The 112,743-nt window shown below is 35.6% G+C and overlaps 2 protein-coding genes and 1 long non-coding RNA gene across 5 annotated transcripts; 2 read left to right on the top strand and 1 right to left on the bottom strand.

The window, feature by feature from the left end:
* Nucleotides 1-1,037: 1,037 nt before the first annotated feature.
* Nucleotides 1,038-20,541, bottom strand: LOC123565630 (lysM and putative peptidoglycan-binding domain-containing protein 3-like). Its single transcript, XM_045359484.2, has 2 exons — nucleotides 20,121-20,541; nucleotides 1,038-9,833 (listed from the first exon to the last, which is right to left on the bottom strand). The coding sequence occupies exons 1-2, from the start codon at nucleotides 20,394-20,396 to the stop codon at nucleotides 9,252-9,254; spliced, it is 858 nt and encodes a 285-aa protein (XP_045215419.2). The 5' UTR covers nucleotides 20,397-20,541; the 3' UTR covers nucleotides 1,038-9,251.
* A 1,992-nt stretch (nucleotides 20,542-22,533) lies between these two features.
* LOC123547658 (uncharacterized) lies at nucleotides 22,534-28,003 on the top strand. The gene is made up of 3 exons (XR_008372158.1): nucleotides 22,534-22,613; nucleotides 22,901-23,178; nucleotides 25,301-28,003. It is a non-coding gene; the product is annotated as an uncharacterized LOC123547658 (long non-coding RNA).
* Nucleotides 28,004-33,480: 5,477 nt separating this feature from the next.
* LOC123566143 (SHC-transforming protein 1-like) lies at nucleotides 33,481-94,093 on the top strand. 3 transcript variants are annotated; one of them, XM_045360021.2, is made up of 13 exons: nucleotides 33,481-33,642; nucleotides 52,763-52,925; nucleotides 53,635-53,705; nucleotides 54,021-54,081; nucleotides 55,315-55,434; nucleotides 59,580-59,633; nucleotides 73,355-73,533; nucleotides 73,741-73,882; nucleotides 77,504-77,630; nucleotides 78,141-78,254; nucleotides 78,915-79,057; nucleotides 83,300-83,431; nucleotides 84,040-94,093. In XM_045360021.2, the coding sequence occupies exons 2-13, from the start codon at nucleotides 52,764-52,766 to the stop codon at nucleotides 84,175-84,177; spliced, it is 1,443 nt and encodes a 480-aa protein (XP_045215956.1). In that variant the 5' UTR covers nucleotides 33,481-33,642; nucleotide 52,763; the 3' UTR covers nucleotides 84,178-94,093. The 3 variants fall into 3 exon arrangements, with proteins under 3 accessions (XP_045215956.1, XP_053406115.1, XP_045215957.1); XM_053550140.1 differs by lacking the exon at nucleotides 33,481-33,642 and adding an exon at nucleotides 45,292-45,392; XM_045360022.2 differs by lacking the exon at nucleotides 33,481-33,642 and adding an exon at nucleotides 49,573-49,595.
* Nucleotides 94,094-112,743: the final 18,650 nt, after the last annotated feature.

Below are 112,743 nucleotides of genomic sequence, written 5' to 3'. Positions count from 1 at the left end.
CCAGTGTACATGCTTTCCAGGTTACTTCACAGTTCTGTGTTTAGAACAGTTCTCAAACATGTTCTTAAAATTCCAGAACACTGTTCTTTTTCATTCCATGTGCAGAACTTCTGAGTAGTGAAAGGAATATGACCTAGATATCAAGTTGAATATTGGCATATCATGTTATCATTACATTCCCAATTTAAAAGTTAAATTAGAATGTTCTGTAAGGGCCATTTATGTTTTGTCCATTTGACCTGTGAACTAGCTGGTGATTGGTTATAATTTACCATATATGTCGATGGTTGATTTTTTATGATTTTAACTCAATTTGGCTATTCTTAAAGTTCCTCAAAGTAATGATGCAAGAAAAATGTAACCAATCTGAACCTAGGCTAAACTTCATTAATGTTTGGTCAGTCCTTGTATCTTCGATTGATAAATGTATAAACCAGTCAGTCATGTAAATGGCAGGCATTATGATAAATCAATGTACTCTCAATATGTACCATACAGTAAAATATTGTTTACCAGTTTGTAAACAGTGCATATGACGGATGATCATTTGCTGTTTTATTAAAGTAACAGCTGGTCAAATAATGTAATGACGGATGAGGAAGTATGCTGAAAGACTTCTTTCTAAATATGATGAATAGAACTTAACATTCTTATTGAAACTCTCCATTTTGCATGCAAGATCTAAAAGTACTCAGAAAATATGCATATTAAAGCGGCATGCCTGGAGATAAACATTAATGTTAATAGCGATGTTTATAAACTTAATAAATATAAACCTGAGAGCCATGTTAAGGCAAATGTAGTTCCTTCTGATGTCATTTACAGAAGGGAAGTCATCTTAAGCATGTAGGTACAAGTTTTCCTGTGCCGGTAAAAACACTGGAAACTTCTGTCCCATACACTATCCAAATATCAGTGTTCTATAAATAAATGCTGCCTAAAACTCACTTGAGCATTTACTTTGACCTTTTATGCGCAAATAATAACTAATGAAAGCACCTTCTCAATTCTAGAAGATAGAAAAAAGGAACAACTGGTGGCAATATAGACTTTATTTAAGAATGTCACATGACATTATGCACTGATATAGCACACTTTAACATCTCAACAATTCTCATGTGTATCATTCATTGAGAATAAATTCATGTTTTAATCCCACAGTTTACAGATGAAATACAGACTTTCAGACGATACATACACTACTAAATGAACAGTTTGGCTTTTTTTTCATTTTTCAATAAACCTAAGAAAAGAAATGATTTCACATGTAAGTTGACATTATACTAAAACTGCTGATACGAGCCGACAAAAGTGCATCTTTGAATCTTTGAAAACATATCCAATGTAAAAATGCAACATTTACCAGTATTTCCTGTTACAATATAATTTTGCTGGGTTAAAATTTTGTGGTTTCAGTTACAAGACTGTGTACAAAATTCTATGTATTTCGATAACATAGATAGGAATTTAAACAATTCCTTTGGATTACATTTTGAAAGTAGATAGACCCCTTGAACTCAAATAAAGTTAGTCCCATACCTCAACAAGAGATCACAGAGTGATCTTGGCGCCCACCAATGTGCCATTTTTGAGTGTTCCAAATTTCAAGACTTACTGACTAGCTCAAGGTCAAATTTCATTTCCGTACACAACACTTTGCATGTGGTCCAAATTCGAAAGCTGTAGCTTGAGAAATGTGAAAGTAGGTCACTAGATCAATTTCAAAGAATGTGAAAGTAGGTCACTAGGTCAAAATCAAGGTCAAATTACACTTCAGAACACAAATTTATGCATGTGGTCCAAATTTAAAGCCTGTACCTTCAAAAATGTGAAAGTAGGTCACTAGGTCAATGTCAAGGTCAAAGTTTGTTTCGGTACACAATCCTATGCATGTGGTCTAAATTTGAAGCCTGTAGCTACAGAAATGTGAAAGTAGGTCACTAGGTCAATCTTAAGGTCAAAGTTCATTTCGGTACACAAAACTATGCATGTGGTCCAAATTTGAAGGCTGTAGCTCGAGAAATGTGAAAGTAGGTCACTAGGTCAAAATCAAGGTCAAATTTTATTTCGGAACACAGAACTATGCATGTGTTCCAAATTTGAAGCCTGTACCTTCAAAAATGTGAAAGTAGGTCACTAGGTCAATGTAAAGGTCAACGTTTGTTTCGGTACACAAAACTATGCATGTGGTCCAAATTTGAAGGCTGTAGCTTGAGAAATGTGAAAGTAGGTCACTAGGTCAAAATCAAGGTCAAATTCCAATTCCGAACACAAAACTATGCATGTGGTCCAAATTTGAAGCCTGTACCTTCAAAAATGTGAAAGTAGGTCACTAGGTCAAAGTCAAGGTCAAAGTTTTTTTCAGTGCACAAAACTATGCAAGTGGTCCAAATTTGAAGGCTGTAGCTACAGAAATGTGAAAGTAGGTCACTAGGTCAAAATCAAGGTCAACTCATGTCAAGGTTCATCTTGCCACTCACAACCATACATGTGGTCCAAATTTGAATCTTGTAGGTTATTGACAAGAAGATTTTAAAATCTTTTCCCTATATAAGTCTATATGAACCATGTGACCCCCCAGGGCGGGGCCATATTTGACTCTAGGGGGATAATTTGAACAAACTTGGTAGAGAACCACTAGATGATGCTACATTACAAATGCCAAAGCCCTAGGCTTTGTGGTTTGGACAAGAAAATTTTCAACGTTTTTTCCTATGTAAGTCTATGTCAACCATGTGACCCCCAGGGCGGAGCCATATTTGACCCTAGGGGGATAATTTGAACAATCTTAGTAGAAGACCACTAGATGATGTCATATACAAAATATCAAAGCCCTAGGCCCTGTGGTTTTGAACAAGAGGTTTTTCAAAGTTTATCCCTATATAAGTCTGTATAAACCATGTGACCCCCGGGGCGGGGCCATATTAGACCCCAAGGAAATATTTTGAATCATCTTGGTAGAGGACCACTAGATGATGCTTCATACCAAATATCAAAGCCCTAGGCCCTGTGGTTTTGGACAAGATGATTTTCAAAGTTTTTCCCTATATAAATCTATGTAAATTATAGAAATAAACAAAGGGCCATAACTTACTAAAAAATTGTTGAACCAGTCTGATTTTCAGGGGGACACAACTAGGGTACCAATACATCATTCTGACAAAGTTTGGTCAAAATCCCCCAGGTAGTTTCTGAGGAGATGCGATAACGAGAAATTGTTAACGGACGGAAGGACGGACGGACTGACGGACGGCCGGAAGGACGACGGACCACGGACGCAGAGTGATTTGAATAGCCCACCATCTGATGATGGTGGGCTAAAAATGAATAATTTCATCCAATATAAATCCTGACTTAAACCCTGATGTATGAAGTAAAGTGGTTCTTAATGACTGTCAGACCAGACTAGTTAGATGAAATTAATGCTACTGGACAACCACAACCAATCGATCCTACTAAAATATTCTAATTTCATAAACACAAAGGTGTTTGTAAAACACAGTATGCTCCCTCCCCTTCATGGCCTTTTGGAGGTAATTAAGTGTCAGAGGTGTCATTTTCAATGTAAAATGGAATTTGACCTTAGACCTAATGACACCAATAACAATAAGGGACATCTACTGACCATAACAAATAATGCATGCTATGAAAGTTTTAATGGTGTAGGCTCAAGCATTTTCCATTTATTAATAAGAAAACAATTTTAATCTCAAGGTCACTGTCACCTTGTCCTTTAAAGCCCAAACAAGAGGGATCATCTGCTGACAATGAGCAATCATCCTATGAAGTTTGACCGTTGAAGGGTCAAAGAATTCTCCAGTTATCGATCGAAAATCAAATAATCTACTGATTGATTGACAGTTAGACCGGCAGATGTAAGCAAATTTTAGTGAGACAATGACATACCCCTTCTTCTTGAAAAAGGGGCATAATGATGAACCCCTGCAGTATAATTATATACTCTTCATTCTTATTTATTTCACTAAGATCTTGTCTTAATTGAATTAGGCTTCCCCTACGGAGACACACAAATAACTCTAATCACAATATGTGTCAGTATTCCACAATGAATATTTACAAAATAAGTGAAAACAGCATCAACTGAAAGCTAACTGTCAAGCATTATGAGCTAAAAATTTCTAAATCTGTCAAGCTACCTTTGAACCAATAAATATAGTTACATAAATAAGAACATTTCAAAAACAAGAGATCACAGAGTGATCTTGGCGCCCACCATTGAGCCATTTTTGATTGTTCCAAATTTCCAGACTAGCTCAAGGTCAAAATCAAGGTCAAATTTCATTTGAGTACACATCACTGTGCATGTGGTCCATGCATGTGGTCCAAATTTGAAAGCTGTAGCTTGAGAAATGTGAAAGTAGGTCACAAGATCAATTTCAAGGTCAAAGTTCATTTCGGTATACAACACTATGCATGTGCTTCAAATTTGGGGGCTGTAGCTTGAGAAATGTGAAAGTAGGTACTAGATAAAAATCAATGTCAAAGTTCAATTCAGAACACAAAACTATGCATGAAGTCCAAATTTGAAGGCTGTAGCTTGAGAAATGTGAAAGTAGGTCACCAGGTTAAGGTCAAATATCATTTCGGAACACAAAACTATGCACGTGGTCCAAACTTGAAGGCTGTAGCTTGAGAAATGTGAAAGTAGGTCACTAGGTCAATGTCAAAGTCAAAGTTTTTTTGGTACACAAAACTATGCATGTGGTCCAAATTTGAAGGCTGTAGCTTGAGAAATGTGAAAGTAGGTCACTAGGTCAAAATCAAGGTCAAATTTCATTTCGGAACACAAAACTATGCATGTGGTCCAAATTTGAAGCCTGTACCCTAAAAAATGTGAAAGTAGGTCACTAGGTCAATGTCAAGGTCAAAGTTTTTTCCGGTGCACAATACTATGCATGTGGCCAAAATTTGAAGGCTGTAGCTACCGAAATGTGAAAGAAGGTCACTAGGTCAAAATCAAGGTCAACTCATGTCAATGTTCATCTTGCCACTCAAAACTATACATGTGGTCCAAATTTGAATGTTGTAGGTTATTAACAAGAAGATTTTAAAAGCTTTTCCCTATATAAGTCTATATGAACCATGTGACCCCCGGGGCGGGGCCATATTTGACCCTAGGGGGATAATTTGAACAAACTAGGTAGAGAACCACGAGATGATGCTACATAACAAATATCAAAGCCCTATGCTTTGTGGTTTGGACAAGAAGATTTTCAAAGTTTTCCCTATTTAAGTCTATGTAAACCATGTGACCCCCAGGGTGGGGCCATATTTAACCCTAGGGGGATAATTTGAACAACCTTAGTAGAAGACTACCAGATGAAGTAACATACAAAATATCAAAGCCCTAGGTCCTGTGGTTTTTGACAAGAGGTTTTTCAAAGTTTTTCCCTATATAAGTCTATATAAACCATGTGACCCCAAGGGCGGGGCCATATTTGACCCTAGGGGAATAATTTGAACAATCTTAGTAGAAGACCACTAGATGATGTCACATTCAAAATATCAAAGCCCTAGGCCCTGTGGTTTTGGACAAGAGGTTTTTCAAAGTTTTTCCCTATATAAGTCTATATAAACCATGTGACCCCGGCGCGGGGCCATATTTGACCCCAGGGATATAATTTGAATCATCTTGATAGAGGACCACTAGATGATGCTTCATACCAAATATCAAAGCCCAAGGCCCTGTGGTTTTGGACAAGAAGATTTTCAAAATTTTTCCCTATATAAATCTATGTAAATTATAAAAATAAACAAAGGGCCATAACTCACTCAAAAATTGTTGAAGCAGTCTGATTTTCAGGGGGACACAACTAGGGTACCAATACATCATTCTGACTAAGTTTGGTCAAAATCCCCCCAGTAGTTTCTGAGAAGATGCGATAACGAGAAATTGTTAACGGACGGACGGACGGATGGAATGACGGACCACGGACGCAGAGTGATTTGAATAGCCCACCATCTGATGATGGGGGGCTAACAATGATAAAGGGCATGTACTGTCTCACATATTTTTAAATCTTAAGGTACACTTTTATAAACTGGCGTGTTTCTAGCAATTACAAAATGTGTGTTTCCGTAAAGCCCATAAAAATGTAAGTCTGCTGTACTGGTCTGCAATCCAGGGACCAATATGACTGACTGGTGACCTATTATTGGGCTATAGCTAGAATCTACTGTGAAATGAAACTTTTGTTGACAATTTTTATCACAGGCTGGCTTAAAAATCTACATACCAGTAAAATAATGTGTAGGTAGGAAAAGCAATGAGAGTCATACAAGAACTATTTTATGAAATTATCCTAAAATCAGACAAAAAGTTTATATAAACATAAATGAAAAATTGACACATCTTCTGATGGACATGTTTCCTGATTATCTAGAATAATTTCATCGTTCTTGGTGGAGTGTCACAGAAGGAATATTCATGTGAAATAATTCAAAGTTTATCCAATGGTTTACAAGAATGTTCTTTGCAATTTTTTCTATTTTCATCTCTTGCAGCCATCTATTTACATAAATAGAAAGAATTCAATTAATCATTTTAATGGGGCACTAAAGAAATCTTTGTGTGAAACTATTTCAAAATCGGGTAGGCAGTTTCTGTAAAGAAGATTCTTAATGGTCCCGTTATGTACTTTAACTATCGTTTTAGAGTCCATGTCCTTGACAAATCGGAATTACTTTGGTAGAGTGTCACTCATGGGACATTTGTGTAAAATCATTTGAAAAACTGGGCTAGCACTTTTTGATAAGAAGATTTTAACAGACTAGAGCTATCCATGGAATGAATTTCTTTGCATTATTTTGAAGAGTACAGCCAATAATGTCCATGTCATGTTTCATCAACTTCCATCAAATGGTTTCAGAGGAGATATTGTTTGAAGAAAATGCTGACACAGACTGGCAAACAACAAATGATGAGTGAGCACAATAGCTCACCTTGTGCACACTGTGCTCTGCTGAGCTAAAGTGCAAACTTTGCTTTCTCTCTAAAATGACTTAAGTCCATTGGAACTTAATTAGCTGCTAATACTCTAATATAAATATTACAAGCTGTACACCTAAAAGAAAAGTCGGTTTAGTAAATTTATGTTAGCAAATCTAGAAAGTTATTTTGTTAGTACTGATCACTTCATAATGTGTTCATTATAATTTATCTCTGATAATAGCATCACAGATCATTTCACAATCAACAGAATGAAATAAACATGTATTATACATGTACATAAAATAACATTTGCATGCCTATTGCCTGATTCCATTGTAAATATAACACATTAACAGTTGCATCAATGTAATTTTGCAAAAAAATATCTTGTTATCACTTCAAAAATACAAAATCAACCTCCAATGTAGTATATTCAAGACAACTCAACAATGTGCAACTGAAATTATCACAGACTTACAACATTCAGATCAACAAAATAAACCTGTTTAAAAATAAACTTTATGATATTCATGATATTCCTGGACCAATTCACTTGCCAGGTAATTCCAAGTCTCTTTCTATCTTACAAATGTTATACAGTGTAACTTCCGAAAACCGAACGACCTCCGGACCAGCCTAAAAGTTTGGTTTTTGGAAGTTTCCGGAATTCAGAAGTTTGAAAGTTTGTAGGCAAAGTGGACGTGGTGCACAAGAGTTATGTTTTCTTACACATAGGATGAAGGAAATTTTTATCCTTATTAATTTTACAATTTCATAAAAATTAATTAATTAATTAGATAATTAATTAATTATTTACAAACATTAAGGATAATATATACATAAATAACAAATATGAAAAGAAACAACAAACTTTAATAATAGCATTTAAGCAAACATTTTCCACTTACATTTTACCATCTTTGGAGTCCCGAGTTCGTCAACATTAAATTTTAATTAATGTTGATAATGCTAGTTTAATCGATGTAACTAATCATTTAAAACATCAGATTAATTCTTTCGTTCAAACATTAAGAAAGTTTTTAACACATAAGATATTTAATTCATCAGGTTTTCATAAATTGAATACAAATGAAAATAATCGCTAATTACTTCCAAACTTTTGCATCAAATGATCATTGTGATTATACAGCGTGTCAAAATAAACGCGCACCGCTAATAAATAAACAAAAGGACATGTTGACATCGTTTCTGGATTATCAGGTGACACTTTTAATCCAGCAAATATTTTGCTGTTCGGTTTTCAGAAGTCAATTTTAGTGTTTAAATATAAACGGTGCTTCAAAAATCGTCCGGTTTTCAGAATTCGGAAGTTCCGGTTTTCAGTGGTTAAAAATATATAGAAATAAGAACAGAAAAATTTGGACCTTGCGTTTCGTGCGGTTTTCCAAGGTTTCCGGTTTTCAGAAGGCTGGTTTTCGGAAGTTACACTGTACTATGAAATTATTAAATTTTGTGGAGATGAAATTTCATGGTTTTGGTCAAAACAGCTATTCTGTGGTCTGTGGGATATGATTTCAAATTTGAATATCAAAATAATATTCATTGTTCATTAGGATTTAATGTACCGGTTTTGCTCAACCATAAATCCAGGACTTCACAGATTACAACTTTGAACATTTTAGGCTTTCTTTTTAGGTACTGCCCTGTCATGGTAAATTAAGCGAAGCCACTGGTCAGTCCTTCATACAGGATTGGAAAAAGAATGAGAACTGATTTTTTCACCGTGTCTTATTAACAAAAGCTGTCGGAAGACAGAAATGCTTGACTATTTAAAAGTCTTGTCTATGGAAACAAAGTTATGAACAAGTACTAAAGGGGCAAAAACATTGAGTCATAGAACTTTCTCCACTCAGGATGCTTAATGAGATAACAGATTACACCAAAAGTATTGCTAAGTTAAAAAGGGGGAATAATTTTGTGAAAATGCAAAGTAGAGTTATTGAACCTGCACACTGCATGTCAAATCATCACAGCGAAAAAGGTGTGAAATTTCAATCTATTCCAATTTACCAGCTTACATACAAAACTTAACCAAATCTGGATGCAGACGCTAATGAATGAATGAGTGCAACAGCTCTGTATATTCTTCGAATAGTCAAGCTAAAAAAAGCTGTGATTTAAACTTATATTAAAATATTTACACATATTTCTTATTGCTATTGTACAGAGTTTTCAAAATAACCTAGGGAGAAAATCTTGATTTATTCTATTAATTAAACAGCCTGCTGTTAATGAGAACCTAATGTGTTAATGTATTCTAAATAACAACTACCACATGTCATTTTCTTGTATACAGCACATATATACCAACAGCCAAGGGAGCTATAATAGCCACCAAGACCAATATTGTCACTGTTGTTCTCCATTCAATTACACACTCTAAATACTTGGACTTCTTTCGTTGAGGCATCATTAAAGGAGTCACAGACTTGTGAGTCAATACTGAGATCACTTCATCTAAAGAATTCCTGTCTGTCCGTGTAGTTTTCAGTATGTGGGACAAATCTTTATCCATGTCTTTTAAAAACTTAACAGCTTCTTTACTCTGACTTCGCGTTGCTTTATTTATGCTTATTTCACGTATAACTTGTTTCTGAGTATCTGGATCACTAAGGTCTGTCGTTGTATGATCAGTTTCTGAATCATAATGGAGACTTTGTTCATCTCCACTGTCAATACAGGCAGCACCATTTGAAAGACTTCTCTCTAGTGTTTTTAGCACTTTTTCACCAACTTTTTTGTCATCTTCTTGTATTTGGTCTACAAGAAAGGAATGTTGCTTCACAGGAATTTTTACAGATGTCAAAGCGTAGAAATCTTGGTCCCTGATTAAATTATTAAGTCTTTTGATTTCTGCAATCTGAAAAAGTAAGGAATCAATGTAAATGAAAGTATAAAATAAGCTAAAGCCATATTCTAAAAATCATTTTCTTCAAAACCACTGGGCAGATTTACAGTAAACACTTTTAGATAGAGGCAATTACTGGATGATGATTGGCACAGAATATGGCTTTTATACTTTATTCACCTTCTACTCTAGGTCTAGAGGTCCAGTGACTGGACCCCTAGCCCCTTCCTTTATGTAAAGCACTGATTCTGCCACTCTCAAATATTACTTGTTTACGTAACACCATCGACTGTAAATATCACATAATGTATCAATACATGTATTATGAATTGTCATTGACATTACAAAGGCTTGTCTGTCTGAATTTAAGAAAATCATATGTGGAGGTTTTCATTCTAATGTACAGGGTTTCCACTGGCCCTCATTTTTTTTTCCGCCACAAAATATCGAAGTCAGTGACCCCTTTGGAGCGGGGACGTCCAGGGGGTGTATTCTCCAACACAATGTGCATGTTGCAACAATTTGTCATTTTTATAGTTTATTTCATTATGTAATTGCTAAAACTCTTATTGTGGGGTCAGGGTGCCCTCCCCCTGGAAATTTTTGAAAAACAGGCATGAAATGGTGGCCTTTGGTGCATTTTTAGGTCCAAAATTTTGAGGTAATGGATGGGTTAGTACCCTCTTGATGAGTGGGTGGGGTCAGGTGGCTTTCCTTCTGGATTTTTTTTAAATACAGGTATGGAATGGTGGCCTCTGGTGTGTTTCTTGGTTTAAATTTTGAAAAAAATATCATTATTATTCCTTTGCCAAAATAGAAGGTACTTCTCAGCAAACTTCGGGGGGAGTGGGGTTTGGGAGGGGGGTTGTTCGAGCCCCTGAAGCCGGGCCTGGAAATATGTTTCAAATCAAAGGGCTTAGAGTCTAACAGAGATAAACATGTTGTTGTATTTTGCATCTGACAATTTTATTTTAAATTAAAAAATACATTTGCATAGTTAGGTCTTCCCTGACAGACCAAAATTAATCGGAAATTGGGTTCGCGAAAATGTGTGACAAACGAAACAAGAGGGCCAAGATGGCCCTAGGTCGCTCACCTGAGAAACACACTACAACAGTGTAAACACGTTTAACCAAGTGATTTTTTGGAAACAAATATTTTGGCAAATTTTCATTAAGACTGGACTAAAAATGTGGTCTCTTGAGTTTGAACAAGTATTTTCTTAGATATGACCTAGCGACCTAGTTTTTGACCCCATATGACCCATATTCGAACTTGACCTAGATTTTATCAAGGCAATCATTCTGACAAAATTTCATGAAGATCAATTGAAAAATACAGCTTCTATCGCATACACAAAGTTTTTCTTTGATTTGACCTAGTGACCTAGTTTTTGACCCCAGATGATCCATATTCAAACTCGACCTAGATTTCATCAAGGAAATCATTCTGACCAAATTTCATGAAGATCTATTGAAAAATGCAGCCGCTATCGCATACACAAGGTTTTTCTTTGATTTGACCTAGTGACCTAGTTTTTGACCCCAGATGACCCATATTCAAACTCGACCTAGATTTGATGAAGGCAATCATTCTGACCAAATTTCATGGAGATCAATTGAAAAATACAGCCTCTATCGCATACACAAGGTTTTTCTTTGATTTTATCTAGTGACCTAGTTTTGACCTCAGATGAACCATTTTCGAATTCGGCCTAGATTTCACCAAGGTTATCATTCTGACCAAATTTCATGAAGATCAGTTGAAAAATACAGCCTCTATCACATACACAAGCTAAATGTTGACAGACGACAAACATATGCGAGATGCCGGACATTGAGCGATCACAAAAACTCACCTGAGCATTGCTCAGGTGAGCTAAAAAGACAATCAAGACTAGCACTATTTACAAAATGAAAATTTATAACTTATTTTCTATGACCAGAGTTAATTTTTACCATTGATTTCTGCTGTTTATCGCAGTTTTTCATTGGAATTTGCCAAAATCCATCTACGATCAAGATTTAAAAATCATTTAAAACTAGAGTTGCTTTTGAGAAAAGTGCATGTCTCCCACAACTGCCCCTATGAAAAATGTCTAGTTTCTCTAGATGGTTTAGACGAGTGGATCCAATTAGATGATCTGAACGAGTGGATCCAATCAGTAATTCAAGGGCCTTAAATCAAAAGTACCTGAGCGGATTCGGCTAGTTATCGAACCTGGTTAAGGTCTTATGGCCAAACACATTTTGTTCAAGTTTGGTGAAGATCGGATGAGAAATGTTCGTCTTAGAGAGCGGACAAGAGTAAAAAGGCCGATTTTTGGTAATTCAAGGGCCGTAACTCAAAAATGCCTGGACTGATTTGGCTAGTTATCAAACTTAGCCGAGGTTTCATGGTCAAACACATTTTGTTAAAGTTTGGTGAAGATCGGATGAGAAATGTTCGATTTAGAGTGCGGACAAGAGTAACAAGAGGGCCATGATGGCCCTATATCCCTCACCTGTTATCATTGCACTTGAGGACAAGAAGGTCCTCAGAAAAAATATCTAAGTCCAAAGGACAGGAACAACAAAGGGATAAAATTTAACCAAAAAGAAAAAACAATTCTTACAAGATATAGATATATCAAAATACACCAAACAATTGGAGGTACCATCCATGTTGTACCACAGAAAAGTGGTCTCAGTTTTTCCCTACGGCCAATAATAAAAAAGTTACTAAAAATAAGCTATTTATAGTAACGTAAAAGGGAAGTAATTAAAAAAAAAATATTATAAGAGAACAAAAGAAGGATCTGCCAAATAAATCTGTTGGCATAAATGAAATTTCAGATCAGTATCTTCATTAGTTATGGAGATATACCCATTTTAATTTGAAATAAAGGTAAATTGACATAAAATCAGTCCATAGTTATCTACCCTGATTGTCTCAGTCCAACTAATAACAATAATGAAATTTCAAATAAGTCCTATAAGTACTTACTGATACAAATCCATTTTGATTACAATCAGGGTAGGTAATCAGATATAAAATAACTCTGGAACATATGATTGGATCTGATTTGTCATGGAATCCAAGATTTCTTGTTGTTGAAGATATTTTGGAAGTTTGTATCAAATAAAACCATAAATGAAGTCTCTATATGGCTGCAAAAGCCAAAATAGCCAATTTTGGACCTTTAAGGGGCCATAACTCTAGAACCCATGGTGGAATCTGGCAAGTTCAAGAAAGGAACCAAGATCTTGTGGTGATACAAGTTGTGTGCAAGTTTGGTTAATATCAAATCATAAATGAAGCTGCTATTGTGCAGACAAGGTCAAAACAGCAAATTCTGGCCCTTTCAGGGGCCATCACTCTGGAACCCATGATAGAATCTGGCCAGTTGAAGAAAGGAAGCAAGATCTTGTGGTGATACAAATTGTGTGCAAGTTTGGTTAAAATCAAATCATAAATGAAGCTGCTATTGTGCAGACAAGGTCAAAATAGCTAATTCTGGCCCTTTCAGGGGCCATCACTCTGGAACCAATAAAGGAATCTCGCCAGTTCAAGAAAGGAACAAAGATCTTATGGTGATACAAGTTGTGTGCCAGTTTGGTAAAAATCAAATCATAAATAAAACTGCTATTGTGCAGACAAGATCAAAATAGCTCATTTTGGCTCTTCAGGGGCCATAACTCTGGAACCCATAATGGGATCTGGCCAGTTCAAGAAAGGAACCAAGATCTTATGGTGATACAAGTTGTGTGCAAGTTTGGTTAAATTCAAATCATAAATGAAGCTGCTATCGTGCAGACAAGAAATTGTTGACGCACAAAAATAGCAAATTCTGGCCCTTTAAGGGGCAATAACTCTAGAACCCATAATGGGATCTGGCCAGTTTTCGAAAGGAATTGAGATATCATGCCAATAAAAGTTTTGTACAAGTTTGATCAAAATTGCTTGCAAAATGTGGTCTCTATCTTGTTCACAAGAAATTGTGGACGGATGACGGACGGACGACGGACGATCACAAAAGCTCACCCTGTCACTATGTGACAGGTGAGCTAAAAAGGCCGATTTTTAGTAATTCAAGGGCCGTAACTCCAATACGCCTGGACTGATTTGGCTAGTTATCGAACCTGGCCGAGGCCTTATGGTCAAACACATTTTGTTAAAGTTTGGTGAAAATCGGATGAGAAATGTTCGACTTAAAGAGTGCAGACAAGCTTTGTGACAGACAGACAGACACCAGATACACACACACACAGACTGGAGTAAATCAATATGTCTCCCACACCACTGTGTGGTGGGAGACATAATTATCGCGGATGTCCCGTCAGTCGTTCATTCCGAAGTTTTGCTACAAAATATAACTTTGAAATGGCTACTTTGATACTACCGTATTTTCCTTAAGTCTTGGGACAGCATAAAATAATTATTTTTTTCACTGTCCCAAGACTTATTTCCCGAAAAATAATTATTTTGAAAAGTGTCCCAAACAAATGGACACAATAATCGTCATCGGGTAACATCACCCACCTACCCGTGTTGAAAGGGGAAAAAAAAATCGTTAACGATTATCGGTAATTATTCTGTTGATAAACAAGAGATCACAGAGTGATCTTGGCGCCCACCAATGTGCCATCTTTGAGTGTTCCAAATTTCTGGACTTATTGACTAGCTCAAGGTCAAATTTCATTTCCGTACACAACACTGTGCATGTGGTCAAAATTCGAAAGCTGTAGCTTGAGAAATGTGAGTAGGTCACTAGGTCAATGTCAAGGTCAAAGTTTGTTTCGGTACACTATTCTATGCATGTGGTCTAAATTTGAAGCCTGTAGCTACAGAAATGTGAAAGTAGGTCACTAGGTCAATCTTAAGGTCAAAGTTCATTTCGGTACACAAAACTATGCAAGTGGTCTAAATTTGAAGGCTGTAACTTCAGAAATGTAAAAGTAGGTCACTAGGTCAAAATCAAGGTCAAATTTTATTTTGGAATACAAAACTATGCATGTGGTCCAAATTTGAAGCCTGTACCTTCAAAAATGTGAAAGTAGGTCACTAGGTCAATGTCAAGGTCAAAGTTTGTTTCGGTACACAAAACTATGCATGTGGTCCAAATTTGAAGGTTGTAGCTTGAAAAATGTAAAAGTAGGTCACTAGGTCAAAATCAAGGTCAAATTTTATTTCGGAATACAAAACTATGCATATGGTCCAAATTTGAAGCCTGTACCTTCAAAAATGTGAAAGTAGGTCACTAGGTCAATGTGAAGGTCAAAGTTTTTTTCAGTAAACAAAACTATGCATGTGGTCCAAATTTGAAGGCTGTAGCTTGAGAAATGTGAAAGTAGGTCACTAGGTCAAAATCAATGTCAAATTTAATTTTGAAACACGGAACTATGCATATGGTCCAAATTTGACGCCTGTACCTTCAAAAATATGAAAGTAGGTCACTAGGTCAAAATCAAGGTCAAAGTTTTTTCCAGTGCACAAAACTATGCATGTGGTCCAAATTTGAAGGTTGTAGCTACAGAAATGTGAAAGTAGGTCACTAGATCAAAATCAAGGTCAACTCATGTCAAGGTTCATCTTGCCACTCAAAAATATACATGTGGTCCAAATTTGAAGGCTGTAGCTACAGAAATGTGAAAGTAGGTCACTAGGTCAAAATCAAGGTCAACTCATGTCAAGGTTCATCTTGCCACTTAAAAATATACATGTGGTCCAAATTTGAATGTTGTAGTTATTGACAAGAACATTTTAAAAGCTTTTCCCTATATGAGTCTATATGAACCATGTGATCCCCGAGGCGGGGCCATTTTTGACCCTAGGGGCATAATTTGAACAAACTTGGTAGAGAACCACTGGATGATGCTACAATACAAGTATCAAAGCCCTAGGCTTTGTGGTTTGGACAAGAAGATTTTCAAAGTTTTTCCCTATGTAAGTCTATGTAAACCATATGACCCCCAGGGCGGGGCCATATTTGACCCTAGGGGTATAATTTGAACAATCTTAGTTGAAGACCACTAGATGATGTCACATACAAAATATCAAAGCCCAAGACCCTGTGGTTTTGGACAAGAGGTTTTTCAAAGTTTTTCCTTATATAAGTCTATATAAACCATGTGACCCCCAGGGCGGGGCCATATTTGACCCCAGAGAAATAATTTGAATAATCTTGGTAGAGGACCACTAGATAATGCTTCAAACCAAATATCAAAGCCCTAAGCTCTGTGGTTTTGGACAAGAAGGTTTTCAAAGTTTTTCCCTATATAAATCTATGTAAAATATAGAAATAAACAAAGGGCCATAACTCACTCATAAATTGTTGAACCAGTCTGATTTTCAGGGGGACACAACTAGGGTACCAATACATCATTCTGACAAAGTTTGGTCAAAATCCCCCCAGTAGTTTCTGAAAGGATGCGATAACGAGAAATTGTTAACGGACGGACGGACGGAATGACGGACGGAAGGACCACGGACGCAGAGTGATTTTAATAGCCCACCATCTGATGATGGTGGGCTAAAAATGTAATTGGCCTTGTTTTCATCATCAATTAACACCCCTCAAAGAGCTAAAAGAAGTGTGTCGGTATCATGACATTAGAAGTGGAGATCAAAGTGGTATAGTTTCCCCGAGATTTTCAAGGCATTACGTCATGTTTTCGCGCCATGTTGCACATCACTGTTTGATCGTACCGCCTCGGTTCTTTAAAGTGCTGAGAAGTTGATCTAGTGTTGTAAAAATTAATAAAAAAAAAGCTTCTTTTTAATTTGTTGAAGCGAATGTGCAATATACGTAAACGTGTCAAACTATAATAGCGGATATCTTACCTCTGTGACCTATTTGCCCTCAAGGAAATTACAAAATGGTTTGAGAAGAATATCTTATTATAAAGTGCCATGTCAAAAAATACATGTACATGTACAAAGATTCATTCAAAACTTATTAAAAAACCGCAACAACATCATTATTGTTTTTTAACTGCGTTTTCTATTTACGTTCACGTGGTCACATAACAGAAATCTGTTTGCCAAAAATCATTTTACTTCATATTTTTAAATTGCTGCCGCTTTTTCATTATTTAAGATTTTTCTATTCTGTTTTTTGTACTTTCTGGTCAAAAGTCTGAATTTTATTCCCATAGTTTGTATCATTTATTTACTTTTAGAAAGAAATAAGTATTTAGGATCGCGCTGTTTGAAATTTTGCAAGTAATTTTATGAAAATTCGACCGTTTTTATAGAATTTTGCCTACATTTCTGTCGACACCTTTTTAAAATCATTATAGAATTCAAACAATATAACTTCTCAATCGGTGTTGAAAATCTGAAGCGATAAAATAAAAAAATGAATGCACAACACGCGTTTTTTGTATACGTGTTGATAAACAAAAGTAATGGCGTTGTAAGTTGAATGGAAAATTACCGGCATGGCATTTTGATATCTGTATGATTCGCTGGTAAATTCCAGTCAGTGGTAAATACAAATAAATAACTAATGGAACTTGCAGCAAGAAAAAAAATAAAAAAACATATATGACACTTAACTGGTATGGTAAAAAAAACACTTTACTGTCAAGGAATCAAGGAATATGAAGAGGGTCATGATGACCCTGGATCGCTCACCTGAGTAATATGACTATGAGCTACATGTTTCAAATGTCCAACTGATGAATTTTAGAAATTTTTTGGAAGGTTTTCTGATGTACAATCAAGTAACCCCTGGGGCCGGGCCAATTTTACCCCGGGGGTAATGATTTGAAATTTTAACAAAGTTTGTAGTAGTCTACTAAGCAATGTTACATATCAAATATGATCTAGGCCTTCTGGTTTATTTTTAGCAAATTTATGAAGATTTCACTATGTACAATCAAGTAACCCCTGGGGCTGGGTCAATTTGACCCTTGGGGGGGTCAAGATTTGAACAGATTTTGTAGAGGTTCACTAGGCAATGCTACACGTCAAATATCTAAGCTCTAGGCCTTCCGGCTTATTTTTAGAAAATTTTGGAGATTTTTCTATGTACAATCAAGTAACCCCATGGGGCGGGGTCAATTTGACCCCAGGGGGTCATGATTTGAACAAATTTTGTAGAAGTCTAATAGGCAATGCTACATGTCAAATATCTAAGATCTAGGTCTTCTGGTTTATTTTTAGAAAACTTTTGAAGATTTTCCTACGTAAAATCAAGTGACCCCTGGGGCGGGGTCAATTTTGACCCCGGGGGTCAAGATTTGAATAAATTTTGTAGAGGTCCATTAGGCAATGCTACATGTGAAATATCTAAGCTCTAGGCCTTCTGGTTTATTTTCAGAAATTTTTTGAAGATTTTCCTATGTAAAATCAAGTGACCCCTAGGGCAGTGTCAATTTTTACCCCGGGGGTCACAATTTGAACAAATTTTTTAGAGGTCCACTAGGCAATGCTACATGTCAAATATCTAAGCTCTAGGCCTTCTGCTTTAGTTTAGAAAATTTTGAAGATTTTCCTACAGAAATCTATGTAAAATCAAGTGACCCCTGGGGCGGGGTCAATTTTGACCCCGGGGTCATGATTTGAACAACTTTAGTAGAGGTCCACTAGGCAATGCTACATGTCAAATATCTAAGCTCTAGGGCTTCTGGTCATCGGCGTCCCTGTATGCATAATTGGTCCCGGAATATGCGTGTTTATTGCAGCTTGGGAGTCCCCGGACGCACGTTTCTGCAGTGGGACGCAAGCATTAAAACCTTGAAAATTAATGATTACATAAACCTACGAATACACAAGGTTTGACTCGAGAGCAAAATATGTGGGCGGAGTTACTCGCTTGTCACCGATAGCCGCGTATATCCAATCAGCGTTGCCTGTTTCCACTACACTGCATGACAGGCTACATAATTATGTATGATGAACTCAATTACATGTGATTGTCAGCATGATTGCATATGCATAGGTGACAACCTTTGATTGTAAACAACGGATTACGAAGCGTTTGAAGTAACTCCCGATTGTTTTCTCATGTTATAATTACCAGGCAGAATTAAAGAAATATTTAGAAAAAGTGATAATAAGGCTTAATTATAAATGTCCGAGTAATTTTAAGATGCTGTCGATGTGGTCTTAACGTGATTATTTTTTCTGCAAAATTGCTGATGTTACTGAAGAAGCATTATGTTGATCATAGACATACTGTATATTCTTGTTGTATTTTAGACCAAATGTTTTAATGCTTTGCTCTTAATAAGTATTAAAATAAAAGTAGGGGGATTATGTCCAGGTAGATCAGAAACAGCATGTTGAGTGGGGAGTGGAGGGGGTGGGGGGGAGTTTGTCCAGGGGCGATTTTGTCTTACATTCATTTTTGATTGCATTTATCACCTATTTAGTCTCACCTTAACAATATCTGGGTGAAGAATTGTGATAACAAAATGTCTGTTGGTCTACACTTAATTTGACAGTACAATAGAGGCCTGTGTTTTGGCGAAACATTAAAGTCTGTCCGTCAGTCTAGTTGGGACTGCAACTTTTTCAGCTTTGAGAGTCCCAGGACTGCAACTTGAAATTGCTAGTGAGAACCCTGAAAGATAGTCTTTGGTTCTTATAATTATTTGATATTTTGATCGATACAACACCATACAATGTATAATAACGGTATCTGAGTTACATCTTGAATCAGTACACAACCATAGTCCCAACACTTAGGGACGAAAAATTTGCTGAGAAAATACATGTCCAAAAAATTAGGGACAAGAAAAATAATTATTTTTCCAGATTTTCGGGGTGTCCCAAGATTTAGGGTGTCCCAAGACTTAGGGAAAATACGGTACTTTTGTAATTTATCTGATGTGTGTTTTTCATTTAACACCTGTCATTGCCTTTTACGTCAGTATGTGAAACAAGATTTTCATTTCTTTGAAGACATCAGTAATTACTTCAATAAACGATGACATGTAAAGGTGGAGCTAAATAATTTTGCCGATAAAATACGTCGCGGGTTCTACATCCGAAGCTGTCATTAGTTTATCGCATGTTTCAATTAAAGTCAAAGATCGGGAGACACGTGTCAGCGTTGCGAATGGATGTAAGATCGCTAATCCCTCAGTTGGAGACACACTGTGTATTGCGTATTATGAAAAGAAACAGCCGCGATTTGATTTTGATTTTTAGGCTAGATAGAGATTACATTAGACAAAGAAATACACATTAAAAAAAAATACATTTACAGCAAAAAAATTTCCGCCACTTTTTTTATTTTTTTCGCTATTGGCGTATTTGGCGAATTGCAGTGGAAACCCTGAAGGTAGGCACATTAAACAAAGATCTTACAGGGCATCCATATTGCAAAGATACAGACTGCAATGTGTCATCATCCGTCAGTCTCCTCTCAACAAAGGAAGGTGTGTCTTCTTTCTGAACAGGGTGGGAACCTTTTCCTTTTCTTGTACGAACACTGTTCATCTCAAATTCAACAACATCATCTTCAGCGACATCATCATCACCGAAAACATAAACTTTCGACTTTTTCACATTTTGGACTTCACCCAATCTTGTGTATTCGTACTTTTGTCCCCCAAATATACTTCTGACAACTTTCCCACTCATAGTTTATTAAAATCTATACAAGCGCATTGTTCATAAAATCATTAACGTCCAAAATGTAGATTGTAGTTGGGGTTTTAATTGAAATTAAACCGGATTATCGCTTTGACAGGTTACCGGAAGTAAGTGGCATTTGATCTGCATTACAAAACGCTTTTATGGGTAGGAGGCCACTAAATAAAAATTTGGCATCTTGTCATCGATTCTGGAACTATTTGATATACCTCCTTTTCCAAAGAAAGGTCTTTTAATGATTTCTGTTTAAATATAACACATATTTAAAGCCATTGATTTAATATATCATTCTAACGAACTTCAAAGGTGGTAATAAGATCTTTTAAATTTTTCAAAATATGTTTTAATTGTCAAAAACGATTTGGTTGGGGTATTTTATGTTTTAAAATTTAGCCATATATAGCACAATTTATTTAGACTTCCATTACTTTTTTGTGAATGGATTGTTATAAAACTGGACAAAATTAAAATGGCAATATTTTTCGAAATTACGAATTTGCCCGATATATTTTTAAAATGCGAAATACTATATTGGCCATAAAAGTGGCATTGTTGAGGAGAAAATCCATCTACCCCTCTCAGATACTTTCAAAAGGATGTATGTAATTATTATCGCTTCGAAATTAACTATCCTTCATTAGTTTTATACTTCATTGGTTTCTATTGTATATGTTTTGGCAGGTTTTTGCACGAACATTTCGTGCAATTCTGCCAGTATATATAGGTTTTTTCGCGCTTTATCTCCACTCGAGGTTAAAATTTGGCAGCAAACATACGTTTATGAAGATATAATGTCCGACCAAGAAAATGGCGACGAAAGATCTTCTGATTTGAGGAAACAAGTTGTGCAGGAATTGAAAGGATTTTTTGACGAGTAATTCGCTGATCTCAAACGTGATCTGAAGGAGGATTCTGAGTGGACAGCTGAAAACGTCAGGAAGAAGGTACGAAGTGATAATTACATTTCATTCAAGAGCATTTCTAATAAGAAACAGTTTCAATTTAATTCTGAAATTTCGGATTTGATTGACACTACTAAGAAAGCCATAAGTGTCAGAAACGCCTCTAAAGCTCAAGAGTATTTGAATGAAGCTCAGCAAAAATTACATCATAGAAATAAGTTGATTAGAATCGCAGATTCCTCACCGTCTGGATGGTCCACGATAGCAGAGTATGAGCAATTAGATGTTGCCAGTGACTCCGACGATGATAAAAAGATACGTAGGGCTGAGGAGAGGGCCAAGGCAAAATTTGAAAAATCCAAGAAGTTTGACACAACCCCCGACATTAACAGTCGTAATTCATCTGACAATAATGTAAGTTAATTGTAAGGTAAAATAACTTATTCATTGCTTTAACACATCATGTTCAGTAGAGTCAGTGGTATAGAGGTAACGCGCCCGACTCGCAACGTAGAGGTCTTAAGATCGAGTCTACGTCTGTCCGTATAATTTGTTTATTTATTTATTTTTTTGTTGTTTACTTATACATTTTTAGGCTAAAGTTATTTTTAAGAACTATAGATTTTAGATTTATATAAAACTACTAATTCTAATTTTATTTTATCTATTTGTTCAAAGTCATGTTATTATGATGTTATAGGAGAGATCGCCGTGACGTCACGCGTTAACATCTGTTTATCTGGTGGTTGGCAAAACAAATGATTTTAACACCGTTTGCGTTTTGAATCAGAATTTTAATTTTTAATAACTTTTTGCTCATTTAGGATTTCAAATTCAAAAAGATTTGAAATACTACATCTTCATATTTTTGTATCCAAATATCTTTTTCATCAATAACCGTTTTAAATGACATATAATTTTAAAGCGGCGTAGTGATTTTCACAACCTTTAGAAAAACAGTGTAAGTTAAGCGTTTATAATTAATCCATTTTATTTCGAAATAACAATTAAAAGTAATCAATAAATTGCTTGTTTTATAACCTTTCCATTGATCAAAAAATTATTTATGTAATTTGTGTTTTCATAAAGTTTAGACCGTTAGAAAAACATCACTGTTTACCAAAAACATGGACGGTCGGCTTCTGCCCACCCGATCACTGTCTTATCAGTTCTAAAAATAGAATTTGTATACAAACACGATCTCTCCTATAACAACCTTTTATATTTGAAAAAAGCCCATTTGTGTAGTTGTATACTGTACGTGAGCTGTTTATAGGAAATAATATGAAATACGAGAATCAAGGTAATTTGCATATGGTAATATTGCATTTTCACAAATATTACATACTTATAAAATGATTACGATAAATTATCTTTTTACAAAGTAAAAAAACAATCTAAATGTAAATTAAGATATTTTGTCATCGTTTTATACATTTTGATGAATTTTATGATATTTGTTTTTAAGCTTTATTAATTCTCGTTAATTAAACAAAAACAAACTTATTAAGTTTGAACTTTTAAATGTGTTTCTAATTTTACTTATTTTAGTAATGTTCATTAATATTCATATCAAAATATTTCTATTAGTCTTTTCGAAGTTTTCGGAAGACTACAGGAAGACCTACCATGGCGGGACAACAAGGAAGGTTCATCCAAAGAGAAGTTGTCTGCTTCTTATGTGGGAACTCCGGTCATTTCGCTTCCGGTTGCGCAGCAAGGTTACAGCCATCACTTGCGCAGAACGCAACCTTTACAGGACCCATGGGAAGTAACTTCTCGCGACTGCCGTCAGGTCCAGTCACCTCATCAGAGACCACAACGAACAAGCCCCAATCAGCAGATAAGCAATGCCAGTGATTTTCAATGTGAGGACGATAAGTACTTGCTTTTGTCAGATAATTTACCAGATGATAATATAGATTTTCACACACTCTTCTGTAAATCAATTGAAAGTTCGCTTACCGTATCAGACGCCTCGTTAAAGGGCCGATTTAAAGACTGTTTTTCATTTTGGAAAGATACTATTAAGGCGGATACTGACATTTTATCTGTTATACAAGACGGCTATGTTATAACTTTTACTACTAAACCTGCTCCTTTCGTTATGAAAAATAACGTTTCTGCTTTAAAAAATCAAGACTTTGTAGTGAATACAATTGATCAACTAATAAAAAAGAAATGTGTGTACGAAGTTCTGTTTGTGTCGCAAAATGTAAATCCTCTTTCAGTAGCTTCAAATAATACTTCGGGAAAAAGCGCTTGATTTTAGACCTAAGTGTTTTGAATTCGTATATTAAAAAGCAAAAGGTTAAATTTGAAGATTTTAAGGTTGCAAAAGAATATTTGATGCCTGGTGGCTTTATGTATAAATTTGACTTGACTTCTGGTTACCATCATTTCTCTGTTAAGCCCATACACCATACACACATGGGGTTTTCTTGACCTTTCAACGGAAAAAACAAATATTTTGTCTTTTCTGTACTCCCATTTGGATTATCGTCAGCGCCTTATATCTTTACTAAAGGTCTACGCCCTCTTGTAAAATGTTGGCGGTCGAGTGGTCTAAGAATTGTTATTTTCTTAAATGATGGTTGGGGAATAAATGCAACTTTTGATTTAGCGCAGGCTGATGCGAATTTCGTATTTAGCACTTTAAAGCAAGCGGGGTTTTTAGTTAATCTGGAGAAGTCCATCTTTCTTCCAGTTGAGTGCTTAGAATGGCTTGGCTTAGTCTTAGATCTTAAGTCAGCACGTTTACGTATTCCTCTCAGGCGGATTGAAAATACTGTAGACTGTCTCACTAAACTATTACAAGCTTTTCCGTATTCGTCCGCAAGAAAGTTGGCGCAGCTGTCCGGAAAAATCATCTCTATGGCACCAGTCCTTGGTAATGTGTGCTTGTTACAAACTAAAATTCTTTTTAGTAAAATTGAATCAAGGGTCACGTGGGATCGAACCTTAGATATATCAGATTGTTTTACTTGCCTAAAATTTTGGGAAAATGTTTTTTCCTCCAGTTTTAGTAAAAAGCTTTTCCAAGAATATTTACCATCTCGCATTGTGTATTCAGATGCCTCAGCAACTGGCGGTGCGGCTTACATAGAATGCGATAATGCCATAGCTCATAAAGTTTGGTCTGAATCTGAGAAATCTCGCGGTTCTACATTCAGAGAATTGTTAGCTATTAACTTCTCACTATGTTCATTCAAAGATCAGCTGACAGGCAAGCATGTCATATGAAATACAGGTAGTAAATACTGTGTGCAAATTATTCAGAAAGGTAGTATGAATGTTGAATTACAAACTTTGGCGTTGGAGATTTTTACAGTGTGTGCTATTAATGGTATTTCCATCGAACCAAAATGGATCAGTAGGTCTAGTAATACGCGTGCAGATGAATTAAGTAGATTCATAGATTATGATGACTATGGAGTGACTCCTGAATTTTTTGAATTCATTGATAGTATATTCGGTCCGCATGATGTTGATCGTTTTGCTAATGATTATAATTTCAAGTTACCCCGCTACAATTCTTTGTTTTGGTCCCCAAGTACAGAGGCCGTAGATGTATTTTCAGTATCATGGAAAGAGGATAATAACTGGTTGGTTCCACCAGTTTATTTGATTCCAAAAACCCTGAATTTTTTGTTACACTGTAAGGCAAAAGGAACTATAGTAGCTCCTTACTGGCCTTCAAGTCCATTTTTTCCACTTGTATTTTCAGAGAGAAGTTTATTCAAGGACTACATTTCTGATATTCTCTTATTTGATAATCCAGAGGGTATTTATATGCAAGGTCGTAACAAAGAATCGATTTTTGGTTCACCTAACACAACGATTGATTTAGAATATTTCACGAGACATTTGTGCCAGTATATTTATACTTATTTATGTAATTAGTCATGTTTTTCAAAATCTTCAATGATTGAATATGTCCTTTCGTGTAATTGTTTCATATATCACAAAACATTTAATGCAATATTACAGGTTTGTTTAATACTGAGAGGTGGAATGATGTTAGAAGACATTCGAAATTCGTTCAACCAGACCTGTTCTCAGCAGTTAAAGAAGCATGTATACGTGGGAAGGAACCATCCACAAAACGGAATTATTCTCTCGCCTTCAAGAATTTTAGTAAGTGGTGCGAAAAAATGAAACTTTCAAATTTACCTCTTCTCCTACAACCGTAGCGCTTTATTTAGTGTCTACTATTCAAGGCGAACATTTGTGTAGTAAATCTAAACTAAATTCTATTTTTTATGCTATTAATTGGGCGCATAATTTGTCGTTTTCATTAAATCCTTGTACCGATGAGTGGCTAAAATTATGTTTAAACGGTTGCATAAGAATTGCTTTAAAGCCTATTAGCAAGAAGGAGCCTATTACCACAGATATTTTAAAACAGTTTATCACGCACTTTGCTGCTGAGAACAGTTCCTTGTTAGACTTGAGATTAACGTGTTTATTTGTTTTGACATTCGCAGGATTTTTTCGTATTAGTGAATCTTTGAATATCAAAAGATCAGACATTCAATTCTTTGACACGCATTGTGAAATCTTCGTAGAAAAATCAAAGACTGATGTTTTAAGGGACGGAAACACTGTTGTTATTGCTTGTACGGGACATTTCTCCAGTCCCGTTTTAATTCTTGAGAGGTACTTGTTGGAAGCTGAAATAAAACCAGAATCAAAATAATTCATATTTAGACAAGTGCACTTTTGTAAAACTAAACATAAATACATTTTGCGTAAAAAATCTACCAATCCACTTTCTTACTCCTCTGTACGTGACTTGTTTAAAGACAGAATTGCAAAGTTAGGTCTTGATCCTTCTAGGTATAGTTTACATAGCTTTCGTTCTGGTGTTGCTAGTGTTACAGCTAACAACAATACCTCAGAGAGATTGTGGCAGAGACATGGGAGATGGAAATCTGTTTCAGCTAGGGATGGATATGTAAAAGACACTCTTAAAGACCGTCTCTCAGTCTCTTTGAATTTAGACTTATAAACATGTACTTATCTTGTGTGTGATAAGTGATTGCTATGTAGAATTAACATTGTATTTGTATTAGAGAGAATGTGTTTTGAAAATAGATCAATGATATTTTCAAATAATTAATATTTCCATTATTTCTATTAGAATATAATGAACTAAAAGCTATTTCTTGTTTCATGATTCATTTGATTCGACGTAATAGATTCAGTTTCATAGCTTTTTGTGCGTGTTCGCAAGAGGCAGTTGTTACATGACGACTAAATGTTGTCATTACTTATGCTCTGCAAGTAACGGAATAACACTTTGTATGTGCTCTGGCGGAATGTCACCTATTTATTTTTCTTTTTTTTGCTGTGCTAGTGGCGGAATGCCACATGGCGGCGGAATGTTACCACTTTGTGTTCTGCATGTGTCTGAATGCTACCTTTAATTTATGTGCTCTGCGAGTGGCGGAATGCCACGTGGTGATGGAATGTCACCGTTGTTTTGTGCTCTGCAATTGGCGGAATGCTACCCATTTTTTATGTGCTCTGCAGTGGCGGAATGCCACGTGGTAATGGAATGTCACCATTTTTTGTGCTCTGCAAGTGGCGGAATGCTATTCATTTTGCATGTGCTCTGCAAGTGGCGGAATGCCACGTGGTGATGGAATGTCACCAATTTGTGCTCTGCAAGTGGCGGAATGCTACTTATTTTTTATGTGCTCTGCAAGTGGCTGAATGCCACGTGGTGACGGAATGTCACCAAATGGTGCTCTGCAAGTGGCGGAATGCCACGTGGTGACGGAATGTCATCACTTCTTGTGTGCTCTGCAAGTGGTGGATGGTCACAGCTGCTTTGTGCCCAGCAATTAGTGGTACGTTTTTCAGTATACATAACAATTTTCATCATATGCATTGAAAAATATTTAACCAACAGTACAATTTAGTGTACAATATTAAAGAGGTGCCTTTTTTAAATCATGTAATTATTCATATTCTGCAAATAGAATGATTCTTTATTTGTTATAGATAAAATTAAAAGCATTTAAGATGATTCTTTGATCTAATATCTCGAGTTTTTAATAGTTTCTGATTCAACCGTTTTTTTATTTGTAATTTTTGACAATTGATTTTTTGAACTTGTATACGGCATCATTTCATTGTCAATATATTAAAATGCTTAGTCGATCATTTTGTTTCAATGGTGTTTCACAGTCTATTTCAGACGAAACTAATTTCATAAACAGTAAAGATACAGCGTTTGTGCTGGAAGTCTTCATTTTCTGTCGATTGAAGTCTATATGGGAACAAAATTATCATCTAGACGAGGTTGATACTTAAAGGAGACAACATGGAATGGTTATGATAATTGTATCCGTATAAGTATATTTTAAATATAAATTTTATTACTGTCTTTGTTTGCTCGATATTTGCTGCCAAATATATACCTTAAACCTATTCATGTTTTGGTTTTATGTTATTAGTTAATTGAGATAAGAGAATAATTAATTTACTCACAGCTTTAGCGTGAGTAAATGTAATTATTATCGCTTCGAAATTAACTATCCTTCATTAGTTTTATACTTCATTGGTTTCTATTGTATATGTTTTGGCGGGTTTTTGCACGAACATTTCGTGCAATTCTGCCAGTATATATAGGTTTTTTTCGCGCTTTATCTCCACTCGAGGTTAAAATTTGGCAGCAAACATACGTTTATGCCCCCCCCCCCCCCCCCCCCCCCCCAGTTAAATTTGATAATTTGGTAAATTTGTTCGCGGCTTTCAACTCTTTAAGAGGGAACCGCTTTAACGTTCATTTAGTTGTCATTATCATTTCAATATTTTAAAGTGAAATGTTTAATTTTAAATATATTGCTTTGTAGCACAATAGATGTAAAATAGGTATTTCATTTTATAGCATCTATATGTTAACATGATTTTCACATTTATATTAGTGTCGTTTCAGATTTTTACAATCACACAAAGTCATGCCAAGAGACGAGGGCACTGTCGAGGACAACATAAATTTGACATCTTGTATTGTTGAATATTTACTCCGCGATACATTGTTCGCGATATTTGCGGCCAAATATATACCTTAAACCTATTCATGTTTTGGTTTTATGTTATTAGTTAATTGAGATAAGAGAATAATTAATTTACTCACAGCTTTAGCGTGAGTAAATAGTTTATATCAGGATCTTGCAAAATGCGACAGCAAATTATAAAAAAGCCGATTACAGTTTAGTTTCATCAACTAATATGAAGAAAGACAGCCCGTGTGTCTTGTTTGAAGAAAGATAACCACCCTATAGCACAGTCAAGACGATACCAGTTATATGAATCCAGCAGTTATAATCTATATTCTCCAAGGGAGATGATACTTGTAAAATCCTCTCAGCTAACCCAATTATTGTCACAGAGAAATCCTATATAGGCTAACACCACACGAAGCCGCTGGACCTGACAAGATCTCCTCAGACGTTTTGAAGCTGCATTGATAAGCTAAGCTGACTAAATTCCTCAAAATGTGTTGAAAATCGGATTCTCATCACATATAATAATTCAAAATTAAAAGAAATGTTCAAAGTACCTATAAAATCTAACTAAAAGTATTTTGACGCACAGTGTACAAAATCATTGTCAAAGTTTAAAAGTAAAAATTGGAGGCTTAATTTGACAACATAGAGTAAATAAATACAGCCTACATACTTTTCTCTTTTTGTGCTTCTCTTTATTGTTCCTTGTAATGCCTCCTTTTTATTCATCATGATGCTTCTGTTGTTTGAATCTTGCACCCGTTATATTTTTTTCTCAGTGTTAGCAATTTTAATGGTCTTTTAGATAGTTTTCAATGTGATTCTTGTTCACTGGTATAAAAATAATATATTTTACAATACTAACACTGGTCTATGGGAAAGTTTATATTATTTAATACACTCATTGACACGACAATGCTTTAAATTCTTGACATTGGAAACATGGAGAGGGGTTAAGAGTAAGGTTAGGCGCGCAGAATAAACCGATTAAAATGCGGTGGTGTTTGGTTGCGGTACCTGGTTGTGTTCTTTTTTCATTTGATTCGTCTTCCTTGTCTATACGTTTTACTTTGTCTATGTTTTCCCGGGTAACTGTTTATCGCGTACACATCCGTATATACGCTATTATGAGACTGCAGCCTAATTAAATGTTGCTGTCTAGTTGGAACGAGACTTTTCCTGCTGGCGAGAGAGGGTGGTAAAACAAACGGACAACAGGGTAAAATAACACATTATGGGACACAGTAGTGCACAACCTTGGAACGGACAGTGGCAAAAACACCACATTAGATGCGCAAAAACCATAGTACTTTATCACAGACGTTTTTCAAAGTAAGAGAACAGTGTAAATAAAAGTTATCAAATATCCCTGCCAGGCGGATCCCTTTAAATTGGTAATAAAAGGCACAATATATAATAAAATTTACAAAAAGATCTCTTGGAGGCACAAAATGCAACAACAACAAAGCAATAGCAGGCTCGGTTTGACTGAGTCTGTAGGACAAGAAAATATCATAACACTTGCAGTAGGCTGTTCAGAAAAATACATAAATCTATATAAAGATCACATGGAAGATAGAAAGCACTCAAGCTAAATAATAGAAGACTCGTTTGATTTAGCCTCGCATTGTGTCTTGAGAGGTAAAATACACGAACAAAAATCTTGCAAAATATCTTAAAGAAAAACAGAAGAGCAATACCATACTCAAATCATGTGAAAAAAAGGAGCAACAAGAGAAACAACAGACTAGAAAACATATATCAAAGCAGCTCAGTAGCAGGAGGCTAGAGAAGTCTGCCACCTGTTTCGTCAGACACAATGAAATAGGAAAGCGTATCATCGGACTGTATAATAGTTGAATACAAAACATGCGACGTGTCTCAAAATAGTTGGGATATAACCCATTTTGACAAAACTTTTAATTATCATTCCAAGTACGTCTGAAAATGTCCACGCCCAAGAAAATTACGAACTTTGTAAATAACATCTCCGTAAAGGTCAGATTCTGATAAACAGAAGTGTCTTCAGGTTACTATGAAATAAAAAAAAATCTGAGTTATATATAACAAAACATCTTATTTTTCCGTATTATATGTTGTAAATATTGCATTTGAACTATATTAATGTGTTCAATAATTTAAATGTTAGCTAGAAAATTTCCTTCCGAATAATTGGTCAAAAATGTTGTTGTTTTATAAAAAATGTAAATTCTAATGCACTAATTTCAAAATTTTCTGTTTCTAAAATGTGTTATAATTGTATGTATCATTAATTCGTATGTTTTGGCCATAATCGTAGAAAATATTCTAAGCGACAAATGACATTTATAATGCTGGTACTTTCTGATAAACAATTAAGAGAATCCTGGGATTAGTTATTGCAATCATATATTTTCATTTAATGTTCTCTCCAGTTATCAGAAGCCTAAATATTACCGTTCTCGCATACCAGAGGTCTACCGTGGTCCCTGGTCTCGGGATCTTGACGAACCTCTGATGGATGAGAATGAAATATTACAAACCTACGCTAGACCTAGTTTTAAAAATAATTTCTAGTTCTATTAAATTAGCGAATATGATTGAGTTTATTTATTCCTGGTCAGATGGTTTTTTTTGTCGAAAGGCGACTGGCATTCCTTGTTTGATATTTGTCCTTGTTTTTTTTTCTTTTTCTTTTTTATTAATTGTAAAAGTATAAGAAGACCCATAAGAGTCTATGAGGCATAAGCTGATTGAATAAAAGGTAATGTTTGCTATCATAAAATTTGTGTCAAAATCAAGCAATATAATGCTTTCTAATCGTCACTTTCGAAAAGTAGTTGTCAATGGACATTTGGTCTGTATACAGGGTGTCAGCTCTTTCCCTTTTCATTCCTTTTCACATCCAAATCGTTTCCTCCTACTTTCTTTAAAGTGGTGACTTTTCACTCCCAATTTTATTTTGGTCTCTAGAAATTATAATTTAATTAATGGAAGGTCAATAAATGCTTTTGAAGTGGTTTTTATGTATTTTTTATTACGCATATTGATTTAAATTATATATCAATATAAATATTTACCTTTTTACAATACACATATGCTTTATGACATCAACAAACACATATTTAAGTAAAAAACAAATAATAGATTCCATCAGAATAATGTATCTTATTTTGTTTCAATTTATGGCATATATTCATGAACACAGTGATTGTCCAGTGTACATTTTCAACAGTTTTCTTTATTCAACAGTCATGCCCTGACTTACACTGTGGTCCATAAATGTGTCCACACTGCCTCAAGAGATCCCAAGTTTCATTTTTTTTGTCACTGTACTCTTAACACACTTTGCGTATTTGGTTCTCAATAACCTTTGAGGCTGGCCTTATCCTTCTTGCCGTTGTACCTTGGCGGATTTGTGCAACCTCATACTTGACACACTCTGCTTCACTCCTGAGGGCTGGCACCAAACGATAGAAGCTCAGCGTATGCTGTGCTGTGGCGTTGTTGAGTCAATTGTGTCAGCCCTCGACATTATTGTTGGTTCTAACAGTTCAACAAAACACTAACCACAATGGAAAGGCGCTCAGCATTAAGAGGATAGTGCTAGGACTGGTCAGCCCGGTGTCAGAATAATCTGAATTGGTGGGGTATCATGCCACGTGTCTACGGCGTGATATTCCAGTGAGGCAGCACTATAAAGTTAGGCATTGTGCTCACTGCTACAAGTAGACACCGTCGTTTATATGACTGAAAAATTGTTGAAAAGACGTTAAACCCGAACACACACACACACACACACACACACACACACACACACACGCGCGCGATTGAATGTCGAATATTGGATGGTTCATTAATTTCATGTGGAGAAGTTGGCAGTTACTTGCGGAGAACAGGTTTGTACTGGTACAGAACCCAGGAACACTGGTTAGATTGACTGCCCGCCGTTACATGACTGAAATACTGTTGAAAAACGGCGATAAACCCAAAACAAACAAACAAACATGCGTGATCACGACGGACTTTAGTGCATCTAGTTGGGATGTGGGTAGAGCTAAGACGGTTTAACTCATCCTTACATGATGGCCAGGCAGTATTGGGATCTGTATAATTTGCTGCAAGAAAGTGCTTTGAAAACGTTTCAAAGTCTTTTTTGAGGCCATTCCAGTTTGCTTTCTTATAGCATTTCATTTCTCTGACCTGTTGTATGGGGCGGCCTCTGTTAACCTTTATCTCATGAAAGACAACGTCGTGATCTGAAGAACCTCATGGGGTAGAGTTGTGGTGGTATGAACTTCAGATGGCATGTTTGTGAGAAAGAGGTCCAAGATGTTATTTCCTCTGGTGGGGATGGTGACCATTTGCTGAAGATTGATGTTACACCACACGCCTCATTGTAGGTTGCATAGCTTAAGAAAGTCAGCAGTTTATTATTATACACGGGTTTATTTACAAAATGAACTATGCTAAGAATCGATCCAGGTATAAATACATCAGCTTTTTAAACTGTGTTTGTTCTTTTAAATAATTTTTACTTCTGAGCCGAAAAGTTCCATGTTACAATAACCTTACAACCATTTCTAAATTTTCAATATTCCTCAACCCTCTGTCTACCCCGATCTCGCATTGTTCAATTGTCCGATTTCATTTTTGTACAACATTTCCTTTCCTCTAACTCTATCCTCCTGATTTCCGATTCTCTTCTTAACTTCTTAATTCCGTCTTTTTCTAAGCAGTTTTCCTGCGTATTTATACCTTTTTAAAAAACATTTTTACAAGTATTTTAAAATATTCATAGCAATTTCAAAAACATGTCAGTCAAAACGTCGATGTTCTCATATAACTGTAAACAATAAATGGTGAATCGGTCACCTATTTTCGTACATAAATGACTAGCATTGAAACAAACAAAGTAATTGAGGTAAAATCTATTAGACAAACCATTCGACTGTGATTCACTTTGATAAAGTTGTAAACAACAACAATATGCTGACCAGATAAACAAAGTAATTAACATTTTTGACCACTTAATAAAAATTCCGTCGAAACAATAACAAAATAAAATTAGGTCAACCAAATCCATTTCTGTTGAGAACTTCGCAATATCTTACCGGTTACAGTAGTAAACAAAGAAATTTATGCCAAAACTTAATGGATAAAACATTCCGACGTTATGCAATTAGCCAGAGTAGTAAATACCAACAATGATCTAAACAGCGGGGAGGACGTATGATGGTATGCTTTGAGGATTAAGTGATCGAAATGTATCGCTGTAACAAAAATGTCGGAAATTTAAACAGAAAGTAAACTTCGCAGACATGTTTTTGGCCGGTAAGTGGGTTTTCGCGTTATATTTCACGAAATAAATATGCCAGTGCTGTGGCGCAAAGCCTATTCTTTAGCTATATAGTCTTTACAGTCGGATAAGTATAAAGACAAAAAAGTTTTATGCAAGGTTTTGCGCTCGGGTGCAATGTTTACAAATAAATGTCTTGATTTTTGACGTAATTTTGCCCTTTTCCCCTGTAAATATGACACTTTTCTGCACGTTATACACCTGCGACCTATCATTGTGTTACATCGATGTTTACTATATTTTCAAGGAAGGAAGTGTACAAGTTACGAGGGGCGTTCAATAAATACCCGGAAAAGTGCTCTCAATTCTTCATGTATCATCAAAAATAAAATGAAAATGCTACAAAATGTAGACTAGGGAATACTGAGTTGATATGTCAAAATTAGATTGTCTTTGGATAAATAATAAGTAAATGCGAGTTCCCATGGCAACGTCATGTGACGTCATCCGGCCCAATTTTGTCTCTTTTTCTATTTTTACATGCACTAAAACATTACTTGCCACTTACCTATTTTTCAAACTACCTTTTCTTAAATTGGGTGAATATTAGTATGGAAAGTAAGCGTTACGTCAATAACGTCAAAAAAAAATGTGACATCATTAAAATATTTGGCAGGCATATTGAGTTGGTCGTCGCTTGAAAATCAGTGTTGAACGGAGATGTGAGGTAACATTTGTGTTCTGACAAAGACAAATGCTATGCTGAAAAAGGTTTAAGGGACAATGCCCTGAAGAAAACAAAATTTTATTAGTGGGACGTGACGTTTAAAAGTGGTCAGGAGAATATTGCTGACGACTTGTGTTACAGACATGAAAAATAACGCTCAGTCACATTTAATAAATTAAAGAGCTCTTTGATAGGGTATAAGTTCAGTGTCCAGTTTCTTCAATACGTCAGGAACATCATATGAACAGTATTTATTTATTCTTAGGAAGGTGTAAAAATGCATTTAATGGTGATAAACATTGAATCAATGGTAATCACGAGTTGTATTGATTAATCGAGTGTGATATGACAGCATTATAATGACTTTGGGCCGCTTTTGAGGTGATGGCGTTGCCTAGGAGACGACAAATAAATATTGTGCATGTTCTGAAACCTGTAATTTAGGTATTTGCATTCAGTATGTTCATATCCTTCATATTTTCAAATTTTACCAAAATGAGACCAGAAATAAAGAAATGAGAGCACTTTTCCGGGTATTTATTGAACACCCCTCGTACCTGCAGTTTTCAATGATGGATTCTGATGTCCAGTCAACACCAGGCACATTAAAACCACCAAGGACCCATATGAAGCTGTTTTGTTCTGGGGATTTTCTGGATGGTTGAGAAAAGTTCACTTAATTATGTTTCATCATCTTCCTTAGGTTTGTAATAGGAAGAGATGTATATAACTCCAATACCTTCGAGGGACAGTTTGGCTCAGACAGAATTGCGGTTTGACCTGAGCTGAAGCTGTTCTGAGCTAACAAGGGAACGCGGGATGTCTAGAACTGATGCATGCACTTATCCGTAGAGTTCAAAATACAAGAAACCCACTTACCTGATAAAAAAAGACTGTGACTCAATGCAGACTTGGAACGCCGGTATAAATTACAGACTCCGGTACATACCGGATTAACTAAATTTGAACGAAAATATCTTAAATGTATATATTTTGTAACCATGGTGATACAAACCCTAAGCCGCCTCGGTAGCCTAGTGGTAGAGCGTCCGCTTCGAGTGCGGGAGGTCGTGGGTTCGATCCCCGGCCGCGTCATACCAAAGACGTAAAAAAATGGTACTAACAGCTTCCTCGCTTGGCGCTCAGGATTAAGGGGATAGTGCTAGGACTGGTCAGTCCGGTGTCAGTATAATGTGACTGGGTGGGGTATCATGCCACGTGTCTACGACGTGATATTCCAGTGAGGCAGCACTATAAAGTTGGGCATTGTGCTCACTGCTACAAGTAGACACCGTCGTTTATATGACTGAAAAATTGTTGAAAAAGACGTTAAACCCGAACACACACACACACACACACACACACACACACACACACACACACAACCCTAACCTTTAGTCAATATTTTATGCATATTGTACACTAAATGCATGTGGACATGCAAAAATATTTTTGCCGTGCGCTACAATTGATAATCACTTTCGGGCATGCGCAGAAGACTGCTCCAAGTCTGCAATGAGTTACATCGATAAAGAAACCAAAAACAAGCGAACATGCAATGATTTTAGCAAACATCCGCCATTTTGTAAGTTTGCAACCATTTCCCCCACTTGAAGTAAGTGTGCAAGCACTTCACGTCAACCAACTGTAGTTTTCTTATATAAAAGTCAAAACCCCTTTTTCTTTTTCTATAGTAGTAATATAGTTCTGTGGATTGGAACCATCTGTCAAGTGAGATAGTCGGCGCACAGACAGTTGAGGGCTTTAAGTCTGCCCTCCCTCAATACTACTTACCTTAGTCTCAAACATCAATGTAGGAAAGAAACCAAATTAGCATATGAAGAGTACCTTGAAGATATCCTTAATGTGAACGTCGAAACTGATCAAATGCAAGCACAACATAACAGACCAAACACCAAGAAATTATACAGCCTTCTCAAGCACTCAAAACAAGTTTCCACTGGCATTGACACACTCAGACATGACAACAAACTTCACACACAGGACCCTGACAAAGCCACAGTACTCAATAAGCAATTTCAGTCAGTTTTTACTTCAAAATCTCCCCTCTCTCTGAAATCTTTGGCTGATATGAAGGTCCAGGATATCGCAGATACAGGTAAAGAGATCCCAGGAAAAGAAACGTACAGCCCACACAAACCTATGCCTGATAGTGAAATTTCAACACAAGGTATCGAAAAACTTCTTAGCAACCTTAATCCCCATAAAGCTGCAGGGCCCGACCAAATAAGACCGGTCATACTTAAGAATGTAATGTAATTTCAAAAAAGGGTGCTAGGCTATTGTTTTAAAAGACTAAATTATCCAATGTCTTGGATAATATATATTCATTCAAAATTAGTTAAAGGCTTTCACCGGAAACTCTTTACCTTTTAAAAATGTTGAAATATAAAACTGACAAGTTATCGTAGCTCTAGGCAGATTAAGACATAACACCAGGAAAACTACATCTTAATTTGGTAATCAACAGTCTGACCGGTGCATATAAAAGATCTATGTACAAGACATTCAGGGAGGCGAGGCGGCAGAGCCACCAACCGTGGTTCTGCCAACGTAAGTCAAAAATACTATAATGCCTCGTTAGGTTACCTTCCAACTATGTAGATTTCATGAAAGACAACTCAAACATAATTAGTTCTTAACATTTTACAGTAGCTAAATATTATTTCAAAGATGGACACTGAGACAATAAAACTACTTGTATTAAAAGACTTTCTTTAACTACCTGAAATTAAATAAACATCAGAAACGAACTATTGTGTCTTCGATCTTATATATGTGTGTGAAAGTTCTACCACAGGTTTTACAAGACTGGTATCACTGGTGCCATATGGCTTTTAGAGGCCATTACGCTACAATACATTTTTGGTGCCGTGACCAGGATTCGAACCTGGGTTGTCGCGGCCACGTATTACACGAAGTACTCTGCCACTATACATCACGCCGAACTGAGAAGACGACACGAGCCACTAGTTCTTCAAAAACGCAAGTAGAAATGTCTATTTTTCCTTTCAAAAGTTTTGGGCATATTTTGGGAGAAAAATAGTTGAATTCAATCTAGCACGAAATGCAGTTTAAAATTAAAACTGTTACTGAAAGGTTTGCCTTAATAAAAATTATGTATCAAATCAGAGTTATGTATAAAAATATTTACAAATCTTGTAGGGTAGGCGAAAATTAAATAAAGCAAAATAAAGCAAAACACTGAAATATATAAAATTTGAAAACTCTGTAAACTAGCTAAATCGGGCAGACAAAAGTTGTCAGTATATCATGGTGATAGACCAATTGAAATATTACTTCATAATTATATCGCCATAGGGTTTTTAAGTTGTTTGATTTTTGACAAACCTAATATATGATTTTTTCAAAAGGTATGCATTAACAAGCGATGCCTATCAAGAAAGATATAAGATGAACAGTAGAGTAAACTAAACTGTTTACAAATAAAGTAGAAAAATACAAAAAAAGAGAATAAAATGAAATTACAAATGTAAAGTACATGAAAAAAAAATTGCTGCTGGCAGTTTATCTGTTTGAGAATTTTATTAAAATTACAAATTGCACTAGGTTGTGGTAAAATTAAAAGCAAGTTCGGTTGTCAAAGTAACGTGTGAGTAATGTCATTTATGGTATAAAATCTAGATTACGCCTGTCAAATATTAGTTAATATGTAGGTAACTGGTCAAATTTGCTTCTGGCAGTTCACATGTCAAACTATATTTTAACATACCTGTATTCAATTTGAAATTCACAATTTAGACTATACTTGTTTTAAAAGTATTTTGTCATCATATTTTTTGGAGCATTATTTAGATAAAATGTTTGTATGGGGTTTAATGTTTCAAAAGAATGACGGTTCGGATTTTGTGATTATTTTAAATGTAATGTGGCAGAAACTAAGACCACGGTAGACACAAGAAATGTGTTTGATGATGACCTGTGAGCAGTGACTCACAAAGAACACTAGATTAGTGTTATTTTAGGTATAAAGGCCATGCTAACAGAAGCATAGGAAACTTATAGAATATACCTACGGAATAGTAGATAAGTATGTCTACGTGACGAACATATATTTTTTATGAGCAGTGAACAATATACGTGCATTTTGTCAACGTTTTGTTTTGAATTAATATGTTGATATATTTATCAAATTGACACAATTGATAAGTTTTCATGTTAACCAAGCTTGTTGCACGTATGCAAGTTAACGAGTAGTGTGGAACATTACTAAAACTTAATAGATATGTAGAGAATATATCTTTTATGTGCATAAGTTATTCATATGAAAAGTTAAAAAAAAATTCGAAAAAAGATATGACCAAAATTTGCTTAAATGATACAGTTCATCAAAATAGAATTTAAAACGCATGGTAAAATAAATGTTAATGAAAATAGAAGATGATTAATATCAATATTTTTCTTAAGGGTAAATTTTTCTTATTAAGGCCTTTCTCCAGCTGTCAGAAGGTTGGTATGTCATGTCCTCTTGTATTGAAACCGTATAGATCTAAATATAAATTACACAATATTAATATTAAGGAAGTAATAAATTGGGTGCAACTATTTTGTTCAAAATTTCAAAAACACGTAAGTGGAAAGGAAAATGGGCGAAGACACTTGCTATGTGTGCATAAAAATGCTGTGCAAATTTGTGAAAAATCAGAAGACATCATGGAAATAATAATGCAAAGTCATACTGGAAATTCTGTGAAAAAAGAAAATAATTCATATTTAGATTTGGGATTTCTTCGAGCTCATGACACGGATAATTCAAATAGTCGTTTTCACATGGACTAACCTTCGAATTAAAAACTCCACGGAAAATATATCCATGGAAACAATGAATGTTTTACAACAGTCATGGTGATAAGATAATAGAATCTTTATAAATTTATAACATGCGTCTTGATGGACATTTCAGCATGACCTATCAATTTTAATTTTTGACGGAGAAACTCTTTCAAGATCACAGCCGAACATATAAATGCCATTGGAAGTGAACTGTCGAAATTCAATAACAACATGAAATTTGCTGATCATACTTTTAGTCAATTTCAGTATATAATAATTCACCGATGAGGTTACACAGTACATGCCGCTTGATGACACAGCCTACAACATGACGATGTCTGCACGTAATACCACTGGGCAACGACGAAACACAGAATAAATAGTCGCGTGGAATTTTATGTGCATGTATTACCATTTCAAATATTTACCCATCGCGTTTTGAAATTTTTGTTGTTGTTAGCTCTATGTCCATCAATTTTTGTTTAAATCTGTATATTTGTCAGCAAAAACATCTGATATTACCAATAAGAAACAAGCATATGTGTTCAAACACCTATTTTTGCATTACAATTCATAACATTCAAAAGTTTCCGAGGATAGTAAAATACCTTATTTTTTTCATTGTTTTTTTTTTCGTGAAGAAATGAAGGAATTTGTAATGTAATTTCAAAAAAGGGTGCTAGGCTATTGTTTTAAAAGACTAAATTATCCAATGTCTTGGATAATATATATTCATTCAAAATTAGTTAAAGGCTTTCACCGGAAACTCTTTACCTTTTAAAAATGTTGAAATATAAAACTGACAAGTTATCGTAGCTCTAGGCAGGTTAAGACATAACACCAGGAAAACTACATCTTAATTTGGTAATCAACAGTCTGACCGGTGCATATAAAAGATCTATGTACTAGACATTCAGGGAGGCGAGGCGGCAGAGCCACCAACCGTGGTTCTGCCAACGTAAGTCAAAAATACTATAATGCCTCGTTAGGTTACCTTCCAACTATGTAGATTTCATGAAAGACAACTCAAACATAATTAGTTCTTAACATTTTACAGTAGCTAAATATTATTTCAAAGATGGACACTGAGACAATAGAACTACTTGTATTAAAAGACTTTCTTTAACTACCTGAAATTAAATAAACATCAGAAACGAACTATTGTGTCTTCGATCCTATATATGTGTGTGAAAGTTCTACCACAGGTTTTACAAGTCTGGTAACACTGGTGCCATGTGGTTTTTAGAGGCCATTACGCTACAAGAATATTAGCCAAGTGATCTCCCCTATCCTTACAAAACTCTTCCAAAAATCCCTGCAGTCCAGTTCTCTGCTAGATATATGGAAAATGGCGAATGTCGCTCCCATCTTTAAGAAAGGCTCTAGGTCAGACCCAGCCAACTATCGCCCAATATCTCTTACCTGTATCTTGTGTAAAACCCTGGAACACATTGTATCCTCTAGCATAACAAAACACTTCACAAAGAACAATAATATTATGTTCTATGAATAGGAGAGATCGTGTTTGTACATAAATCCGTTGCATATTCTATTTTTAGAACTGATAAGACCAAGATCGGGTGGGCAGGCGCCGAGCGACCATGTTTTTTGTTAACAGTGATGTTTTTCTAACTGCTTAAATTTTCTTAAAACATAAATAATATCAATAATTTTTTTATCAATCGAAAGGATATAAAACAAGCAATTTATTGATAACTTTTAATTATTATTTCGAAATAAAATGGATTAATTATGAACGCTTAACTTACAGTGTTTTTTAGCTCACCTGAGCACAAAGTGCTCAGGGTGAGGTATTGTGATCGCTCACCGTCCGGCTTCCGTACGTCCGTTGTACGTCCGTCCACACTTTCCTTTAAACAACATCTCCTCCTAAACAAACAGGCCAATTTTGATGAAACTTCACAGGGATGTTCCTTGGATGGTCTTCTTTAAAAATTGTTCAAAGAATTGAATTCCATGCAGAACTCTGGTTGCCATGGCAACCGAAAGGAAAAACTTTAAAAATCTTCTTCTCAAAAACCAGGAGCCCTAGAGCTTAGATATTTGGTGTGAAGCATTGCCTAGTGGACCTCTACCAAGTTTGTTCAAATTATGACCCCGGGATCAAAATTGACCCCGCCCCAGGGGTCACTTGATTTTACATAGAAAAATCTTAAAAAATCTTCTCGAAAACCAGATACCCTAGACCTTAGATATTTGACATGTAGCATTGCCTAGTGGACCTCTACTAAAGTTGTTCAAATCATGACCCCGGGGTCAAAATTGACCCCGCCCCAGGGGTCACTTGATTTTACATATGAAAATCTTCAAAAAATTTCTAAAAATAAACCAGAAGGCCTAGAGCTTAGGTGTTTGACATGTAGCATTGCCTAGTGGATTTCTACTAAAGTTGTTCAAATCATGACCCCGGAGTCAAAATTGACCCCGCCCTGGGGGTCACTTGATTTTACATATGAAAATCTTCAAAAATTTTCTTAAAATAAACCAGAAGGCCTAGAGCTTAGATATTTCGCATGTAGCATTGCCTAGTAGACCTCTACAACATTTGTTCAAATCATGATCCTCAGGGTCAAAATTGACCCCGCCCCAGGGGTCACTTGATTTTACATAGGAAAATCTTCAAAAATTTTCTAAAAATAAACCAAAAGGCCTAGATCTTAGATATTTGACATGTAGCATTGCCTAGTAGACTTCTACAAAATTTCTTCAAATCATGACCCCCGGGGTCAAATTGACCCAGTCCCATGTGGTTACTTGATTGTACATAGAAAAATTTTCAAAATTTTCTAAAAATAAACCAGAAGGCCTAGTGCTTAGATATTTGACATGTAGCATTGCCTAGTGGACCTCTACAAAATTTGTTCAAATCTTGACCCCCCCCCAGCCCACCCAGTGTCAAATTGACCCAGCCCCAGGGGTTACTCGATTGTACATAGGGAAATATTCATAAATTTGCTTAAAATAAACCAGAAGGCCTAGATCTTAGATATTCGGTATGTAACATTGTCTATTAGACTTCTACAAACTTTATTCAAAGCATGACACCTGGGGTAAAATTGGCCCCGCCCCAGGGGTTACTTGATTGTACATCGGAAAATTTTCCAAAAAAATTCTGAAAATCATCAGTTTGACATTTGAAACATGTAGCTCATATTGCTCTGGTGAGCGATCCAGGGTCATCATGACCCTCTTGTTCTAAAAGTTTGGAGCATCGCTACGCCGCTATTAAAATCACATGTCATTTAAAACGGTAATTCATTTTCAAAAGATATTTGAATAAGAAAATATGAAAATCGTAAGCATTTCAAAACTTTTTGAATTTTTAAAATCCGTAAATGAATTAAAAAGTTATTAAAAATTAAAAATTCCGATCCCATACACAAACGATGTAAAAATATTTTGTTTTGCCCACCGCGAGATAAACAGGTGTTGATGCGTGACGTCAGGGCGATCTCTCCTATTGCAGCATGGTTTCCGAGAAAAGAGGTCTTGTCAAACACAGTTACTAATGTTAGTAGAAGATATCCTTGAATTCTTGAACCTGAAAAGTCAAGTTGACCTCATACTCCTTGACTTTTCAAAGGCGTTCGATATGGTCAACCATGAAAAACTTCTCTACAAGCTGCATTTCTATGGTGTAAGGGGTCATACTCTTAAATGGATTAAAGCTTTCCTTGATAACAGGTCACAGTCAGTGGTAGTTAACGGGTCCACATCAGGCACCATACCAGTCTCCTCAGGTGTTCCCCAGGGTTCGGTCCTCGGGCCTCTCTTATTTCTTATCTATATCAACGATCTACCTGACTTTGTTAAACACTCTAAAGTTCGACTCTTTGCCGATGACACAGCCAACTACCTTTCTCTGACTGTCTCTTCCCATTCAAGCCTACTACAACAAGACTTACAGCAAATGGAATTCTGGGAAACAAAATGGGACATGAAATTCAATCCGTCTAAATGCCAAGTATTACAGATCACTAAGCGTAAAACACCTATACCAACACAGTACTTTTTACACAAAACCATCTTACAAACAGTACCATCTGCAAAATACCTTGGCATAACTATATCACACAACCTTACATGGAATGACCATATTGACAACATCACCAAAAAAAGCAAATCAAACATTGGGTTTCCTAAGACGTAACATCAAAGTGCACTCAGAAGGGTTAAAATCACAAGCACACAAAACACTTGTACGGCCCCAGCTGGAGTACAGTTCCACTGTGTGGTCCCCCCACTCTGAAACTCTTATTGATCAGCTTGAGTCTGTGCAGCGCAGGGCTGCACGCTGGTCCAAGCGTGATTACGGCCGTACATCCAGTGTAGACAACATGCTGACTTCCCTAAATTGGCGACGCCTTGCACTCCGTCGCATTGAACAGCGCCTGGTTATGTTTTATAACATCTTGCATAACCAGGTCGCCATCCCACTATAACCGGACTACCTAACACCCAACACTAGATCTTCCAGAACCAGAACCACTCATTCCCAGGCATTCGTTCAAGTTTCACCCTCATCCAACTATCATAAATTTTCATTCTTCCCTAGAACAGTATATCATTGGAATGCCTTGCCCTCAGATGTTGTCAACTCGTCTGGGCCAGTGTTCAGTCAGGCTGTAAGCCAGATTGAGCACATCTCACCTTAAATACACCTGCCCTGTTTTTAACCATTCTCCTTCTTTCTTTTTACTACTACTTTTTTACTCGTTTTAAGATTCTTGCTAGTTGACGCGCAAAGTCTACGTCCCCAGCAGGGTTGACTATTGGAAGGATAGATAGACTAGATAGTGGAAGATAGATAAAAGTAAGATAGATAATAGATAGATAGATAGATAGATAGATAGATAGATAGATAGATAGATAGATAGATAGATAGATAGATAGATAGATAGATAGATAGATAGATAGATAGATAGATAGATAGATAGATAATAGATAGATAGATAGATAGATAGATAGATAGATAGATAGATAGATAGATAGATAGATAGATAGATAGATAGATAGATAGATAGATAGATAGATAGATAGATAGATAGATAGATAGATAGATAGATAGATAGATAGATAGATAGATAGATAGATAGATAGATAGATAGATAGATAGATAGATAGATAGATAGATAGATAGATAGATAGATAGATAGATAGATAGATAGATAGATAGATAGATAGATAGATAGATAGATAGATAGATAATAGATAGATAGATAGATAGATAGATAGATAGATAGATAGATAGATAGTAGATAGATAGATAGATAGATAGATAGATAGATAGATAGATAGATAGATAGATAGATAGATAGATAGATAGATAGATAGATAGATAGATAGATAGATAGATAGATAGATAGATAGATAGATAGATAGATAGATAGATAGATAGATAGATAGATAGATAGATAGATAGATAGATAGATAGATAGATAGATAGATAGATAGATAGATAGATAGATAGATAGATAGATAGATAGATAGATAGATAGATAGATAGATAGATAGATAGATAGATAGATAGATAGATAGATAGATAGATAGATAGATAGATAGATAGATAGATAGATATAGATAGATAGATAGATAGATAGATAGATAGATAGATAGATAGATAGATAGATAGATAGATATAGATAGATAGATAGATAGATAGATAGATAGATAGATAGATAGATAGATAGATAGATAGATAGATAGATAGATAGATAGATAGATAGATAGATAGATAGATAGATAGATAGATAGATAGATAGATAGATAGATAGATAGATAGATAGATAGATAGATAGATAGATAGATAGATAGATAGATAGATAGATAGATAGATAGATAGATAGATAGATAGATAGATAGATAGATAGATAGATAGATAGATAGATACTAGCGCACTCCCCCCGGTGTCCTACGCTGTAAAAGGCCCTACATCGTATCGAAGCAGAAGCAGAAGTTCTTTATGGGAATATAAGTCTCTAAAAATCTGATATGCTAGAAAATGCCGAAAAACCGTTAAAAAACTAAGTTTGGTATTTGTCCTTGTTTTTTTTTATATGAAATAAAGAACAGGCGGATTTAGTGGTGTTCAGCCTAATAATGTAATGTCATTTTCACAACGTAAATTTTCATCGACACCGTTTCTGAGTAATATTTACTTCCTGATAAAAATGTCACGATTTGTTTTGTTCTTTTTGTCATGAAATCTTGAGAAATTTTCAGGTAAACACACATTTGAATTTATTCCTGAACGCCTCTTTCATGTTTCTACTGCTTTAAATTTTTGTATAGTTGTCAAGTTGTAGATAAAACGGTCGGACAGTAAAATAAATTTGCTACTCTTTAAAATTTCTTTTGAGAGTTGTCACACATAAAATTTGAAGTGACTCTTTACACGGCAGCCGTGCGAGTAATTTCTTAGGGACACAGCAATCTTAGTTGGTTGTTCCTTAACACCGTACTGTATTCGAGAATCATCGGTTGCATATGGAGAATGGAGGAAAATTACAGATTCCGCAATTTTTAGATGAATACAGGCTGATTCGGACCATGGCTGATTCGGACCAAATTTACTTGGCTTATTCGGCCCAAATTGTTTAAGTTTTCCTGACACTTATGTCATGAGTAAAAGTAATACTTATGAGTATTAAGTTTAATGTCTGATGCAAAGAACAATTAAAGTCCTTATCAGAATGCATAAATGATGCATTTTAGTTTGTCAAAACTTCTTACCTGTTTGTATGGTGTATATTTTATGTCCTTACTTCAAGTTAAACATCTGTATAATCTAATCAACATTATTTTCTGAAAATTGCTGAACCATCCAAAATTTATGGTCATTATTGACTGTTAAATAAAAGTTTGTGGTCTGAATCAGCCAAAATATATGGTCATTATCTACTTTTATTCAAAGTATGTGGTCCGAATCAGCCAAAATATTTGGTCCGAATCAGCCATGGTCCGAATCAGCCTGTTTCCTTTTTAGATCCATATATAAATAGGAATTGTCTAGGGGTACGGATCTGAACTTTTAGAATTCTCTGTAACAACATGATGACAACAACATGATCATCTCCTTCTATTCGTTCTGCCATTATTGATTTCGACAAACTTTTGTTTTATCGGCTGAAAATGCAGTAATATATTCGAGACGATTAAAAATACACTTTTGTATGTATTCACACAAAATATTGTTTGCAGATCATAAGTATTGATATTTTATGTAAGTAACAGATAAGTATTGATATTTTATGTAAATAACACATAAGTATTGATATTTTAAGTAAATACCAGGTAAAATTATATTAAATCATTACTTATTAAAATGAATGTTCAATGTGGACAAGAAAGTATCATATAATGCCTCCTTAGTCCAAATAATTATACCCCCACCAAACAGGTTTGAGGGGGGTATATAGGAGTCAGTTTTGTCACGTCCCGTCGCATCCCGAAATCTATTATCTCAGTTATTACCAAATGGTTTTGATTCAAACTTAAAATAGATGTTCCACCTTATCACCCACATCATGTGACGCAAGGTGCATAACTCTTGACACCAAGTTTTCATGAATTATGTCCCTTTTTACTTAGAATTTAAGGTTGATTTTGATGTATTTTCACTTTATCTCAGTTACTACTGAATGGATTTGATTCAAACTTAAAATAGATGTTCCACCTCATCACCCACATCATGTGCCCACATCATGTGACACAAGGTGCATAACTCTGACACCAAGTTTTCATGAATAATGTCCCCTTTTACTTAGAATTTAAGGTTAATTTTGTTGTATTTTCACTATATCTCAGTTATTACTAAATGGATTTGATTCAAACTTAAAATAGTTGTTCCACCTCATCACCCAGATGATGTGACATAAGGTGCTTAACTCTGAAATAAATTTTTTATGAATTATGTCCCCTTTTACTTTAAATTTAAGGTTAATTTTGATGTATTTTCACTATATCTCAATTATTACAAAATAGATTTGATTCAAACTTAAAATAGATGTTCCACCTCATCACCCACATCATTTGACACAAGGTGCATAACTCTGACACCAATTTTTCATGAATTTTGCCCCTTTTTACTTAGAATTTAAGGTTAATTTTGATGTATTTTCACTATATCTCAATTACTACTGAATGGATTTGATTCAGACTTAAAATAGATGTTCCACCTCATCACCCACATCATGTGACACAAGGTGCATAACTCTGACACTATTTTTCTTGAATTGTGTCCCCTTTTACCTAGAATTTAAGGTTAATTTTGATGTATTTTCACTATATCTCATTCTGATTGGCTTAGAGTCAAAGGGAAGTAACCTCTTTTTAACCTTTGTACTGAGTTTCTTCCCCTTAAATTCCAGGAATTAGTCTATTTTTAGAAATCCTATTTTTAGATTTTCAATATTTTAGGTATTTTTCTAACTTTTTTATTATAAGTCCTATGTAAAAAGTAAAAACATTTTTCCGTGGTAACATGGGTCAGTAAGACACTTTTTTGTATTCACTTTTAGTGTATCTCTAATATTAGAGATTTAATATATTTACTAGTATTACTATACTAGTATTATACTAGTATTACTTATATGTGGAAGCCCAGGATGAAGTACTCCAAAGTATTTTTAAGATTCCTTATGGTTGCCATTCTTCTGTGACAAGACCGTATGGTGGGGGTATGAGTCACTCCTGTGACAGTTCTAGTTAGACTTGAAAAAGTTGTCATTTGACATTCAATATTCTGACATTTTACATTTTTACTATCAAAGCCTTTTTCGACGTCTAACTGCTTAGTATAAAAGAAGTGTAGCATAAATTCAATTTCTAAAACATTATAAAGTCGGTAAACTTTGTACCTAGATGGAACAAAAATACCTTTGCTTCAATTCTGCAAGGTTAAAATGATTTACAATCCATTATTATCTACGAAAAGTGTTTATGTTTGACATGCCACCATCTTGTTTCGAAATTGAAAGTGCCAATTAAATTTGATCGGTGGTAGACGAAAAAATATTTCCCTACAAACATTTTCATTGTAAATTTAATTTTGATTTATTTTCATCATAAATGTTATTTGCGATTTGTATCCTTATAAATTTTAAATGTCTCTTCTGAAAAATAGAAAGATTATTCAGGGGTTCCATTTGACCCGGGACCCCGGGTCCGGACCCGGGAGATTTTCAAAAGACGCTCAAAGGACCCGGCATGATACTTGCCTGTGCGTCCTTCGGGACCCGGAGGCATTTTCCTTTGATAATCCTTTCTCTTATCATTCATTTCCTTCAGTAAAACTATTTCCACGATAGACACGTGTATTCCAAAATAAACACTCGCGGTCATGCCCTCCTGACTTTGATCTTCTGCTAAATCCCGCCCTTTCTCCTGTAGACATGCCTCACTTATTTTTATATTAGCAAGTTACGTCACGGTGAGTGCACATAGGTAAGAAGAATCAATGAAGTGTTGAAATTAATTGATAAAGAGTATCGATCCTGTGTACTGTCAAAAAAGGCGCCAATTATTAAATTATCGTAAGCAGCTGATTACCTAGTATGTGAAAAGTGCCCTGCAAGAATTTTTCATGCCAACTTTAAATTAGACCATTGTTTAGTGATTATACCGTAATTTCAACAAGAAACTTCACAAATTTTGATGAATTTTGAAAGCAAAAATAAGTTTAGAATGTCCTTTCACGAGTCTAATTACACCCGATGTCATATGCATATTTCCAAAATTCCTTAAAAAAACTGACTTTCAATGCAGTTTTTAATGATAAGTAGCATCATTGTTTGAGGAACTATCTCTGATTTAGCTTAGTTGGCCAAGTAAACTGAGCAAAAACTACTTTCCGATGACATTCCGAAAGTGTACCAGTATCCGGATAGTACATTTTGGACACATTTTTATAGAGTGTTATAGCACTGTTCTGTTATTAAAAATTAAATGAAATATAGAAGAAAAACCTAATCAAAATAACATGAATTTTGATAAATATTAGTAACAATATGAGACTATGTGACCTGAAACTGACATTTTTATTATGCTGAAACATGATCTTGGGTTTATTGTTTTCTTAGGTAAAGATCTACGTATTACTAAATAAAAAAAATATAGTCAATTATATGGACGTGTTGGGACAGGACTCCTGTATTTTGGAAAAGGACCCTTCAAAATTTGGGCCCAAGGGTCCTGGGACTCTTGGGTTTTCAGGTCTAGTGGAACCCCTGATTATTGACATTTATAGTTTCCCTGTATGGGATAGTCTAGAGAAAAGGTAACTTTCGTAAAAAAAAAGTAACCTGATATGCAAATCATGTTTACATCTGGAACACCCTTGGTTATTACTGTGCCACTATTCAAAATTTTCAACTGACTGGATACTGGATTAATTTAACTTTAATCGGATAATTGATAACAAATAAGGTAAAATATAACTTTTAATTGCTGCCATAAAGCACATTTATGATTATTCTTCACATTCAATGCGAAAGTTCCAGTCATTTTTGCCAGAAAGTCGTTAAAAAACCTTCAGATCAAAATTCAGATCTGAAGCGATTTTTGTGCTATACGTTATTTCAGTTCAACGTAAAGACCTTACATAAAATGGAAAATAAAAAATGTAAAATATCAATTCAAATGAACTTATAAAGCGATATGAGTTATGTCAGGTCTTAATATTTAGGACTAAATGCCTCCTGTACAATATAAGATTTGAGATGCATTATTTATTCATTTATTTATTTTTATTTAACACCATTTCTATTCTAATTTCATTTGCCCTGTAGAACTATTTACCGGATGGCTAGACACTTCATTTTCAGCTCACCTGAACCAAAGTTTCAGGGTGAGCTATTAGTGTAGGTGGATGGTCCGTCGTCCATCAATCATCATATTTTCGCTCGAACATCTTCTCCTCTGAAACTACTGGTCAGAATAACACCAAATTTGGTCTGTTCAGTCCTGGCAAGGACCTCTATCAAGTTTCTTCAAATGGGGGCACTTGGCTCCTTATAGGGGTCACTAGTCTAGTAGCTGAAAATAGAAAAACCTTAATACGTTAGATAGATCTTCATCAGACTTGGTCTTTAGCATCACTAGAGCTGAAAATAGAAAAACCTTACACAACTTCTTTTCATGAATCGCTAGACAGATCTTCATCAATCTTGGCCTGTAGCATCATTGTAAGGTCCTCTCCCAAATGTGTTCAAATGGGAGCTCTTGGTCCCTTGTAGGGGCCGCTAGAGCTAAAAATAGAAATACCTTTAAACAACTTATTATGAACCGCTTGATGGATCTTCATAAAACTTGGTCTGTAGCATCATTATATGGTCCTCTCCCAAGTTAGTTCAAATGGGGGCACTTGGCCCTTTTTAAGGGTCGCTAGAGCTAAAAATAGAAATACCCTTATTAAAAGTCTTCTTCTCATGAACCACTTGATGGATCTGCAAAACTTTGTCTGTAGCCTAATTATATGGTCCTCTCCCAAATTTGTTCAAATGGGGGCACTTGGCCCCTTTTAGGGGCTGCTAAAAATAAAAAAAACTAGCTAAAGTTTTCAAACTGTAATAATGCATATTGAATAAGGAGAAAACTGCTAAACAGTGTACTGTTCCACTGAGTAAGAATTAATTCACTTGAATAAGCATAAATTACATTCTTCTATACGAAAAACTTAAAAAATCTTCTTGTGTTTAATCATAATGTCCTGGGCTTAGATATTTGGCATGTAGCATTATGTAGTGGTCCTTTACCAGGTTTTTTCAAATCAGGCCCTTAGATCAAAATTGGCCCTGCCCTTGGGCTCACTGGTTTTACATAGAATAATATCGGTAAACCTTTTTTTTTTTTCAAATTTACTCTTATTTTTTTTCTTTTTTTTTTCTTTTTGTTTGAATCTTTAATTTTTAATTATTTTTTTTATTTATTTATTTATTGTTTTTAATTTTTTAATTATTTTTTTAAATATATGTTTTTTTAATTATGTCTCCCACCACACAGTGGTGTGGGAGACATATTGATTTACTCCAGTCTGTGTGTGTCTGTCTGTCTGTCACAAAGCTTGTTCGCACTCTAAGACGAATATTTCTCATCCTATTTTCACCAAACTTGAACAAAATATGTTTGACCATAAGACCTCGGCCAAGTTCGATAACTAGCCAAATCGGTTGAGGCGTATTGGAGTTATGGCCCTTGAATTACCAAAAAATCGGCCTTTTTACTCTTGTCCGCACTGTAAGTTGAACATTTCTCATCCGATCTTCACAAACTTGAACAAAATGTGATTGACCATGAGACCTCGGCCAAGTTCGATAACTAGCCAAGTCGGTCCAGGCATTTTGGAGTTACGGCCCTTGAATTACTGAAAAATCGGCCTTTTTACTCATGTCCGCACTCTAAGTCGAACATTTCTCATCCGATCTTCATCAAACTTGAACAAAATGTGTTTGACCATGAGACCTCAGCCAAGTTCCATAACTAGCCAACCGGTCCAGGCATTCTGGAGTTAAGGCCCTTGAATTACCGAAAAATCTACCTTTTTACTCTTGTCCGCACTCTAAGTCAAACATTTCTCATCCGATCTTCACCAAACTTGAACAAAATATGTTTGACCATGAGACCTTGGCCAAATTCGATATCTCGCCAAATCGGTCCAGGCATTATGGAGTTACGGCCCTTGAATCACCGAAAAATCAGCCTTTTTACTCTTGTCCGCTCTCTAAGTCGAACATTTCTCATCCGATCTTCACCAAACTTCAACAAAATATGTTTGACCATAAGACCTCAGCCAAATTTGATAACTAGCCAAATCTGCCCAGGCACTTTTGAAGTATGGCCCTTGAATTACTGATTGGATCCACTCGTCCAGACACTCTACTTTGATCCACTCATCTAAACCATCTTGAGACACAAGACATTTTTCATAGGGGCAGTTGTGGGAGACATGCGCTTTTCTCAAAAGCATCTCTAGTTTTCTTTTTTAAATTGTAATTTTTTTTTTAATTTTAAAGTCTCCCTCAGGTGAGCGACTTAGGCCCATTTTGGCCTATTATTTATAGTATAGGACATAAGATAATGTTTGAATTTTATAGTAGTAATAGTACAGGTAGATATATAGATAAGAAGTGCATATTGTAAGAACAACGGCTGTATTCTGCAGACCCAAGAGCCCAAGTTAATAGTCAGGACATCTCTGTACTGTATCTGGTCTTCGCATCTACATGAATCTAAATAGTTTTCAAATTATCTCTTCTTTTTGTACTTATTTGTATATTTTGTCCAGGTAAAGATTGAAAGTTCTGATAAGGGAATTTTAGAGAGAGAAAAGGCCATGATAGTAGATGGCTATGTCAGAGGAAGTGCATATTGAATGCAAATTACCAGTCTTTCCTCCAGTTATTGCAAAATTAGTAATATTTTGGTATATTTTGAAAGCTAGTCATATCACACAATGTATATGCTAACTAAAGCCTTGTTCCACTGATCGCTTTGTTTATTTGTTTACATATTTCAGCAAAACTCCTTGTTTTCCCTCCTAATGGACCAAGCTCTATTTCCCCGCCCTGCTTTTAATAAGACAGTTAATATTTCAGAATGGCAAGTGTAGTTGACAAATTCAAAAAGCGTAATGCTAAAGGTAGCAATATGTCTGTGGAGTGGTCAAGGACTGGAACTTTCCTTCACAAACCAGAACGAGGCTGGATACACCCTGATGAACAGTTAGCTGCTGATGCTGGTATTTGTTACGGAGTTAGGGTAACAATGACATTTGTATTCTCTTTGTCATGTACAGTCTGTTTGGATCATATTCCTAAAAGTCTGGCAAAACTACAACAAATATATTTATAAAGAGACCATACAAATACTTAATAATATTTCTTTGATTCTGTTCTTGTACATTTGAATCAACATTATCTACAAAGTACAAACACATGCAAAAGATCAGTATATATTTGACATTTTGTTCTATAAGAAAAAAGTCATTAAAATTGCCATTTCTATGGATGGATATTAGCCATTGTCGTTTGCTGCCAAACTGTAAGCTCTATTTATAGTTGTATATGATAAAGCTTAGAACAAAAATATGAAGATGAATATACAGTTCTAGTGATCTAAAAAAGAGGTTTGTAGGACATATAAATTCATAGAAAGTATAAACAGATTTGCAAATAGATTTTTGATGTTACCTGCATACCTAGGGTATGCATGCAGTTTTGAGTTACTGTGGAATTGTTATTATTTATTTGTGACTGATTTTCATGGTTGTGACAGTTCCAACAAGCAAAGAAAATAGTCATTTATTTTGTCATGCAAATTCTTAATCTAAGAATTCATGTTCAGCTGAAATAATTAATTTTGCCCAAACCACAAAATTTTATGTTCAAATAATTGAAAATGATTTTATAATATGTTGTAGAAAAAATCTGTTTTTATCACTTTAGCACATTATTTTAATATATTTCAGTATATTGGTTGTTTAGAGGTGAAAGAATCTATGAGAGCCTTGGATTTTGATACGAGGACAGCCCTGGCAAGGTAAACTTTGTCCAACTGCTATCCTTCAAATTATGATAGATTCAAGTAAAAAAAAAATGGCTTAAAAAAATTTATTTTGCAACAAATTGAGCAACACTACTTTGATTATGTACATTTGCTGACTTGCTGTCCATTAGCATAACCTGTGTTCCTTGAATTGATACCAGTAATTTGCACCCACAAGTAACTGACTACATCAGGAGATGGAGGACTTAGTATTGTGTTACGTTGTTTCGTCACAGAGAAAATTGCCTCACCTTGCCTACATATTTGACATGTATGTTGCATTAGATAAATGTTTTTATCATGTTACAGAGAAGCCATAAACAGAGTAAGTGAGGCAGCTGGTTTAAAGACAGCAACAAAGAGGAAAAAGGTATATATATACAGCCTTGTTAGTTACGATAATCTTAAAGACTCTGCAGCTTTAAATGGTGGATGAATACCTGAGGTGTCCATACAGTAGAGCTGCAAACCTTCCTCAGCCCAGCTGGACTCGTGAAAGAATTTGCCTTAGGGTGATTTTAGCCTGCAGTTGTGAGAGGACCCAGTGTAGTTACAATGTACTACTTTTTGTACTGATTTTTTAGTAATATCTTAGTGGAGCAAACAGCTCCCTTCAGAGGCAGGTATTTCCTTCCTGGTCTAGAGCAGCAACTTGTGTTCAACAGACACATTTGTGTACAACAGACGCATTTGTGTACAACAGTTACATTTGAATGCAACATACACATTTGTGTACAAAAGACGCATTTGTGTACAACAGACACATTTTAATCTTCGAGTTGTTTTGCTTTACTGGAGTTGCACTGTTTACCAGTAGGTTACGTATAGGTGATGCACCTTTAAGCCTCTATGGGATCATGAGTGTATACAATTGAAAGGATTTGTACGAGTCAAGCATCTATATTATTACATGACTGTATTCTATTGTTTCTCTGATTGGCTGAAAACGGTTCGAAAAGTAATAAGTACATATCATATCAACTTATCTTGGGCTATAAATAGTACGAAAATAAAAATAGATCAAAGTAGGTGCCTGGAAAACCAATATCAACCTGATTTTTATTCCTTATTTCTTTATTAAAGATACAATTGTAAGAACAAGACTGACTATACATTTATTCATGTAATAAAACAATTATTGACTTTCATAGGTTGATATCAGGATTGATCAACCCTCAAAAAGTTATATTCACCTCGCCTTTGGCTCGTAGAATATAACTATTTTCGGGTTGATCAATCCAGATATCAGCCTATGAAAAAGTTGATAATTGTATAGAAGTACCCCAGTACTTACATGTAGGAATATCTAAGAGAAGTAGATACTTGTTAACATTAACCCTAGATATAAAGACCTTTTATCTTGGTCAAGGAGTGATTTGTCAGTGTGTATTTTACAAGGAAGTGGTTTCTAACATACATACATGCAATTGCATGTCCAGAATGTGTTAAAGTAAGACAATATTTTACAGGGAACACTTTGTTTCATATGTGTGAAATAGATAAATCAAGCTGCATAAGGTTATGGAATTAAAAATTTAGAGTGACTCACATACTGCCTCTGACAAAATGTTTAAGTTAATAACACATTTTTCGATTGTTGTAGATTGACAAGCGTATAGGTAAGATGCTGAGTGACACACCATGCATGCAGTTTGCAGGATCTAATGTTAACCTGACAATAACAGTTGACAGTATTAACTTGATGGTCATGGAATCAGGGGAAGTAAGTATCTTAAAAAAATTTCTTCTAGAGCTGTCTCTGTGATAGATGTTTGTGAGTAGCTTTTCCCTTGTCCTCGCAGCTGAGAATTTCATATTGAGGATATTACACAAGTGTCTTTTCATATTGAATTTGTATTACAAGTTGACATTTATTTATAAAATCGCCTATATAGTTTAAAAAATATGTAAATTAGCTAGTATTTACTGCATTATTTATGCTGTAAAATATAGAGCAGGCATAAAAAAGAGAAAAAAAGTAATATTGATATTTTATGGATGTTTCCAGTGCTCGCGCTGCCAATCGACATTATCGCCAAATGGCGATTAAAACGCAATTTTGGCCATGGAAAATGGCGATTAATTTATAAAATGCTACAAAAAAAATATTGCAAAAAATTGTCCTTAAACTGTTGGAACATACGTAGTTTTATCGACAAAAATGTACGAAGTCAGTAGCAGGAAGTGTATTTGCCCAGAGGCATAATTACCCCGTCTAAACGGTGACATGCTTAATTGATTTGTTTCTCGCCAACACGCGTACGAGGTATACTTCACTAATTGATCCACATGTGTGCACTATTGATCTTATAGAAGTTTAAAGCAACAATTATCATCACTTTATCCTTGATCATTTAATCGCCATTAATTACCAAACAAACAAATTAATTAAACATAATTCCTTCAGATGTGGAATTCCTATTTCGACTCAAGACTTTTTGATGGCAAACAACAAGTGCGTTTTTGCATTCCGTTTGTCCGTGGACAAGCACAAATTAACAGTAGGGATTTATATTACATTAGCTTACACATTCTTTTTTGACCTTTAGAAAGTATCTTACCTTGACTGGCTCAGTAATTTGCTTAAATCCACTTGATTTTACTCGTATTTTTCAAAGCCAAGACTTTAGTAACATAATATTATCACTGACACTTTCTGTGACTTAGATAACGTTACTTAAATTTACGCAAATTTTTGACACGTGCCATCAGGAACTGGGTAACTGTTTCTTTTATTGTGCCGACACCAGCAGATCAAAGAAGACGTGTATTCCATGTGATGTCATAGTGATGTCACTGCTATTGACATGTATTTAATTCAGGACTAGCATAATACACACCTGTTATTTAAAGTGACTGTGACTTTGAGTGCATTATAGTACTGGGAGTTGATTTATTAGTCCCCTACTGGTTGAAAACCAGTTTCGGGGACTATAGGAATGCACTTTTCCGTCATTCCGTCTGTCCGTCCGTCCGTCTGTCCGTCCGTCCGTCCGTCCGCAATTTCGTGTCCGGTCCATAACTCTGTCATCCATGAAGGGATTTTAATATTACTTGGCACAAATGTTCCCCATGATGAGACGACGTGTCATGCGCAAAACCCGGACCCCTAGCTCAAAGGTCAAGGTCACAATTGGAGGTCAAAGGTCAACAGGGCTTTTTTCCTGTCCGGTCCACAACTCTCCCATCCTTGAAGGGATTTTAGTATTACTTGGCACAAATGTTCCCCATGATGAGATGATGTGTCATGCGCAAATCCCGGACCCCTAGCTCAAAGGTCAAGGTCACAATTGGAGGTCAAAGGTCAACAGGGCTTTTTTCCTGTCCGGTCCATAACTCTCCCATCCATGAAGAGATTTCAATATTACTTGGCACAAATGTTCCCCATGAGGAGACGACGTGTCATGCGCAAAACCTGGACCCCTAGCTTAAAGGTCAAGGTCACAATTAGAGGTCAAAGGTCAACAAGGCTTTTTTCCTGTCCGGCCCATAACTCTCCCATCTATGAAAGGATTTTAATATTACTTGGCACAAATGTACCTCATAATAAGACGATGTGTCATGCACAACTTTCAGACCCCTAGCTCAAAGGTCAAGGTCACACTTAGCAGTCAAATGTTATCATAGCATGAACAGGGTCTGTTTCGTGTCCGGTCCATAACTCTGACATTCATTAAGGGATTTTAATATCACTTAGCACAAGTGTTCCCCATGATGAGATGACGTGTCATGCGCAAATCCCAGACCCCTAGCTCAAAGGTCAAGGTCACAATTGGGGGTCAAAGGTCAACAGAGTTTTTTCCTGTCCCGTCCATAACTCTGCCATCCATGAAGGGATTTTAATATTACTTGGCACAAATGTTCCCCATGATGAGACAACATGTCCTGCGCAAAGCCCAGACCCTTAGCTCAAAGGTCAAGGTCACAATTGGAGGTCAAAGGTCAATAAGGTTTTTTCCCTGTCCGATCAAGAACTCTGTCATCCATCAAGGGATTACAATATTACTTGGCATAAATGTTTCCCATGATGAGACGACGTGTCATGCGCAACACCCAGTACCCTAGCTTAAAGGTCAAGGTCACACTTTGAGATCAAAGGTCAAGAGGATTTTTTTCCTGTCCGGTCTATAACTTTGTCATGCAAAGCAGGATTTAGATATCAGTTGGCACAAATATTCCCCTGGATGAGACAACATGTCATGCGCAAGAACCAGGTCCCTAGGTCTAAGGTCAAGGTCATATTTAGAGGTCAAAGGTCAAATTCAAGAATGACTTTGTACGGAACATTTCTTCTTCATGCATGGAGGGATTTTGATGTAACTTGGACCAAATGTTCACCACCATGAGGCACCCTTGTTTTTAGAATTACGTCCCTTTGTTGTTACTATAAATAGATTTTATTGTAACTTTTTTATTACTGGCGGTAGAGAAAAATCGAGACCACTTTTCTGTGGTACAGCATGCATGTTACATCCAATTTTTAGGTGTATTTTGACCTATCTCTACCTGGTAAAGAGTTTCTTGTGGACTTATATTATATAGATTTTTTTTGTTTTTTTGTTTTTTTTGTTTTAAAGATTAATATCCCTTTGTTGTTACTATAAATAACTTACATGATAACATTTTTATAATCAGCCAAAAAAAATTCAATATGAAAACAACTGTGGGTTTTTATATATGCACATTTTAATCCAAGTGTGTTGTTATAACATATTGTATATGTAGTACAATATTGTTTATACATCATTGACAGATATCAGTTCATTATGTTATACTGCAGTAGAGAAAATTAGGTGCCTTCCAGTAGGGGACTTTGTATTGCATGGCAATACTTCATTCACTTGTTTTTTGCTGATATGGAATTAACTTTTTTTAATTGTATTCATATTTTAAAGGGTTTTCTTGGTTTGGGCAATCATTGCAAGAGTAAAAAAAAAAAAAACCTTTAATTTGCAGTTTAATCACATTAGATTCACAAGGTTTACAAGGATAAGAAAACAGAATCACTGACCTTTTCAGTGAATTTGTTATTTACTTTAAATTAATAGACTTAAACAAAGACAGGAAATAATAAAAATAGTAACATTATATTAAGCATATTTTAACTCTTCTTTCAACTTGCATGTCATGGCGTTAAAATATTTCCACATTTTCCCTAAAATCTTGTCACTTCTCCCTAAAATCTCTCCCTTTCTCCCTAATCTTAGCTGAGGGAGAAGTGACTTCTCCCTAAAATCTTAGCCTAGCTTAAGCCCTGACTTTCGTCACAAAAAGTAATGATCATTTTTGACAAGAATTCATAATGGGTCATGTCACATACTAAAATGGTATTTTCAGTGACATTTGGATACAAACAACTGAAGATCTGCATAAATGTATGATTATTCAAAGCCTATGATAAACATGAAAAAATGATGACTGAAAAATAGTGTGTTTAAGTGTTTCTTGGGCAAAAAAAAAAAGTTATAAATACCCTGTTTTATGTTTTTCATTGAAATGCGAAAGCATGCGCGAATTACGTGCGTGTCAAGTTTGTCTATTAATTTTTTCCCTGAAAAAAATGTGGCTATTAATTTATAATGGCCAGGGCTAGCACTGTGTTTCTGTCTATATTAAAGATGATATTATGGTGTGCTTTTGAAGACATGCCCAGTTAAAATAGTCAAAAGAGTTTGATTACCTCTTTAGGATATGGAATGTACAAATAATACCATTAATTGGCAAATGTTTTTTCAGAACCAGTGGTTGGCACTGCTTGTTATGTTTCTCCCCTGTGCTAGTTTTAACATTACAGTAACTTTACCTTATCATCTGCGTTGAGAATGACCTTTAAATGAATATTTACAGCTATTTCTATTTGCTTCACAGGTGATAGCTGATCACTTGATGCCAGGGATTTCCTTTGCCTCCGGTGGTGATGCAGTAAGTGTATACATGTATGAATTAAGAGCATTATGATAGGTTTTATTAAAAACAGGCTGCAGGGGAACCATTTAAATACTGTGAAATCGTTAATATTCATAGGAGAGTTAATTTTGTGAATTTTTTATCCCCCACAAAACTTCTGTCCAAACCGTGACATTTTGTGCACAAGAAATTAAACAGTAACCTTACCACCTGCAGCTGGAAATGGGTTCTTCCACTGTACCCATTGCATAAAGAAAGTCTTGCAACAAAGTGCTTCAGTGCTGAACAAGCTTATAAGGCAGAATAGTGGCAGTTAAATACAAAATTGAAAATAAATGTAGACATTAACAGCTATTTGTTTTTAGCTTACCTGTCACATAGTGACAAGGTGAGCTTTTGTGATCACCCTTCGTCCGTCGTCCGTGCGTGCGTCCATCCGTCAACAGTTTCTTGTCTGCACGATAGTGGTTTCATTTATGATTTTTAGCTCGACTATTCGAAGAATAAGTAGAGCTATCCTACTCACCACGGCGTCGGCGTCACACCTTGGGTTAAGTTTTTTGTACCAGTCCACATTTTGACAAAGTCTTTTGAGATAAAGCTTTGAAACTTTCAACACTTGTTTACCATCATCATGGCCAGTTATAGGCAAGAGCACATAACTCCATCAAGGATTTTGGCTGAATTATGGCCCTTTTTGAGTTAGAAATCATGGTTAAGTTTTTCGTACCAGTTCATATTTTGACAAAGTCTTTTGAGATAAAGCTTTGAAACTTTCAACACTTGTTTACCATCACCATGTCCAGTTATAGGCAAGAGCACATAACTCCATCAAGGATTTTGGCTGAATTATGGCCCTTTTTGACTTAGAAATCTGGGTTAATATTTTGTACCAGTCAACATCTTGACAAAGTCTTTTGAGATAAAGCTTTGAAACTTTCAACACTTGTTTACCATCACCATGTCCAGTTATTGGCAAGAGCACATAACTCCACCAAGGATTTTGACTGAATTATGGCCCCTTCTGACTTAGAAATCATGGTTAAGTTTTTCGTACCAGTTCATATTTTGACAAAGTCTTTTGAGATAAAGCTTTGAAACTTTCAACACTTGGTTACCATCACCATGTCCAGTTATAGGCATGAGTACATAACTCCATCAAGGATTTTGGCTGAATTATGGCCCTTTTTGACTTAGAAATCTGGGTTAATATTTCGTACCAGTTCATATTTTGACAAAGTCTTTTGAGATAAAGCTTTGAAACTTTCAACATCTGTTTACCATCACCATGTACAGTTATAGGCAAGAGTATATAACTCCATCAAGGATTTTGGCTGAATTATGGCCCTTTTTGACTGAGAAATCATGGTTAAGTTTTTCGTACCAGTTCATATTTTTTGTAAAGTGTTTGACATATGGCTTTGAAACTTTAATCACTTGTTTAGTATAATAGTCTGTATCTGTAGGGAAGAGAACATAACTCTGTCGTCTATTTTGGCTGAATTATGGCCCATTTTGGACTTTGAAATTGGTTCTGTTTCCATACAAGTCCACGTTTTGTCAAAACTATTTGACATATGGCTTTTAAACTTTGAACACTTATTTATCATTATGACTTCCATCTGTAGGCAAGAGTACATAACTATTTTGACTGAATTATGGCCCTTTTTGGACTTTGAAATTGGCTCATATATTGCCATTTAGTGCAAGACTTATCGAAATCAAAGTAATACAGGAACATTGTTTGTCTAATCTATTTATTTCTTTTGTCTGAATATCCGTGGAAATATTTTGACACCATGCTTCAATCAATTCTTCGAATAGTCGAGCACGGTGTCATCAGACAGCTCTTGTATTTTAACCAAACTTGCACATAACTTGTATTACCATAACATCTCGGTTCCTTTCTTGAACTGGCCAGATCCCATTATGGGTTCCAGAGTTATGGCCCCTGAAAGGGCCAAAATCAGCTATTTTGACCTTGTCTGCACAATAGCAGCTTTATTTATGATTTGATTTTTACCAAACTGGCACACATCTTGTATCACCATAAGATCTTGGTTCCTTTCTTGACCTGGCCAGATCCCATTATGGGTTCCAGAGTTATGGCCACTGAAAGGGCCAAAATTAGCTATTTTGACCTTGTCTGCACAACAGCAGCTTCATTTATTTTAGGACTTCTCAAGGCAATAACTAACAACAGCATACAAGCAATAGCACTTTATTCCAGGTCAACACTTCTATACAAACAAGTTATGCCAAAGATATCAAACAATATTGTATATCAAATTATCAGTAGTATAAATTAGTGGCAGAAAAGGCCGCGTGATATCAGGCCCACTGACTGACGAGCAAGCAAGCGCATGTTTTCATCAATAAATTGACTTTAATAGCAACTGTGGACTGCGGGCTTGTGAAACTAGGAATTAAGCTACGTAGTAATGGGCAAAACCTAGTTCACACTGTAAACAGACCTATCCGCTAACCAACATAGCGGTAACACACTGAAAACTGACCTAGCTGTTAACAGACGACCTAGCGGTTAACAGACTTTAAATCGACATAGCGGTTAACAGACTTTAACCGACTTAGTGGTTAACACACTTTGACCGACCTAGCTGTTAACACACTTTAAACAGGCCTAGCGGTTAACACACTTTAACCGACCTAGCAGTTAACACAATTTAACTGACCTAGCGGTTAACACACAAAAGTGTTAACAGAGCTAGCGGTTAGCATCACTTTAACAACAGACAAGCAACCAATGGTTCGATATACTGTCAACCGACCTAGTGGAATACATCACTATAACAACAACATACAACCGTAAAAACAGTTGTTACACTTTCAACTGCCCTAGTAGCTTACATCACTACTGCTACAGGGAACCAACCAGTGTGTTGAAACATTATCCCCGTTTAGTTATAATATGAGAATAACACATTAACTAAAATGTTTATTGGATATAGGCAAAAGCAGTTAGGATAAATTAAGTGTGTAGATGATAACCCAAACTACCTAAGGAGCATTGTGACCTTAGTCACCCATAGTATAGCAAGTTGAAATCTACAAGATCTCAATTATCACTGCAAAAACTGCCTTATCCACTCAAATATTAAACTGATTTAGACAAATTTAATGTAACTCGGGCAAATTTAGCATGTAGACGAAAAAACCTAAGTAGTTTGTGACCACAGCCACCCAAGTTACCAAAGACAAGGAGCATTGCGACCATAGTCACTCGTAGTATAGTAAGCTTAAATCTACAAGATTTCACATATCACTGAAATAAATTTAGACTTGAATTGGATATGTGATGTTAATACACATGCTTACTCGATGTCAGTTGGAGATCCTCATCAACGCGACAGAATCCTATACATTAAAGTATATAATAGGTTATTAAATCATTGCATTTATATGTTTTCGTTTTCTACTAAATACTGTACATTCAGAGGCAACGACAGAATCCTAAGAAATGTTTCCAATCATATAACTGAACAGAAACTTCATAATGTATTTTTCCACAAAAAGAGTAAATATGAGATTGATTTCATATTCAGATAGTAACTTTCCTTTTTAGCTCATCTGATTTTTTGAAAAAAAATGATGAGTTATTGTCATCACTTGAGCGGTTGTCGGCGTCGGCATCGGCGTCGGCGTTGCCTGGTTAAGTTTTATGTTTAGGTCAGCTTTTCTCCTAAACTATCAAAGCTATTGCTTTGAAACTTGGAATACTTGTTCACCATCATAAGCTGACCCTGTATAGCAAGAAACATAACTCCATCTTGCTTTTTGCAAGATTTATGGCCCCTTTTGTACTTAGAAAATATCAGATTTCTTGGTTAAGTTTTATGTTTAGGTCAGCTTTTCTCCTAAACTATCAAAGCTATTGCTTTGAAACTTGGAATACTTGTTCACCATCATAAGCAGACCCTGTACATCAAGAAACATAACTCCATCTTGCTTTTTGCAAGAATTATTGCCCCTTTTGGACTTAGAAAATCAGTTTTCTTGGTTAAGTTTTATGTTTAGGTCAGCTTTTATCCTAAACTATCAAAGCTATTGCTTTAAAACTTGCAACACTTGTTCACCATCATAAGTTGACCCTGTATAGCAAGAAACATAACTCCGTCCTGCTTTTTGCAAGATTTATGGCCCCTTTTGGACTTAGAAAATATCAGATTTCTTGGTTAAGTTTTATGTTTAGGTCAACTTTTCTCTTAAACTATCAAAGCTATTGCTTTGAAACTTGCAACACTTGTTCACCATCATAAGCTGACCCTGTACAGCAAGCAACATAACTCCATCCTGCTTTTTGCAATAATTATTGCCCCTTTTGGACTTAGGAAATCATTTTCTTGGTTGAGTATTATGTTTAAGTCAACTTTTCTCATAAACTATCAAAGCTATTGCTTTAAAACTTGCAACAGTTTTTCACCATCATAAGTGGACACTGTACATCAAGAAACATAACTCTATCCTGCTTTTTGCAAGAATGATGGCCCTTTTTAGACTTAGAAAATCATGGGTAGGACAATATTTCTATTACACAAAAAAAATCAGATGAGCGTCAGCACCCGCAAGGCAGTGCTCTTGTTTAGAAATAGGATAAGGATAACATAACTGGCTATAGCCCGTCTAACATATGGTCCTCTAACATGATGTAAAAAATTCATCCTAGATACATAACATAGACGGTGAAGTGAAAGACATGAATCAGAAAAAAGCATTATAAACAACTTAATTCTTTGTGGCATAACAGTAAATAGTGCAATGAACAGAGACTAAACATGGTAAAATTATGTACAAGTGTTATTTGTAATCAGCGCACTAAAACCCTAAAAACTCTTTGAGAGAAAAGTACGGGAAAGCGTTGGATTACATGACCTGGATGACTATACAATTTATATAACAACAAAAGTACATCAATTGTATTTACAAAACAATGACTGTTCAAATTTCATATCGATCCAAGTTCATTGCACTATTTATGCAAGTTTCAACATGTAAAAACAACAGTGGCTAATTTACACACAACAAAAAGTATCATTGCAACTGAACATTTCTGAAATGAATCATGGATATCTTTCACTCTACTGAAAAAGTACTTTTTGTTCCTGTTCAGACTATTGCTGAGACATCCATTGAATAATATTCTTTGATGTTAAAGGAGCTGGCCGCTTTTTAGTTTCAATTTGCCCCAGTCTGTTGATAAAACTACATTTTAACAAACGTGCTTCCAGGCTTAAGTGTTTCTGTTATGTATATTTAAATTTAGTGTTTTCTATTCTATATATTAGTGTTGTAAGTATTTAAGCACTAATTACACTTAATTGTCTTAAAGTAATGTATATAACTACAAGAGAGTATATTTATAATTATCCACTTGCTATTGTTATACTGTTCATCTTATTCACTGTCCTGTCCTGACATTCTAAGCTTATGTCTTGCTAAGTGTGCCACTGCAGCTGATTCCCGGTTTGCATGTCTCCTAGTTTTGTTACAGGAAATTACTGTTTGCCTGTGACAAGGCCGGCCAGTAGACAAAGCAAGTCCAATTTGTACGCAAGTTTAAATGTTCCAGAGTTTGTGAATCTTCCTGCTTTCTGATCAAATAACTCATCAGAAGGTAACTGATCAAATGACTCATCATAAGGTACTTAAATGTTCATGTTAAAACCATTATTGTAACATTTGTAGCTGTTTATAGTTAAAGTCATTCTCCTTTCTAAACTTCATTACATTCAAGTTTCTATTCCATGAAGGCCTTGGATAAATTTGAATTATACAGTCCACTTGACTGGACCGCTTAGTTAATCTGGCTTGTATGTATATACATGTTCGACTGATGTCACATTATGACTTTAAATATTGTTTGTACTTGTTCCATTTTTGCTTGGTTTACCATTTGTGCTCAGTATATTGTTCATTTTTATTTACTGTCTGTACACAATGTCCCTCCCTTTACTGCATCGACAGCCTGCAAATATATAAAACTCCACCGGCAGTATACTACAAAACACATGGATAAAATGGTAAGTAGCAAAAAATGTCGTCATACATGTACCAGCTACACCACAAAAAACAAACTTGTACAACTGTTCTCATTTCTCTGTGAAACTTAACAACTTGACTATATATGCGCCATCTATACAGAGAAATGTACCTGGAAAACGTCAGTAATCCAGAACCATTTAGAATAGATCAATTCTGCATCTTTTTATGCCCCCGAAGGGAGGTATATAGTTTTCTGACCGTCTGTCCGTCTGTCAGTTTGTCGGTCTGTCAGTCTGTCAGTCTGTCCGCAATTTTCGTGTCCGGTCCATATCTTTGTCATTGATGGATGGATTTCCAAATAACTTGGCATGAATGTGTACCACAGTAAGACGACGTGTCGCGCGCAAGATCCAGGTCCGTAGCTCAAAGGTCAAGGTCACACTTAGACATTAAAGGATAGTGCATTGATGGGCGTGTCCGGTCCATATCTTTGTCATCGATGGATGGATTTTCAAATAACTTGGCATGAATGTGGACCACAGTAAGATGACGTGTCACGCGCAAGACCCAGGTCCGTAGCTCAAAGGTCAAGGTCACAGACATTAAAGGATAGTGCATTGATGGGCGTGTCCGGTCCATATCTTTGTCATCAGTGGATGGATTTCAAATAACTTGGCATGAATGTGTACCACAGTAAGATGACGTGTCTCGCGCAAGACCCAGGTCCGTAGCTCAAAGGTCAAGGTCACACTTAGACATTAAAAGATAGTGCATTGATGGGCGTGTCCGGTCCATATCTTTGTCATCGGTGGATGGATTTTCAAATAACTTGGCTTGCATGTGTACCACAGTAAGATGACGTGTCGCGCGCAAGACCCAGGTCCATAGCTCAAAGGTCAAGGTTACACTTAGACTTTAAAGGATAGTGCATTGATGGGCGTGTCAGGTCCATATCTTTGTCATCCATGGATGGATTTTCAAATAACTTGGCATGAATGTGTACCACAGTTAGGCGACGTGTCACGCGCAAGACCCATGTCTGTAGCTCAAAGATCAAGGTCACACTTAGAAGTTAAATGTCATTTTTCATGATAGTGCATTGATGGGCGTGTCCGGTCCATATCTTTGTCATTCATGCATGGATTTTAAAATAACTACGCATGAATGTGTGACACAGTAAGATGACGTGTCACGCGCAAGACCCAGCTCTGTAGGTCAAAGGTCCTAAACTGTAACATCGGCCATAACTATTCATTCAAAGTGCCATCGGGGGCATGTGTCATCATATGGAGACAGCTCCTGTTTATATATATATATTATAAGTAACAAATGGTGACATACTAGATATTCCCTAACATGTATCATTAACAACATGGCACCTAAACGGCATGGCACCTAAATGGGTGTGGTGGGTGGGATTTTGAAACCATTACATTTTCTGTTGGTTGTACACGTGCCGACAATCGAATGACCAGTGGTCACACACTAATGATTACTTGTACGGAAAAAGCCCAGTGTATCAAAATACCAGACTTAGATTGGTAACGTTGGATACACACCAAGCTTGATGCGCCAAAATAAACATTATTATTTCTTAATAAAATAATAAGAATTATTTTAGGACTTCTCAAGGCAATAACTAACAACAGCATAAAAGCAATAGCACTTTATTCCAGGTCATCACTTCTATACAAACAAGTTATGCCAAAGATATCAAACAATATTGTAAATCAAATTATCAGTAGTATAAATTAGTGGCAGAAAAGGCCGCGTGATATCAGGCCCACTGACTGACGAGCAAGCAAGCGCATGTTTTCATCAATAAATTGACTTAAATAGCAACTGCGGACTGCGGGCTTGTGAAACTAGGAATTACGCTACGTAGTAATGGGCAAAACCTAGTTCACACTGTAAACGGACCTATCCGCTAACCAACATAGCGGTAACACACTGAAAACTGACCTAGCTGTTAACAGACGACCTAGCGGTTAACAGACTTTAAATCGACATAGCGGTTAACAGACTTTAACCGACTTAGTGGTTAACACACTTTGACCGACCTAGCTGTTAACACTCTTTAAACCGGCCTAGGGGTTAACACACTTTTACCAACCTAGCGGTTAACACAATTTTACTGACCTAGCGGTTAACACACTAAAGTGTTAACAGAGCTAGCGGTTAGCATCACTTTAACAACAGACAAGCAACCAATGGTTCGATATACTGTCAACCGACCTAGTGGAATACATCACTATAACAACAACAAACAACCATCAAAAGATTGTATCATTAACTCTGACTTATCCCACAAGAACATGCGCCTGCCTGCTTGCCCAGTCATAGAATTTTCCGCCACAATAAATTTGAAAAATTTATTCCCCCAAAATTCTAATGAGCTCTACTACAAGCCTAATTTAAGTTGTCTTAGAAACCAGTAGTCCTTGACGACTTATCTTCAAGACATACTAATATACAGTGTATTTCATACGACGATGACTATTACATCTTTTACCGCACATTATCAGATTATCAGGTTTTTTACCATTAGGGTAAAGTTAGTTATTTTGCTCATTTACTTGAACCTGCCGTTAGGGTGAAGTCAGTTATGTTGCCCATTTACTTGAACCTGTACTAACTGTATATATACTCATTATACCCTTTTTTTTACAATGATACATTATGGATGTACTGACTGAAAATATAAATTGTCTACAGCACGAATTAGGCCTTGAATATTTCTTGCGCTCCATTTCTGTTGTAATTTTCTGTTACTGGTCCTTTTTCATGCAAACAGTTAAAATTTAAGGAAGGCAATGATTCAATAATTCCTGTTAATTAATGCTCTTTAGCCAAATCCATTTTATAAAAATTTTACCATTGATGGTGAAACAGTTTGTTTTCAAATAGTAAAACCATAATGCAGGCTTCAAGATCTGACCTGTCACTACTATGCTATATTACAATCGTTGCCCTAATTCATTTATTTATTTTTCTAACACAACTGAAATATGGAAGGTCTGTTGTTTTTTTTTTTTTTTTGTTTTGTTTGTTTTGTTTTTTTATTATTATAAACAATTACGGACTCATAGCGTAAAAGACAAATTGAAAATATCGAAAACATTTACAGAATTTGTCATGAAAACTCACATGATTGCCACACTTAAAACATTAGCATTTCGAGCCTTACTCTTGTTTATGCTAACAAATATTATTATTTGTAGACTAGAATGATTATTGCCGACCAAAATATGTGTATTAAATGCTAAAATTGGTTTCCCGAACTACTGGTCTAATCTGTTTTGGGACTATTTACCCTTGTCAAGAATATGATTTTAATCATATTTCGAATATTTAAATTGGTACACAGATTGAGATTTTATATGTTTGCAACATTAGATTAATAGATTTTCTGGTTTCCTCCATCTCCCTTAAAGCTTACCTTTTTTCAAAAATTATATATCATTATTTAAGCTGCAGCCGACTTATTCCCATGTAAGGTTTATTACCTTAATGCAACTGTTTTAAAGCCAAACATAGTTTGCCAATTTAACATACCTTTCTGAATGAAAACTTTTTTTTTTTTTTAAATATTTCACCTGGAATATATGCAGCCATAATTAATGTTATCCCACTTTTCTGTCCAATCAAGTGCAACCCATTTCCAGTGTTTTTATGTGCGGTCATGAAGAGTTTGTTTCCTCAGTAAGCAAATTTGTTAATACTTTATTATCCCGTTTACATGAATTGCAGCTACATGTATATTAAGCTAATTTGTAACATGACAAACAATTTGGAAAGTCTTTTCAAACTTCACTGTGCAAAACATTTCAGCTTCTTCCTGCTTTTATTTATAAATATGAAAATTGACCTGGGCAGCTACTTCATTAAAGTTTAAAACCATGCCATCCAACTTGGCAGTCATAATATTATATGCACTGTAGCCCTAAAATATCTACCAAAGAAACATAAGAAACAAGTATCATGCTAAATATCTATTAATGCAGACATAATTACTGCGTGTATGCAACTACCATCCCTACTTACTAAAGACCGATTACAATGATTTAAGTGTACAATTCCTGACTTCAAATAAAATTTATCTACAGCATTAAATTAACACATACAAAATTAAATTATATGTGCTGTGTCAAGCTAAAAAGGTCCCTAATATAATTGATGTTGTTTTATATAAATGACATCACTTGGACGTTTCAACATGGCGGTGCGGCTTTTTAAATTTGAGCGAATTCATGCAATATTATGGTGTCTCATTTCAGACAAGTACTTTGTTCAACCTTTTTTTATTTTTTTAATATCTTCTCTAATCTTTTCAAAAACTTTTAATTGAACACTTTTTCAAAATGCTTGCTCCTCCATGTTTATGTCACAGAACCAATAACGATCAAAGCATCATTGCATTCTATATTCCTTAAGATATTGCGATCTATTGATGACTTGTGCTACATTACAATCTCGATTTCCCCTATATGAAATAAGTTGAAATCTGAAATTCCTATTTTATGTAAAGAAATGCATGTACTTATCAAGTATGCAATAATGTAGAAGTGTCATCAAAATACTATAATGTCCCTTTTTGCATGAGGTGGCTCATGTGAAATTATATTAGTATAAGCCGTTAAATTCTCTATCACATGGATTTTACTAAAGGCCTAGGATATGCAGGATGTCTAATAAATTAAAATGCCATACAGTAAATTAGAAACTTCAATGTTGACATTTGTTGTACCTTCTGACCTTAGGCAGAGAACTGTGATTGGCGACATTTATATCAACAATCACAACTGTTTGTTACTTTAATATACTGTATATCCATATTAACATTCTTTCTGCCTCCAGAAAGAGTATACCACTAACAATTACTTAAATGAAATTTAAATCCATTCTTGCCTGGCAATTACACTGTTAAGTTAGCGTATTAAATTTAAACCATGTTAAAATACTTAGGTTATATCTTGGCTTGTATATAACAAGCGTGTGTGATTTATCTTTCCTGTGACTGTGGTTTTTGTAATACACTGCAGTGAACAACAATTGTTGAGCCAAAACAACTTTTAATCGATACTACATTTACTTTAGATAGATAATAACATACTTATCTAATGATATAACCCATGCCTATCACTTCTAAGAACAATAATCTACATTTTTCCAACAGGCATTTACCAACGAGACTTCGGACACTTTCTCGGGCACGGACATTTACATTTAAGAGTATGCATTTTGTCTAAATTGTTGCATGTAGAATAACTCTGCTGAATGAATGTGTCACCAGTGTAATAAATTGATTACGACCCCCGAGAAAATAAGTCCCCTGAAAAATACGAAACGACGTTCATCATCAATATCCAAAGTTTGCCGAACAGTCACACTGAATTTTTACATCAGATGTATGTTTTATACAGCTTCGATAATCTTAACAATGTTATTTCTTGGTGCCATGCCATTTTCAGAACCTCAGTTGTGATTTTACGAGTAAGAACAAACCAAATTTGCGAGGTTGAAATTACCTTTGAAATCCTCGTTTCCGCCTCCAGTATCCAGTTTCACGATAATTTTAAGCGTTTTGTACAAATGCCAGACCAAGTTGAACATTATACTTGAAGCAAAATAACGATGTTGGCAGATATATTTTGAAACCATTACATTTTCTGTTGGTTGTACACGTACCGACAATCGAATGACCAGTGGTCACACACTAATGATTACTGGTACGGAAAAAGCCGAGTGTATCCAAATACCAGACTTAGATTGGTAACCTTGGATACACACCAAGCTTGATGCGCCAAAATAAACATTATTATTTCTTAATAAAATAATAAGAATTATGATTATATTTTAACCAAAATTGCACACAACTTGTATCACCATAAGATCTTGGTTCTTTTCTTGAACTGGCCAGATCCAATTTTGGGTTCCATAGTTATGGCCCCTGAAAGGGCCAAAATCAGCTATTTTGTCCTTGTCTGCACAATAGCAGCTTTATTTATGATTTGATTTTTACCAAACTTGCACAAAACTTGTATCACCATAAGATCTTGGTTCGTTTCTTGAACTGTTCAGATCCCATTATGGGTTCCAGAGTTATGGCCCCTGAAAGGGCCAAAATCAGCTATTTTGACCTTGTCTGCACAATAGCAGCTTTATTTATGATTTGATTTTTACCAAACTGGCACACAACTTGTATCACCATAAGATCTTGGTTCCTTTCTTGAACTTGCCAGATCCCATAATGGGTTCCAGAGTTATGGCCCCTGAAAGGGCCAAAATTAGCTATTTTGACCTTGCTTGCACAATAGCAATTTCATTTATGATTTGATTTTAACCAAACTTGCACACAACTTGTATAACCACAAGATCTTGGTTCCTTTCTTGAGCTGGCCAGATTCCTTCATGGGTTCCAGAGTTATGGCCCCTTAAAGGTCCAAAATTAGCTATTTTGGCTTATAGAGTCTTCATTTATGGTTTTATTTGATACAAACTTCTAAAATATCTTCAACAACAATAAATCTTGGATTCCATGACAAATTAGATCCAATGGTAGGTTCCAGAGTTATTTTATATCTGATTACCTCCCCTGATTGTAGTCAAAATGGATTTATGTCAGTAAGTACTTATAGGACTTATTTGAAATTTCATTGTTGTCATTAGTTGGACTGAGCCAATCAAAGTAGATAACTATGGACTGATTTTATGTCAAATTACCTCCCTTTATTTCAAATTAAAATGGGTATATCTCCGTAACTAATGAAGATACTGATCTGAAATTTCATTTATGTCAACAGATTTATTTGGCAGTTTCTTCTTTTGATCACTTACAATAATTTTCTTTTAATTACTTCCCTTTTACGTTAATATAAATAGCTTATTTTAGTAACTTTTTTACTATTGGCCGTAGGGAAAAATCGAGACCAGTTTTCTATGGTACAACATGGATGGTACCTCTGGCCAGATTCCATCATGGGTTCCAGAGTTATGGCCCCTTGAAGGTCCAAAATTGGCTATTTTGGCTTTTGCAGCCATATAGAGACTTCATTTATGGTTTTATTTGATACAAACTTCCAAAATATCTTCAACAACAATAAATCTTGGATTCCATGACAAATCAGATCCAATCGTAGGTTCCAGAGTTATTTTATATCTGATTACCTCCCCTGATTGTAGTCAAAATGGATTTATATCAGTAAGTTCTTATAGGACTTATTTGAAATTTCATTATTATCATTAGTTGGACTGAGTCAATCAGGGTAGATAACTATGGACTGATTTTATGTCAAATTACCTCCCTTTATTTCAAATTAAAATGGGTACATCTCCATAACTAATGAAGATACTGATCTGAAATTTCATTTCTGTCAACAGATTTATTTGGCAGATCCTTCTTTTGTTCACTTACAATAATTTTTTATTTTTAGTAACTTTTTTATTATTGGCCGTAGGGAAAAACCGAGACCACTTTTCTGTGGTACAACATGGAAGGTACCTCCAATTTTTAGGTGTATTTTGACATATCTGTACCTTGTAAGAATTTTTTTTTCTTTTTGGTTAGATTTCTTCCCTTTGTTGTTCCTGTCCTTTGAACTTAGATAATTTTTCTGAAGACCTTCTTGTCCTCAAGTGCAATGATAACAGGTGAGCGATATAGGGCCATCATGGCCCTCTTGTTGATAATGGAGTTTGTGTCTCCAGATGATGAACTGTTTTTACTCAATCTGTAGGAGACATTGGACTTTGTGGCATATGTTGCAAAAGATGAAGTGACGGGACGTTCTTGCCATGTATTAGAGTGTGGGGGTGGACTATCTGAGGACGTGATTACAACAATAGGCCAGGCTTTTGAGTTACGATTTAAAGAATATTTGAAAAAGCAACCAAAGCCAGTACACGTTCCAACAAGGTGAGATAACTGAAAAAATTTGATTGTGTATTGAAGTAAGTGCTGAAGTACTATCATTTGATGAATTTATTCTTAAACAAATACCAAGTTCATTGTGATTAGAAACAGCTAAAAATATATATTGCATTTGTTGTCGGCTTGGAAATTGTTGTTTGATGATTTTGCAAAGTGCAGCTAGTCACTGTTTTATTTCATGATGAATTTCAGATTAGAACAGTCAATACAAGAAGGCGATGCCTGGGGAGAAAATGAAGACAATGATTATTACAACGACAACCCATCAGCCAGACCCCCATCTCCTGCCAGACGTGTGCCATCAGAATACGCCACACCACCATCAAACTTACCTGTAAGTCTAGAGCAGTTGAAAGTTTGGAAATGCTTGCCCCTCACAAGAAAGCAAAAGAAAACCTGTGAGATTTAAATACAGCTTATTTCATACCCTTTATTAGCTCGACTTTTCGAAGAAAATGTAGAGCTATTGCACTCGCCCCAGCGTCGGCGTCGGTGTCGGCGTCGCCATTGGTTAAAGTTTTTGATAAAGTCAGATATCTCTGTTACTTTTAAAGCTATTGACTTGAAACTTAAAATAGTTATATACTATCAAAGTCTACACCAGGAGAAACAATCCCCGTAACTCTGATTGAATTTTGACAGAATTATGCCCCTTTTTAACTTAGAATTTTTGATTAAAGTTTTTGATAAAGTCAAATTTCTCTGTTACTATCAAAGCTATGACTTGAAACTTAAAATAGTTATTTACTATCAAAGTCTACACCAAGAGAAACAATCCCCATAACTCTGTTTGAATTTTGACAGAATTATGCCCCTTTTTAACTTAGAATGTTTAGTTAAAGTTTTTGATAACGTTAAATATCTGTTACTATTAAAGCTTTTGACTTGAAACTCAAAATAGTTATTTACTACCAAAGTCTACACCAGGAGACACAATTCTCATAACTATAATTTGAATTTTAACAGAGTTATGCCCCTTTTTAACTTTTTTTTCTAAGATTTTTTTTTACTGGCAAAGCTCAAATTCAGAGTCAAGCACTGAGAAAAGTCAAGCGTGCTGTCTACGGACAGCTCTTGTATTGAAATCATGATTCATTCAGTGTTTGTTCTTTGTGATGGGTTACTTTTTAGCTCGACTATACAAATTATGGAGAGCTGATCTACTCGACCCGGCGTCTGTGTCGGCGTCCACATTTCGGTTAAAGTTTTGATGCACTTACACTTTATCTCTGTAATTACTTGATGGATTTGTTTCGTACTTAAAATAGTTATTCCTCATCATCACCCACATCATATGGCTCAAGGGCCATAACTCTCACACCAATATTTCATGAATTACCCCCCCTTTTTATTTAGAATTTCAGGTTAAAGTCTTGATGCACTTTCGCTCTATCTCAGTTATTGTACCCACCCCACAACAAAGTTGTAAGGCGGGGTATACTGGTTTCAGGTTGTCTGTCTGTCTGTCCGTAGACACAATCTTGTGCGCACCAACCATCTCTCCTCATCCCCTTGACACAATTTAATGAAACTTCACACAAGTGATCAGTAACAACAGTAGTTGTGCATGGGGCATGTTAGGTTCTTTCAGAAAAAAATTGCAGAGTTACGGGACTTTGTTTTTTGTTACTATACTATATACATAGACACAATCTTGTGCGCACCATCTCTCCTCATCCCCTTGACACAATTTAATGAAACTTCACACAAGTGATCAGTAACAACAGTAGTTGTGCATGGGGCATGTTAGATTCTTTCAACAACAAAAATTGCAGAGTTACGGGACTTTGTTTCTTGTTAACATACTATGTACATACAGTCTGCATATGCAATCTTGTGCGCGCCTAATCTTTCGAGCCCTTGCACACAATTTAATGAAACTTCACACAAGTGATCAGTACCAACCCTAGTTGTGCATGGTGCATGTTACGTTCTTTTAGATAAATATTCTGCATAGTTATGGGACTTTGTTTTTTGTTACTATACTGTATACATACAGTCTATATACATACAGTCCACATAATTATGCAATCTTGTGTGCATCAAATTGCAATGTACTGTGTCAGTGCATGCGGGGGTACATTCGTCACCTTTAGTGATAGCTCTTGTTACTAAATGGATTTGATTCAAACTTAAAACAGTTGTTTCACCTTAACACCCACATCGTATGAAACAAGGTCCATAACTATGGTACCAATATTTCATAAATTATCCCAGCTTTTTACTTAGAATATCAGGTTAAAGTTTTCATGCACTTTCACTCTTATCTCAGTTATTACTAAATGGATTTGATTTAAACTTAAAATAGTTATTCAGCATCATCACTCACATCATATGACACAAGGCCCATAACTCTTGCACCAATATTTCATGAATTATCCCCTCTTTTTACTTAGAATTTCAGGTTAATGTTTTAATGCGCATTCACACTATCTCAGTTATTACTAAATGGATTTGATTCAAATTTAAAATAGTTGTTCCACCTTATCAACCACATCATATGACTCAAGGTCCATTACTTTGGTACCAGTATTCCATGGATTATGCACCCCCAACCCCCACCTTTTTACTTAGAATTTCAGGTTAGAGTTTTGATGCACTTACACTCTATCTCATTTTCAGTTATTACTAAATAGATTTGATTCAAACTCAAAATAGTTACTCAACATCATCACTCACATCATATGACACAAGGGCCACTCTTGCACCAATATTTCATGAATTATCCCTCTTTTTACTTAGAATTTCAGGTTTAAGTTTTGTGCACTTTCACTCTATCACAGTTATTACTTAATGGATTTAAAATAGTTTTTCCACCTTATCACTCACATTATATGACACAAGATCCATAACTCTAGTACCAACATTTCATGAATTATGCCCCCCTTTTACTTAGACTTTCAGGTTAATTTTGATGCATTTTCACTTTATTATACGTCATTTTTATCTACAATGCTAAAATCCTATTACCCGGGAAAGAGATATTTTGACTATCAGAAACATTTTCAACCTCTTTGACACGTAACCAAGCGAAAGTGACTGTCAGGTCATGTGACTGTGCTGATATTTTGAATGTCGTATAAAGGCAAAGAACTGCTTCAATTTTTTAGCCAAATCATGAAATGATTGCCTCCCTTGTACACATATATTAATGACGTCACTATTCAATGTGTACACAGGCGATTACCGCGCTAAAGATGAAACTGTTGAATTAAATGAATTAAACTTAACTTTTTAATGTACTTAATTTTGTTTGGTATAATAAAATAAATATCATATGACAGTGTGTATGACATTGATATTGTCAACCATCGAAACAGAATGTCACCACTCAGCTTTCGCCTCAGGTGATATTCTGCCCTCTGGTTGACAATATCAGTGTCACACATGCTACCATATGACATTTATATAATATCCTAGTTATTACTAAATGGATTTGATTCAAGCTTGAAGTTGTTATTCCACATCATCACCCACATCATATGACACAAGGTGCAAAAATCACTCTTGCACCAATATTTCATCAATTATCCCCCTTTTTGCTTAGAATTATGCTTATTTAATGTTTTTTATCTCTCTTATTACTAAATACTTTTGACACAGACTCAAGCTATTGTCCAGTATCTTTATTCTTATTGGAGTCATTAAACACTAGTGATAGCACCAACTTCCTCAGATGTGCCCAGTTTCACTATCCAGCATCGAAATAGTCAAGCGTGCTGTCTCCTGCGACAGCTCTTGTTCATTCAGTCATGATTGTTTCACATTGCACTCCTAGGTTAATGTGATTGCACTTCAACCGCTTCAAATTATACAATGTTTGTTGCACGGTTCATTGGATATAATGCCTTTTAGCTATGAAATCTAAGTAATTAGAAAATAAAAGGGTCTTAAGGTATAAAAATGATTCTGTCTCTGATTTATATATCAAAGAAATATAATTTGTATTTTTCAGGTGAGTGATGGAGTGTATTCTTCAGTGAAAGAGACTGCCAGTAATGGTCCAACTTACGATACACCAAAAGAAATGTCTTTAATAGACTTTGGTGACGACGGTGGCAAAAATATTTATGATAATTCTGGTAAGTATTTTGTAAATAAATGCACTGGCATTGACATACTACCTGACTGTTAAATCAAACACATTTGTGATAAATTTTCTCTGATGTAGAGCTTTTTGTTATGTTGTTAAGATTATTCATGAAGGGTCATTTTAATTAATATGCTCCTTAATAATGTTCGTGGGCTGGGATGTCCAGAATAGTCCTACTGTTCTCAAGGGATCTAGCCCAAACTTACAGATATATATTTTCTCAACAACTACTGGCTGGAGTTCTTTGAAACTTCCAAATTTCTTTTGAAGTTTCACTACAAAGACAAGGGATGTGGCCAGTTGATGAATTCCACTTTTGTGCTTTGAAATGCAATAATCATACTTCAGGGAGCATTCACCTGTTTTACCGATATTTTCCTGTTTATGTTTGGATTACTCCTAACCTAAGGATTACTTGAGCACTTTGCTCAGCTCCTTTGGAGTTGGAGTGATCAATGCTTTACTGTATTTAAAAGCATTTTTTCTTCCTCTTTTCCAGAAAAAGGTCAAGGTAATGCTGATGTTGACCCTTCACAGTCAGATCTCTATGACAACTCCAAGTTAAAAGGTGGAATATCGTCCCCACAGAGTCCTCTGGACCCCTTTGATATGGGTATGTTTTCATTTAAGCTAAAAAGTTTATTAAAACTTTAGATTTTATTTTATTGTGAAATGGGTGTAGATATTTTGTGTAATTCACATGACATTTGTACTTTCCAAAAACATTCTCACATTTGATTGTTTCATTTTCTTGATATTTAGAAAAGGAGAGAGATTAAGTAATAAATCACTCTAAAAAATAATAAAAAGTCTACATACGGTGAGAAATTATTTAAGAAATAATATATACCAAACAGTGATTAGTCGTTGAATAAATCATTGTTTGGAGTTCAGATGCGAAGGAATTATATAATAGTGTGCATCAAAATGTCAATGATTTTTGTTCAAGAGCAAATCACAGTTTGAGATCACGTAATCCTTGAGGACATCCACCAAAGCCTGTTTTGTGTGGGTTTCTTTTTCATTGTGCTGCTCTGACTCAAGGCTATGATGTATTAACTGTGACATATAAACTGTGAATTGTTACATAATAACATACAATTTTCAAATTTTTTTGGTTAAAAAGGAAAATTATGGGATGTGTTAGAATGATTTATTTGAAACAATTATTGTAATCTTGAAAATGAGAAAATATTTCTAGTTATTTATTGGCAAGAACTGTCAAAGCATAGAAATAACATAAATATTTTAAGCAGTTTTTGTGTTAATTTAGAACCATTTAATTCCTCCCTATCCAATGGGCATGGAGAGCCACAAAGTGGTGGAGCAGCAGAAGGGCGAGCAAAGGCAAATGGTGTACAAAACAAATCTCCCATCTTTGAAGAATGGTTCCATGGTAACCTCAGTAGAAAAGAAGTAAGTTTTATATCAGTTGAAAGAGATGTTTTAAAATTCAAACATATTACAAAGTATTTTAATATCCTTAAACAGGCATCTTGTTAGCAAATCAAAAATGCAATTTAAAGTTACATATTGGCAAACAGGTGTATCATTATGTCTCCCCCATAGTTTTTGCCTTTGCTATCCATCTGTCCGTCTATTTTCACAGGTCAAACTGCTGGCCAGATTTCTACAAAACTTCACAGGAGTGATCAATACCAAGCTTAGTTTTGTGTATCACCGGCACATTCCGCTTCGCTTCACAAAATGGCCGCCAGAGCTAAAAACAGAAAAATCTTGTCTGGCTTTGACAGGTCAAACTGCTGGCAGGATTTCTGTGAAAATTCACAGGAGTGATCAGTACCAAGCCTAGTTATGCATATCGCCGGCACGTTCTGCTTCGCTGCACAAAATCTTGTCTGGCTTTCATAGGTCAAACTGCTGGCTGGATTTCGGAGTGGTCAGTACCAAGCCTAGTTGTGCATATCGCTGGCATGTTCCACTTCGCTGCACAAAATGGCTGCCAGAGCTAAAGGTATACATAGGGGGGAGACATATGTTTTTGTGACAAAATACCTAGTTTATTATTGTTATTTGTTTGATCCTGGTTTGAACCCTGCCCTTTAGACACAAGTATTGACTCCAAGGTTATAAAAACAGATTCTGGAGACTGGGCACTGAATGTAGCCTTGTCATTAGTTTGTTTCATCATGAAGCTCAGGGAACCAGTCAAACGCTGCAGTTAAAGACTGGTCTCAAAGTTTGATTTTATGGCCTTGGAACCTGGTTATTCTAGGGAACCAAGCTGTAGATAGATAGATAGATAGATAGATAGATAGATTCGTGAATATATATGTCATGAATACAAATATTACAAATATCACAATTATAAAAACCAACATCATTACAAACATACATTCAATTATATCACAGAAATAGCTATGTCTTATATCTCAGATTGATATTAAAGAAAAATGGACTAGCTCTTTTATATAAAAAATGAATAAATTTTGTGACATATATATCACAGTATAACCCATAAAGTATTTCTACTTATTTCCAATGGGGTCCTTGTGAAAAATTATCAAGGTACAAAATATTGGCTGTTTTAAATGCAACTTTTAGCTTGACTATTCAAAGAATAATCTGAGCTGTTGTACTCACCCTGGTGTCGGTGCCGACGTCGACTTAACACCTTGGTTAAAGTTTTGCATGCAAGTACGATATAGCTATTATTTAAAGGCATATAGCTTTGAACCTTATTATGTCTCCCACCACACAGTGGTGTGGGAGACATATTGATTTACTCCAGTCTGTGTGTGTGTGTGTCTGTCACAAAGCTTGTCCGCACTCTAAGTCAGACATTTCTCATCCGATTTTCACCAAACTTGAACAAAATGTGTTTGACCATAAGACCTCAGCCAAGTTCGATAACAGCCAAATCGGTCCAGGCGTCTTGGAGTTATGGCCCTTGAATTAGCAAAAATAGGTCTTTTTACTCTTGTCCGCACTCTAATTCGAATATTTCTCATCCGATCTTCACCAAACTTGAACAAAATGTGTTTGACCATGAGACCTCAACCAAGTTCAATAACTAGCCAAATCGGTCCAGGCATTTTAGAGTTACGGACCTTGAATTACCAAAAAAATCCGTCTGTTTACTCTTGTCCGCTCTCTAAGTCGAACATTTCTCATCTGATCTTCACCAAACATGAACAAAATGTGTTTGGCCATAAGACCTTACCCAAGTTTGATAACTAGCCCAATCCGCCGAGGCACTTTTGATTTATGGCCCTTGAATTACTGACTGGATCCACTCATCCAGACCATCTAATTGGATCCACTCGTCTAAAACATCTAGAGAAGCTAACATTTTTCATAGGGGCAGTTGTGGGAGACATGCGCTTTTCTCAAAAGCATCTCTAGTTTATTTATATTTCTAGGTCAATAACTAATCTCAAAGGATAAAGTCCCATAGCTCTGACATGTATTTTGGGCAAATTATGCCCCCTTTTGGACTTAGAAAATCCTGTGTAAAGTTTTGCATGTAAGTTATTGTCTCCAAAACTAATGCAGATATTGATTTAAAACTTCAAGTGTCTTCAGGGTTATAAAAATAGGTGATAGCATCAAGTCCCATAACTCTGACACATATTTTGGCCAAATTATGCCCCCTTTTGGACTTAGAAAATCTAGATTAAAGTTTTTGCATACAAGTAACTATCTCAAAATCTAATGCAAATTTTAAATTGAAACAAAACTAGGTCATAGCATCAAGTACCATAACTTTGACATGTACTTTACAAAATTATGTCCTTTTTTAATCCCCCGCCGTGGCGGAGGGATTATAGGAATGGTCTGCGTCCGTCCTTCCGTCCATAACAAAATCGTGTCCGGTCCATATCTCCTAAACCCCTTGAAGGATTTTCATGAAACTTGGGTCAAATGATCACCTCATCAAGACAATATGCAGAACCCATGAGTCAGCCTTGTCGGTTCAAGGTCAAGGTCACAACTCAAGGTTAAAGGTTTGAGTCTGCCATTTTGTGTCCGCTCTATATCTCATAAACCCCTTGAAGGAATTTTATAAAACTTGGGTCAAATGATCACCTCATCAAGACGATGTGCAGAACCCATGAGTCAGCCATGCTGGCTCAAGGTCAAGGTCACAACTTAGGGTCAAAGGTTTTGAGCCTTCCATTTTGTGTCCGCTCTATATCTTCTAAACTCCTTGAAAGATTTTCATGAAACTTGGGTCAAATGATCACCTCATCAAGACGATGTGCAGAACCCTTGGGTCAGCCTTGTCGGCTCAAGGTCAAGGTCACAACTCAAGGTCAAAGGTTTGAGCCTTCCATTTTGTGTCCGCTCTATATCTCCTAAACCCCTTGAAGGAATTTTATCAAACTTGGGTCAAATGATCACCTCATCAAGACGATGTGCAGAACCCATGAGTCAGTCATGCCGGCTCAAGGTCAAGGTCACAACTTAGGGTCAAAGGTTTGAGCCTTCCATTTTGTGTCGCTCTATATCTCCTAAACTCCTTGAAGGATTTTCATCAAACTTGGGTCAAACGATCACCTCATCAAGGCGATATGCAGAACTTATGAGTCAGCCATGTTGGCTCAAGGTCAAGGTCACATCTGAAGGTCAAAGGTTTGAGCCGTCCATTTTGTGTCCGCTCTTTATCTCCTAAACCCCTTGAAGGAATTTTATAAAACTTTGGTAAAATGATTACCTCATCAAAACGATGTGCAGAAATTATGAGTCAACCATACCAGCTCAAGGTCAAGGTCACAACTAAGGGTCGAAGGTTTGAGCCTTCCATTTTGTGTCCACTCTGTATCTCCTAAACCCCTTGAAGGATTTTCATCAAACTTGTGTCAAATGATCACCTCATCAAGAACTCATGAGTCAGCCATGTCAACTCAAGGTCAAGGTCGCAACTGAAGGTCAAAGGTTTCAGCTCTGTATCTCCTAAACTCCTTGAAGGATTTTCATGAAACTTGGGTCAAATGATCAAGACGTTGTGCAGCATTCATGAGTCAGCCATGTCAGTTCAAGGTCAAGGTCACAGCTAAAATCAAAGGTTTACCCTTTCACTATCCATAGCAGTGGCGGGGGATTTAGCTGTCTTTCAGACTGCCTTGTTGAACTTAAAAACTCCTGGTTAATGTTTTGCATGCAAACTAATGCAAATACTGGATTGAAACTCTATAGATATTTTAACATTTATGGTAATATTCCTGCTTCTGGGACAACAATTTCAGGCCTGGAGTCAGTGTAGAAGATATTCCTTACCAGTAAGATGAAATGTATTAAAGTTGTTGATAATACACAAATAGATTACTTTATTTCCTCTAAATTCTGGTATAAAGAGTAAAAAGTGGTATGGATCAAGGCTTGGAATTTTTTTTAATTCGATCAGTCTGAGACTGAACAGTTCAGTTAGCAGTACCAAGGTGAATCAATAAGGCAAGCAGGTGGTTGTGTATTGAAATTTCAGACCAAATTTTTACTTTTTTCTCGGTGTGTAATCTTTTATTTTTCCATTTTATAAATCCATCTGGAAAGATTAAGATTGGTCTTAAGCTGAGAAAATGGCAATTTCCAAGGTGATGGTATCAATTGGATTAAAAACAAGAAAGATGGGTTTGATGATGTCTATATTTTGTTGCCTTTTGAAGTATGTTTCAATATTGAATGTGTAAATTGTAGGCAGAGAAGTTGTTGCAGAATGATGGTGACTTCCTCGTACGGCAAAGTTCAGCCGACCAAAACCAGTATGTACTCAGTGGCAGACAGAATGGTATAGTGAAACATCTGTTGTTAGTTGATCCAGAGGGGGTTGTAAGTATTTTAAAATCATGAGTTGCATGCTAATTAGCTCTACATATGAAGTATTGAAGTATATGGAGAACTGTCATGCTTGCCCATCATTGCGTCTCTATCTGTGCCCTGACTTTGTGTAGTTGACCTACAGTCATAAAACAATAGGGGATTGTTTTATAGCATGTGAAGTTGTGCACCTGATGTTCTCTTTAGGATTTCACTCAGCTAGGCCAGAGTTATCGTCCTTCACTTAGTGAAAAATACACATAAAGTTCTTAAAAGTTTGTTGCATACATCTTAAAAAATGTTTCACCTAGAGACATGAAACCATATACAGTGACAGGAGTGAGGGGCACCTGTGTCCTATGGACACACATGTAGTTTAAACAGAACCTGTTGGCGTGATGCAAAGTTTGAAAACCAGGTTTTCATGGAATTTCCGCATTTCTTGCAGCTAAGCCCAGTGATACCCAAACAAGATAATTGCTTATCAATGAAGATGCTTTCTTCACAGTTAACTTTATAATTGTCAAAGAATTTGATGAGTTTGACCAGATTGAAATATTATTCAGTTGTTCATTAATTGTTTTCTTATAATATATTAGAAATGTTTTATTTTCTTGCAGGTAAGAACGAAAGACCACTCATTTGACAGTGTGCCTCACTTGATACACTTCCACAGAACACAGAAAATACCAATTGTTTCTCAGGAGAGTGAACTTCATTTGAAACAACCAATCAGCAACAAACTTACAATGTGCTGATAACCAGTGGCCAATGAGTGCTATTTGGAGGATCCAATCAGCAACAGGCTTACAGTTGCTGGCCAATGAAGATGATTATAATCTGAACAGCCAATCAAAAAGAAGCTAATAGTTTGTTGATTATAAAATGCACAAGACAAGACTTAGTGAAAAACCCAAGAATAAAACTTTCAGAAAAAAATTACACACACACAAAATGTTTTTACTTTGGTGACACGATTGTTGTTTTAGATGTGTGTATGTTAGTATTGGAGGTTGACTATTAAGTCATTAAGAGGCCTCCATACCTTCATCTTCATAACTACATTGATGTGATGAAAAAAGCTGACAGAGTAACTTTCTCTGCTGTTCATCAGTCTTCCAAATTGTGAACTTTTAACCGTACACAAACTTTTGATATATGGTGTTTGCTTTTTGTAAGTTTATCAGAATACAGCAAGAGATTTTTTAAGTGTGAAATTTGTTGTATATTTTCAGAATTTTCCTGTACAAGTATTTTTACCTGTTTTGACACATTGAGTTCTTTTACAGGACCAAAATTTCAGGAAGAGCATATAGTTGAGTTGATCATTTAAAATTGTACATCTTTTGTACATTTGTTTTTTTAGCTCACCTGTCACAAAGTGACAAGGTGAGCTTTTGTGATCGCGCAGCGTCGGTCGTCCGTCGTGCGTGCGTGCGTAAACTTTTGCTTGTGACCACTCTAGAGGTCACATTTTTCATGGGATCTTTATGAAAATTGGTCAGAATGTTCCCCTTGATAATATCTAGGTCAAGTTCGAAACTGGGTCATGTGCGGTCAAAAACTAGGTCAGTAGGTCTAAAAATAGAAAAACCTTGTGACCTCTCTAGAGGCCATATATTTCACAAGATCTTCATGAAAATTGGTCAGAATGTTCACCTTGATATCTAGGTCAGGTTCGAAACTGGGTCACATGGCTTCAAAAACTAGGTCAGTAGGTCAAATAATAGAAAAACCTTGTGACCTCTCTAAAGGCCATATTTTTTTTGGGATCTGTATGAAAGTTGGTCTGAATGGTCATCTTGATGATATCTAGGTCAAGTTCGAAACTGGGTCACATGCGGTCAAAAACTTGGTCAGTAGGTCTAAAAAAAGAAAAACCTTGTGACCTCTCTAGAGACCATACTTTTGAATGGATCTTCATGAAAATTGGTCAGAATGTTCACCTTGATGATATCTAGGTCAAGTTTGAAGCTGGGTCACGTGCCTTCAAAAACTAGGTCAGTAGTTCAAATAATAGAAAAACCTTGTGACCTGTCTGAGGCCATATTTTTCATGGGATCTGTATGAAAGTTGGTTTGAATGTTCATCTTGATGATATCTAGGTCAGCTTCGAAACTGGGTCAACTGCGGTCAAAAACTAGGTCAGTAGGTCTAAAAATAGAAAAACCTTTTGACCTCTCTAGAGGCCATACTTTTCAATGGATCTTCATGAAAATTGGTCAGAATGTTCACCTTGATGATACCTAGGTCAGGTTCGAAACTGGGTCAAGTGCCATTAAAAACTAGGTCAGTAGGTCAAATAATAAAAAAACCTTGTGACCTCTCTAGAGGCCATATTTTTCATGGGATCTGTATGAAAATTGGTCTGAATATTCATCTTGATGATGTTTAGGTCAAGTTCGAAACTGGGTCAACTGCGGTCAAAAACTAGGTCAGTAGGTCTAAAAATAGAAAAACCTTTTGACCATTCTAGAGGCCATATTTTTCAATGGATCTTCATGAAAATTTGTCTGAATGTTCACCTTGATGATATCTAGATAAAGTTTGAAACTGGGTCATGTGTGGTCAAAACTAGGTCAGTAGGTATAAAAATAGACAAACCTTGTGACCTCCCTAGAGGCCATACTCTTAATGTGATCTTCATGAAAATTGGTGAGAATGTTAAGCTTGGTAATATCTAAGTCAAGTTCAAAACTGGGTCATGTGCCTTCAAAAACTAGGTCATTAGGTCAAATAATAAAAAACCTTGTGACCTCTCTAGAAGCCATATTTTTCAATGGATCTTCATGAAAATTGGGTCCTGTGGTGACAGGTGAGCGATTCAGGACCATCATGGTCCTCTTGTCTTTTAATTGCAATTTCTTGCTTAAATCACACAGTTTGTTTAAGCTTGACATTTTGGTACCATTTTCATCATGATTGCCCTTAAGAATTCAGCATGAGAACTAGGGTCACAAACCACAACTCAGGTTTTATGTAATATTGTTGAAACTAAACTTACAATTAGTTGTTAAAATCAAAATATGTTACTTGCATCAAATATGACCCTGACTTCTCAGTTGAGGTAAATGTAGTGCTAACTTTGTTCTTCAAAATCAAGAGATTAAAGACTGTAGGTGTGCATTGCAGCTCTTTGAGGTTTGCTCATTAAGATAAAGAGGGCCAGCTATTTAGTGTGTTTATGTCTTGTGGCAAATGATTGTTTATTTTTGTCCAGTGGCGCAATCATTTAAATTTTGTGATGTTAAAAATTGATATTGTTTATTTTCCATTTCTTGCATATTATCATGCACAGCTTTCTTACTTTTTGTATTGGTAAATAGTGCTTTACACTCCCTCATGCTAGTTTATATAGTGCCAGATTTGTGTGATTTCTTTTTAACATTCCAATTTTTGATGCTTGATTAATTAATTTCATTGCTCTAAGCGGCGTGTAATTAGAATAGTAAAAGGGTAGTTGCTTGATTAATATTTTTTAATGCTCTAAGCAGTGTATAAAAAACTTGTAGAAAGATAGAAGAAATAGAAGAATAGTTTAATTAATCATGTTTTATTACATGACACCAGGAGAGGGTTTGATTGGAGATTGGATAGGATATCTTATATTGTGTAACATGCGGTTTCATCTTGTTCAGTACTTTAGCAGCCATTTATGTAGCCTAACACAGTTAAATGTGACTCGATATTGTAAATAATATAACATAAATGGATGAAATACAATGTTACCAACCACTTTGCCGTGGTTAGACTTACGTTTTAGGGAGAGTCCAATATGCTCTTCATTCAGTGGTTGTCTTTTTTGCATTTTCTTTTTTTCTTTTTTTGATTTGGAAATGTAACTGCTTCAGATACATCTCCCATTAATTATAGATAAATGCTCAGAGTCTAAGAGAGGAAAAGAAATGATGATTTCGTAAAGAATGTATTATCCATGATGAGTCGTAATGTACATGTGTGAACAGTAAAATACTCAAAACAAAATTATTGCAAAAGTATTAAAAGTACTTGTTCTCTTTTATAATCTTTTATTAAAATTATTGTTTATTACACATTTGTTATAAGCATTTTTAAGCTTTTACCTAAAGTGCTTTTGGATCTTTGGTTGCAGATTTTTTTATACACTTTTTTCTATGTACAAATATGCAGGAAAATCAAACATGTTATGACTGGTTCAGATAGTTTCTCTTCAGTTTAAGTCATGAAAATACTGTTTACTTGACTGGTTACATGGGATAATTATATATTTGTTTATAAATACCTATTCACATGGACTTAATTTTCTCTCTTGTCTAGTCAATGACTGTTATGTAACTGTAATTTTTCTACCAACAGTCATTCACCTTAACAAAGAATATGCCAGACTCAAGTAGAAGTAGGTCTCTAACTTCAAGATTAAGTTCACAATTTGAGATCAAAGATACACAGGTCATTTATAATTTTCACACGAATGGTCTTGAAAACAAGTAACAGAAGTCAAATTGACTTGCAGAGAAATACCGGTAATGTGCAAAACCAACAAATCATTGTGAAGATTTTGTTGCACGTGTTTAGCAATTTCCTTTGAAGTATTAACTTTTCAGAACCCCCAATATTAGAATAGATAGTCAGGTACTTATAATATACACTGGTACCATCATTCAGCAGTTTTGAATGCATTTGAACTACAGTTTACATTTGCTACACGTGAAGTTGCTTTGCCTGTGATCATTCTCATAATTACATGACTGTATTCTATTGTTCCTCTGATTGGCTAAAAACGGTTTGAAAAGTAATGAGTAAATATCATATCAACTTATGTTGGGCTATAAATAGTACAATAATAAAAATAGATCGAAGTAGGTGCTTGTAAAACCAATATCAAACTGATATGGTCTAAAAATAGATGGCAATATTTCCAATTTCAATCGTCCAATTAAATGAGAATACAATTGTAATTACAAGACTGACTATACATCTATTCATGTAATAAAGCAATTATTGAATCAACCCTCAAAAAGTTATATACACCTCGCCTTCAGCTCGGTGAATATAACTTTTTATGGGTTGATATCAACCTATGAAAAAGTCGACAATTGTATACTGTAGGACAGTACCTGCCTGCAACACAGCTGCAGGATAGTACCTGCCGGCAACACAGCTGCAGGATAGTACCTGCCGGCAACACAGCTGCAGGATAGTACCTGCCGGCAACACAGCTGCAGGATAGTACCTGCCGGCAACACAGCTGTTTACTACTTGCATAGTCTGTGTGTTTTAAATGATTCAGGATATACATTGAATGATTAAATGCTTAAGGATATACATTATTAACCTTTTGATTCAAAGCCCCTTTTGAATGATTGTCTTTAGTAAGCATAGCATAATTAAAGGCACATCTGGTAGTTTTTTAGCTCACCTGAGCACCAAGTGCTCAAGGTGAGCTTTTGTGATCGCCGTGTCAGTCGTCCGTCCGTCGTCAACAGTTTGACTGTTAACACTCTAGAGGTCACAATTTTGGCCTAATCTTAATGAAACTTGGTCAGAATGTTACCCTCAATAAAATCTTGGACGAGTTCGATATTGGGACATCTGGGGTCAAAAACTAGGTCACCAGGTCAAATCAAAGGAAAAGCTTGTTAACACTCTAGAGGTCACAATTTTGTCCCAATCTTAATAAAATTTGGTCAGAATGTTACCCTCAATAAAATCTTGGACGAATTCGATATTGGGTCTTCTGGGGTCAAAAACTAGGTCACCAAGTCAAATCAAAGGGAAAGCTCGTTATCACTGTACAGGCCACATTTATGACTGTATCTTCATGAAACTTGGTCAGAATCTTAATCATGATGATCGCAAAGTCTGGGTCATGTAGGGTCAAAAACAAGGTCACCAGGTCAAATCAAAGGAAAAGCTAGTTAACACTTTAGAGGCCACATTTATGACCATATCTAAATGAAACTTGGTCAGAATGTTAATCTTGATGATCTTTAGGTCAAGTTCGAATCTGGGTCATGTGGGGTCAAAAACTAGGTCACCAGGTCAAATTAAAGGAAAAGCTAGTTAACACTTTAGAGACCACATTTATGACCATATTTTAATGAAACTATCTTGATGATCTTTAGGTCAATAGGTCAGGTGAGCGATACAGGGCCTTCATGGCCTCTTGTTTTTTTTTGTCAAGTTTTTTTTTTTTTTTTTTTTTCCTTGGAAAATTTGTTTTCAGATTGAATGCTTTACAATGAATGAAGCCTATATTTCTGTGAAGAAGGCATTGTAAAAACTTTTGCCAAGTTTTGAATGTCAAAAAACATATTTCTTTTGTTTTTAGTAATTTTAGCTAGAATTCTAAGCTGTGTCATTCTCTTCCAAATGAATACCTTGACTTACAATAATTTCGTAAATTTTAAGATTGCAGTGTTCATGAACTAGGAGATTATTTTGAACAAAATTTTAAGTAAATTATAGAATGATTAGACTAAATTTTAAAACAACATTAAAACATTAAGGACATTTTTCCATATTTGGAAGTTTTGAGTTAAAGGATGCAATGAATTTAAACAAACTCTTTATCTTTAGTTCATTCATTAAAGTCAACAAATTAATAAAATTTCGAAAAAATCTGTCCATTATGAGGAAACTGTCGGATGTACCTTTAATAAATCATTTTATTGTAGATACGAGTTTTTATTGTACATGTTAATGTTTGTTGTTGATATTGTAAGAGAAAACAGTTCATAATACAGTTCAAGAGCCATAATATATTGTACTATATGTTATTTTTGCATGATTTTGTTATATTTCTATATCAATCAAGAGTATATTGTGTGAAGTTATTTTGATATGTCAGATTTTCTCATGCCTGGTGTCGGATTTTTAAGACTTAGCAGAGCTATATTTTAGATATTTCCTTATATGGTAATATATTTTCTTGTTGATATATTACGGTATTCTTTGAATTGCTTTATCATTTTCTAGTCATTGTCTGTGTCTTAGTTATTTGTCTGTCTTACAGACCCTTTCCCTCTTGCTTGTATAATTACTTCCCCTTAATTACATACAGGAATTCATCCCCTTGTCAGTTTCAAAACCATTCATCAAGTCCTGTAGGTAAGCCTTTTCATTAGAATACGATTTGAAAAATAGGAATTTCAGAGACTGGTCTGTTCAGCCATATAACCACTATAATTATAAGTAGTGAGGGAATGTATTTGGATACAAGCTGTAAAAACCATAAGGGAGGATATTTGATATAAGGTTTTTAGATATAAACTGTAAGGGAGGGTATTTAGATATAAACTGTAAAGAATGGTATTTAGATATAAACTTTCAGTGCCCCTCATCGATGTGGGTTCTACCCAGGTGCCCGTCGTGATGAAATAATGCACAGAGGGGCACCTGGGGTCTTCCTCCACCATTAAAGCTGGAAAGTCGCCATATGACCTATCATGTGTCGGTGCAACATTAAATCCAACAAAAAAAAACTTTCAAGGTAGGTATTTTTTAGATATAAACTTTAAGGGAGGGTATTTGGAAGTTACCAGATGTGTGTAGCAATATCAGAATTTTACAACAGACAGCAATACCGGTATGTATAAAATAATAGTATCAACTGTCTTTGTTTTTTATGAGAATGATACAAAAGCACTAAGTTCCACTACATGTATATATTACAGTACATTTTTAGTAGATGACCAAGGAAATAGAAATATGTTATAGACTTTGTAACTGCTTGGAACTCACAAAATGCACCATTTTGTTTTTTGGAACATGTCTCTCATATTTTTTGCTATACAATTTTTCCCTTTTACCAGGCGGTGTATCAAGACATATATAAGGTCTAGGCCAGGTGAGTAATTTAGAGCAGTCGTGACCCTCTTGTTTCACTTCTTGTTGGAAATTACTTAGAAATGAAAATTCTGAATTTCAAAATAAAATGACAAAACTGTGTACATCAATACAAGGGATCAAGGTCAGACAAGTTATGTCTGGCTGTATGTATGATGAAAAGTGAGATAAGTTTTATTTAGGTATATTGTGTAGAGAATGTTTGCATACTGGGTTTTGGAACTACATTCCAACTTTTTTTCATCAAACTTGGTTTATGAAATCCTTCCCTTTTCTGAAACTCGACATCTGGTACCAGGAAAATATATAGTGTATATTGTTGTACCACTGGTGACTTTTAACTATTAAGAAACATACCTCCGGTCCTGACGTTATTACCCTTGTACAATATTGTAAACTTGTAAGTTGCAACTTGAATGTTGTTGTTGTCATTAAATTTTCAATTAAAACATAGTTAGAGGTTGTATACACTACTGATTGCTCTGTCAAATTTACCTGGGCCTATCAGTTTTGAGCAGTTCAAATTTATATTTTTCTAAAACATCTCTTATTTACTCTGGATACAAAATACTTCATTTAGCTTATTTTAAATTGTACATTCTAACTGAAATAGATAAATTGAGCCGTGCCATGGGAAAACCAACATAGTGGGTTTGCGACCAGCATGGATCCAGACCAGCCTGCGCATCCGCGCAGTCTGGTCAGGATCCATGCTGTTCGCTAACAGTTTCTCCAATTCCAATAGGCTTTAAAAGCGAACAGCATGGAGCCTGACCAGACTGCGCGGATGCGCAGGCTGGTCTGGATCCATGCTGGTCGCAAACCCACTATGTTGGTTTTCCCATGGCACGGCTCAATTTACGATTGTGCTTTGCATTGTGATGAGGATTAAGATGAACAATTGAAAATAGAAAAATGCCTTAAACAGGTCTAGGAAAGAGGTATATTTACAGATAATCTATAAATTTACAGATCATGTGTTTGAAAACTGCTAAAATTATATATAGACTCAAAATCTCAGCTTGAAATTAATTGATTTACTAATGGTGTGTATAAATAAAGGTCAGTTGTAACTCTCAGTCATTTCTGTTGACTTTGATTTTTCTTAAAATGTCAAAAAAACTCAAAGTTAACAAAATTGGCTGAAACTCAGAAATGACCTTAATTTATGCATACAATACATAAACCAATTAATTTCAAGCTGTGGTTTTGAGAATAAATGTAATTTCATCAGTTTTCATATACACAATCTGTAAATTTATAGATCGAAAAATCTGTAAATTTATAGATTAACTGTAAATATACCACTTACCTAGACATGTTAAACATGTAGTAATTTTATTGTTCTTTTTCACTCATTATTCAGTATATTTTATTGACATTGCATATATGATTTGTTATTTTTGTTTAAGAATAAAAGTTTTATTGTATAGATGTAAATGTTTTAGAGGTTCCATTTTGTTGTGCAAACCTTTATAGCTCACCTGAGCCAAAGGCTCATGGTGAGCTTTTGTGACCGCTCAATGTTTGTCGTGTGTCGTGCGACGTGTGTCGTCCGTCTGTCAACATTTTCTAAAAAAATCTTTTTGAAAACCACTTGGCAGAATTACACCAAACTTCACAGGAATGATCCTTGGTTGGTCCCCTTTCAAAATTGTTCAAAGAATTTATTTCCATGCAGAACTCCGGTTGCCATGGCACCCAAAAGGAAAAACTTTAAAAATCTTCTTGTCCAAAACCGCAAGGCAGAGAGCCTTGATATTTGGCATGTTACATAATCTTATGGTCCTCTATTAAGGTGGTTCAAAATGTGCCCCTGGAGTGAAATGAGGCCCCGCCCCTGGGGTCACAAGTTCTACATAGACTTGTATAGGAAAAAACTTAAAAAATCTTCTTGTCTAAAACCACAAGGCCTAGGCCTTTGATATTTTGTATGTAGCATTGCCTTGTGGTCCTCTACGAAAATTGTTCAAATTATGCCCCTGGGGTGAAAAGAGGCCCTGCCCCGTGGGGTCTCAAGTTTTACAAAGACTTATATAGGAAAAAAACTTTAAAAATCTTCTTGCCTGAAACTGCAAGGCCTATGCTTTTGATATTTGGTATGTTGCTTTTCCTAGTGTTTCTCTACCAAAATTGTTCAAATTATCCCCCAGGGGTGAAAAGAGGCCCTGCCCTAGGGTACCAGTCTAACATAGGCTTATATAGGGGAAACAAAAAAAGATCTTCTTGTCTGAAAGTTCAAGGCCTAGGCCTTTGATATTTGGCATGTAGCATTGCCTGGTGGATCTCTACCAAGTTTGTTCAAATTATGCCCCTGGGGTGAAAAGAGGCCCAGCTCTGAGGGTCATTTGTTATAATTATGAGTTATACAGGAAAAAATACTTCAATAATTTTCAGATCATATTTCCAAGACTGTTTAATTATAATTACCTGATGACCCAAAGCGATTAGGGATCACTTGACTGTGACCTTGACCTACTGACCTACTTTCTTGTTTTTTAAGATACAGCCTTGAAATTTGGATGCCATGTACAGTTTTACACACCAGTCTTAAAACTGACTTTCAGTTACCATGAATGTGACCTACTGACATACCTTCTTAATATTCTAGCATCTGCTTGCCATTTGAAACATGTGGCTTATATTACTCAGGCAAGCGATACAGGGTCATCATGACCCTCTTGTTTCTCTTCTCATAAATATTTGTATCAGTACTTTTTGGTGAACATGAATGCTATGTATGTAAGTTATAGTAACATTGAATGTGCTGCTTCAGAAATTTTGTCATTGTGTAACCATTTAACATCTGACATGTTGTTGAATTAAAATAATAAAAGAAAAATTGAAGTTCTGCCTTATCTTCCATGATTTATTTACAGTTAAATAGAATATTACAACATAACACATATCACAAGTAGAATACAACTTACAGGGCAATGTACAAAGAATATAACTGAAGACATGAATGAAGAAAACCTGCAAAAGAATGCACCAAGTGTTTTCAAACCCCACACAAGTGGAGCATTTTTAGATAACTTGACAGGGCATAATTCTACTTAAGGCCTATGCTATTTTGAAATTATGAATTAGGTGGGTGGGGTACATGATATTATTTCTGATGAATTTCGAAGTTACTGTAAAACAAACTTATTCCAATGTGACAATACATCAAAACCATGAAGTGCTGAACACTTACTTTAATTTAAAAAGTAAAGTGGGAAAAGTTATCAGTATGTTCGTGTTACAATTTTCGGGGTAAGTATTCTATGTCATCGTGCATAACTGCGAAAAACTATAACATACATAATAAAGCTAAACTATCCGTGTAAATGAGCTGAGAGCTATTTTTCTATTTCCGTTTATTACTTTTCTAAAAAACACATTACACTTTACCAGGTGTTGGCAAAATTTGTCATTTTTGTGCACATGCCTTTACACATGAAAGAAGTCCGAACTATAGGTATGGTGTGCGAGAAGGGCCTGGGCGCTTACGTAGTGCTCATTTACAGGAATTGTACTGCTCATATATATATGAATTTTATAGGTAGATAAAATTATTTATGTCATTGTTGTACATTTGGAGCAAATCGGTCCTATTCTGAAATATGTTGATTTATATACTACGGTAAAAGCCAATCAATGAATTCCTTTTATACTGTTGAACCAATCGTGAAACGGCATCTTCCATCTTCGTCAGCATTCAAGAGTGAATAGCACGCTTCTTTCTTTAATTTTATTTTGGCTAATTTCTTGTTTTATCTTACCACCACATCCCAATCCGCCTCCTCTTTCAAGTGACAATTTTCTGATTTTGAAAGATTTCTCTTAATAGGCAAATTCATCTACATATCTTGATATGCTTTCGGTGGTTATATCCGCCCTAATATGTAAATATATATATTTGTTATGGTATTGGACTGTAATTCCATTCAGATATGAGAACATATCTATTTGTTAAGGACGGTATGTTTCGCCCAGATACGTGAAAATATAAATTTGTTAAGGTATCTTTCGACGTATTATTTAGCATGGATGATTTGAACTGTGAATATATACTTTTTACACTTAACATTTAATTCCACGAGTACACACACATATACATATATATTTATCTTTACCCTTTATACAATAGGAATATGTTTGTTTTACCTGTAAGATTAAAGCATTAACCCCTCGTGAAAAAATAATGCATGTGGCGTTCACTGTTGATTTATAATTGTAATATTATATTTTGACGTTACACTGAAACAAACAAACCCTTTTTTATTTCATTTATATGAAACAAACAGACAAAAACGGGAACAATGTTTATTTTGTTTGATTGAGAGTAACACCGAAACGACACAATGAACTTTCACCAGGTTTTGTTGGTGGGGAAAGGCTACAGGGGTCCCTCCAGACATTTTTGAGGCTCAGACTAGTACCTAGATCGAGACACTAACCTCAGTTGGATGGCATCCTTACGTGAAAAGTTTCACACCTCAAGTGGGTTTTTGTTCCCACGTCAGTGATGGGCGAGGAATTCGAAGTCAGCGACCATGACCATCAAGTTTTTCTTTTGCAAGTATAAAACATAAATATTCAATTAAATTTCGTAAACATAACTGATACGCTCAATGACATTTACCACGTCGGAAGTTACAAATGGTTTGCCGAATACACCATACTTTTAAATACAAAGTTTACACACAATGTGGGTCGGAAAGCACGAAATTTACGTTCTTGAACGTATATGTGAATAGTTACCTTTGAAATGTAAACAAAGGCATAAAAGTAACTGTTTTCATGTTCGTGGTAAGGATCGACTTGTGATTGTCAATGTTCCCGATACGGAATATATATGAATGTATAAACACGAGCCGTTTCATCTTACAGGACTTACAAGAACATAGTAAGCGGTTGTTTATTTATTGTATTTATGTTCTAGTAACCTTTGACACTGATTTCGAGGACAGACCGGGTTTGTGACATATACATGTCTGTTGTTGGGCTGGAAAAAGATAGATCCAAAATTTAAACTAAAAGCTATATTGCATAAAATTTTCGTTATTTCTGTGCATACAATTCGGTTGTTTGAAGGTTAGAATATCAGAAAATTACAGGAAATAAAGCATGTCTTTGAAAAAGTACCGATCTTTCATCATTTGTTTGGTTGGCGCATGATTACAAATTTAATGTTAGTAGGCCGTGATGTCCATGAAGCCGTGTAAAGTGATAATTTTGATGACACGTTGGTTTTATTTTGTAATTGTGAGTGATCGTTAAGTGATCAGAAAGATCGGACAGTGGGATGTTATAAAAAAGTGATGTTTTATTTAGATTAGAAAGTCAATCGTACTCTACAATAAGGAACTCTAAGGTAAAATACTCCTTTTATTTCGTTCACTGAAGAAAACATGGCGGACATAGTTTTGTAAAAGAGCGGTGCACGTGTGATTCGTGTAACATAGTTTAACGGCGTTTTCTTAGAAAACTAACGCTCAGCTCATTTACACTGACATATCCTTGATTGAAGAATATATATATTGTATATATATGAGAGACTTACGGTACCAAATAATTACCCCGAAAATTTCTATGCATTTTCTTCTAGTGTACTGTTGGGACATGTTTTTGAGTGTCATTGATACTTTATAATTTATTCGGAGATACATTTTCTTATAAATATTAGTTTCTTTTCGATCCCCGTGCATTTCTCGCGTTGTTACAACAATCTCAGTTTTACATAGGAAGTTTGCATTGTCGAAATAGCATAGTCCTTAATGTTAAAATTTTGTTTTTAATATAGAAATTTTGCATTTAAGCAGGTTTCTCTGTAACAACTTGACCAAATGTTTTCAAACTCTACTTACATTTATGGCATCATGGGATGGTTTCAACTCTGGCTTACATTTTAATTTTCCTCTTTTTCAAACTTACATTTTGCATGTGAGCTTGTTTCCGAGCCCGTCCAAAAACTTTAACTTTACACAATATTATCAATCTTTTTCAGTGGACTGCCAGGAAGTTTTGTATATAAACTAGCACTATTTGGAAGTTTCAAATAGTGCAATGCACTGGCAGACAAGTCTTGATTAAGAAGTCGATCTAACTCGAATGTTAAAACTGAAATACCGCCTAAATTTACCTTTATTATTGTCCTGAAAAGCGAGCTCCATTAATGACCTGAAAAATGATCAGTTTACTGTCCTGAAAAAATAGTTATATTTCTGTCTTTATGTCTTAACAATGTGAGCTCTAATTTACTACAAGGCATTGTCTTGAGAGATATAGTTTATTTTCCAGAATTTGAGCTAAAGTGTCTTACTGTGTTCAAATCTGAGCCATATTTTGTGAATAATCCAATCTTTTAAAAAATAATTTTAGCTGAATATCTTTTTTGTTAGGTTGAATTCTTCATGTTAGGAAGCCATCCAGCTGGCTTACGGAAGGGTTCTACCCAGGTGCCCGCTCGTGATGAACGGAGGGGCACCTGGGGTCTTCCTCCACCATTAAAGCTGGAAAGTCGCCATATGACCTATCATGTGTCGGTGCGACGTTAAATCAAACAAAAAACAAACAAACTTTTTTGTTAGAGATAGTGTATTTTCAAAGAAAAGTATCTAGTAGTAATTAGAACTGCCACAGCACAAAGAAGTAGGTCAAGTACAGTCCACCAACCTGAAAAAAAAGAAAGAAAAAAGAATTACTCTCTTAATAACTTGGTTTCAGCATGGCACTCCTCATTTAGAAAAGCGTTTCTGCTAAATATAAAGACTTCTTCTTATATATCCAGGTTATGGCTTGAACAAGGCCTTATGTGACTTCTGACTCACAAATGTGACCTTGACTTGAGATATGGACCTTGGATATGTGCAAGCATTCATTCGTGTAAGATATCAAAACCAGAGGGCCAAGATGGCTCTAGGTCGCTCACCTGATAAACACACCATAACAGTGTAGACATGTTTGACATAGTGATTTCATGGAAACAAATATTCTGACCAATTTTCATTAAGATTGGATCAAAAATGTGGTCTCTTAAGTGTAAACAAGCATTTTCTTCAATTTGACCTAGTGACCTAGTTTTTGAGCTAAGATGACCTATATTCGAATTTGACCTAGATTTGATCAAGGCAATTTCATCAACCTCGATTAAAAAATACAGCCTCTATCGCATACAAAACGTTTTTCTTTGATTTGACCTAGTGACCTAGTTTTTGACCCCAGATGACCCATTTTCAAAATTGGTCTAGATTTCATCAAGGTTATCATTCTGACAAAATTTCATGAAGATCAGTTGAAAAATACAGCCTCTATCGCATACACAAGGGTTTTCTTTGATTTGACCTAGTGACCTACTTTTTAACCCCAGATAACCCATTTTCAAACTCTGTCAAGATTTCATCAAGGTAATCATTCTGACCAAAATTCATGAAGATAAAATGAAAAATACAGCCTCTATCGCATTTACAAGATTTTTCCTTAAGTTGACCTAGTGACCTAGTTCTTGACCCCGAGTGACCTATTTTCGAACTTGGCCTAGATTTCATTAAGGTAATCATTCTGACAAAATTTCATGAAGATCAATTGAAAAATACAGCCTCTATCGCATACACAAGGTTTTTCCTTGATTTGACCTAGTTTTTTAACCCAGATGACCCATTTTCGAACTCGGCCTAGATTTCATCAAGGTAATTATTCTGACCAAAATTCATGAAGATAAAATGAAAAATACAGCCTCTATCGCATACACAAGGTTTTTCCTTGATTTGACCTAGTGACCTAGTTTTTGACCCCAGATGACCCATTTTCGAATTCGGCCTAGATTTCATCAAGGTAATCATTCTGACAAAATTTCATGAAGATCAATTGAAAAATACAGCCTCTATCGCATACACAAGGTTTTTCCTTGATTTAACCTAGTGACCTAGTTTTTGACCCGAGATGACCCATTTTCGAACTCGGCCTAGATTTCATCAAGGTTATCATTCTGACCAAAATTCATGAAGATCAGTTGAAAAATACAGCCTCTATCGCATACACAAGCTACATGTTGACGGACAGACGACAGACAGACAGACGCCGGACATCGAGTGATCAGAATGCTCAGGTGAGCTAAAAATTGCTCCATGCATTTGGACAAAAATGACCTTTGAGATCTTGGGCTTGCACAAGGCACTCCCTCTCAATGAGGTTAACATCTATGGCAATATGAAAAGAATTGCTCCATGTGTAACGTTTCAGTGCCACACAAATCCCGTCAGTGAAAAGCTAGCTCATCACCAAAGGTGATTTAATGCGCATATATACTGTCATTTTACTCCAATGACAATTGACAGGTTTACAAATTTGCATATTAATGGAATTACTTCCCTTTATGCATTCAGTAATCGTTACATTACTTTCCCCTCCGAGAAATCTCGTCCCGAGATTTGGCCTGGGAAATACATGGGTAAGGCAACTCCAGTCCGGCAGTTGACTTCATCCCACCGCTGCCACCATTTGTAACGTTTCAGTGCCACACAAATCCCGTCAGTGAAAAGCTAGCTCATCACCAAAGGTGATTTAATGCGCATATATACTGTCATTTTACTCCAATGACAATTGACAGGTTTACAAATTTGCATATTAATGGAATTACTTCCCTTTATGCATTCAGTAATCGTTACACATGCATGGCAAAGTTTTTGTCTGGACAAAATTGGACAGACTCAGGTAAGCACAAGCACAAACACTGTCTATCAGCTTTGATGACTGTGTTGAGCTGAAGAAGAACATGATGCTTGGTGCAGGTGTTTTTACCAACATGTGTTTCCTTGGCATATATATAGACAACAAATATTACATTTTATATTCATGAGAATTCTAAACATTTTGAAATGGTTCTGTTCATATTTTGTATTTATTTTATATTTACAATACATAATCATACCTGTATGTATTGAACAACATTTTACTTTGACACATATTGACATAATTACATAGGATTTAAACCCATGTGACTTCAAAATTTACTTCAACATAGCAGAAGGTGAGTCAAAACCAATTTAAATGATGTGAAAATACACGCATAAAGTGAGAAACTATGGTTCCAGATGTCAAACCTCTGAACACAGAAAACTATGGAGCTTGATGTTACAGGTTTGACCACGAGGAGAGGCAAATGTCCTCTGTGGCATCAGAAAAAATCTGGAGTCGTTCATCCTGCACCTTAGATTCACATGGAGAAGTTAACATTTAATTGTGGATAACAAGGCAGTGCTGATACAGAATCCAGTATAAGTTGTAGGTTGAATAAGTGATTACTATTACTTAAGCAAATCAGTACTGAGGTATAATAATACACTTATATGCGACAAACTTTATATGAGAGATGAGATAAACTTTACAGGAGATAAACTTTTTACTGAAAGCCAGCATACAATACCTACAGTAAGAAGAACTTCTTTTGTTATAGTGACGAAATTTAAAACAGTGAAGCCAATTGGACTGCCATTCAGTTTGGACAGGAACAAATTCAACTGAAAAGAAAACAAATAAGGACTTCGGACACTTTCTATATGAATTTGCCTACTCAAAGAGTGAAAAATAAACCACTAGGTAATAAGTATTTAATTATGTATGCCATCAAAATACATATTTCAGATTATTTCTTAAAGTAAAAATTTCAATATTTGTTTCATAAAACGATGATTTCTATTCTAAAAGAATTACGTACCCTGTTATATAGATATAAAAAGTGTTTTGCTTTATATAACATTGTTCCCACCCGTGCATCAAAACCATATTTAGTCAGCATAATGTAGATATTAATTGTACACATTTTCTGTGACTATTGTGTTGATGCAAGGGGTGGAACAGTACTTTTAAACAAAAAGTATAATTACAGGGTGTTCCCAAATGTAAAGTAACCAATACTTTTTATATTCATTTTTAATAAATTGATAGTCACATAATTTTACATATGTTTGTAACTCAAATACTATACAAATGTTTGAAAGGGTACACACAGGCATGTTATACATTTATAGTTGTGAGAGAAGCAAATACTGTGAATTCATTATTATTCGTTGGGTTAAATTTTCATTGGCTTATCCTGGTTGTTTGTTGCAGTAGATTGGCAAATATGTGCTTTAACATACTTGCAACACACCAGGTATTCTTCTGCATGCCCCCTCGCGATGCGCACACCACTAGCGATGATGATGTAATTTGTTTTCCATTTTGTTTTTATCATTTTTTTTGTATTTCTTACATATCTTTCATTTCTTTATTTTTTCATCTTCTTCTGTGCGTTTATATTTATTTCTTTTAGTCACATACTAAATGTCACACGCATTCATCACTTCATGTTCTTCCTTTTGTGAAAACTGAATTGAAGACTATTCTTTGCGGCGGACTAGGCCTAAACACCATAACAAGAGGACCATGATGGTCCTGAATCGCTCACCTCTTCCCACATGACCCAGTTTTGAGTATGACGTCGTTTTTTCTATTATTTGATATAGTGACCTAGTTTTTGAGCTCATATGACCCAGTTTTGAACTTGACCTAGATATTATCAAGATAAAAATTCTGACCAATTTTCATGAAGATCCATTGAAAAATATGGTCTCTAGGTTTTTCTATTATTTGACCTATTGACCTAGTTTTCGAAGGTACGTGACCCTGTTTTTAACTTTACCTAGATATCATCAAGGTGAACATTCTCACTAATTTTCATGAAGATCTCATGAAAAATATGGCCTCTAGAGAGGTCACAAGGTTTTTCTATTTTTATACCTACTGGCCTAGTTTTTGACCGCACATGACCCAGTTTCGAGTTTTTTATGCCACGTGACCCAGTTTCAAACTTGACCTAGATATCATCAAGGTGAACATTCTGACCAATTTTTATGGAGATCTATTCACAAGTATGGCCTCTAGAGAGGTCACAAAGTTTTTCTATTTTTAGACCTACTGACCTAGTTTTTGACCGCACATGACCCTGTTTCGAACATGACCTAGATATCATCAAGATGAACATTCAGACCAATTTTCATACAGATCCAATGAAAAATATGGCCTTTAGAGAGGTCACAAGGTTTTTCTATTATTTGACCTACTGACCTAGTTTTTGATGGCACGTGACCCACTTTCGAACTTGACCTAGATATCATCAAGATGAACATTCAGATTAACTTTCATACAGATCCCATGAAAAATATGGCCTCTAGAGAGCTCACAAGGTTTTTCTATTATTTGACCTACTGACTTAGTTTTTGAGGGCACGTGACCCACTTTCGAACTTGACCTAGATATCATCAAGGTGAACGTTCTGACCAATTTTCATGAAGATGTCATGAAATATATGGCCTCTAGAGAGGTCACAAGGTTTTTCTATTTTTAGACCTACTGACCTAGTTTTTGACAGCACGCGACCCAGTTTCGAACTTGACCTAGATATCATCAAGATGAACATTCAGACCAACTTTCATACAGATCCCATGAAAAATATGGCCTTTAGAGAGGTCACAAGGTTTTTCTATTATTTGACCTACTGACCTAGTTTTTGATGGCACGTGACCGAGTTTCGAACTTGACCTAGATATCATCAAGGTGAACGTTCTGACCAATTTCATGAAGATCTTGTGAAATATATGGCCTCTAGAGAGGTCACAAGGTTTTTCTATTTTTAGACCTACTGACCTAGTTTTTGAAGGCACGTGACCCAGTTTCAAACCTGACCTAGATATCATCAAGATGAACATTCAGACCAACTTTCATAAAGATCCCATGAAAAATGTGACCTCTAGAGTGGTCACAAGGTTTTCTATTTTTAGACCTACTGACCTAGTTTTTGACCGCATGTGACCCAGTTTCGAACTTGACCTAGATATCATCAAGATGAACATTCTGATTAACTTTCATGAAGATCCCATGAAAAATGTGACCTCTAGAGTGGTCACAAGGTTTTTCTATTATTTGACCTACTGACCTAGTTTTTGATGGCACGTAACCGAGTTTCGAACTTGACCTAGATATCATCAAGATGAACATTCAGACCAACTTTCATACAGATCCCATGAAAAATATGGCCTTTAGAGAGGTCACAAGGTTTTTCTATTATTTGACCTACTGACCTAGTTTTTGATGGCACGTGACCGAGTTTCGAACTTGACCTAGATATCATCAAGGTGAACGTTCTGACCAATTTTCATGAAGATCTTGTGAAATATATGGCCTCTAGAGAGGTCACAAGGTTTTTCTATTTTTAGACCTACTGACCTAGTTTTTGAAGGCACGTGACCCAGTTTCAAACTTGACCTAGATGTCATCAAGATGAACATTCTGACCAACTTTCATAAAGATCCCATGAAAAATGTGACCTCTAGAGTGGTCACAAGGTTTTTCTATTTTTAGACCTACTGACCTAGTTTTTGACCGCATGTGACCCAGTTTCAAACTTGACCTAGATATCATCAAGATGAACATTCTGATTAATTTTCATGAAGATCCCATGAAAAATGTGACCTCTAGAGTGGTCACAAGGTTTTTCTATTTTTAGACCTACTGACCTAGTTTTTGACCGCACGTGACCCAGTTTCGAACTTGACCTAGATATCATCAAGATGAACATTCTGATTAACTTTCATGAAGATCCCATGAAAAATGTGACCTCTAGAGTGGTCACAAGGTTTTTCTATTTTTAGACCTACTGACCTAGTTTTTGACCGCACGTGACCCAGTTTCAAACTTGACCTAGATATCATCAAGATGAACATTCTGACCAATTTTCATAAAGATCCCATGAAAAATGTGACCTCTAGAGTGGTCACAAGCAAAAGTTTACGGACGGACGGACGGACGACGGACGACGGACACCGCGCGATCACAAAAGCTCACCTTGTCACTTTGTGACAGGTGAGCTAAAAAAAGGCGATATTTGCACTGTGCACAGCAGTTAATCTGATCCTGACTATAGTCTACCTAACAGAAATAACGCTTGGCATTGTTATGCCTGTGATGCATAGGTCAAGAACAGTAGCTTCATGGCAGGTCATATCAGTTACGGTTTCACATTCAGTGTGATGCCACGAAAATTATGTGTCAAGTCGCTTTCAATGCAGATGGCATATATAAATACAGCTAGACGCGAAAACGAACTGAAAGGTCCAGCCGAGTTTCAGGTGGATTTTTATGCAGCGACCTGCTTCTACTTTAGCCCTACAAATGACACATTTCGAATGTGTTTTGCTAACAACTTCAGCCCTGATTAGACAACATTATCTTTAGACTGGTTGTTATCAGACTTATCCCGATTTAACTTTTTCCGATACCGCTTCCTTAGGCAAGCCCAACAAGGAACTGTCATTTCGGATACATTTTTATTACATGTTCAAGTCAAATGAGCCGTGCCATTAGAAAACCAACATAGTGGCTTGGCGACCAGCATGGATTCAGACCAGCTTGCGCATCGGCGCAGTCTGGTCAGGATCCAAGCTGTTCGCTTTCAAAGCCTATTGGAATTAGACCAACCGGTAGCGAACAGCATGGATCCTGACTCGTCTGCGCAGATGCGCAAGCTGGTCTATGTTGGTTTTCTCATGGCGCGGCTCAAATGTTATTCGTGCCACTGGTACTTATCCAAAGCAAGAACCAACCCCACGGCCTTGATAAGATGACTGCCTTTTCTTAGTATTAATGTTATACAGCACACAAATATCTGCCATCACTTATAACAGAATTATACAGACATGTACATGTACTTAAATAACTACCTGAACCACTGTTATAAAACTGACCGGTCACTTATACATGTATACCTATTCACACATGTAATGCACCAATAACTTTACATTACGAACAGTGTATAGATAAATCAAGTACAGGTTGTTTGCAAAAATATCGTTCTATTTTTTATTTATTTATAGTATTTTAATCTTAAAATGTTATTTTGTTCTTAAATAAACAGATTTTGTCACTTTATTCGACTGGAATTCGTATATTTAAATTTTCCGTAAAGTGATGACATTGTATTTTTACGGAAATCAAACATTTAATTTTTTCAAGAAAATATACCCTGGCCTAGATAAAATAAGAAAAACGTCTTGATAGGAACAGATACAAACCAGTTTCTGCTGTAATAAGTTAACTAACACACTGGTTTATCATTGACTTGAAACAATTTGGGTATTGTTTAAATACTTAATGAGAATTGTGCCTTCAAAATGTAGGCTAGAAGCATATGATAGTGTCCGAAGTCCTTTTTTATTTCAACATAATTTCTAGTTTATCATTTTACATTTGATAGATATCGCGACATTTCAACATTATAAACCATATGACAAGTTTTGAAATGGTGCACAGCTTCTGAATTTAATCATTTCCAATCTTCGCTGTGCAGACAAGACAGGCAAAGGGAGGTAATAATATCATTTCAAATTTTCATTTCTAATGAATTTCAGGGCAATTATATAATTGTACATGTAATTCTTTTGCATATATATATATATATCATTCCTTAGAAAAAGCATAATTACGTATAAAATTTTTACTTAAAAAATAATTCAAAGTAAAACCATGTTTTAACCTATAGCCTGCAAGCGGCAAGTGATTCTGCCTTTGCGACCAATGCAGACCAAGATCAGCTAGCACGTCCGTACAGTCTGATCATGGTCTGCACTGTCCGCTATTCAGTCCATAAATTTCAGTGAATACCCCTATGAATAATAAGTGGTACTGCCCAAAATTGAATGATAGACCAGTCCATTATAGAAATTTAGAAGGCTAAAGGTTAACACTAGTTATACACAATGGGCAGTTACATGTTGGGCGTAATAATATCATGAGGGCAAAGCTGCACAGCTAATAACTTAATATGTGTGTGTAAAATAATTAAGACAGTCATGCTATGTGACTTTTCATTTGAAACATGTCTTTTAGTAAAATATTTAATCAAAAGTTGAAAGCGCTATTTCTTGATGCTTACATGGCGCTAAATATCACATTGACATGATATCAACATAATACAGTTGTGATGATTTAGGCATATCTGAATTTTCATGAAATAACACTATCTTGGTTGGGCAGCCTGGACAGAAAATCAAGTTCTAAAATACCTCCTGTGTAATTCAAACCTGCTGAGTGAATGCCTTTAGTGTAAATGATTGTATGTTAATGTTTCTACAAAGTATTTCTTCACCGATGTCTGATTAACTTGTAACCTTTAAACTCTGTGTCATTAATGTAACTGAACACTTTCTTGAAATCAATTCAATCTTTTGCCACCCCATTAGATTAATAATTATTCATTTATTTTCTTCTGGGAACTCTTGGAAGAACAGCAACAACAAAAATATGATCTATAGGGAAAGGTGCTAATGGATGTGGAAAATATATTTCTCTGATTTTATCAATTTCTAAACAGTTCTAGTACAAGTTTTTATCATGCTCTACCATAGGAGAGATTGCCGTGATGTCACGCATTAACATCTATTTATCTGGTGGTGGGCAAAACAAATGATTTTACATTGCTTGTGTATGGGGTCTGAATTTTTAATTCTTAATTACCTTTACGCTCATTTATGGATTTTCAAAACTCAAAAAGATTTGAAATATTTACAATTTTCATATTTTCATCTTCAAATATCTTTTTAAAATGAATAAACATTTTGAATGACATTATAATTTTTATAGTGCACATGGTGATGTTCAAAACTTTTAGAAAAAGACTGTAAGTTAAGCATTCATAATTAATCCATATTATTTCAAAATAATGATTAAAAGTAATTAATAAATTGCTTGTTTTATATCCTTTCCATCGATCAAGAAATTATTCATAAAATTTGTTATTTTAAGGAAGTTTTGGCTGTTAGAAAAAACATCACTGTTTACAAACAAGAGGGTCATGATGACCCTGTATCGCTCACCTGATTAATATGAGCCACATGTTTCAAATGGCAAACTGATGCTAAACTATTAAGAAGGTAGGTCAGTAGGTCAAATTAATGGTAACTGAAAGTCAGTTTTAAGATTTGTGTGCAAAACTCTACATGTCATCCAAATTTCAAGGCTGTATCTTGAAAAACAAGAAAGTAGGTCAGTAAGTCAGTAGTAGGTCACAGTGAAGTGATCCCTAATTGCTTGGGATCGTCAGGTAATTATTTTAGGTCTAGGAAATATGATCTGATAATTTTTGAAGTATTTTTTCCTGTATAACTCATAATTATAACAAGTGTCCCCGAGGGCGGGGCCTCTTTTCACCCCAGGGACATAATTTGGACAAACTTGTTAGAGATCAACCAGGCAATGCTACATACCAAATATCAAAGGCCTAGGCCTTGAACTTTCAGACAAGAAGATCTTTTTTTTTTTCCTATGTAAGTTTATGATAAACTTGGTACCCCCAGGGCAGGGCCTCTTTTCATCCCAGGGACATAATTTGAACAATTTTGGTAGGGAAACACTAGGAAAGGCAACATACCAAATATCAAAAGCCTAGGCCTTCCAGTTTCAGACAAGAAGATTTTCAAAGTTTTTTTCCTATATAAGTCTATGTAAAACTTGAAACCCCTGGGGCAGGGCCTCTTTTCACCCCTGGGGCATAACTTGAACAATTTTGGTAGCGGACCACAAGGCAATGCTACATACAAAATATCAAAGGCCTAGGTCTTGTGGTTTTAGACAAGAAGATTTTTAAAGGTTTTTCCTATATAAGTCTATGGAAAACTTGTGACCCCCGGGGCGGGGCCTCTTTTCACCCCAGGGGCACAATTTGAACAATCTTGATAGAGGACCATAAGATGATGTCACATGCGAAATATCAAGGCTCTATGCCTTGCTGTTTGTGACAAGAAGATTTTTAAAGTTTTTCATTTCGGTTGCCATTGCAACCAGAGTTCTGCATGGAATTAAATTCTTTGAATAATTTTTAAAGAGGACCACCTAAGGATCATTCCTGTGAAGTTTAGTGTAATTCTGCTCAGTGGTTTTCAAGAAGAAGATTTTTTTTATAAAATGTTGATGGACACTCAGCACACGACACAAGACGGACATTGAGCAGTCACAAAAGCTCACCATGAGCCTGTGGCTCAGGTGAGCTAAAAACATGGACATTCGGCGAATGCCTACCCGATCACTGTCTTATCAGTTCTGGAAATAGAAACTACAACCTGCTTGTATACAAACATGATCTCTCTTATTGGCCAGTATCATTATGAGATAAATATAAAAATAATAGGACTATATTTGTGTTAATTAGAGGTTATTATACAGTAGTTAGTCATTGTACCATAGGTACAGGTTATTATACAGTAGTTAGAGGTCACTGTACCATAGGTACAGGTTATTATACAGTAGTTAGAGGTCACTGTACCATAGGTACAGGTTATTATACAGTAGTTAGAGGTCACTGTACCATAGGTACAGGGTATTATACAGAACTGGTGTAAAGAGAAGACATTTTTCATTTTCATCTGTAAGCAGAAGTGATGTTTCAAAATTTCACAACAATATAGAGCTCTTTCTCTTTAAGTTTGATGTATTTTTGGTAAAATATTTTTTTTCGGAATCAAGGAACTATCCTATATACCATATGGAACAAAGTGTAGCGTTACATATATATAACTTTCATATAACTTTCATCAAGCATGACAGATACCAAAACACTTCATATTAAAATTTTCATATTTGCAATATATAATTATATTAATACTTGTATTATCTATATTAATGATTGGTACACCTAGTCAATGTTTATCACTTGTTGTCCATATATGTTAAAACCTATTTCATCAGTGTTAATCAGTGTTAATGATTACGCTCTTTCTAACCAGAAATTTTGTCATATGTGGTATATTTACCACTAAGCTTTCATTTTGGTATCAGCAAATCTGACCATTTTAAACAAATTCAAGGACAATAACTCTATAATACTAGTTAGATCAATTTCAAACATCTTCAGTTCATAGAAAGAAAGAATTGTTTTACATGAAAATTGAACAGCATGATAAAACATATATGAGCCACACCATGAGAAAACCAGCATCTGCGCAGTCTGGTCAGGATCCATGCTGTTCACTAATGGTTTCTCTAATTGAAGTAGGCTTTGAAAGCTAACAGCATGGATCCTGACAAGACTGTGCGGATGGGCAGGCTGGTCTGGATCCATGCTGGTTGCAAATTCACTATATTGGTTTTCAGATGGTGCGGCTCATAATTATTCTACAAGAGGGTCATTGACCCTAAGCCGTTCACCTGTGTACAAGGCTTCAAGTGTGTTTTTATAAGGACAGAGTTAGGTTTCTTTTATGTTTGCCTATATTATATACATGACACACACACTTTTGAACCTAGGGCAATAATTTCAATTTAAACAATTATGGTAGACATTACAAATCTGATGCCACATGCCAAATATCAATGCTCTAGCTATTATTGATTCAGAGAAGAAAAGTTACCCCATTCCTTGGCAGCCATGTTTTTTGACGAATCAGAATAATTTAAACAACTTGGTAGAGCGTCACACAAGAAAAAATTTGTGTAAAATTATTTCAAAATCAGGCTTGCAGTTTCAAACAAGAAGATTTTTAAAGTTTGCACAGTAAACATAAAGGGAAAAGTGACCACGCCCTCTGGGGGCCATGTTTTTTTGACAAATCAAAAATATTTTAACAATCTTGGTAGAGGGTCACACTTGGATCATCCAAGGAACACCCAAGCCAAGTTTCATCTAAATCCATTCAGTGGTTATGGAAGAGATTTTGTTTCAACACAAATGTTGATGATGGACGCACGACTTGACGGACACACGCACAGGGGGACACACCACGGACGCCGATCACAATAGCTCACCATGAGCACTGTGCTCAAGTGAGCTAATAAAATGATTGCCAATCAACTGATATATGCCTTGAATGTCAGGAAAGAAGTGTATGACACAGCTGCACTTACAGATTGTGGAAGTGTCGCCTTTTAAAAACTCATCATTTTCAAAGAACTGTTACATATATTTGTTTGGATGCAATTGTCATTATGCCCCTGTGCTAAAATTCACACAAGTTAGAAATTGTTTTCAGCAACTCTGAAAATTCTTTATCTTTATTCGTTTACAAATGGCAACTTTTTTAAAGGGAAATAACTTTTTGACAGAAACTGAAGTATCCAAAGCAATGGTATGGTGCTTTGTGGGACAGAACAGTAAAACAGGTAATTTGTTGGTTAAAAATTGCTTCTTTACCAACAATTCTGAAAAGTTCATTTGAGTCGCACCTTGAGAAAACCATCATAGTGCAATTCCCACCAGCATGATCCAGACTAGACTGCTCATCTGTGCAGTCTGGACAGGATCCATGCTGTTCACTAACAGTTTCTCTAATTGCAATAGGTTTTGGTTTCTTTACACTGCGGCTCATTTTATGACTTATTTTTCAATTTTTATGGATAAATCTTGTTAATATCATTAAGTCGTAACATTTATTTCAATACAAAAGTTGTCTCCCTATGATTTAACAAAATGGGCAATATGTCAAAAACTGAATATTGCAAACTGCCAGAAAATATTATTAAAGCAACAAAAACTTACTTTACTAACTCATCATTGTTAGAGCTCAGACATTATAGCAACAAGAGCTTGTAGAACACGAAATGCTCCCCCCACCCCCTCACTTGATGCATCCAGTAATTGCACAAGGAACAGAAATCATATGGTCACTGAACATAAAAGTTCTACAATTTTGAGTCAATGTGACCTTGACAACTTGACCTTTGACTTACTGACCTCAAAATCAATATAGGTTATCTGCTGGTCATGATCAACCTCCCTATTTATTTTCATGATCCTATAACCAAGCGATCTCAAGTTTCATCCGGAAATGGTTTAACTGTTCCGAGTCAATGTGACCTTGACCTTTGGCATACTGACCCAAAATCAATAGGGGTCATCAATTGGATATGATCAACCTCCCTATCAACATTCATGATCCTAGTCCAAAGCATTTTCGTGTTATCTTCTGGAAATCATTGTTCCCAGTCACTGTTACCTTGGCCTTTGACCTCAATATCAATAGGGGTCATCTGCTGATCATGATCAACCTCCCTATCAAGTAAAGTAATCCTAGGCTGAAGCGTCCAAAAATTGTTTAACTGCTTAAGATCACTGAGATCTTGACCTTTGACCTATGATCTAAGAATCAATAGGTGTCATCTGCTTGTCATGACCAACCTCCATATCAACTTTCATGATCCAAGGACCAAGTATTCTTGAGTTATCATCCAAAATCTGTTAAATAGTTCTGGGTCACCATGACCTTGATCTTTGACCTACTGGTATAAAAATCATTAGCGGTTATCCACTGGTCATTACCAACCTCCCTATCAAGTTTCATGATCCTAAGCCCAAGAATTATTGAGTTATCATCCGGAAAGTATTAAACTGTTCTGGGTCAATTTGGACTTGACCTTTGACCTACTGATCTCAAAGTCAATAGGGATCATCTGCTGGTTATGACCAACTTCCCTGTGAACTTTCATGATCCTAGGCTCAAGTGTTCTTGAGTTTTCATCCGAAAACCAATTGGTCTACATACCAACAGACCAACTGACCTACCAACATCTGCAAAAACTAGAAAATGCTTTTTGTAAAAAAGCGCATGTCTCCCCCAATGCAAAGTCCTATTGGCAAGAAGTCAATAGAGGTCAGGAGCGAAAGTCAAAGAGACACTGATGGTTGGCTGCAATAGGGATCATCTACTTGGCATGTCCAGTCATCCCGCTAACTTTCAACACTCTTGGCCTAGTGGTTCTCAAGTCACTGTTCAGGCTCCTGTGACCTTGACCTTTGAACAAGTGACCTCAAAATAAATAGGGGTCATATACTCTGCATGTCCAATCATCCTATTAAGTTTCAACATTGTAGGTCAAGTGGTTCTCCAGTTATTTCCAAAAAATGATTTTACATGAACAGGCCACTGTGACCTTGACCTTTAATAGACTGACCCCAAAATTAATAGGGGTCATCTACTCTGCATGTTAAATCATCCTATGAAGTTTCAACATTCTGGGTCAAGTGGTTCTCAAGTTATTGATCGGAACTGGTTATCAATGTTCAGGCCCCTGTGACCTTGACCTTAAATAGAGTGACCCCAAAAACAATAGGGGTCATTTACTCTGCATGAACAATCATCCTATGAAGTTTCAACATTCTGGTTTGAGAGGTTCTCAAGTTATTGATTGGAAATGGTTTTCCATGTTCAGGCCCCTGTGGCCTTGACCTTTAACAGAGTGTCCCTAAAATCGTTAGGGGTCATCTACTCTGCATGACCAATCATCCTATGAAGTTTCATCATTCTGGGTCAAGTGGTTCTCAAGTTACTGACCGGAAAAGGTTTTCAATGTTCAGGCCCCTGTGACCTTGACCTTTCATAGAGTGACCCCAAAATCATTAGGGGTCATCGACTCTGCATGACCAATCGTCCTATTAAGTTTCAACATTCTGGGTCAAGTGGTTCTCAAGTTATTGATCAGAAATGGTTTTC

Source organism: Mercenaria mercenaria, chromosome 8 (assembly GCF_021730395.1).
Source record: "Mercenaria mercenaria strain notata chromosome 8, MADL_Memer_1, whole genome shotgun sequence".
Lineage (NCBI taxonomy): Eukaryota > Metazoa > Mollusca > Bivalvia > Venerida > Veneridae > Mercenaria > Mercenaria mercenaria.
Note: the sequence above shows the minus strand (reverse complement) of the source record. Positions and strands in the feature narration are given on the sequence as shown.

Coding starts and splice junctions, on each gene's coding strand:
- LOC123565630 (XM_045359484.2), bottom strand. CDS start 20,396: ATGAGTGGGAAAGTTGTCAGAAGTATATTTGGGGGACAAAAGTACGAA. Junction 9,834..20,120: donor CTTTGCAATATGGATGCCCT/GTAAGATCTTTG, acceptor TTACTTTTTCAG/ATTGCAGAAATCAAAAGACT.
- LOC123566143 (XM_045360021.2), top strand. CDS start 52,764: ATGGCAAGTGTAGTTGACAAATTCAAAAAGCGTAATGCTAAAGGTAGC. Junction 52,926..53,634: donor GTATTTGTTACGGAGTTAGG/GTAACAATGACA, acceptor AATATATTTCAG/TATATTGGTTGTTTAGAGGT. Junction 55,435..59,579: donor TGGTCATGGAATCAGGGGAA/GTAAGTATCTTA, acceptor TTTGCTTCACAG/GTGATAGCTGATCACTTGAT.